The following is a 144179-nucleotide window of genomic DNA, read 5'->3' on the forward strand; positions in this document are numbered from 1 at the left end:
TGAAATTAAAAGGTGAACATCTAGTTCACTGTCCCTGAGCTATGTTTCAGCCTGATAGCAAATGAGATTGTGTTGCTGATGTTGCTACCTGGTGAGCAATTTTCTTCCCCTTCACCTACCAAATTCATGAGCAATAGGGAATATTCTATGGAGTCTTCATCACTCAGCCGCTTCTGATTATAACTATCCCTTTGCTTCAGATTCTTTTGTTTGTCAAATGTGCCTGCAGCTGCACATACACAATTCTGTAACACTGTTCATAATTTGCAACACAAATTTGTTTTGTATGTATGAAACACAAAATCATTCTGCTCTAACACAATGTTTTTTGTGGAGGAGAAAACCTGGGATCTTCAGCCAGCTCACTCACTAAACTTTGTTTACGAATCCCTGTATTCAGAGTAAAAGATTCCCACAAATGGAATGGGATCTAGACTCTGCCATCAAGGAGGTCCTTCTCCAGTTCTGGGTTGTTGAAATCTTATGTGAGTATATGAGAATATATTACCTCAAGAAGAGATAGTGTGTTTGGTTATGTGGCATTAAAGGGCTTTGGTATTTGTTTGCATCACTGTACAGTTCATTTGCCTCTAGGTTTTCAGAATATACTTGACATCTCAATTCATTAACTGATGTATTTAAAGAAAATGGGGGTTCTGAGATGCTCAGTCAGGAAGCAAACAGTTCATGAACATAGAAATGATATTACCAACTATATGTCGGAGAACATTTTCAGTCTTATCTATGTCAAGGAATACATAAAGATAATCTCTTTCATACTCAACAAATACCAAGCCGATACCTTAGAACGATTTTGCTTAGGTGTAGCCCTTTCCTTACACAAAATATTTTTTCTATTCATAAAACTTTTTCAGTAGAAAGCATTGTAATTTAGAGATTAAGAGAAACAAAAAACCTAAAGAGTTGGGGCAGTAATACTGCCTTAGTTTATATTCATTTAAGCCAGATCTCTCCATAGAATTTAAATTATTGTCTCCTTTTTAGGTGTCCTGAGTAGATAATAGTAGTATCAGGCTATAAACTGAATTTCTAGAATGACGCTCAAGTCTGAAAGTAATGAAACAGTTTTAAATATGAAACATCCTAATACATAACACTTTCATGTAATATATGTGTATCTGCATTCCAAGAAGGTATCCATCAGCTTTTGGTTAGTAAGATTCTTGGGACAAGACATCATATGCAGGCAAAGTGCAAGAACAGTGCAAGAAGGTGATGAACACAATGATAGCTGTACAGAAAAATGGGCCTTTGAGGAAAATAATGCATTTTGTGCACTTTGTTTGCAGACTGTTTGTTGGTTCTTTTTTTTTTTTTTTTTTTACCTTTTGTGATGTTTTCTGTAAGTTTTCAATAAAAATTTTAACATCAGGGTCACCAGAGACAGTGTTTTTTAAAAATGGTGTAAGAATTACTGATTGCAAAGATATGAGCATGCTCCCCAAACAGAGGCTTTTTTCCTCTCTATCAATATTTTTCTTTATCAGTATCTTTTTTGGATTGTATATGGAGATTTATAAACCAGCTATGTTTTTACAAACAAACAATGTTTTATCAAACACCTCTCTGACCTTCCAGTTTATTTCAAGATTTAATTGAAAAGTTCTCTCCTAGGGGTTGGAAAAATTAAATGTTTTATGTGCTCTCACCCTTTGCACAGGAGCCTTGGTCCTCTTGCTCCTTTGTTACTAGATCTCTTTCCATGCTCTTTACATTCCTTGGGTCTAACCCATTCTCTGCTGCAGTTTTTAGAAGTGCTTTTCCTGTGCTTTTCTCTGAATATCCAGCTAACAAAACAGGAAGCGAAAGAGAAGTACAGTTGTGTTTCAAAACACCATGCATCACCCACTTAACCCCCTCGTAACTGTTTTATTCTCATTTCTTTCATTATCCCTTGTCCCTCTTTCAGATCTGAACTTTTACCTCTCCTCTTTGTGTTCTACCTTCTCCAATTATTTGAGTCTGCAACTGTATTATTTCAGCAGCTACAAAGACAGTATTAAGATAGAGTTCATAAAACTAAATTATATTTTCTATTCAGGAATTGGCAGTATATTTTACTTCTCAGCACTGTGAGAGATAGAAAAATTAACAGAAACTGTGTTCTTATCTGATGATGCCTCATGGGCCTTCAGACTCTCTTGTGGCTTGAACAGGTTGATAGGTATATACAAAATAGGCTAAATCAAGACAGATCATCTCTGAAGCATCCCTATCTAATTCTCTGAAACATCTATGTAGAATCCTTTAGAACTGTAATAATAGATTAGAATGAAAGTTCATAACATTTCTTCAAAAGAAAATCCATAATATTTCTTCAAAGAAAAAATAGCTTAAATTTGAATATTTTACTGAAATTCTCCTTTTATTCAATTCAAGAAGTAAATGGTCTAAAACTATAATTATGTTGTTTTGGGCTGTAAACACATAAAAATGAGTTACTTTACATATAAAAGCCAAGAAACAATCTGAACTATGCCTTGCTGGAGACCAGTAATGAATGTATTTTAATGCCATATAAGCACATATAAATACCCTCAGTAAAATCATGCTTTTATGGAATTCTCCACAATTTCAACTGATTAGGTTGACAACTATCTATAGTTTCTTTCTAATATAGAAAACAAAAAGCAAGGAATTTCAATAATAAGTTTCCAGATGGTATGCTACAAAAGTTCTTAGTCAGTTCTGCTAATTTGTATCTAGTTTAACCAAATGGGTTTTCACTGTTGCCAACAGGTTAGCTATGACAAACAGTGTGTCCATTTAGCTGTGCATAAAGACTATGAACAATGTGCATTGAACCTATGTTGCAGTTCAGAAGAGAGGTTGGCATCCCTAAGTCCAAGCTAAGCAGCGTTAGTGCAGAATTTGAAGCTTATCTTTCAACTGAACAGCATATTCTGTTAACACAACAGTGCCTGAAGCATGGTTAGTTAACTATAGCTCGCGGCTAACGTAGGTGTCATCAGCTCTTGACAAAACTTACTGCCCTTTGAATTCCATGGTGGCATGTTGGGGACATGCTCTCATATCGTGAGACTTGCCTTTATAATATTCGTAGTTCTCTTTGAAAGTATTAGGATGAGCAAGTAGAGACATTTGATAGTGGCACTTCAACTACCAGCAGTGTTGTGCTTAGTCTTTTCCTCTCTTAGGCTCTGAGGATGTATTATGGACATTATTGTTTTTAATGGAGCAAGAATTTTGAAGCGAGCCAAGGTCACTTAGGGATTCAACATTGTCACATAAATAGCTATGTAGAAGATAATAGATCCCCTTTTTTTGTTTGCATTAAAACAAATATAAAGGGGAAGTTATGAACTGACCAGAGGCATTTGGGGGAGAAGGAAGGAAGAAGACTTAAGGATTACCTTTCCTGTGAGGTACTACATTAGCTCAAGAAGAATTTAAAATTTCATAAACCAATAGCTTGATTCAAATCTGAGATTTTTAAGGCAATATTCTATCAGTACTGTAAAAAACGTGTCTTAACATGGAGAAACTCTTAGCAAGAACTGTTACTTTTTAGTAATATAAAAGATTTTTCAGCTGTTCCACCACTTATAGACCAGAGACCTCTGGTGATGCTCTCCAGTGTACGGTTCTACCCCTGTGTCCTGTAGAAATTAAACCAAAGTGAACCAAAAGTCTTTAGGGTTTTTATCATAATATATGAAATAAATTCTCTTTGAGAAATCAAAGGTTGGACCAAATGATCTTTTGAGGCCCCTTCCAACCTGGGCTATTCTATGATTCTATGAAATCCTTAATCTAATAAATTATCAGCATGAGAGATCATTTTCTCCTGCTTCCCAGAGGATCAGTTGTCTTGTGTTAGCTATAGGCTGTTGCTGTGTCCCTTCAGAAATGAACTAGCTCTATATATGTGCTGTGTAATTTGGGGGGGGGAAAATTCCCATGGTTTGGCAGTGAGTATCACTTGATTCTGCAAGCAAGTCCAGTGAAGGGAGTGCCACTACATCTGCAAGTACCTGTTCATCAACAACAGCAAGATGTTAAGGAGCCAGTCCTAAATTTGTCCTGAGCAATGACGAGTGTGTATCTCACATCTATTTTTACCCCCCCTGTACTGTACTGTGCTTTGCATTGCGTATGAATCCTTTTTCTTCAACTCCTGCTTTGCTTTTGCACTTAATGGCAAAACTCTTGTGTTGCTTTAATGGTGCCAGCATATTGGTCCAGTGTGAGTTACTTACAGATTTAAAGGGTTTCTAAGTGCCTTTAAGAAAAGAGCAATCTTATCAAATTTGTGGAAACAGGGTTGGCTCTCTTTAAAAGCTGTGTGCTCTTATAGCTAGATGATTAAATGAGCTTGGAAATTTTAAGAGAAGATAATCTTGCTCTCTGTTCTGTCAGTGTAAAAAACTACAGGGCCTGTATCCTCCATAGATTATTTGTGGGAGACTGAGTTGTTGTTATCACTTAAAAGTCATGATGGCACAGTGATTGCTTAAGCAAAAGGTGGCACATTCTTGGTAGGAGAGAAATGTAATCTGTACTTGATGTTCTGATTGAATGTAAATATTATTCATGGCATATAGCTGAGTCCTCTTCCCTAGTGGTTTTATGGCTTGGGCTTCATTGGTCTTCTATTGCTGAGCTTTATCATTTCCTAAATGTATCATCTGTATTGGAAGCACTTAACAAATTCTGGATTGACAGAGTATATGGATCAGTGAAGCTAGAAACCGTTTATCTTTTAAATTATCTAAACATATTCTTCCCACCGAGCCTACTTTAGTTGTTATGTTTGGGTCATAGCATGTACCATACAGGCCTCTGTTGATATTTTTCTGAAAATACTTAATATTTTATTAGGTATCCCTAAGGAGGAGAAAGCCGACAGAAAGACTCTCAGATTCCATTTCTATCTTGACAAGTATGGGAGTGGATTTTCAGTGGCAATTACATACTCAGAGGGCAGGAAAGGGTCACAGCTTATGTCCAAAATGCCAGGCTTATCCTGGCCTCGTGCATAGATTACTGGTATACCATTTGCAAAACTGTGTCTTTCATGAGTCCAAATTTATATGGAATGTCTTTGTATGGCATTTCTAACCCCACTTCAGTGGCCATTTCATCACGTACCCCATGAAGGAGAAATCATTACATCATAACTGGTCAGTCTGAAAAAAATGTACATTTTGTCCTGAAATACACAAACTAGAAACACTGAAACATAGTTTATGAAAGAGATCAGCAACTTCTGCCATAAATTCCAAAGAAGAATTGTGGACAGAGTTTCAATGGCCTGAGTCAGAGCTAGGAGCTGGAAGCCATGGCATTGAGATGTAATGCTTCCCAGTTTTGGAGCCCACAAGAATAGCTGAGACTACCACACAGAGGCAAATCAGAGTATTATTTACTATTTATTTGGTATTTCTGTTATGCTTTCTTTGCAAGCTTCACAGCTAATGACTGCAGCATCAAAATATTCCTGCCTTCAAGTAAGCCTTGTAACTCATTGCATAAACCATGGCAAGACTCATTAGTTACCCATTGCAAAGAACCCTCTGAATGCTGAAAAGTGTGTGCATTTTTTCTACACCTATTGGTACATACAGATTTCATAGATAAAAGTTCTGTGTGTGATATACCTACCTTAACAGGTTTTAAGACGTGTCTTCCAGGAACAGTGCTCGGCTCACTCCATTAGGGTAATGCTATTCATTTAATGGAAACACTTATGATTTACACTGGTGTAAGTGAGACTGGAATCTGGGCCTTGATCTTTTTAATGCAAATTCATCAATTCTGTTAGATAAGAGATGAAAGGAGTCCATTACATTCCTCAGTCATCTCTTGAAGCTAAATCATTTGATTGGTTCCAGGCAGTAAGAGGTCCCTACTCTTGCAGTTAGCTCTGGAGAGGAAACCTTGGGTTGGTGACCAGAGCTCTTACTGGAGTTATTTATTTTTCACGGACAGTGATCAATGATGAGTGCTAATAATGACAGCAGTGATTTCAAAGTTAAAAGTTGAGAAAATAAGACTAATATGTTCCTCTGGTGTTAGACTAAGCACTATGTGTTTAAACACACACATTCTTTTAATTCAAACCATTTTATTCTCCTTTTAAATCCACACCTTGATGTTGATCTGACAGTGGTGTAAATGAGAAGGTCACAGAGGTCTCTCTGATGTAAAATCAAAGTGAATTCAGAAGCATGGTACAGATACTGGAATAGTGTAAAACATAGAGTACATAAACATAATAGCTGGCACATACAAAAGTATATTAAGTGCCAAAAGTCTACAATACTGCAAATTAACTGCTATGACAGGAGAGCTAGCAGTGGCGTTCAGAACGGAAAAGCAGAACTCGATTATAGAGATCATAAAATAATCCTCTGCCTTGATCTTCAGCTCCCTAAACCAGGAGAGGCAGAAAGAGCTGGCTCTGAACAAACAATCTTTTATCGCTGATGGATGCGGCACTGCTTTGTCCAGTAAAATTGCTGATTTACTAATAGGAAAAAAATAAATCTTTTGTGATGACACCAACCTCTCTAACCTGCTAAAGAAAGTGCAAACAGATGGGTATCTCTGTGACTGTGAGTGATGAAACCAGTCTAGAGAAATACCAGTAGCATCTGACAAGAACTAATATTGCAACATACAGTAACATCACCAGCATCCCCCATTAGGATATATTCATTTTCTTTGTGCCAAGAATATGACCAATGATACTGCATGGTTTGATTTAACAGATCTGCCTCTTCTAACAAAAAGGTAACAGATATTTTAGACAAATGTGAAATGTGCCCAGGGAAGCCTGGACAGATTTAAATTCCTTAGACTTTCTTCTTTATTGCAATGCCAGCAAAATTAAGGGACTTTTGATCCTACTAGTAAATTTTTAAAAAATGTAGGATACCTGCTTTGCGGATTTTGAAGGGAGAGAAATATTTTTTTGTTTCTGATATTTTTAATAATAATAATTTCCCTTTATATATGAAATTCCATACCAGCTTTGATACTGGTGATGTTTTTCCTTAAGACTAATCTGATGTACTTCAAGAACAATTGCAACAAAGTCTGGTTGATTTAAACTGGTACAAACTAGTGATATAAGCCAGGTAAAACACATAAGTGAGACTAGAATGAGGCCCTGCATTGTTGGCAGAGCAGGTAAATATAGCTCAGAAACTTATTCGTGGAGTTACAGAGTTTGTAATAAGTCAAGTACATCAAAAGATTAATACCTATCACATATCAATTCTGAGGAAATGGTACTTTGTTGATTATAAATCAAAATTGAAGGACTTTTGGTTGCAGCTCATCAAACACTGACTTAGGAAACAATTTTCTTCTAGCATATTTTTTCTCCTCAGTAGCCTACAAAGGCAGTTGGGTAATTTTTACAGTTTCTCTGTGAAAAAATACTTATCCTTTAATCCTTAAATCACAACAATTGAGTATAACTTCATGTCAAAAGCAGCCAATAAAAGTACAAAATAGGGATTAGCAAGAGTATTTTTGTATTAAAATTACTAGAGTTGGAAAGAAGTGGCACATAATCTCAGTACCTTCACAAGCACTGTAGCAAGCTGAAGAGGATTTGTTCTGTTTCATTTGAAGACTGATAGCGTAAGTTACAAGGGAAAGAAGCTATTATTCTAACAGGGAGGATTTCACAATAATCATAATCCATAACTGTACATAAATTTAATTGAAAGTTCATTCTTTTTTGTCTGATATCTTTTTAATCATCAATGTTATACAATACTTCTGCTTCAACTAGCAAAGCACATGGGAAGGAAAGTTAAACCGATCATTTTGGTCATAAATTAGGACGCTAGTACAGCTGCAGCAATTGCTTTCATTTCTGAATATTAAAACAAATGACTACTCTTGTTTAACCTTGAGGCACAAGATTCTCATCGTTTATATTGTGATATAATTCACATGAGTGAGTATAAGGTTCTGATAGAACAAGAAATAATTCCTCTTCATTCCCTCCCCAGAGTGCTCAAGCTGGTTGGACGGCCACATTTGTAGCATGGAGTCCATGAAGTCCTGGACTCAGTTTGCGTATTCGAGAGGAAAAAGAAAAACACACGCCCCCCCTCCCCCAGCCTCTGATATACAGCTCGCTTTTGAAAGAAGCATGTATTAGTTTCAGATCCTGATACTTGAGATATTTCTTAAATCTTGCCTGGAGTTGTATATGACAGGTATGAATCACAGTAAATGGCAACTACTGTTTATGCTTTCCTTTTTAGAACATACACAAATTTATTGGTTAATGTTTATATAAGCACGATGTAAGTGTGTCTGATTTACTGTACCAATACCTACAGCTGTAGACTATCTGTTCTACTTAACAACATTTAAAAGACCTTTGGGTTGTACAACGTATATCCCATTATCCCATTAATGACAAGGAGCAGCTTTGGGCAATAGCAGAAATGTTAGTTTATTTATATGCAGAATGATTTTTTTTTTCTCTCAACCGCTTTTACAGCTTCATCAAGTTATAGAAGAGTCAATAGATGACTTGGTGACTCTGACAGACTAAGTAACATTTTGTACATACTCATTGCTAGAGAAAGAAAAATATTGGGTTTATTTTTGTGACCTTTAGATTCGGAGAACTGGCTAAAATCAATTTATAGTTCAAAGAGATTGGATGATACCTACGCTAAGCAGTAAAATTGCTTCTGCTTTGATAGTATGCATCCAAGTATAACACCAAAGCAACAGTCATTGATTTGGCTACAGAATGGGGAGTGAAGGTGGGTTTGTCAAGTGCAGAAGGTTGGGGGAACAATTTGACAGGTTTCAAGCCAGTCTGTCTTGAATACTTAAGAAAAAGATTTAGAAGAAAACCTAGGAATCTGACCTAGTAACTACTGTTATTAAGGAATAAACATGAGTTCTCTTGGCAAATCACTCTGTGCAGTAAAAAGGGGACAACCATTCAGACTGTCCCTAGAGAACCATACATTGAATTATGAGAATTTCATTGAAAGAGAGCAGGATTGGATGACTGATAATGGTTGCTATGCTATTGCCACTTTCTGCCTGAGGTCAGGACCCAGCTTTTCTTTTATCACAGCAGAAGACCTCTTCTAATGATCAGTCCTCCGAGATTAATGGGACCAGCTGAGTTTCAGAGCTCCCTAAGGAAGATTATTACTTAGCCTACGAAGGATACTGTTGAAATGCTTTAATTATCTGTTGCCTTTAGTTGTTGGTATAGTTGTTCTTGCATGACACTTTTTGTTTATCATCATCTTCACAGGTCACCTTGGACAACAGATCCCTTGCAGCAAAAGAATTAGGAAAGAAGGAAAACGGAGTGATACTGGCATGTGTCATGTTCTGATCTTACTGAGGAGGAAACATGTTTTGAAATCCTATGTCGGTGCTGTGGCAGAAATACAGATGTGGTGATTCATACCGTCTAGTAAGTCCTGTTGTGAAGAATTCTCCCTAGTGGCAAATGAGGTGGTTAATCTATTGAATTTTGACTCATAAAGCCAGGTGTTCCTGAAATAAGCCCTACTAGGTGCTCATCAGGTAAGAATGAAAGAAAGCAGCCTTCAGTGTCTGATGATAAAGTACTTTGTATTGTAATGCCGTACTAGTTCATATTTTCTTACAGCCTTTGTATGCAAAACCTTTTTAAAATTCTAAAAATTAGACAGTACCTGGTCTGAGGACTTTGGTACAGATTCGACCATTTCCAGAAAACCCTGCTGGACATCGGCCGCAGACATATCCAATGTAAGGGGGTTTCCGATCAAAACATAACACTCCAGGAAAACATGGCCTGTTGGCACAGGTAGTAATATGTGACAGTGGCGCTGCATGGCCTGAAAAAGAAGGGAGTTCAAGCCTGTTTATTTTTAATTTCTCAAATCAAATGGCTATGTAAAATTAAGCAGTAACTGCCTGAGCCCAGCTAAAGCTTTATAACTGCTTTTATTCTTCTAAAGTCTAATTAATGCAGAATGTTCCCAAACCTTGAGCCAAACATGAGAATGTCCTGTAGGCACAGTGTAACAGAACAGCTGTTTCTCATTAAAGCAAGATTTATTAGTCCTCTAATTACATGTTTTCAAGTTTATTACTCAAAGTTGTTTGGCATTTATCATGGATAATATAGAAACTGTAATTTTCATCATAAGTGAAAGATTAACTGAGTGAGAAACTGTGTTATTTGACATCCTTTTGGTGTTTTATAATTGGAAGGTAATCGTCAAACTGCACAGCACATGTACCCTAACTTTAAAAATACACTGTCAAGTACATATGTTTCTGATCTAGAATTCATCCTTAATGTGTCAAACCTTGTATGATAGGAGACTACTTTAATTATCTTAGAACTACGTGCAAAATTTAACACTCTGGTAGTATATAATATTTTATCACTTATGATGTCACTGAATAGCAAGTATATATGAACTGCCCGTGAAGTATTTAATAGTGTCAAGACAGAGAACAGATGATGAATAAAATCTTAATGACGGCTGTAGATCTTTTTTTAATTGCCTCTGGTGAGGTCTCCATCATGATTCTCAAGTATTTTCAGCATTATTCTTGCACTGTCCCTACAGCATTATGGTGGATACCTGTAAGAGGCAAGTTCTGGTTAGGTGTTGGCTGGCCTGGTACACATATAAAAAAAGAAGGTGAGAAAAAAATAATCTTGTCTTTTACATATGCCCCTACACAATAGATACGCCCAGTCTCAATTTTTCTGCTCCCTGCTCTCACTATAAAATCAACTAAACATGCAGCACTCATTCGAACAGGGCCATGTAAGCATCATGCAGGTGCACACCCGTGTCAGAGAGTGCTGTAGTGCTCCGTCTCCGGAAAAAGCAACTGCCACAGTCAAGTTCATACTTCAAGAGTCGAGGTTTGCTTATGCTCAAAACTCAGTATTAATTCAGTGACTGTCAATCAAATACTGAAATAAAACGTCAGTGTCACTTGGCTATGGCAAGCTGGCATAAGCTGTCATTCTTATCATCTTGCTTTCCATTGATCACCAAGATTTGGAGTGATTTTGTTCTAGCTCAAAAGCGATGCAATTTCTAGTTAAGCCTGACCACTCTGATTGCTATTGCTGTAATGTCTCCCTTCCATGTTTAGCAGCAATCCACAGCCTGATGTATTAAGGGTTTTTTTATTTTTAACATAGAAAGATATTTCTATGATGTATTATAAACAGTTAGTTTATGTTTACTGTTAAGATGCTAAAATGTATGATTTCTGAATATGTAAACTGCAGCAAATGAAAAAGGCTTCATACCCTTGTATACCTACCATGTCTATCACTTATGTTAAAATTCTTAATTACAGGAGAATCCTTTGCCTCCAAGGGTTGCAGTGGCTGCTCAACCTGGGTCTTGTTCAAATCACCTTTACCATTGCCTTTTTCAATGCTTAAAGCTTTTGTAACGTCAGCAGCAAGCATAGCTGTGAAAAGAAAGCATGGAGACAAGGAAACAAGGTGTTAGAGCTTAGCTGTGATTGATGATAAAAGGCAACAGTAACAACAAATCAGATAACCTGACATAAGTTTATTCTGGAAGCCAACCATCAAGCAAATAAAGGCAAATCAGGTGAGTCAGCTACTGACACGCAGCAAAGCTTCAACACAAATATGGAAAAAATTACTACGCCCAAACTCACTGAACTTTGCTTATCTGGGAGACATATTTAATATGCACAGTGATCTTTTATTGAGCTAAGGGCACTAAGAAGGCCTCAGGTCCCCATGTATTAGACAGCACTGTTACTTGGATGAAGATGCTACGCCACATACTGGGACCTGTGCTCTGTCTGATTCCCACCTCTCCTTGAAAGCTTCTGTCTGAAACTATGTTGTGCGTGTTTGTTGGATTCGGTTAGCGCAGCTGCAAACTTTGTACATGTCAAAATACCTGTACAAAGTATACATGGATGAAAAGAGGAAAATTGATTGGTGGAGACTAAAAAAATATTGATTTATGCATTATTTTAAGGTAATTTCTTGAACGGACTAGGGATTGTAAAGTCTATGTGGATAATGTTGCAAGTTAAACAACTATTGCCCTGGGTCTCTTGGATGTTCTGTACTCTTAATATTAGCCTGAGACTATGACTCTTTATGTATATTAAACAATGCAATGAGCTACAGGCCACTCCAAGAGCTAGAAAGTTTTCTCCTCCTTCCTCCCAGAAGCCTTTATACTTGCTTAAGCAAGGGAAGTATGAGTAGGTATGTTAAGTCTGTATATCAGAACCACAAAGAATGATTTCTAATCTATTCTGGGTGGACATGGAAGCCCTCAGGTTTATTCCATCTAATAAATTTGCATTTCAGAAATAGAGAAATCTTTCTGTAATTAAAAAAATGCAAAGGAAGAAATGACTTTTCTAATGTATTTAAAAAGGTGGCGTTATTTTGTATATCCTTCCTTCATTGATCAAATTAACTACAAAAATATGCATTAGTGAAACAGATGCAAAATCACTTTGAAATAACCAATGTGGCCAAATAATACAGCAAAAAAACCATTCTGTACAGACATTTGGCAATATGATTGAAGGGATATTTGGTAAATCTGGCAAAGGCAGTCCTGCTGGTGCCAGGATCCTGCAGTTACAACTGAGTCTTTTTACATCGGATTTTTTTTTTTTCATTTTGGTAGTCAATATGAGGAAAAGTTAACATCTGCACAGTTAATGTCTGTATCTTTTGCTTCTCAGATTTCTTTGGAAACACCAACAAACAAATGCGAAACACTTCAAGTGTTGATTTCTCTCCTTCTGGCCAACAAAATGTTATTTTTGGAGAAGGCATATGTATATGACTGAAATAAGCAGAGCATGAGTGGGTCGCATCCCATGCACTGGGCAGGTCTCAGCAGAATACAAAGTCACTGTAGTCTCCCTACTAAAGAATCTGTTGCCCCAAAAGCAAATACTGAGCAGGTGTAAAATTGTTCCTGGCCATTTCCTTCACTAGTTGGGACCTGTGGCATGACTTTATGCCAAGCATGAGCTCAGCAGCTGTGGACTGTGTCCTCTAATGAAAGCACACCTTGGAAAAAGAGGTGAAAGCATGTGAAGGACTTGCACCTAGATGTTCTTCCTCTTACTCTACACCTTGCTTACACAGCATTCGCCCAAACCAAAAGTAATCCCGGGTGGTGTTCCCCTAGTACTTGTTAGTGGATGGTATATTTAGGAGTGAAATGGTGGAGAACATGGGGAACGTCCTTGGCAAGTTATCTAGCTGGCATCTGGAAAATACCCTTTTGTATGCTATGGTGTTAATCTTAACCGAAATGAAACTAAACTGCAGTGAAAAAATAGCAGAGACCAATTTGCAATTACCCATATTAATATAACATGACAATAGTCTGCTTTGTATATTTAAAGGTCCATACTCAAAGTGAGTGGCAAAGTACTCCATTAAGGATAATAGTAGTAGAATTGAACCCATTTCCCCCCCATCTATTAAAACAATTCATGCAAAACACTTACATCTGCAAGTTTTACCATTTCCCTCCATCCCACTGGGGCAAATTCCACATGCATATGATCCAAAGGTATTCATACAAGACACTCCAGGAAAACAAAGACTCTCTTCACATTCATTCCTGTCTTCCTGACAAGTAAGCCCTGTGGCAAAACAAAGGGAAGGTTAATAATCAGGAAAGATTCCCTGTTTATTCCTCAGCTCAAATGTTGAAGTAGACTAAGGCTTACTTCTCAGCTGTAAACTCATTACAGGGTACGTCACTCATGTTAGAGCCAAATTCCCCACTGTCTCACTTAAACCTGCTTTTATCACACTGTTCATTACTGTCGTTATTGGCACCAGAAGTGCTGAAGTTGAAACTACTGCTCGTAGAAAACTGTGCATGTTAAATAAATTATTTCCCTTGCCTTTCACATCTTTGCTGCTGCTTTTGTTGTCTTGTTTACATGAGATCTTTGTCATATACTGAAGAAGCCAATGAATGTCACCATTTGGCTTTAGGATATGATAAGCTGTGTACTGATCTATTCTTTCTATGTGAACCTCACATAACTAATAGCTTATTGGGAACCAGCCTGATAGAGTCTGGCCGAAGGTAAACCTTACAAAATAACGAGATTTTTAAAAAACTCATTTTTTTCTATTTAAAATTAAAATTTGAAGAAACATTCTGAAAATGTCTCTGAGCCACAGTGCTGGTGTACAGAAGATAAGGTGCTATAGGATCTGAACCCAAAACAATGTGTCTTGACTATTGCTGATTTTGGAAACAGGGTTTTAAAAATCCCTTGAAGCAATCGATATTCAAATTCACAACTCTGGATGATTTAACGGATACCTATAGGGGAAGGTGACCCAAAAGTTAAAATTACTATCTGAACAGCAAATGATGCAGAGTAAACACATATAATGTTGTTAAAAACTCCCTCGGGCTTCAGGTGTGCATGCTGCTGTCTCTATGCTCTTGAGAAAACTTGCTTGGCTATTGCTGGTTACCAGAATATGCAGCCCTGAGAGCAGGTAGTAAACTAGCCCATATCACTTCTATTAAGGCATGCCCTTTGTCCCTTGTAGGAATACCCAAGGAGATTGGGACACCTTCTGGAGAGTCCAGGTACCTGCTTCAGGACATACCACAAGGTACAGAAAGGCTTGTTCCATATCAGATATCCAGTTTTATCATGAAAGAAGATCTAAGGATAAAAGAATACTTTTTTTTCTTCAAAAAAGAAATTTGTCACAGTGGAATGAATTAGAGGATGATAAAAACAGAGCATTATTATTCATCTCCTACAACATAATCTCTCATTGCTTCAGCATTTCAGATAGCTTCCACTACTCCTTTCAAGTTAAAATAGCATCTCCATGTAAAAAACTCAAATTGAAGTCTCTATTGATTGAGCTGCCTAAAAAAGCTAGTGACATCACCTTCTCATGCCTGCTTTGTCTTGTGGATAAAAAAAGAACTGCAGTGCAAAAGCCACATCCCTTTTCTGGTGCCATCTCAAGCTAAGGTGCTCTGGTTTTGCATGCTTCTTGCTTCTTTCATTTAAGTTGGACATCACATAGTATTGCAGGGCTTAACTTACTTTTTTCTCTCCCCTGTTTATTTTGGATTCCTATTTCTATTGTATGATTGTTTTAGCACATATGTAGCATAAGGCTGCTTTTCTCTGATACTGCTTTCTGGTGATGCGTTGGGAAGTTATTAGACATCACATTATGGAAAATATTGAACGAGTTACCCTCTGATTAGATTAGTAACTATTTCCTTTCTCTGAGTATCATATAAAGACTAAAATGATACCATAGACAATGAAAGTAGGAAAGAAGTTCCCAGTTTCAGTAACAACAGCCACTTTTCCCTCAGTCCCCTCTCCTCCCTCCTACATACTCTATTTTTGCTGCAAAGGGCTGGCTTTAAAATCTCAAAGATGTGAGAATTACAAAAAGCAAAGGAACGCCATAAGTAACAAGCTAAATTTTAAAATTCAGTCACTTGACTGATTTTTGTAACATAAAGGTGAACTATGCAGGCACTTCTTTTCACTCAGAGACATTTGATTTTAAACAGTATCTGATCAATTTGGACATAATGATAATCCAGCAGAGTCCAAGGACAAATGTTTGCAAAGTCTGAAACTTGGCTGAAGGTTGCTGAAGAAGCAGCAGAAATGGACAGAAAGCTGTCTGCACCAAGAAGCATCAATTATTCTGTTTGCACGACCTCCAGTGCACTGCAACAAGAGGGAGTCTCAATCCTCTTGGCACTGTTACAGTACAAATAAAAATAATAGGAATAAAAGATCTTCAGGTTGCAAGGTTGAAACATCTGTTTCTGTGCCAGCTCTATTTCTCCATCCCTGCATGGCAAATTGGCTGAGGAGATAAAGTCCTTTTATGCCTTGAGAGGAGCTGACTACCTACAGATGCAGAGAAAGACTTTTTGACTGTGTTCACATTAAGTTGACTCTAAAGGAACAGGCAATCTGATTTAGGAACTCTATGGTTATTACAAACCGTGAACAAATCTTGAGGTTTTCTTCAGTTTCCTGAAAAGTAAAATGAAATTACAGTTCCATCTTCCTCCCCACCTCCCAGTTTTGAATTAGTCACTGGTATATGGGGAAAGAAAGAATAGTTCTGAGATTGAGATACAGTTTTCAAGTGTGAGTTCTGTTCTCAGGTAGGTGATGTTCTTGCTTTCAGTAGCCAAAAGAAGAAACAACAGGAATTCTTGTTATCTTGTCAACAATGTCGAAGAAAAATGAATGAGCTTTGAACACTCAATGAGATAAATGCGTATAAGTCTCTGCAGAAATTTAAAGTAGTAATAATTCTGATTCATCCTTCTCTCAGATTTTCCAGTGGCTTCTCTCCCTGCCTTCTTCCCATTCCTACGTTATACCCTTACATTGCCTGAGATACACCAATGCACCTGAATTGCTGCCACTTAGCACCACACTCTGTTCCCTGTGTTGCTGCTTCTCTTGCAGTGGTGTTTGGGAAGCTCTCAAAAGAGTTAACTTTTTGTTTCTACTACCTGTTCACTATCATTTGTAAAGATTTGACGATGAAGTGGTGCTGTCACTTGAGCAGTATAGCATTGCCTTCTCATTAGATTATTGATGGTTTTCTGGGGAATTGAGACATAAACACAGCATCAAGGATGAGCTTTTATTGTTGTCATAGAACCTGCCCTGAAGTAAAATCATCTACTTCCCAGCTGGCTTTCAGTTCCACTTGCTTATAATTTTTCACCTGCTATTAAAACTTTGAGATGTATTCCTATTTCACTCAATCATATCTTTTTTTTTTTTTTTCTGTTGTTGCTTGTGTTTTAGCATTTTGAGCCAGGGAAGAACAGCAAAACTAATGCATTTTTATTTAATCTGCAAGAATTAAGGGTTCAGGAAAACCTACTGTTTCTCTGGCCATCAAGGTGTCCTGTGCCTTTGTCTCTACAGTCAGCTGTATCTTGCTTTCAAGTGTGTTATTTTGAAGTGTTGGATATTTAATTCTTTGTGCAGGAATAAGAAGCGCATTTCAGAATATGCTCCGTGTGAATTTATAAACAATGCATTGTAATTATGGCAGACTATTTTATGTGGAATAATAGAGCTTGATTTCACTCCATCTATGTGCAATAGCGCATAGAGTGAGAAGGGCAGCAGTGTGAAACTGGTGAAGATCAAACAGGAGCAGATCCACTGAAGTTATTAACTCATGGAACTATATCGCTTTTGATTCATTTAATCCACCTCCTTACAGGCAATGAATAATTGTTCTCATTGTGTATCTCCAGTGTTTAACCAAATACAGCCTAAAAGGTCCCCAAATTTCCCTGTGCTCATAGGAATGTTATTTCCAGGGGGAGTTAAGACATTCTGCATTTGTTTGGTTTGGGGATTTTTATCTTTTGATCAGACTTTCACTTTCTAACTTTATTCTCCACGCTTAGGCTTGTGTGTTCTTGCATCAGTGCAGTCTCTGGTGGCACAAACACTTTGGATAGCAGCAGGCTTTGGCTATTTGATAGCATTACCTGGAGTCAATACCATCTAGGTGTCACAGATCTTCTAGGTCATTTTTCTGAACTTCCACTTCTGAATTATTTTTATTTTTCATTTCTGCTGGAATTTCATAGTTAATGAAATCTGGACTTGCAGTCCCACATGACCAAAACAAAGAAGGTTTCATGAACTGCTGAAAGGCAGAAAGGGTACCTTGCTGCCTGCATGAGCCCATTGGGTAAAATCTGTTCATTGCTCTTGTTTAAAACTGAGTTTCTTCTATATATACACACTATAAGCAGTAATAGTTATGTGCATTTGATGTTATTTCTACTTGATTTTTCAAACCTATGGCACTGCGCAGCAGCCAACATTATGGGTCTTATGAATTCATTCATGCTTCCATATGTGAACAGAGTAGGGTTTTTGACAGGTTCAGGGACTGAAATCTGAGATCAGCTTAAGGTGGTTTTTTTTCTTACTCTGCTTTTGAAACGGTTCTGATCTGAGATGTTCTAACACACTTTCAGTTAGCATCTTTTGCTTGTGGGAGGCTAATTTGACTCTGACAAGAATGGACAGTAACACGATGTCTTGACTTTCCAGTGACTGCACAGTGACCTGGGTGAGTGGGTGTTATTCTAACTGGCCCTTTCCAAAGCTAAGCAAGAGCCAGGCTTAGAAATCATATTCAAGTCCTGCATGTTCAGATTTGCCTTGTACCTCCTGAAGAACTAAACTAGAAATGAAAAGACAACAACTTCCATGAAACTCCAGGAGAAGGCATGTTTAGGCCAATGTGAAAATGTGTTATGTTGGAAGCGAGTGGTGTTAGGAGCAGCTGGAGCGTGGGTCCCAGCTTGGAGGAGGTGGTAGGCACTCTGCGAGACCCAGCAGTGACTCAGCTCAGCCAAACTCCAGAAGCTTAATACAGCAGCGAGTCTCACGGCTGGCTCTGCCGGTTCCAATCTGCAGAGCACAGGGGAGTCGCCTGCGTGCTGTCACAAGTGCTTTTTCACGTGTCTGAATCATTCACAGATGTCCCCAGTGCAGTGAAGCTGACTATAAATTGCATGATAGGTACACACACGTTCTCTCCTCATCTATGTTATCTGTTAGATGCTTCTCTCTCTCCTCACATTTCAGATCTTTACTCCAATCCTATTCATTCATCCTATGTATGTCTTGCATCCACCTCTTTGGCCTCACTGCATTTTGTTCTCCAACTCTTCCTCTTTGTGCTTTTCATTCTGCTTTTCTAAAAGAATCTTTCTTTGGTGCAGTGATCATTCCTCTTCCTTTCATCTCTTGAAATCATATTGTGGCCAGCCCTGAACAGTTTAAAAGGTTAGATTTTGTTCCATCAGCATGTCTGACAACCAAATGGGCTTGTGGTTTTCTAATGTTTAAATTTAATGAAGCGTCAGGTGGGACTAAAGGACAATTTATTTTTGCCTGTTTTCCATATCTACTTCTCCTTCCTAGACCTAGAAAAATCATTAATTCCTAGTTCTTTTGTTGGCTTAATTTAGTCAAATCCCGTGGAGTGCAAAAGGGTCCTGGATCTTTGCCTTTTCTTGCTTCCACTCAGTCTTATCTTAGCTCATCTCATGGATGGACAAATCCATGGGAAATAAGCAGGTGGGAACTGACATCAGGGAGGTTCACAGCCTCCTTGAGTGATCATTTCAGGACCACAGAGCTTTAGGTAATTTTTCCTTCCTTGAGCGTGGGTAATTAGATAGCTGGTTTTGCACATTTTCTATCTGCCTAAAGCTAAGTCATGGGAGCAGAAGAGGCGGCTTATGTAGTTCACTTGACAGATGCTTGTGGTCATGCTGCACTCAAAAAATCCTGTAGCGCAATATATCTCTAGTTAAATCAGAGATGGAAACAGTGAGGTGTTACCTCCCAAACCAGGGGGACATTTACAAAAGTAGCTATCCACACTGTCCACGCACGTTCCGCTGCCGCAGGGGTTTGATTTGCACTCATTAATATCTTCCTGGCAAAATTCTCCATCAAATCCATTTGGACATAAGCACAGGTATTCACCAAGGCCTGGAGGGAATTTAATATTGGTAACACATGTTCCACCATTGAGGCAGCTGCAGGGCTTCACTCCAACCTGAGGAAGGCAAATGGGAGTCATAGTAAGATTCCTCTGAATAATCACAGCTGAGAGGTATATTGTTACCCTTAGGAAGGGACAGGTTTGCAGTGCAAACATGTTATCTAGTATGAAAACTTATTTCTAACTGATTTCCTTTGTCTAGATAGATGGTCTCATACTTGGCATACTTATTTATTTAACTGGAAGCCTGACTTTAAAAGGATTTTTTTTTTTTTCATCATTTAGGGACACATTCTAACTTCTTATAAGAAAAAAAATCCTATTTCCTATAACAGCAGTTTTTACATAGTATCTGAGGGCAGAATTTGTTCCTTATTCTTCAGAGAAGAAATGAAAAATCTTTTCTCTTTTCCTGCCTGCCCTCCTTACTGTTTCACATTACAAATGGCTCCCAGGCAGGAACATGATTGTGGCATTCCTCAGCCGGTCTCTCTCTTCAGGGAAGAGAGGTCCATAGTTGTATTTTACCTATGTACAAGAACAGCATTTCAACAGATTCAAACCTCTGTATTATCTCACCTAGTTAAACATAGGTCTAGTTTGAAATGTTTCCATCAAAACCATATCTAGACTCCAGTTTCCCCTTTGCTGTGTGGGTTCAGCAGACCGGTATTTTTGATGATAGTGGTTTGAATGAGTAAAGATATAGGAATCTTTCCGAATAAAAATCTTTTCTTCACAAAACTGTTCTTATGTCAAAAGTCTGCATCCCACTTTATTAGCTCATCCTGTCACAGGATTAATGTTAGAGTATACAATAAAGACAAAGCAATGCACGAGCTCTGCCAAGAAACTTAAAGTGTAGAGTAATGACATAAGAGCAAGACATCCTCTAAAAATATCATTGAGAATGAGTTATAATCTCCCTTTTATAGCTAAAACTTGGTCTTTTATGTTATATGCTTTTTTCAGCAATCCAAATGCAGAATGTGAATTTTAAAGCAGATTAATGAACCATTAAAAGGCTCTGCAAGAGTGTTCTTTCAAACAGCAATCAATAGCACTCTCTCTTGTTCCTTGTATATATAGTTTCTATGTTCTCAGAGATATTTATTCCATGAATTGATCACTTTTGCTGTGCTGGATAATATACACTTATGAGGAAATAGCTGAAGTCTTAGTTTTCAAGACAGTAACAAATTATTAGCTATAATGACAATTGCACCAAAGCAGTGACATGATAAACAGGTTTGTTTTGTTTTTCCTTTAAAGTGTTCATTTCCTTACCTCAATAGAGTATCTGCTCTGTGCATTGCATTCATCCGACACAGTGAATTCAAAGGTCTGCATTTCTTCTGAATCAACTTTCCAGATAAGAAGGCCAGCAGGAGAGAGCCTGGCATCCTGTGGCCCAGCCTCTAAGATGAATAGCACAGCTGACCCTTCCGGATCCACAGCTACTAACTGGTAAACAAAATTCTCACCAATAAATGTCAGCGGCTGGCTGGAGGGGGCCTGGAACACAGGAGGCAGGTTGTCTAAACAGCAAAAATGAAACCACGATTACATAAATTCCAGTTTCTCCTGTGTAAAGATTCACAGGGTGGGTCTTTGTAGGAGTGCTCTCAAAAAAAAACGTACAGAACGTACCCTGAGACTGACAGAGGAAGCAATTTAGATGTTAGAGGCAGCAAATAGCTTTACCAAAAAGTACACCTTTTTCCTCCTATTTTTTTCATGCCCCATACTGAACTTTTTTCCCATACTGACTTTTGATTACTTTGAATGTGTTATCTGATACATTAGAGGAGATCAGACACGACTTCTATAACCTCCCACTAGTCCCCCAATTCTTACTAAAACTTTAATTAATTGTATTTCTAACACTTACATATATATATATTTATTCTATCTACCCCTCTATCTATATATCTATCTGTACGTTTAAGTAAACTGAATCTCAAAATTATGAATGACAAATGAATTGGGTGGGCAACTTGGGGTGGGGGGAGGGAGGGGGTGAGAATTGGGTAACTCTTCCATTGAGTAGACTTTCCTGCCTTTACACGTGAGTAGTAATTAAGTCTGAGCAGTTTGACTGAATTCAGTTGGACATTTCATCAGGAATAAAGGTCTTCTCAGTGCCGGCAGAGGTACATCAGTGCTGCTGAGATTGTCTGTCACCAGTGACAGTAGCTCATATCATGTCACCATTGGCATTGCTATTTCTAGTGGTGGTGTTTACATTCAGTATTTCCTTAATGAAGATAAAAGCGTAACTGTAGAAGGCTATTTTACAGTAGAAGACAAACACTACCTAAAGATACTTACAATATAAATAGGTAAAGAGGACAAGGTAGAGAAAAGTATTACATCTTATAATTAGAAATCAAGGAAAAGTAAGATCAGATGAGTACCCTGAGGTGACAGCAGCTCTGTGCAGGGCTGAGAATTTCATCTCCATGTCCTAAGACTCCTCAGTCTCAAGCCATCTTTCCTCTTTAACCAAAACTACAAATTGACATGTATTGATACTTAAAGGAGTCTTCTCACAATGTAATTTGACCACAGTTTTATTTAACTTAAAATACATTTCTAATACCGAGGATTAATTTCAAGTCATGCTCTCAAACTATGAACTATATACGTGTTCTTGTAAGTACTGCATGTGTCCTTGTGTTATGCCTGTGGGAAGTCATCATTAGGGGTTTTTTGTGGTGCATATCCTTTTATCAAGCTTTACTTTCCATAGCATGTCTCACATTATGCAATTATTTAAATGTGTCTCTCTACTCATTGCTGCTGTGCTATCAGAGCTTTCTAAACTGCTTGTCCAGCATATTGTCTTGGCATAACTGCTGAAATCTTCCATCTATTAATTTACCTTTTATTTCCCAAACACTTAAACCATGGAGCCCATAAAAGTTGTGCCCAAAGTAATCAATGAAATATTGATGCTGGGTATGCATTTACAGATAAACACAAAGGTGTTAACTGGATGGAGGGTAACGAGAAGTTGTAGGCACAAAATAACATAACATCAGATATTCTGAAAGTAGTCTGTGAATAAGACTGTTTCTAATTCCACAGAGATCTCCCTGCTATCCAGTGAATATATAGATATATACACTCTGAGTTATAGCAGAACTTTTAAAAAGGTTTTCATAATTTTGAAAACAAATCTGACAAACCCTTTCTTTTCAATATTTTTAAATTTTTAAATTTTGAAATTATTGAAAAGTGAACCATGATCTGTTTCAGATTTCCCAAATCATTTCTAGCTTTATAAATTCCAAAACAAATGCATTTTTTCCCTTTTTAGATGTTTTGTGAATTTTAAAATCGAACTGCCTCGGTATTAGTAATGAGTCCATCTATATAACAATCAGGATCAGCTCGTCCCTAGAGATGCTACTGCTGTGGCCAACACAACAGAAGGACAGAAAGAAGGCAAGGTTTGTGAGTCACAGATATCTCTCATTAGACTAAACTATTCCTGGGGAAAAAACCACAGCTTTTAGGTGTACAAGCTCTCTTCAGGTCTGGCTTACCTGTAGACATTTTAACTACTCATCCAAGTCACATCCAATGGGATTTTTAGTTGGCCAACACTTGGGATGGGTTTGCCTACACCTTTTCCTGACAGCGAGTTTTAAATGCCAAAAGCTGGATTTTTTAGGACATATACTAGAGGTGTATGTTTTTAAATAGAGAAAATTCAAAGTGGCTATCCTGGATCAGGAATTAGAGAGACTCACGAACAACTCTCTCCCTTCCTATTGTGTTCTTGCTTCCAAAACTTATTTGAGACAACTTATGACTTCTTGTGTTGCTGGCAACTGTTGGGTCGTTTCTGGTCCTTCTCAAGGGCCTTTCTGTCACCTCTGAGAAGAGCGTGTCTGCTCACTGCTCTCCTCGGCAGCGTCTCCGCTGGAGCTATGGACTCCAGCCACTGTGATAAAGCTCTCGCCGTTTCTGCTGCCGTACCTTGCACTCTCTAGGAGCGTCTGTCCCTGAGCATCCCCAGCTGTTCCCCAAGAACAAGAGCAATCTTCCTCTCCTTCCAGAAGGGTCCTGCTGACCTAGTCACCCTAAAGGAATATAAAACTGCAAACAAACAGAGCAAACTGGTCCTGCCACTCACATACATACCTTTCTGTAATTTACTTGTGTTTACAGAACCTAAAAGTGCAGAGAAACTCTTTCTAGAACCAACACATGAATCTACATAAAAGCAGTAATATAATCTTTATATTGACCAGATGCAAATGTGCTCATGTAAGTGGGGAGATGCGCTGGGAGGATAATGCTGCTAGAAGCATGGATTATCTGTAAAGCATGCGGTAAGTAGGGGTTCTTATTTACACTGGGGATACAGCCATGAAAAAGCTATGATAAAGTCATTCAGGAGGTGCTTCAAAAGGCAGCCTTCTCCATGACCGCTGCCGAGACGGGCTGCAGAATGAGCCTTTAGGTTCTGTGGCAGTGAAGGTAATGAGTGGCTGATCCCTATCACTTAGACTCCTTGCCAAGCCAAGGTCTTTTGCATGGTGTTTCATAGCATTTGGCTCAGGGAAAGGAAACAATTCTTCCAGATACCAAAAATATACACTAGTGTTTTAAAAACAGTATTTTCCCCAAATTGTTCCCTTAAAGATTTGTACCTGTGAGATGATGACAGAGGTACTTAGGGTCCATCACCTTTAGCTGACAGACTTAGGCACTGCATGGGGCACTGGCATATCAAAATTTCATTTTCAGGTGTTATTTCGGTTTTATTAATTCGAGATTTGTCAGGTTTTAGCCAGAACAAGATACGTGTCCAGATGCATAGTACATACAGTGGAGTACTGTCTGTTTCTGGTCAGTCTGCATTTCTGGTGCACCCAATTATTCCCACTGCAGACTATCCATGCACACTATGCAGGATAGATTCATGTTAGCCAAATGAGGGAACGATGTATTTCATAGCCGGAATCATAAATTCTCAGATAAGTGCTTCTAAATCTTAGAAGAAAAACTGTCTTACTTTCATTAATAGACCAGGTGAACTTAGAAATGTCAGGTTCACAAAGAAGACAAGGACTGGTAGGGCTTGACTCTCCTTCACCATAGCAAAGTCCATCTATATTACAAGTATTTTCCTGCCAAAAAAAGGAAATAAAAATGGGTGGGAGGTGGAGGCAAGGAAAAAAAAGAAATAAGATAAGAAATTAGCAGTTAATAATTTCTGCAGATAAGCAGAAACTCACTTGTCTCTTGAAACAAAACAGTAGCAATTTAAATGCTGGTACTTTCTCCTGACAGGGAGAAAACAAGACATGTAAGATTTCCAGTTTCGGTTTGAGATCTTTGTAGCTTTGAAAGCTTTAGGTTAGGCAACATGTGAGGTTGCTTGTCATAAATGAACACAACAGAATGTGATTTTTTTTTTTTTTCCATTTCCACACTTATATTGTGTATGTGATCATTATTCCCAGCTTTGACTTCTAATATGATGAATATTAGGTAATGCTCAAAAGTGAGCTCCATGAGACTAACAAAAACTGAGACCAGATAAGAGCTCTGTTTGAAATTTTGGAATCCTGTTCTAGTAACTTCATTATTTCTGAAGGTTCTTCATAAAAATCTGAAAAAGCAATGATATAAAAACAGAATAAAGAAGTGCATTAGATTTTAGCCTTCCATGAGGTAGTTGTAAAAGACGGCTAAATACCTTGATGGTGCCTAGGTGAGGCAGAACATCGTGGCAGAAGTTCACGCGGTGCACTGGGGGCACAGCAGCCTTTGAGGCTGACCTGGTCCTCTCCTAGGTAGGGTGGCCACCAGGGCCAGGGAGGCTGAATTGGGTTGTCCGAGAAGCAAACACAGGGACCTAATTAACAGATGTAATTAAACATCTACGCCATGGGAAGGCTCTATGGCAGAGTTATGCCTTTTGCTTGTAGCCTGTGTTGGGGCACACCTGCAGATGGGACTTTATCTGACGTTGCAGATTCCCGGCAAAACACGGGGAGCTGTTGTGAACCCAGGGGATGTCACCGCTACAGTGGGACAGCAGGAGGGAGGAGCTACCAGGATGAAAGACATTTTTCCTTTTCCTTCCTTTGAATACATACTGCTTTTCTGAGACTGATGTGTGTCCTGTTACTCGCCTTGTGGTTTCTATCTATGGCTTTATTAGTTTCTCAGACTTCTATTGCAAAGCGTATTAGTCAATATTTTAAATAATACCACTTTAAGAGTAATGAGTAAGGTAGAGAAACAAAAAAAGGCCTCTCATAATTGCCCTGACATGATAGAATGTGACAAAACTTCAACATTAAAATCTGGATGTTAATTAGATTTTATTACATTGTTGTTTTCAAAGGCTTGATGTTCTGATGAAAAAGATGCCTTTTTCTGATTTGATAGTATGGTACAGAATAGGCTCCATAAAAGAACACAGAATGTGAAATGGCCTGGTATAAAATGTCCCCTAATTGAAACACCTTTTCTGAAAGCAATTTAGGTATTACAAAGTAATGTTATAAGAGGGGTAATTAGAATGTGTTCTGATGCAATTGGAAGCCTAGTTCAAATAGTCCCTTGAAGCATCTTAGGATAGAAATTGTTATAATCCCTAGAGAACACCAGCATATTGAGAAAACTTATATATTTCAAAAATATAAGAATAAGGAAAGCCTTTGAAAAAAAACCCACCCTAGCTTTAATTGAAATGGTTCTGACACAATTCTTTTAATCTGAAATTTAAGTGGTTTTGCCCTCATTTGGGCCTATAAAGTAATTTCTATTCACTGATTTATTTGAAAAAAATGTGAACTTTCATTTTATTTTGGTAACTGGTATGTTCTTGCAATCAGTGCATGTTTGAAAACTGTATTTTCCCATTAATGTTAATGAGAACAGTGAGGCAAATGAGTTAAAATATACCTGATTAGTCTTCATTTTATAAAAATGCAGACCAGTGATCTCCATTCGTACTTGCCTCAGGGTAGGAAAGCAGGATCAGTGCATTCAAATATCCCACCCAACACCCTCCAAAAGTTTCTTTTGGAGCCCCACTGAAAAACAGAAAACTTTTCTAATGCAGGTCTCTAGAAAATAAGAGCAGGGAAGCTCTTTTTGAAGGGATGGGGGATGTCACACTAATAAGTTCACAGGAAAACAGAGGGTTATAGTGCTCTCCAGGCAGTTCCTAGCATGTTGGCAATTTAAAACGTAGCACTAGACTTTTGATAATGGTTTTGAAACTGTCAAAGTACTGTATGTTTGTACTTAGCAGTGTTTAATGTAAGCAAGAATGTTTTATGTTCTCTCAAGGGTGTTTTCACATGACAAAAACTATATAACATGCATCTTAGTATACCTCTTGCTAAGGCAGAAAATGGGTATAGAAATGATATACCTTACAGTTACAGTGCCCTCGCCAAACAGGCTAGGAGAGGTAAAATAGCAGAGACACTTAGAAAGTGAAGTTAAGCTGCCTTTCAGGGGAGACTCCTCAGTCTTAGTTACTTCCATTAACAGCTGCAAAGTATAAATATTGTCAACCATGGTCTTTCTGGAAGTGTCTGTCTGAGAAAGTACCATCATAAAGCATGCTCTATCAGGTATTCATACCCCACGTAAATATGAAAAAAAAAAAATATCAGACAGGAGATTGTGAAAGAGAGAAAAGTGTTAGGCTATGCCGCTGACCTATAAAATAGATTTTCCTCTTCTAAAGCAGTTATTACACACAGTACATCAAAGGGAGTGAGAGGGCTAAGGAAGAGATGAACGATCCATATTAAACCTTTATGATCTTTAAATTACCTTTAATTTACAAAGTCCGGTTGGATAGAATTGGCAGGCCTGGCAGACCGCATCATACAGGGTCAGCACTCTGGAATTACTGTACTGGAAGCCATCGTTAGTGATCTAAATGATACAAAAATCATCCTTATAAGTAATAATGTTCCATATGGAGACTGTCTGCTCATTTTGGAGCATATACCATTGCCCCCTTGAACTGGGTGCTTGCCAGCAAGATAAATTAAACCACTTGTGAGTGGCTCTGCTGCAAGCTAACAAATTACTTAATGCTTCAAACTGGAAACTAGTCATTAATAACCAAAAGATCTTTTGGCTCAGCTGGCATTCAAGTTTTCTGATTGCTGTTAGGTTTCCCCTGAGAGTTTTTTTCAATACCCTTATGGAAACCATACTCAAGTGCGTGCCGCAAGGGGGTCTTTCAAGGAGTTGTGAAATTAAGATTTTTGGCTGAAATTCAGGACCACTTGCTTACTAATGGCAAATCAGTAAGTAAATTCCTTGGGGTAAAAAAAAAAGAGAATGCATATTATATAGGTGATTTTAAATTAACCTTAAAAAAAAGTGCTAGAGTAGATAATACCAGAGAGCAACAGTTCCATTTCCATAGGAAGGTACATTAGAACAGTCACCTCCTGTCCCAGCTCACAGTTTCCCATACATGTAGGTAATTTAGAAAGCCTTAATTTAGCATGGCATTTTTCCTGTATGAATGCTCATACAATAAGAAAGGGTTGAGTAAGTTTATATTTTAATTTTTCTACAATAAAAAATGAAAAGATACCAGACTAGTGTGGAAAGGGTTAGCTTGTGACGAAGCATCGTGACACCTCTTGAGAGGTGTGAACGTTAAAGAGCACCCCAAAACACTGCCGAAAGCCATGCTGTAAACACTGAGGAACACCAGCAGGAAAGCAAAGCCCTTTCTATCAGGTATTTTTTAGGTTTTGGCTTCTCACAGTCAAACTAAAGCTCCTGTTTAGCAGATCTAACAAGGCCTTTGCTTTGGATTGGTCAGGTACCCCTCTGTCCTCTTGCTATAAAACCAGTCCCCAAGCCCTCCTCCATCTCTCCTGTCACCCCAAAGCTAAAACATCCTCAGTCCCTTTACAAGGGACTTTTACGAGGTCGAGTATAAAGTATGTTAAATTGAACAAAGGTAACTGGAAGTACAGAGAGTAAAGAGTAGTAAGTTTCATAAAAAACACCAATTATCAGAAGTTCACTAAAAATGATCTGAAAGCTCATGGAACATAATACAGTTGATGATAATCCCACAGTATTACATGTGATGGTTCTCAGCTCAAAATGAACTGCGAGCTAAGAGCATTTGTTTCTGCAGAAAGCAACACAAGGAGGTCAACAGGCCGTACTTATGGATATACACGATTTGAAATTGTGGAAGAGAAAAAACTTCTTTGGACTAATTTAAATTGGTCCAAAAATTCAGTAAAATTCATTGGTCCAGTAAAATTCCTTGGTGTACCTTTCAGGAAAACCATAATTTTTTCCTGGGCATCATATTCAGCTGAGATATTGGACTATTGTGTGTTATACTAAAGGTAAAAACTGTTTTAAAAGAAGTAAAAAACTTATCCTGCAGTCTGAGAAGAGAAAAAAATAAAACAGTCAACCCCCCTCAAGACCTGCTCTTCACTGAAAGACAGTGCTTATTGGCAGCAAGACTTCCATTAAGAATATATTATTCCTAATGCAATTTACATTTAATTTCATTTCATTCTTTTATCAGAGCGTCCAATGTTGTCTCAATACCGGTGCACTAATAATGAGTGAAGAAATGGGTAGACAGGGGAAAATATAAAAAGCTATAAAATTGCACTAATTGTTCTGTCTGAAGTGAGCATCGTGAGTGAAATGTAACTCTCGCCAATTTGATTTTTGGGGTTTTTAATCTGTATTTTTTTTCTACATTCTATTATAAACATCCATTTTGGTGTCTTCTTAGAATTGGGTTGTTTTGTAGCTATTTTAATTGCTTTTCCATTAGTCACCTTAGTGATGTGGAACAAATACTTCAATGAGACCTAAGCTGAGCAAACCTCTCTTCAAATTTGGTTGGCCCTTAAAAGGCAAAGACGTGCTTAGAGTTGTGCCTTGATTGCTTGAACATACGCGTCATCTGGAAAGAAAGAACCACCTCTGGATAAGCAGTCAGGACAATCAGAAAGTCTGTCACTTCTGCCTGAAGTATTTCATTCATCACAAAACAATCTTGTCTATTTGTATCATTCATAATCCACATACAATTTGACTTGTACGAATGTTTGTAAATGAAAAAAGAAAGCTGTAAAAACTTGCTGAATTCAAATTCGGTTTCTGCCTCACTGACTTTTTAACAAATATTTTTTTCTGCTCTTGACAAATACAGGCAACAATAATGAATTGGGGATAAGTGAGAGACCTGCTACCCAAATTAGATAAGTGCCTGCCAAGCTCTTTCACCTCTTCACCCAGGCATCTGTGCGGACAGCCCAAGTCATCTGCTGCCCAAGTAGGAGTTTGTATTTTGATATCTAAACTAATTATACCAAACGCTCTGAAACTAATTATACCAAATGCTTTGATGTAGCCCCAAGTACTTTCCTACCTATGTTCGGCAGCTTGTCATGGAAAGAATGAGCAAAATCTGAAACATGAATACAAGAGCAGATAAAATGAAAGAGCATTGGGAAGAACTTGTCAAGCCTCCGTTCCCCCGACGTCAGTAGTAAAAAAAGCTTATGTGCAACTTTGCTGATTCCTCTGAAATTTGATTTGGGAGGGGGGAGAGATTCTGAAATACTGAACAGTGATATTTCCAGAAAGAATTGTTTTGATTTTTGGCTCTGAAAAATCTTTTACCTACATTTTAAAAAGTATCTATTAACATAACCCAGAAGATCAATGTTGCAGTAAGTCTTATCAGGAATTTTCCAGAGCACAAATTTTTGAACATCTGTGGAATTAGTTTCAAATAATTTTTTATCTTGAAAAGCTCCGTCATTTTGTTCTCTGTGCTGCCGTGTAAGGCCAGCTGCCTTTGAAACTGAGCACTGAGCTCTGCCTTCCCAATTCATTCAGCAAAAAGATCCACAGGAGAACTAGGATTCACATGTGGACTGAGATGATTTAATTGTGCATTTGCTGCATAGCCATCAACTGTTTTTTTCTGCTGGGTTTGAAGGAGAGGGAAAGGGCAGAAAGCTTACAGGTGCAGAGGTTTTCTTGAACTTAAGTGCAAGGCAAAAGACATTCTATATCTGTTTTGAGGAGAAAAAATAAGAAAAATTATACAGACCTCGTCTGGGCTGAAAGGCAGCACTTGAAAGCAAACTGCATCATAATACACCTGAGCTGCGAGGAAGCTATCCTAGTTACACTGGAGAAACAGCCCTATGCACGTGCAAAACCATCAGCTGTCCTCTTGGGCCAGGAAAATCAAGGGTGTCTCCCTCTCAGATCCTTCCATCGTGAGGCGGCATTTCATCTTACAGCTGGCAGAGTTCAGTATCTTTTTTGAGAAGTTCTGGAGCCCTAAGCAGAGGAACTGCTCTCCTGGTTCAGCCTCGGTGTCTGCCCACTCCGACAGCACCTTCTCCAGAAGGAAGGTCCAAGGTCCACCCCAGCAGCTGATGGTCAGGCTCTGCTCCCACAGAGATCTTACACTAATCTCTTAAACCACAAACCCCTATCTATTTAAAATAAATGACTGGACAGAAAATGTGTGCTGCCAAACATCTTTCCCCTAAGCTACATGGCAGCACCTGTCCCCAGTCTGGGGTACAGACAGCTGTGGGGTGCAGGGCAAGGCAGTAACACGGCAGTGAAGTGAGTGTTTTACGCATTTCATTTTTACATGCTGCAATTTTCAAAGCACATCTGCAGTCTTCCTACAATGGCAATATATTTTTCTCAGCTATAGAGCCTTTAAATGATCTCAGTCTTATAAAAACCATCCAATCTGCAGAAAATAACCATCCAGGCTGAGAGCGAGACCAAGCGTAGCAGGCAGAGGGTCAGTAAGGCACTGATTTCCTGGAAATATTTAGGAAGCAGGTATCATTTTGTGAGCAAAGGGGCCTAAAACCACAGCAGAGAACCTGGCGTGAGCAGGTACTGCTCATGCTTCTTCCTGCAGTCGTTCAAGACCAAGACCATGACATCCCTGCTCATGCCGTGCCAGCTCTCACCCGCTGCCCAGGAGCCAGCCAGTCCTTGGCTCCTGCACTGAGCAAGCATAGGTCTTGCAACCAGGGCATCAAAGCTGTCTTATACTTGCTGCCTAATCAGGAGTTTGAGCTGGGGTTTCCAGAAATGAAATACTAATGATTAACAATTGATTAGTCCAACTGCATCAATCTCAGGTGATTACCTGGAGAAGTGATTGTAATTTGCATTTTCAGATTGCCTACAAAGGCACCTGTTGTTAACGTATATTTTTTTGGTTGGTGTTGGCTTTTTTTTCCCTACGTGACATTAATGTGAGTATTTCTATAAGCATTTTCATTTCTGAAGGGAAGCAAATTGTGCTTTGCATTTTAATTTACCATGACAATTGATTTTCTCCTTCTAAATAATTTCTTAGAAACATAAGGAATTCCTACTTTCACTTGCCATCTTGCAAACGGCTCATCACCCGCCACAAAGTGCACAGCCTCTGTCTCTGTAATGTTCAGGAGAGGAATCTGGCAGTCAACAGCCTCAGAGCTGACAAAATCTGCTTTTGTGGTTTCTTGTTCTCTTGATATCCATTCGCCATTGAGATGCTGCAGTAAAACAGAAGGAGAGTGCAAAACTGAAGGTTCATATAAAGAAATTCCAGTTGTCAACATATGTTTGTATTTCTAATTAATAATATAAGGCATTTCCAGATTGTTTATTTAAAAGAAATGACGCTATTACTGTAGCCACAGTAAAGAGCAAGCCATGCTCATCTATGCATGCAAGTGGTCTATTAATTTAGGAAGTGCTGTGATCCGTGCTTAGGATGAGACAGGGTAACGTGGTGGACCAACTTTGTGTTTGCTGCTGAAGCTCAGCAGCGAGCTTGCTGCTCCTTGAAGGCAACATCAGCTACTTACCTTGATCAGCTGCACAAGGCATCACTGCTTTTAGGAGCTCTAAGCGGGCATGGTAGGCAAATCTCAGCTGTGCCTCATTATCATGTTAGCACTGAATGGGTATCAGGCTGAACATCTTTTATGAGATGAATCCAACACTTCATATCTGAGTATGCCGATACACCAAATAATTCAGTCCTAGCATTGCCTGTGTATAGTTGGCTATAATAAAGTTGTAGTGTTAGCAGAAGAGATGGGTTTAATACTCATTAAAACTTCTGATTTGCACTTGAACTATGCCTAAGAAAATTCAGATAAGAGCCTCTGTAACTATGTCGAGGAAACCTTATATTTAACCACAAAACTTAGCATTCAAATGTGTTTAGGAAAACAACCAAGCGTACCAATTCCAGATGCACAAAATGAGAAATAATATTGTGATTTCAGGCTTCACCGGACTACAGTGCAGCTGAACCAAACAAGAATTAAACAATACCCCACAGAGAAAATTAGCAAGAAGGCATAGCTGTGCATTTCCAAGGAACCAGTCCTGGAAAGGGCTGAGCCTTTTCAGCTCCCCTTGTTTGTAGCAAACATATTGGCGATGGGTTTTGAAGGTACTTGTACCCCTCTGTGAGAGGCAGTGAGAGATGATGGCACTCGGCACAGTTCAAGGTAAAAGATTTGACTATAAACAGGTCAAAGACTGACTGTATCAGTAATACTTTACGAGCCCATGGGAAGGTGCTTACAATTAATCTGGTGACCTCGCAGTGCAGGTTGGGCGACTCTCTGAAGCCGAGGCCAAACACCCGGATCCTGGTGCAGTCAGAAGCACGGACGTCGCAGAGGCCCCCGTTCTCTAAGCCCGTGATTTCCAAAGCTTGCTCTGAAAGGGTGAGAAAGATATAAAGCTTTAGAGGGTAGCACTTACACGCTGTTCTGTTCTGGTTTCTCAGAGATTTTGTTGTTGTTGTTCCTGGTTGTTTTGGTTTAGTTCTTTTCCTTGGGGTCTTCCTTGCGTCCCTGTGAATTTCTCTGGAAAAGAGGAGTGGCAGTTGTCAAAATGGGAAGCAGCAAATCTCCATTGAGTAATCGCCCTGTGCACCCAGTGCTGCAAGATGTAGCAGTGAGTGTTATACGGCTTATGGAATCAATTAACTGAAGCTGCAGCTTCATGTTGAAAGGTCTCCAGTGGTAATACTTCTGTTGACCCATGTAACAGGATGGGAGCACAGCTGAGAGGACAGGGTGTCATGCCATAGCACAGAGAAGCATGAGAATGAGAAATGGAAATATCTGAAGATGACCACGGCACCAGGCTCCTCATAATGTGAAACAACACTGCAAAGGACAGTCCTTTGTCTTCAAAAGCTTTGGATGCAATAAAAGTAATGATCCTCAAAGGAATGCTTGCTTGTGAGGGTTAAGTCATTAACGAGTGGCACTCAGCTCTGCACTGCATCAGCACAAATGTCATGCACCAGCTAAGTTTCACTTAAATCCTATTTTGAGGCCTTAAGTAGGGCTTAAATGATGTACAGCCGGTGCTGTCCCCCTTACAAGGTTGAATTTCACCCATTACTGTTTTTAAAATGTTTTATGATTCTCGGTTAAAGTTTCCTTTGGGTTCTGTTGTACTTAAGGTATTCACCATTTAAAATTGCTCATTGCTTTCATATTGGGTTTATTTTTACACAGTAAAAATGCAAGTTCATTGGATGGCAGAGTTCACATCTTTACTTTAGAAAAAAATATAATCGGGCAGATATTTGCATTGGCACTTGAGTAGCACAACACTCAGGTGGTCTCTAATACCCTAATATGTCAATAGCAGCAGTCAGTCAGGATCATGGTTTCATATTTTTATTGATAATATTTGTAGTTCTAATGGTCAGGAGAAGCCACTATGATGACAAATGACACAAAGCAGAAAATTTGCTTCTTGTTTCCTGAACACCACTTAGTAGCAGGGCCATGACCGGGAGCCCTCAGAGGCACGTCATGAACCAGCACAGTGCAAGCAGTTTTCCCTGTTACATGGTGGGGAGAGGCTGCTCAGCTTTTTCGCTTCCCTGCCCCATCACCACTGCTCTGGCAAAGCAATATTGCCAATCAATTTTCTCTGAGCTGTAGCTTATCTAAAACAGAAGCTCTGTGTCGCCTAATATTTTAATGGTAGATTGGTTCAGTTCTGATTCAAGAGGCAAAATGCCCTGAGCTGAGTTGATAACCCTCCCCAGTACCTCGCTGTTCCTTTAGGGCTCTGCCATTTAAGCCGTGACTAGGATGAATACAGTTTAAACTCTGTGATCCCACCAGATTGCAGCCTGTAACAACATAGCTGCATGACTCTCATTTTTCCAGAGAAAGGCAGGAAAGCAACATAAATGTGAAAAATAGTCAAAAGACTTTTTCTGTACTTCTGAAATGCTCTTAGCTTTTCTTTCTTTTATTTTTTTTTATTGATTTTATTGCAGCAGTATTAGCAGCACTGTTGGACACTTTGCAATATTTACAAGAAGAGAAAAGGTTTGCAGCTTGTCAGTATTCATCAGTTAGTTGTGGATTCCTGTAATGTACAAAACTATTAGTCAGATGTAGTGAATGGTTTTGATAAATCGCCTTCTTCTGTGGTTAGTGCATAAAGATTAAAAAAAAAAAAAAAAGAAAAAGGCTTCATTATGTTTTTCATGAGATTTTAATAGTTAGCCCCACTAGTACTGAGGTAGCTCAGATTGCATTAACATTTTCATTATCATTGCAGATTTTCAGGCTTCTGCGGGTGAAGTAAAATCTCATAGCCTGGGAAGGAGCGAGCACAGGAGTGTGCTCCTGCAGCCGTTCCTCTTCGAGGAAGGCACTCTCAGGTTAGTTGCTTGTTGATGAGCCCTGTGTGCTTTTCTGAGGGTTCCCTTACGTCTTTATGAGCATCCTGACACTACCGCAACACTGTCGTGTCAGGGCCACGGCAAGATTATCCAGCCTCGATGCTTTTTGAAATGACCTACAGTATCAGCGTGGCATTTTGTATTTATTTCTCTCAAACCATTCTATACACACTTTTGGACACATCTTTAAATTGATCTAAATCTGGAGGAAATATGTCACCCTATATGCTTTGGATATCTTCTCTCAAGATTTGCCATGTTGTGGGTTAATCAGGATGAAAATGAGATTTCTTTTTCTGGTGAAAGGGATGAAAGGTTCATGGAAGAAAAATGTGCCTTTTGTTTTCTGTAGTTTGATGAAGGTGGGAAGAAGCAGAGGACTGAGCTGTTGTTCAAGTGGGCTTTTTTCTGTTCCCTCAGACAGATGTGTCAAGCCATCAGCTGGGACCACTCTAAAGGGAGGAATACACAGCACGGTTGTGTGGGAGACCATATTTAATTTAATGCTCTATTCCTTTATTTCTGGCCAGCTGAAATGTGGTACTGAGGAGGTGGTGGAGTCCCCATGCAGATTTTTACCAAGGCCTTTCGCAGGGGGTGTTGAGAGTAGAGGAAGAAGAGGGAGAAAGTCTGATGGCAAATGAAAGTAATTATAATGACTCTTTTTTAAACAAATGGATACTAGAGTTCAGATCTTATACCTCAGCATAGGCAGTATATCACTTTTGAAAATGGTCATTATTTTTATCTAACTGGTTCTTAAAATATCACATTTGAGGCGCATAGGAATATTAAGCGCTTTTTTTTTTATGTGGTTTTCTGTCTGTCTTTCCCTCTGCCTTCTAGTTTTGTCATATATTAGCCAGTTTCGTCCAACACAGAAGGTGAAATCTCACTGACATTCACTTTGGAAAAATCTCATGACAGTCGATAGCTGGGTACTCACCCAAACAAATCTTGCTTTTGCTGGGGGAAACACAATCAAGATTCAGCTGTTGTTCATTGCTCCCCGTGTTAGTAGATGGGTAATTAATAAGCCTGTGCACAGCATAAGCTGGTGGGCCAGAGAGATGGAGATGTGAGAACGAGTGTTTTGGAGAGCCTGAAAAACCTTAGCAAAAGAGCTGCAAGTAGTTCAGCGGAAGACTGGAGGGGAGAAAGAGAGGAGCAAAGGGAAGAGCTGGGAAATATCACAAAGGTGAGAGTGAGGGCAAAAGTGCAGCTATCCAGAGAGAGTGGGTGTTGTGGAGCCCTGGGATGGATGTCTGATGTCTGTGGAGGGGCAAGTTAAAGGCAGGAGAGAAATCTGCGGGAAATCAGGCAGTGCATGTAACAAGCTTGTGAAGAGTATGATCTGTTCAAACATTAACGATTTATGTTTAGGAGTGTGAATGCCAAAACATAACAAAATCCAGGACAGAACATCCTCCTTCTTCTCTGTATGGCCTATAGGCCAAAGATGTACTTTGACTTTTACTGGTAGACTGAAAACTGAAGCTCAGGGTAGCACCTGCAGCTCAGATGGGTGGCAGGGTGCACTCACGTTACAGAGGAGGATTTAAGGAGTTGTGTGTTCATATCTGCTGGCTCAGACATGGGCATCCCAATGCATTCCTAATGCCTGGTCTGCACACACACCAAGTAACAACATCCAAAATGCATCTAACCTGGTAGAGCATTGCATTGGGACACTGATGAACAGCAGGAGATGTTGGGGAAAAAAGTAAAAGAATCTCAGGGTTTTATGAAACTCTCTTGGAATAAAAAGGAGAGAGGACTCTGGAGTTGAAGGTGGAAATCTAAAAGATGTCTAGACCTCAGGCGATTAGACAGAAGTAAGGGATCTGTCCTGTTTGGTTTGCAGTGCTTGTGTTGTGCCTCCCCTGAGAGGCAGGGACCCTCCCAGTCCCTCTGCTTTACCCGCAGTAGGAATTTGCAGGAAAGAATAGCAAGTTCAGGGCTGCTGGCAGTGGGGTTTCTTTCTGTAAGCATTTACATGAATCAAACCTGACAAGGAGCACAGGCTACATAATAGGCTTAAAAACCCCCTGCATAAATATAGATATTTGTTGTAGAGTATTATGTAAATAATAAGTATGCACAGATGTAGAAGTAAAAGGGAGACAGTTGACACAAAATCAAGAATCTTGCAAAACTACACTTACTGAAGTCTTCATGACCGATAGATATGGTTCATGTTGAGTTTCCGCGTTTGATTAGAAAAGTATCTTAGCACAAGCAAGCATTCTTCTGCAGTGCTTGAAAGCTACATATGCAACTTTGGGCTAGAGCAACAGACCTGAAATTAAAACTGCAAGAATTTTGTTCAAATAAAGCAAAGGAAATGGACTGCCCTGCTTTTCTTGATCAGGATGATAAATAAGCAACCTAAGTCACGAAAAGCAAATCAAGAACCAGGTCATAAGTGCTGGGTATGGTCACAGCTTTGCTGAAGTGCAAAAGAAAATTGCCCATATTGTCCAGTTGCCCTGTCCTTGAAATCATATAGCTGGTTGAGCAAGCTGCTGTGCCAGAGCTTTCTGGCATGGTTGTGGACATCCAGCTATTGTGGCAATGAGGGTTCTGGATCAGAGCAGACTGATGCTTGGTTCTCTCACAACTTGGACAGAGAAAGTCTGAATCTGCCTCCATTTAAATACATGCACAAATACTGTATTTCTTTCTTTTGTATGTAGGGTTATTGCAGCAATCATATACACAATTATTGAATGTGTTATTCTGGAACTTATGCTATCCATAACTCAAAGCTCATTTCAAAATCCTCCCTAAGAAAAAGTATTAGCAGCTATATGCTGTTTGCCAGGAGTTCTGTACATCAGTGACCTCCCTGGCTTCTAAATGAAGACTGTGTGTGTCCCTGCTTCCAAAACCAGTTCTCAAAGAAACAGGGTTTGTCATAGTACCAAACTATAGACTTGTCCTGGTTTTGACTGGGATAGAGTTAATTTCCTTCATAGTAGCTAGTATGGGGCTATGGTTTGGATCTGTGCTGGAAACAGTGTTGATAACAGAGAGATGTTTTCGTTACTGCTGAGCAGTGCTTACCAGGAGCCAAGGGCTTTTCTGCTTCTCCCCCCACCCCACCAGCGAGGAAGCTGGGGGGGCACAAGGAGTTGGGAGGGGACACAGCTGGGACAGCTGACCCCAACTGGCCCAAGGGATGTTCCAGGCCATAGGACATCATGCTCAGCACATAAAGCTGGGGGAAGGAGAAGGAAGAGGGGGGGACAACATTGGGAGTGATGGGGTTTGTTTTCCCAAGTCCCCATTAGGTGTGATGGAGCCCTGCTGTCCTGGAGATGGCTGAACACCTGCCTGCCCACGGGAAGTGGGGAATGAATTCCTTGTTTTGCTTTGCTTGCGTGCATGGCTTTTGCTTTCCCTATTAAACTGTCTTTATCTCAACCCATGAGTTTTCTCACTTTTAATCTTCCAATTCTCTCCCCCATCCCAGCGTGGGGGGAGTGAGCGAGCAGCTGGGGGGTGCTTGGTTGCTGGCTGGGGCTAAACCACAACAAGACCTATGATCTTTAGTTGACATGGAGTGAATCTGGTTTTGTGCTTTGAGGGTCTCTGGTACCCAGTATGGATTGCAGAAGTGAGCCCTGGGAGAGTATGGGAAAAGGATTTTGCAAGTACTCACTGCATGTGAGAAATGGACTGGCTCAATTTCACACCGAAAGGATCCATGTGCTGCAACAATATGGTAAATTATTTTTGCTTTAGAAATCTCACTATGACATTTTATGTTTATTTGATCCTTCTATTTTTAAAAGGCTTGCTAGCAATTTACTTTAGCAATAGAAAGGAGGAGGAGTGTGCTATTAACTATAGAATATTGCCTTGATAGGTGGTAAAATGTAAGATCTGGTTGCACATTCATGGCTCTTACTGGCATACCAAAGCACATCTTAGTTTCAGTCCCTCGAAGGTGCTTCAGGGCAGAACCCCTGGCAGCATCTTGTGGCTCCCCACAAATGACTGCAGTGATGCCACTCAAAGGGATTTGGGCATGAGGGTGCTCGTGGGTGTCATCATGGTCCTTATGTCCATGCTAGTATCCAACTGGTTGGTTTTAGTAATTTTCCCATCTTTACAGTTACTGAATTAGAATAAGATCTGGTTATTACACTTGGGTTTTTATTCAATTGGTTGAACATTCTGTACTGGTAGATTGTGGGTTCTTTACACAACATAAAGCATGATATAAAGACATTACAGGTTTGCTCTGAATTTTTGGCTTTGGTCAGTGTAAATCAGAGCTTTTAATGTTTTAATTCTATAGCTCATAAACTGTTGTGAATTTGTTATTTGTCATGTATGCATGTGTGTGAGTATTTGGGGAAGGAGGTTGTTCAGGGCTTTTTGTTTTCTATTGGATTTAACAAGATTTAAGGATGAAATTTCCTGTGGTGCCTGCAAACAGCCTGATGTAAAGAAGTTATAGGTATGTATCTGGAGTGTCTGGCTTTGGTCAGTTTAAATCAGACATATAATTTTGTAAACTTTTCTAGCATTTAATTCTATGTATACTTCAGAAAATCATTTTGTTTAGCTACATATTTCACTGAACTGCTTTCACTGCTTTGCATTAAAGCAAATAAACTAATCACTAGAAAAGACTAATCTCCCTGATCTGATTTGCAGGGAATAGTATGGATCACAGAGCATGCAACCTTCCATGTCCCTTATCATGAGGATTTGATATTCTTTTAAAATTCGGTTTCTATTGACTTTGTTACTATCAAGCTAATAGTCCTCTTCCCACTCAGCCAGGTCTGTGCTTTGAATGGAAGGAACTGGGAGTTAAAACAGTAGATTAAGCTGGTATTGATGTTTGACTTTTCAGATGCTTGTTTATTGCAACTGCACCATCAAAAAGTAAACTAAAATTGCTATGAAAAGAAGAAAAGCTTCAAAACTAGCATGAAGATTGTCAATCCCTGAGAATTACCCACAAATATGTTTTATGTGACTGGGAAAAATCTGTCTCCATCAATATAAACAGAGTACATAGGTGTCAGTCAGGATGCATCAATGGTAGGTTAGGTTCACAATTTTTTTTTTCCTTTTGATTCTTAACTATGTTTCCTTTGTAAATTTTGTAACTCTTACTAACTTTTTTGTGGCTGGAGGTGTTCATTTGTTCATGATATTTTCAAAAGCAAGTAAGTCCTATGTTCAAAAATTCATCTTTTGATGAGTAATCTCAAAGCCTTGATATTTACTCATTATGCCTACTCATTATGACTTTTGTAATTATGACCACTAATGACACCTTTCTTTTTAGCCTGAAAAGAATATATTAGTGTAAATTTTTATGGCCCAGATCTGTAGAAACTGTAGAATAATTTTATTCATATAATATGCCATTATTATTAGGATTCAGAGCTCACTCATGAGGACCACTCCTCTGTAGACGTCTGGGAGAAAGAAACGGTGTGTTTTGTAAATAAACATTTAAAAGATTTTTTTTTTCCCCAGTTTGCATTCGGTATTAAATCATAAATTGGTTTAACTAGGAAAAAGCTGAATAACTGAAACCAATAATATCTTGAATTGCGTAATTTGTATTTTCATATTTATTCTTTATCTATTTTCCAATATTATCCAGTAAGCTGAGGAAAAATTTGATATTAAGTGGAGATAACAGGTCTCAAAAGAAAGGTTTTCATTTTCAAGTTATTTAGAACCTCTTTTACAAAGTATTGATATCTTAGTGAAACTTCTTTAATGTCAGCTTGAAGGAAATAAGAATATATTCTTAATATCTTTAAGCTCTATGTAAAGAACGCAATCCCAGTGGAATGGAAGCAGCATATTAAAGTGTGTTTTATGTCGCAACAGTATATAGAGATCTGCATGAAGTGTTCCCTGCTTTACAGAAATTATTACTGAAGAAAAATGTATTTGATAGAAACAGTTGAGTTGTTAGCTTCTAAAAGATAATACAATAACACTGCCTTACTTACTGTCCATCTGTTGTCAAGTGAACAAGTATATACTAGAGGGAAAGTGGGGGCATAGGCATAGGAAATTTTCAAACCACCCTCAGTTGGCTAGATAGCAAAACCCAACACTGTGGAATGAAAAAGGCAATGATTAATATGAGAAAAAAGGAAAAGAGCATTTGTAAAAAGAGACCTAATTTTTTCTTGATAATATAAACTTAATCAAAGTAATAGTAACTCTGACTTTGTTAATGCTACATCCACCAAAGTCAGTGGAATTATTATAATGAAGAGGAGAATTAAGCCCAATTACTCACTATTTGAAAAGAAAAAAAGCTTTTTAAAGAATAATGCCATTTAATAATTTCTTTTTTTTGTATATTAATAGCCTTCTGTTTTGGCCAGAAAAATTTAAGAATAGTAAGTATGGTGTTTGCTGTTCTCACAAGCATGTTTGACTCTTATTTTGAAATCCAATTTTGAAAAATTGATACAAATAATTGTTAAAATCTATTGCACCCTCACTACCATATAAAGTGCTTTGCCATATTAGCAAAAAGCTTGGCTGTGGTTTTTCTTTGTTTACTAATCTAAACAAATTTGAAAACCTGATCAATTCCTGCGGAGAGGATTGGACAGAAATTCCACAATACCTCTGTCCAAAAAGAGGTAACTCTTTTTCTGAGGCCCTTACAGTGATATAAAATGTAATTCTCCCTTGAAGGTCTGGTCACACCAGCATCACAGAGTGGCCACAGGGACAGAGGCTACCACCTTTACATACAGTATGTTTCTTTGTAGATATCCTCGTGACTTAAGAAATTAACTTTTTTTCTTTGAAAAGTCTAGTATACATTTTTTACTTTATATAGTCTAATTTATTCATGGAGAGCTTCTATTGACCCGGTACATCATGATGGCTCCGTCTGCGCTGTTGTGATGTATCACGTCAGCAAAACACATATTGCATGTGCCAAAAAGTATCCATTTACTCGACAGACTAACAGCCCTTAAATAATCATTATGGCACCATGATCTGGAATTTAAAGACCACTCAATTGATAGAAGTGGGAGAAACATATTTATTTCAAAGTCAATGTGTTCCCATACAAAATCTCCAAAGCAGATGCTTGACGTAGAGAACTGAAACACTCTGTTCCCTTTCACCTGAGGATCTCAAAACAATTTAAATCTTTTCTTCAAATGTCTCCCTCATGTTTTGTCCTTGAAAACAGGAATTAAGCTTAAAAATAAAGCACAATTATATAAATGGTGAGATTTCTCTAGTACATATTTCGTCCTCAACTTGCATGACTGGCCTGAATAAAGCTCTGAGCTTATTCTTCCATAGGGGAGAGACATTTTTCTTTGGAAGACCCCACCTGAGGAATTGTAATAGCTGACCCCATATTTTGCTCAGTATAATTTATTTTTTTTAAATAGTTGGTGTTTTAATTAATATTATTTAATTAGAGCACCTGAAAAAGCCTCAGCCCAAAGCAGTGTGATAAATTCAGAAAAGTCTATATAATCATTCTAAAAATAACACAGTGTAATTCATGTAACTGCTGTTGCAGGTGGGTCTGAGGGACCTGTGTAGTTGTGGGTCACAGCTCTGAAAATGCAGTTGGGTTCACAAATTTCTTAGTATCGTTACTGAAATTTATTGATATGAAAATGGGATATCTGTAAGTGTGTTTGGTAAGCGTTAACTTCTCACCTTCTCACCATCAGTTTTGCTCTCTTTGATTTCTTTGCTGGCTATTTTCTTTCCAGAACTTTCCACATAGAAATTTAAACTTCAAGTGTCATTACTTCACTGAAACTAATTTGTCCTTATTATTCCTCATTACCTTTTATCTTGTAATTGCTCTTTAGAGCTTCATGCAATCTCCATATTAGATCCCTCTATGTGTGTTTTACTAGTCCTGATTTTTTTTTAGAAGCAACATGGTCAATATATACAAACGGTAAGCACCAACCTGATTTGCTATCTGCAGTAATTGGATTCTGCATTTAATTACAGGTGGTAATGACATTTTAAGCACCTTATACAGGTGTTGGGGGGGGTTTATGAAATGTTAAGCAACATTAAGAAAGTCTAAGCTTCTGGAGCATTGCCAAATTTCAGAGGTGCCTTTCAACTCCAAATTGCAGTTTTCATGTGAGGATAATTACAGCTCTGGCCACCTGGACTGCTCCTGTTGGAGTCAGGCAGAGCAGAGGAGTAAGCCTGTCTGTAAACCACACTTCGCATCTTCTCTCTTTCTACATGTTTTCATTTAAAATTATTCCAAATATGTTATGGTTTGTATTCTGATCCATAAAAATACTGCATGGCCATGTTTTTGTGTGTGTGTGCTGGTCAAAACCAGTGGCAGTATACATTATTATGTATCGGCAGCGTAGCTGAGATTGGGTGACCTTGGAAAAGATATTTGAATTATGTTGATGGGCTCCTTGATCTTGGGGGAGTTTTAATTCACGTCTATAATTCCAGCCTGAGCAAATTAGACGGAGATTTGTTTTGGAGCTAATGGGAAAATATATGGCCAGCAAAAGGAGTTGCCTTCTCCTTCATTACTCATGTATCTTCTCCTGGAAAATAACTTCTTCCTAACAATGGCATTTCAGAGTTAGCATTTCCAAAATCAACATACATTTTTCTGTTTCTTCGGTCCTGCCCTTTAAAAGAAAGTGAAAGAGGCAGCAGTTTTATATGTCCTGCAGAAACCTAATTCTGTTCTTAATTTCTCATCCTTTTCTTCCCTTCCTACAGAACCTCTGCTTATTAGTACAAAAGCCCAAAGGCTTATCCCACCTGTGCTTGCACGGTGTTGATTGCCTGCTGGGTCAGGATGCCTGAGCTGACAGTCAGGGGCCTCAAGATCTTCCCTTTGGAACACACAACTTTATTTCTGAGATTGATCTTAATTCTTCATCTCTAATAGCCTTTTCTGGTGTGAAATCGTGGATTTAGTGACCTTAACAGGACTTCAGTTCTGAGGACTTCTGGTCTTTTGAACTGCCCTTTAAGAAGCACATCATTATTGTGTGATACTGTAGTCCTTCTCCCTGCAAATAAGTGTGTTACATCACATGCATACCTTGGGGGTATGCAGGTAAACAACCCTGGGGTTGTTTAGCCTGGAGAAAAGGAGGCTGAGGGGAGACCTTATTGCTCTCTACAACTACCTGAAAGGAGGGTGTAGCGAGGTGGGTGATGGTCTCTTCGCCCAAGTATCAAGTGATAGGACAAGAGGAAATGGCCTCAAGTTGCACCAGGGGTGGTTTAGATTGGATATTAGGAAAAATTTCTCCACTGAAACGGTTGTCAAGCATTGGAACAGGCTACCCAGGGAAGTAGTTGGGTCGCCATCCCTGGAGGTATTTAAAAGATGTGTAGATGTGGTGCTCAGGGACATGGTTTAGTGGTGGCCTTGGCAGTGTTGATGGTTGGGTGCGATGATCTTAAACGTCTTCTCCCAACCTAAGTGATTCTATGATTCTATGCTGTCTTTGTAGAACACTTCTGCCTATGTGTTTTGGGTTTGTGTGGCGCGGTTTTGTTAGCGGGGCAGGGCCTGCAGGGCCGGCTCCTGTGAGAAGCTGCTAGAAGCTTCCCCGGCTCCGAGTTGGACCCGACTCTGGCGCAGGCCGAGCCCATCAGCGATGGCGGTAGCGCCTCTGGGAGAACAGAGTTAAGAGGGGAACCTGCAGCGGAGAGGGGAGTGGGACGTGAGAAGAACCCCTCTGCAGATCCCGAGGTCAGTGAAGAAGGAGGAGGAGGAGGAGCGGGGAGGAGGGGATACCCCCGCAGCCCGCGGTGAGATGGCAGGCTGTCCCCCCCAGCCCGTGGAGGGGAGCAGGGGAGCAGATGCCCGTCTGCAGCCCGGGGAGAGAGGAGCCCACGCCAGAGCAGGGGGATGGATGCCCCCCAAGATGGCCGCCGCTCCGTGGGGAAGCCCGCGCTGGAGCAGCCTGTGCCTGAAGGACTGCGGCCCACAGAAAGGACCCACGTGAGGGAAGTTTGTGAGGAACTGCAGCCCGTGGGAGGGACCCCCGGTGGAGCAGGGGAAGAGTGAGGAGTCCTGCCCCTGAGGAGGAAGGAGCGGCAGAGACAACGTGTGAGGAACTGACCCCAACCCACATTCCCCGTCCCCCTGCGCTGGTGGGAGGGGAGGAGGGAGAGAATTCGGGAGTGAAGCTGTGCCCAGGAAGAAGGGAGGGGTGGGGGGAAGGTGTTTTAAGATGGGTTTTTCTTCTCATTATCCTTGTTTTGATTTGATTGGTAGTAAATTAAATTGAATTTGGGTTTTTTTTTCCCCAAGTTTAGCCTGTCTTTTGCCCGTGACCATAAGTGGGGAGTGATCCCTCCCAGTCCTTGTCTCGACCCACGAGTGTTTCTTTATATTTTCTCTTCCTCATCCCACCGGGGCTGGGGGGGAGGAGTGAGCGAGCGGCTTCATGGTGCTTTGTTGCCAGCTGGGTTTAAACCATGACACTATGAAATATAAAAACAAGCAAATATCTTTAAAAATTGTTGTGAAGGAAACTCAAAAATCAAGAACAGCTAAAGGTGAAGCTCACACTAATACTTATCTTGCTTGTCTGTACCAAATTAACTAGTTGACCTTTCCAAGTATTATAATGTCAGAGTGATTGGCATGCCAGAACTAAGATTTTGTTTGTCCTTCTAGGGGATCTGACCTCTGGCTGCATGAATAGCTGTGCTGTACATTGCATTTACAAGATCAGGTACTTTTATAGATAGACAGTTTCTGTATTTTTGTATATAGAGAAAGAATATTGTAGATCAGTCATAAATGAATTCATAAATAGTCTGTAATACACAGAGTTCATTGCAGTTCATCACATTGATTCACTCTAGACTGTGGCAGTACTTTTCCCTCTCCACAGTTAATGCTGAAACCAACTTCTTGTGTGAAGTCCTCTCTTAGCTTCTCTATAGTTGTACTGAAGACAAAGGAGAAGGTTCTGCAAATTAAGCATGCCAGCTGTTACCTTGCTTTTTAAAAATTTTTTCTGGAATAGTTTTTTTCTCAATTTTGCTCCAAGTCAGCTTGAACTTCAAATGCTTCTCCATCCCATTATCTCTGTACCATTAGTACAAGGGATGGACTAACCCAGCGGCCAGGCCCTCCTCACTGCTGGGCTCTGCTGTGGAGCCACCCAGTGTGACTGTCTGAGCTATCGCCCTCCCAGCATGGACTGGTGTTACACCAGTCTAGCGTTAGTTCGTACAGGATATCTGGGAGAGGAGGAGGAATGAGTACCAGAAGACACCTCCTGTTCTTAATTTCTTCTTTATCAAGTATGCTTTTATGTGTGGTATCAGGAATTAAAACCAAATTATCCACATTAAATTACTGATCCTCCTGTAAGGACATAATACCATTTCAAACCCTTCTCCAAGGGATTCTAAAGCTGGAGAAGGTTATTCCAGGGGACTGGATTCAGAGTCGTGTGGGTTTGACCACCCTGCAGACCAATGCTTTCCAAAAGCACTACAGTCAGCTCAGTTTCCAGGGTTCAAAGCTCTGATTTCAGGCTGTTGTAAGACAAGCATAAACCTTCTAAAGTAAATGAGAAGCTATCGACAAATTTGCAGTCCATTGTTTTTAATGCTTATGGGCCTCTGTCAGTAGTTAGGTGAAGAGGTGTTTTCTGACATCCAGGTCACAGGCACATACTATGTATGCAGAAGTAGCATTCAAAGGTTGTTGCACAGACATATAGTCAAATACTCAGAAATTAGTATAAGAGAAAAGATAGCTTTAATCACTGGTCTTCACTAAAATCTTGGTGAGTATCCATTGAACATGCTGAGAAGTTAATTTTCAATGTTATGTTCCCCAAACTAAAGGAAGCCCTTCTCTTTAAAAGGACTGATATGATGATGACCTTCAAACTGTTACCACTGACATCGGGGGAAATTCATACTGCCTGCCACTCACCCATCACATGGAAGAGCTGAGGACGGTTCTGGCAACATACTTTGGGAAGAGTCAAGTGATAGCAATTTAATGATTCAAAGGTACATTTGCCCAAGTGTTTTGCATTTGTGGAACCCATTTTACAGAAGGTATTTGCAACTCTCTGGATCACCATTGTTCCCATTTGTAAATACCATGATGTCTTAGGTAAATGTGGTCAGGAAATGGATCCTCTTTATTTTTAGTGTCTTCATTTTGGGTGAAAAAAACAACAATCCGAACCAAATCCAGCCAAACAAACCCTAGGTTTTTATATGAAGGAGAATCCCTTCTTTAACAAAAAAACTCTCAAAAGCGTTAATGGATTTTTCATTTGTGAGCAATTTTTTTTTAAGTTATATTTGCTTAAGCAGCTGCTTCCCCCTCCCCCCCATTTTAATGAAAAAGATATTGTAAAATATTTTGAATAAATATTTTCTTTAGGATGTAGAACACACAATGAGTTACTAAGTAGTATTATTGTCTACAAGGATATTTGGGAGACAGGAGTTCCTCTTTAAGATCCTAGTTTTCATACAGAAAACAGCTCAGAGGTTTCCATGGGCTGAGGGGTCCATCCCCATGAACTGTGCTGCATGTTCAGGGTTTTACCCTGTACAAACTGGTAGACAGATTACAAATAGAAAAAAAAAAATCTATATTTTAAAGAGAAGATTTTAGTAATTGAAGTTAATTCCACTAGCCTAATAACAGTCTGTTGTGACATTTTGATTTTTTTTTTTTCATTTTTCTTCTGTCCAAATGAGTAAGTTCCCAGTGAATGTTCATAATGTAGAATATACCATGAGAGACTGTTGTCTTACACCTCTGGAGATGGACAGCTGTTGATGAGAAGGCAGCATATAATCTCACTAGTATGGTGGAAAAAACAAAAATGAGTGGTAAATGTTCCCCAGGTCAGGTGCACCCTTGGGAAGACATACCCTGCACATCAGAGAGTTAGGCCACTACCCTTTCCTCAAGAGAAAAATAAATACTGGTGGCTCAAAATGCCAATTTCTACTACATTTTTATTTAATGCTTTCCCCTCCGAGCTTGCTTTATTTAGCTAGAAAGCATGCTTCCCCTCAAATAGTTATTATTAATGTGTTCTGTAGGTTTTCTTAAATAAAAAATAATATTTGTACTTAAAGTTTACACCCACAGAAAATATTTTACAGGTATTAGTTTAAGAAAAATACAAGTCCTTAGCTGCAGCTAAGATAACATGGGTTGTATACAGTGTGATAGAGCGAACAAGGGCCATTCACTTTTTAAATCAAATATTGCCCTTGAAATGTTGGGAAAACGGCACAGGAATTTTGGAAAAGGGCTTTCTGCCTTGTATTAGGAAAACTGCTGAAGCTGTCAATGTTAATTTTGTCATGACACTAAGAAACTCACCCCCAGAAAGTGGAGCTGTATAAACATTAAGGGAAATTTATACGTTCCTAATTGCAACAGCACAGCTCTTTTGCAGACCCAACACCAAGCTTGCTTCCCCCAGGGACCAGGCTAAGTACGAGGATGCTCGTGCTAAAAACTCAGCCTCCGCAGAGCCGCTCTGGCTCAGTGGAGACCCCGCGGGAGCCCCGAAGCAGCGGAGCAGAGAGGTTTCCAGGTCTGCCAGGGGGAGTCGGGATACTAGTGACTCTTTGGAAAATGGGAGGGAATAATTTGAGGTACTGTGAACTCTAATAAACTGGACTCCCAAAAGAAAAGTGATTTGAAGCAAAGACTAACTACCACATTTTCCTCAAGTGGAGAAAAGTGAAGCAAAGGCAATGAGAGAGAGACAAAGCAGCCAGATGAGGGACTAGTAATGGCTTACGGCATGTTTGCCACAGCTGATGTATGTTTGTTTTCCACTTCTCACCTCCCTGTGCAATCTCAGGCCGTGCTCTGTACTCTGTCCTTCTTTATATTTGATGTCGCAGCAAGAAGACAAGGTGCCATTAGCTTTTACTTGAAAGGTCATATTGAAGTTATTTTCCTCTAATCTCTGGGATTTCAACCATAGCAAAATAAAATAAAATTTAAAAATCTGGCCTAAGCAACCCCCCTAACCTGACCGTATCACAGAGAAATGAAGTTAAACATTGAATTGTATATTGGACAATTACTGCAAAATTGCTCAACTCGCTTTTTGGTCACTGGTGTCAGTTGTTCTCTGTATAGAAGAGAATGAATTCCTCCATATTTAGGAAATGATCCTCCAAATTTTAGCCTGCCATTAACAAAAAAAAAATAATCTCAGGATATATTTTAACCACTTTAAATCAGCGCACTGAAGACATATTTATTGTGAAGCACGTGGGTAATCCTGACCCAGCTCGTAAATGCGTTGGGGTATCAGATGTGCTGCTGAGCTCCCAGGGCTGGATGGACATTTGGATGTCTCGACTAGCCCTAGATATGAGCTTTACCTGTCCTAAATACAGAATAATGTCCTAAGCATCATAGAAAAAGGCTTTCCCCCACATTTGGGATGGGTTAAGAGAGCCTACCTTGTCATTTCAGTTTAACTGAAATACTGTTACTTCTTAAGCTGCAGGAACTCAACTGTACGGCTGAGCTTTAAGCACCTTTTTGTAACTTCAAGCATAAGCTTATGTGGTTTGCTGAGGCAGGGCTTGCATTTTGAAATTAATGCTAACATTTATGCATGTGCTTAGTTTCAAGCCCTGTCAGTACTCACATTGGACTGGGATTTATCCTTTGAGAGGCTGAACTGTAAAGAAGAAGCAAACCTAGTGGGATAGTCTCCTGTGTAAATGTAATTCATAAATATTTGCAGAATCAGGTCTGCAGGCTCGAATATGTCCTGTAGCTATTTTATGGCTTTGACAATGTTACCTGTTCATTTTGTCACTTTTAATTTTTTTTTGTTACGAGTACAGTGTTTGAAATTAATTTTCAAATTTTATTCTCCGTTGATCAGGGGAAAAAAAAAGAAATATCTATACAGTGTTAACATGAATATTGACCACAAGGTGAGCAGGACCCTCTTTTTTGTCAGAAGCTTGCTTGTCAGCATGCCAGTGATAGATCAGATGTAAAGAAAATCACTTCTGCAAAACCAATTTGCTAAGGGGCTTGTAAAATCCATTTTTAAAAAGTTACTGAGGCGAAAAAGTGAAGGACCAGCCAACCAGATATTTTGATCGGCTCTTCAAGGTCAAAAAACTGATTACTAATTCATCAAATATCTTACTAGTAGCACTGTTTGAAGAGCAAACAACTCTGTGCAGATGTTCTACCTAATAATTCTAATACCATGGAAAGATGGGTAGGGTAGGAACAAACAGAATTTTTTACTTACTTTTGGCAATGCTACAGTCGTAGGAGCTGTGGTCTTCAAAGCACTGGCAGCCCAGTTCAGTACATTGTCCATTGCCATTACAGAAAGCAGGACACCGGAGAGCGGTGAGGATTTCCTCCTGGGTAGCAGATGGCTGGTTTCCTACATGAAACACTCTGTTTCTGTTTCCTAACACTCTTCTTTCACATTCATTTTCCAAAAGGGCTACCAGTGCCCTCACCCAAGCCACGTCATCTTTGAGCTGCAGATCTAAAAGGCAGATATCAATTGCCTCATCCATCTGTTTTCCAAGGAGACCTTTACACACTAAGCCAATGGTGGAATTTGCAAGAATTTGGTGGCAAATCTCCCGAGCTTTGGCAGCAGTTAAGCCATTGGGAGTGGGCCATGCCAGTGGAAGTTTCGTCCTAATCCCTTCAAAGTAATCCTCTGGGAAAAAATATGCAAAGCTCTCTGAGTCTCTCTGGTTTGGGCCATGCAATGGGTGAAGGGATGAGTATTCATAATAGTCGTCTTGCCTTTTTGCTCTCCTCAGGTCTTCTGTTGGTTTGGTAGAGTTAATGGAACTATTGCTTTTCATGGAAACATTGTGTGCGAGGGGTTTTAATCGGTCCTCAGGGCTACCTCGCTTTTGGACTGATTTAGGCAGATATCTCTGATCAAAAGACTTGGTCGACAGTTTCTCATCTTTTCTTAAAGTAGACTCTACTTCTGAGTGAGTGACAAACTCTGACGTAACATCTAGATACGGGATTGCAGAGGTGTAATCCACATGATCATAACGGCAACCAGAGGATGGAGGGAAAGCAGTCTGAAAGGCATTCAGCGTGTTTACCACGGGCACGGACTTAGTGCTCTCCTTCTGACATCTGCAGTAATTTTTCCTTTCCTTCCCCTCAGAAGGTGCTGGAGTCTTGTCAAATAAACTCTTCCCTGGAGGTATTCTGATTTTAAAATAGAAAGAGATTAGAGGGAGGAAACTTTCAACAGATTAGTCTACAATACCAAGTACGCTTTCCTTCCCTGAGGCTGGGGAACGTATAAATTCCCAATCTACCAAAGTACTTAAGAAAATGCTTAAGTTTAATCTCTGTTTTCTTTAGTTGCTTTTGCACTGCCCTTCTTGAGTTGTCCTGTACATTCTTTAGCACTACATGGGGACTTTTTAGTAACAGATGCTTAAGTGCTTTGCTGGAGCGTTGCCTAACTGCTTGATTTCTCTTTGCAGAGCTTTCTCTAAGGTGCAGGTTACCCTTTGCATATTACACATGAAATAAGGCCTTGGATTTGTCCCTGGCGTGACTCAGATACAGCTTGGGGAATGACAAAAAAGGTGTGTTTGTTTCAAATGCTTTATTATGAAAACCATCTTTATCTATTTGCCTGTGCTCTCCTTACTAGGTGTTTCCTCTAAGACTTGGATCACTATGTTTTTTCTTTCAAATGTTTTTTCCTTTAAATTTTTTTTTAATCTATACTTCATTTCATTCTTGTCTTCTAATGGAGCTTTCTTTGAGTTTTTCTTCTAACACAGAGCAGTTTTCTGCAGTTTTGATTATAGGGCTAGGCTATCAAATAAGGTGAGGTGATTTTTTTTTCCCCCCTTTTTAATTTAGTCCAGCTTTAATGATGGATGAACTTCTAGAGAGTTCAGTTTGAATAAACAGCCATGATTAAAGTTTCTTAGGAAATATCATGAGTACAAGATTTCTTATTGATCTTATTTATGCAGCATAAGAGGGATCCTGGAGCTTCATAGAAAAAGATATGCTTCTTGTCCCAATAGTTGGCAGCATGTCATTTCCAGACAAATTGGAATTATCACAAAAAATTTAAATTATTTTGGCATTAATTTTGTCTTGCAGCGAGAATGTAGAGATTACAGGAAAGTGAAAGCATTTGCCAAAATTTTGGAGCCAGACTCTAGATACTGTTGTAGAACATGTAATTGCCTTTATCCAATTTTTCCAAAATATATTGAAAATGGCATATATGATATTACTATTTTGATCATTGATACAATACTAACTTTTAAATAAAACATCATGGTGACACAGGCAACATGAACCAATTTCTTCTTCTGAAACATGAGCCCAGACATTTATGAAACCATTTTTCCCAATGTGCGGGCACAACAGAATACAGTGTGATACAACAAGAGAACTTTCATGCTCTCAGAAACGCAGAGGCTATTCTGCACTTTCCTACAGTCTAGAACAATAAAACATATTGGTGATTGAGGGAATACGAGTCTTTTGGACAACGCAGTTTTGTGTCTGAGTGGGAGTCCCGCACGCACCGTTCCTCCGGCTCTGCACGGTGGTGTTACCTGCGGCTGAAGCTACCCAGACTTACATCATGAATTAACTGTAAACCTAAACTAAGGCAGCAGAAGTAGCTATTTTTTTGAGGGAATGCTACATAAATTAGAGGCTAGGGTAAATATCACATATTTAATAACTAACTAACTAACTAAAAATCACATAAACTTGTCCAGAATCAGGACAGAAACTTAAACCACAAATGAATATTTCAGTAAAATGAAACCCTTTCGCCTTGATATTTTATTGAAACAAATTCCTTTGTTATTCCTGTGTGAAACCAGATACCTTCCTTTGGTCAGCCCTGGTCAACAAGAGGCGGGTATATGGTGTGGAAAGGATGGAGCCACTGGAAACCCCATCCTTCCTCAGAGGCATGCACATACTGACAGCACCTCAGTGAGCTACGATGTGTCTTCTGTCCCCTGCATAAGATGACCAGACTATCATTGCTCTTAGCTGCCCATTATAATCAAGGAAGAACTAAAGACAAGTTTTTCAAACTGAGTTGGATGCTGTTATAGAGAAAGAGTCCAAAATTAATAACATTGCTGCTGGTTTCTCAAAAGATTTGAAAAATGGTTTGAAAAATTTGTTTTACCTACTTAAAATACATGCTTTAAAATTCAGCTTTTCTCTGTCTGGATGCTATTTAAGGGCTGGGAGGCTCTGATGTTGTTTTATTGTTTAAAAGTTGCATTGGAAAGCCGATGTTTAAAACAGATCTGTGCCATTCAGAGCCCTGCAGCTGCTTGAGAGAGGTGGGAGCCAGGGAAAGAGCTGAACTGCCAGGTGGTGAGCACTCAGACTAGCTTCAGGTGTTGGAGAAAACCTAACATGTTCTCAGTGTTATTTAAAATGAAATTAAAAACAGCAGCAGAAAAATCACCCTGTAGGTTTTGGGTTTTACTGTGCCATTTCTCTGCGGGTGGATCAGAGACTGATCCAGTCTCCTCTGGAGGTGGCCTCAGCCTTTCCATGGGTTTGGTTTTTTAAACAGGTTCTGAAGGGTCCTTGAGATTCACCCTTGGGAGTACCACAAGGTGAAACTCATCACCCCTTCTGCCCTCCTCACTTAGCAGGAGCTTCTTCTGCCCTCCCTGATGTATCTCCATCATATGTGCTGAGCCCTAGAAAACTTCTATAATTTCTATATATTGTGCTTTGGCTTCTGATCTTTCAACAAACTTGCTTTGAACAGGTTCTCCTAAGGATCTTGTTAGCCCGTTTTTGGGTAGTCAGCAGTTGGTTGGTTCTTGCACCAAACTATTTCTCCATTTGCCTTCCCAGAAGGAAGCTCTGACTGATCATCACGTTATTAAGATTTGAAAGATGGCTGTTGACTTCTAAATAGTAAAATTTGTAATGACAGGTCAAAATTGCCATTAAATAGCCATTACTTAGGCCCACTGAACATAACTAGAATATGGTAGAGGTGTTTGTTTATTTTCTGAAATGCAATAGGTTTAAAAATTTATTGTTGATTGTTCTGATTTCCCATGTACAAATCAAGTGGTACACTAACATGGTTTGCCTTATTTTTCCTTATTTGCAAAACATGCTTTACAAACAAAACTACACAGTCAACCAAACCCATTTTGGTTGTAGGAACACCTGTTAGGCACATTTAGAGCTCAGCAATAGGAATTAAAATGTGGGATAGGGATAGGGATAGGGATATGTCAGAGCACCAGACCCCCGGCTTTAGTTTCAAACCATCTGTCTCAGAAAGTGCAAGTTTTTAGAGCTCAATGTCATCATTATTAGAGTAGACATTAAGTTTTAGCATGGTACATATATTACCACACTTTGTCGAAATGTAACATTTAATCTATACTCACATATTGGAATTAGTGTTTGGGAATAAAAGAACAAGGGAAATACCAAACCCTTAATTAATCCGTATTGTCAGTTATCTACATTTTCCAGTGTGGGTGAGAACCACAATTTTTTCCACAGCTGAGTGGGATCTTCACACAGCTGTTAATGTGACATCACTTGCGAATATAAAACTTCTCTCTCAGTAACTGCTTATGTGTATTGTGCTGACTGAAAATTAAGGCCCCGTGCTGTTCGGCCGGTAATGGGTCTCCAGGCTTCCCTCACTAGATTAAGCGGATCTCTCTGTCAGGTTGTTAGGGGAGTCTGTAAGGAAATAAACCTATCAACACCCCTTGAAACAGTGCTACAGAGCATCTCGCAGGCCGGGATCCTCTCTCGCTTTGTACCTCCACTCCTCTATGAAGTCTTCCTCAGGCACATTGCTCAGGTCGTTGTGACCGATCCCGTCAAAGAGGCCACACAAACCTCTGGTGCTGTTGAAGTCGCTACCCGGCGTCCTCACCGTCAGACTCATTCCCCACTCGCTCACGTCGGCTCGAACAAACGCTCCTGAAGGGAACAGGATCTGAAGAGGCGGAAAAAACCCCCAGTGAATCGGAGCTGTTACCAAGCTTTTTATGCAGTAAAAAAATGTCCCTTTTTATAAATCAAAATATCAAAGTAAGATGTTGGCAATGGCAGAGGTAATTTAAGATCACTTAGATACACTATAAATATTTATTTGTGTTATTATTTAGCGTGCTTTCAGATTCCATGGTACTAATATCTGATAGCATTACATAAATATAAAACTGCACAAGTACTTTCTTTTTAAATTAATAATTACATCCATTGAAGTTTTCCCACTGGTAAGTTACCAGCTAATTTTTGAAGTGAATTCCATAACAATAAGGCCACCCTTGTGTCTTTGCCTGGGAAATAATTTCTTTTAGATAAACTGCCAAGTTTGAAAAACAGCTTTCTTCTCTCTGAAAAGTCGTTTCATTTTCCAAGGCCGGATTACCCAGAAAATGATTGTGTTTTAAAGTGGATAAAGCAATTTTCTCATTAAAGAACTTGTGGTAGGCTTATACTGACCTTTAAAAGAAAAAAAAAATCTTGAAGTTAAGACAAAGAAGTAACTGTGTGGATAATGGATTTTTCAGATTGGTGTCCCAACCAAATAATATTAAAAAAAAAGAAAAGAAAAAAAACCTGTTCAACTGAAATGCATTTTTGTTCATTTGCTTTATTTTTACAGATAAAAAGAAAATTATTTTGAAAATGATCTGTGCCAGGAGTGGGAGCAGGAGCACTCTATCCTGATAAGTAACCTTAATATTTTTTTTGATCCCAAATTGAATGTTTTCAGTTAATCTTTAAAGTACATTAAATAGTTGGAAACATCTCATTACAATAATTTCAAAATAATTCTTTTCCTTTTTTTAAGTGACCCCTGCCTAAGTATAATTTATTCAGCCAAACAATGTCCACTACTTTTCTTTCTTTCGGTGGGGATTTTTTCATCCCTTCTAAGTTCCTCCCCACTAAATCTATTTATATCTGTGAAAAAGCAACTAGCTTATATTTGTATTGCTGTGCTGGAATCCTGAGTTTACATTTTGGCTGTACTAAATAGCAATCTTGCCCATTTTAGCTTCCCAGTCATCATTTCAGGTGTGAGAATACTTTTTGAGGAGCTCTCCGTGAGTGATCTCCTCGCCCGGCTGAGCGGAGCAGCAAAGTGCCACTGATTGTAATAACGGCAGGGGACACTATGTTTTGAACTCAGGCTCTCTGTGTTTTGATCAGGGCATTTAAAACATCCTTTTTTCAAAAATTATTGGCCTTGGTGAATAATGGAAGTCATCATATAAACCCAGTTCTTTGAATACATCAGAAGGTCTTGGGTGTACCTCCACCTTGGCTGTAAGTTTTGCTTCCCAAGGTAAGTTTAAAAAAATAAAAAGATTCCCCAACATAAAGCTCAAGTGGCCTGATGAGTTAATTTTTTCTTAGTGGTTTAATAGGTAGAGCAGGAAAACTGCAGTTGACACAGTGCTGGGTAGGATTTGATTTCCTTCTTCAGATAAACATGTGCCTTCTAATTATATGCCTTACTACAGGGAGGAGCATTTCCTACAAGGCTGCATATAAAATCCTTGCAGTCAGGACTGCATGAGCTGCTTCAGTCTTCTATGCTGTCTGGATTAATATTTCCAGGTGTGGATTCATTTCAGGAATTCAGAGGGCTGTAACCCTTTCTCCTCCTGCTGCCCCGGCAAGGCATCCCACCTGCCACTGAGGACTTAACAACTGCCCAGGTTTTCTGTAACCCACCTGGATTTAACACCGCTGGTTTAGGCTTTGAAGAAGCTTTTTTGAGACCTCAGTCTGCAGAGATATATAGCGACTGCCTGCTGGAAGCTTGCACAGAAAAGAGAGTGACTTAACCCCATTCAAAGCATCAGCCTTGAATGGCGCGGGAGCCATGGGGGAGCCGGCTCTTGCGCTGTGCGAGGTTGGTGATGGGCAACTGCCGAGCAAATTGGGATGTACCGTGCACAGCGGCGTGATCAGGGATCGTGTTCATTGCTGCACAGTTCCTACAGATTCCCATTCAGATCAGGGCAGGATTCATATTCGTGTCCCAGAGGTGTCCTGGTTTGTTTCACTGAGACTTACATGAGATGTAAATGAGAATAGGGATTCCTTGCTAAGATTATACTAGTAATAAAAAAGTAATTATATTGCATTCAGTTGCAAAATGAAATGACAGCTGCTTTCTGCTTTTTTCTCAATGCTATAATTAACAGACTTCCAAATACTACCTTACTAAGATCTATTCCAAGCCAGATCACAAGAGCCAAGCACAGGCACTCCCTGCATCTTTCTGGCTCTGTTGTGGACCTGCCTTCACCCAGAACGTTTCCTGGCAATAAATCTTGATGCTACAACTCTAGGATAAAATTATCTTCTTGGCCGTAATTTGTGGCTCTTCTCCTCACCAAAGCCCCTCTTGCAGCCTGCTCTTATTCTTCCAGTGATTTCACTGGATTAGTGTGGATAAGTGATATTCATGCAAAGTATGTTGTGGCCATATATTTTTTAGGCAAATGCTTTAAATTATACCAAATGTTGCACATTTGCAGCCCATTTTCATGGCTTTTGGGGGCTATCTGGATCTGACTAATATTGCCTTACTGTTCCACTCTAAAAGTACATTATTCTGCTACCTGTGATCTTTCCTTGAATATTTATACCATAAGCTCTGCAAAGAAATTTACTTTATGTGATGTGGTTGGGTAGTGCCTAGCATAAACAAACAGAGAGCGGATTGCCATACTGCAGAGAGTAAGTAACAACATTGGCACTCTGCTATGTCTCCGAGAAATTTCCAGAGATGTTTGTTTTGTTTTGTTTTACAGTTTGTTAAACTAATGCTTTAACCAGCTTCTTCCCTGCATCTCGTTTTTTGGTACATTTTGCTGCAGGCGCTCTTATGGCTTCAGATAGAAGTTTTTGTAGCAACTTCATTAATAATTCAGAAATATTAAACTCACACTTTTAAAGAAGAACAACGAGAGTACTCAAATATCCACGTACTGTTATTTTTCTCCCTCCGTAGGACTTTAGGATTTTGACACGTGGCGATGCCTCGGTGCTTTTGATGGCTAGCTGGGGTCTGCTCTCCCGAAAATGGCCATTGCAGGTGTCCAACACCACGGTGTCACCCCCTTCTCGCGCGGCTACGCCGCAGTTGCAGGCAGTGGCAGAGCGGTGGCCTCCGCAATCCCACTGCCGAACGTGCACTTCAAATGCCCGTGACACACTCCGGCACAAAAGGAAGGTGCCGATTTTATAGTTATCATAGCGCCTAAGCAGCAACAAACAAACAAAAAAGAGGATTTAGAGACCCCAGAGCATCCACCCGTGACGGCCATTTGTTGGTACTCGTACAACAGCGCTCTTTAATTAGACCAGCGTGGCGGCTGGCCTTGGACAAGGGAAAATCAACACGTGGGGAAGCGTTTCTCCTGCACCGTAAGCAAGGGAACGCCGTCGCAGTTATTAGCTGGAAGTGCCTATGAATTCATGTAAAAAGTGGGTAGCTGTCTCCCAGCTGCTGCCATGGCAATGGGCATGGATAAAAAGGATAAACATTTGATAAAAAGCAAATAGGAAAAAGTCCCTGCCTCCAGGCCTTAATAAATATGTTTTGGTTCTAACCGGATGCTTTACAGCATGGTATTCTTCAAAGCAAAATCAGTGCTCAAATAACCGCTTCTGTGACTAATCACTAACTTTTACAAGACTGACTGCGGCTAGGTGAATACTTTGTGTGAAAAACTGGGATTCTACTGAAAAACCTGTTAAAATGGACTTGGTTCCCCCCCCGCCTCCAACTTCCCTGTAAGCACAACTTTTGCTCTAAATGGATTGACAATCAGCACAGTGCAGTGTGTTGAACAATTCGGGACTTTCATTCTTCCCTGTACAGAAAGTCCTTGCTCCACCCGAGTGAGGCCATGAGCAGAATAATTTTAATAACTTTGCAAGGGTTTCCCCTGTACCCGAGCCAGGTAAAAACCCTCCTGCCTGCAGCCCCTTGGGTTTCCACAACAGGGACCTGAGAGAAGATCCTCTTCTGCTTGTTCTTTCTTTTCTCACTCCATAAGCCTACCTTATTCTTACTCTGCTTTATTCTAACGTGGTGAATAAAAGTAAAGAAAGCAGTAGCTGTATACTTTATATATGTTGCTGGAGTTTTCTCCTCATAAGCCAACAGCTGCCATCTTTAAAAAAGATGGGTTATTCTACTTCCTTTTAAGGCACTGCATACTGCATTTAGTTATAAACACGATTTTTATGAAATTAAGTAACATGGAAACGAAGCTATAAGCTTATAATAATAAGCATTATTCTTTTTTACAATAAAAGAAGAAAATACAAAAAGGAATGTATAAAATGCCTCAACTAAATAGCAGGATTATTTTTAAGCACTGTCATACAAACATCAATATTTTTCCAGTCTTTTAATGTTTCCTATATAGAGGAACAAATGGCTCAAGAACTGAGATTTTTTAGCATGTATGTATCTGCATTTTATATCTCTTCAGAATAAAAGCCATAGAAAACTACTTAGCTTAAAACACAGGAAGAATTTAGACTCCAACTGCTTTTTTTGTCTGCTAGAAAACACATCTGACTTTATCTTTCATCTTGAAAAACTTAGTGAAGTTGGCCATGAAACGATAAGATTTTGAATGGTTCTGTCTCATCTTATTTTCTAATCAGGTACATAAATCCTAAGTACACTGTGCAGATGCTGTTGCTAAGATTGATTAGAACTAAGGACAACATAAAAAATAGATAATCTCTTTTAACATCAAGTACTAGCTCCATTTAGACATCTTCACAGCTGAGACAGAGGAGACAGGATATTTTATGAGAATCACCTTCCACAGTTTCCTTCAACAGGGGGAGCTTAGAAGGAAAGGTGTTTAGAGAGGTTGATGGAAAATAATGCATCAGAATGGCTGTACCCACACTAATCAGCTGGATCTGGTAAACAAGGCTGTATTAGCATATACATATAAATATCACTGCAGTTACAGTGCGGGAGCTATTTACTGCTTAATAAGCATTGACAGTGGACCCAATCCAACTGTTCTGGATGTCACTTAGAGTCCTTCAATTAAGTCAGGGCATAGCTTGCATAGCACATAACAAATCTGCAATGTGTCTAAATTGAAGCTTTCAGCTGCCTTTGAATTACTTGAATGGATAATTGCACGTAGTCAGGTAAACTTTTATGATGTTTATACAACTGTAATTGTGATAATGATTCTTTGGACAACATTTGAGAAATTGCTTGTGGCACTAAAAGCATGAAGTAGAGTTGCTGGAGCTCTTGCATGAGGGAGCTCTGGGTGTTCCTTGTGAACCAGGCAACACTGCTTGTGTCTAAATTGCCCTCCACAGTGCACTTCCCCCTCCTGCTTCCCTAATAGTCTGAAGCAATGGATGTACTGGGTGGAAAGCGGTTCCCTCCCTCTGCATCTATGTGTTTGGGATGTTTTTCAAGGGGTCCAGCAAGTTCTTGTCCCAGCATGAAGTCATGGCTCAAGTTGTGCTCTTAAACCAAGAATTATGAAATGTCTTTGTCTTATGTCTTTGGTTATGACAGTGAGATGCTATAGGAATAATTTCTGTTGGTTTATTGTAAGAGAGGGACAGAAGGGAATATAAATACATGTAAACAATTACTACTAGTAGCATTAGATTAACTAACACAATGCACTTACTATTCACCAAGCTACACTTCATGTTTTTATTAATTCAGTTATTACTGTGGCTGCTCCTAAAGATTTTCCCCCACAGTTCTGCCACCAAATTATTTGATTTGTTGAAACGTCCCTCCAGGCTCCCTCTTTCCTTCCTAGTAAGAACTATTTTATGCTGGTTGTGACCCTAGGAAGTGCTGGGTGATGCTGGAGGATGTCCTCTGGTTTCAGACTGGTCATGTTGTTCTTGGGGAGCGAAGCTGTTGGGTTATGTTCAGCAGTCACTGGATGCTTGGGTCGTATAAACTTCTACAGACTATCAAAAAGAACAGCATTTCTGGCAGGGCTACTCATGCCCAGGACTTGGTTGTGGGCTACTATGATGAACGCCATTAAAGCCAACCAGAAGCGTGAAGCTGTGCAAGCTGAGGGATTTTGCTATTGTGCAGGAAATGGCCCCATTGCCCCTGTGATAATATTGATGGATGGATTAGCATAAATGTTTGAGAAATCTGAAAAATCTTCTTCCTTTTTTTTAAGGTAAAATGCAAAATAACATGAATGATAAATATAGTTCACCAATGAAGAAATATTTCCCTTTTTATATTTTGCCTTAAAGGGATTTTCTGCATATTTAGTTTTAAGCTAGTACTTCATATTTAAGAATCTACAATTTATGGCATGAAAAGCTTTTATATTTATAATGTGCCATAACTAGTAATGAGGCCTATACTTTTGCTTTACCAGGCTTTCACATTTGTTTAATTTAGAAGGTACTTTGCTATAAAAGGAAGTGCTCTCTCTGGATTTTAGATAGTATAATTAACGCCATTTCACATCTATGCTCCAATATACACAAATTGTTTGTGCTTACACTGTAAAATATGACACATTCTCCTTTGGTTTTCAGTCACTTCCTTTGGTCAAAAGAATGAAAAGATTACAAGATAAATATTTCTACAGAAATATATTAGCAGGAGGCAGACCAAAGGGGGTTGTTATCATTAGAAGTGGGAGTTAGGTATTTCAGTTACCTAATGAATAGCTAACTACCTCAGATGTAATGTGAGCTCAGTATCTCAGGTTAAAAACCATTGAAAACATCACTATAGAAGTTACAAAATGAAGTATTATTGTGAAACCTCACGAAACAACCTATACATTGGAAGTGACCACTTCAGTAGGGAAATTTTACTACCAAAAAAAAATCTTCCAGTCTTTTGATTTTCATGCCATTTTTCAACAAATCTGCTAAAGAAATTATTCAAATAAATATTTTTAAATTAAATTTTAAATTTTTAATGCTTTTCATTTAAATTTTAGAAACCACAAAAGGTTGCAGTTTTCTATTTTCATGTTTGTTTTCATCCTTGCTTTTCCCCATTGTGTATTTTTCCTCCCTCTTCACCGCTGCTAATGGGAAAGTCAAAGAAGGTAAGCAACTCTGTGGAAGGCAGGAGTATGTTTATGTTTATGTGCATGCCTGTTTGCGTAGAAAACACTCCTGCCGTTTTGCTGTTGGCGATGTTCCCCATCTTCAGCCTTTCCCTTGCTTTTCATGTGACAGTCCTTCAGTGAGCCATCCCGACTTGAGCGGGTGGAAAGAGAGACAACTGATCTGATCGCCACCCATCCACAGCAGCTCTGCCTACAGCAGTTTGATCTTAGAGTCTGCTGCCTCCTCATTAAGCTGACCTACAGGCTTTTTGGTGGAACAAATGGTTTTCCTCGGGTTATATGGTTTGAGGGATACTCTGCTTTTGATCTCAGAAACAGTTTTGATGATAGTTTATTAAGCTTTGGTTGCTGCCATCTTTGTAGCCATAAAGAAGTGGGTAAAGGCTGTTATTTCCTTCAGTTCTCTCTGACTAATTTTGGATGTTTCTTTTCTTTCCCGTGTAATGTTCTCATCTGAGCCTGTGCCTACAGATCCCTTATAGTAGATGTAGCTCCAAGAGCTGATGCTCCACTCATCCTCTCAGCCTATTGCTTCATAGCCCCTAGGAGAAACTGCTCTTAGCTTTTTCTCTTCTTTTGCTTTGCTGTTTACAATCTGCAGATCGGTCTCTTTCTGACACTTTTTTATTACTGAGGGACAATCATATGGTTTCTTACTTGAGCCCACAAGGCTTTTGTACAATTCTTCCATTCACAATACCAAACGCACACCTCATTTCAAACACGATTTCCCACCACGTACCCTTTCATGACCAACAGGGAATGCTTCAGTTCCATACCTCTGTGTCAGCCTTTATCTTTAGGTTATAGGTTTGTATCAGGACAGAAGCAGGAATTGCATTCCCCACCCCTTAAATACAGAGCTTTAAAACAATTTGCTAATGTGTTAACATTTTTTTGGATAGGCAGACTGAGAAGTTGCTTAACTGATGTGTAATAGGGTGGCATAATCATTACAATAATTGAAAGAGAAATTATTTACAATAATAAATGGGAATATAAGTAGGAGTAATGGGACTGTGAAATGATGGGTAAGAAACTTGGCTGAATATCAAGAAGTGATATATCTTAGTGAAATAACCTAGTTATTGAGATGGCAGAAGCCCCATCAGCTTGGCTCATTTAAAGCTACACTGGACAGAGCAGTAATGAATGTCCGTCCACAAGGAAGAAACGTGCAGTTACCAAGGGGCCAAGCTAATCCTGGGATTTTTCCATTTCAAGGCTGTGTGACTCTGAGGCAGAATGCCACAGAAGGATGGGCTTTTCCAAACTCCCTGTCCTCAAATAGAATTGTAAATTGCTTAGAATCATTTATGTGTGCTATCAATAACAGGGTTGCATAATAAGTTATTCAAATAAAATTGCTTTGTTTAATTTTAGACCTTTTTTCCCATGGAAGCAATGTAAAAATGTGCTACATGTCTGAGAGTGTTCCCTTGTTTCATGAGGCACTTTTCAGTGATTTATGACTTTCTAAACACAACAACCTGGCAGATCATTGTCCATTCTTAGCCCTAAATCAGAAGGGAATATTTTAGAATATAAATGTTTAGAGAGTGTTGAAATAATATTCTAATCTAATTTAATATCCCAGAGTTGAAATAATGGCAGATACATAAGGCATGGGAATGTCTTTGCACCTCTTGTAGCTCTTCTGCAGCTTCTACATATTGAGCAACCACGCTTGCATGAAACAAATGACCTCATTAAAAATGGTATTCAGCAAAGCAGGAGGGAAACGGGAAAGCCCTCGTTGTGCAGAGCTAATCTTCTAGCTGACACTACCCAGTTTAGGTGAAATCTTTATCTGAGGCAGACATATAACCTTTAATAGAGTCACCGCCTTTCTCACTCACATTTCATTGACAGAGTTCTCCAGCTTTGACGTCATTTCACATGCTACCTCCAAAGCATGCTGGACTGAAATTGGGACATTTGGATATCAAAATTAGAATATTATGCCTGCCGAGCCCCTGTGGACGCTGTGCGCCTGAAGTCATTATCTGTGCCATTAGGAGGTTAACGGCAGAATGATGAACCTGGAATGTGATCTGAAATATTAGCAACTTTGGATCAAACGTGCTAGATGCAAACTTTAAAATCTTCCTGTTATGTTAAATAGCTGGGGTAAATAGATTCATGAACGATTAGGGAAGTTAACTGAAGAAAAGTTTTGAACAGTACAGGCTGTCAAACACAAATATACCACCTTTGGCTCAGTAAGTCTTTAAGCAACCTATTCCTGGATAATATAGAAGGACATCTGGACAGTACAGGAGGATTTACAACTTCTTTTTTGCACTCTTTCCCTGATATTATCATTTCTGGACTTCTTTTCTCTAAGACAGTATGGCCATCTTTATGAGTTTTTGGTTGTGATTATGACTGTCAACTCCATGCAGAGAAGCAGCTGTGCAAAAACCAGCTCTGGAAGTAGAAGAATGCAAGAGCATCCTTGGGCTGAGTGACTTTACGTCAGGGGTTACTAAACTGCTGGGGAGGAGCAGGCTGTCCCTGTGTGCTGCGCTGCTACAGGGACGTAATGGCTCACTTGTGTGGAACTGGGGTGTCACTAACACGATGGCACACGGTGAAGAATCCCTTTCAAAGTCATTCATGACAGGTCTGTCTGAAGAACATTTTGGAATCTGACCCTCGTCTTGTAAAAATTATTCAGACTCAAAACCACTGCCGCTTCAAGCTTAATCCATTTCTAGTCCTTTTGTTAAAAGGAGTCTAAACATCTGGAAGGAAACCATGTATGTTATTGAAGCACTACTTTAATCACTATAAGCAAACTAGTAAAATGCTCTTTTGATATTCTAATGTAAAACCAAATGCATGCTACATCCAGAAACTGAAAACTGCAGTAATTGAGCAAAATTATTTCAAAGTAGAATACTCACCATCCATCAAATGTGATAATGTGTGGATCAGTGAAAGAGTAGCAGTTCCCTGTTGGGAGGTCTTGAACTGTGACCTAGTTAAAATGAAATGTGTAATGAATACAGTCTACACAGCAGTTTTTCTTCATTACTGTTCCTCACAAAACATTAGGGGCAGGATTCATGTGTCAAGTACAAACTAAAATCTGACTTCTAAAACATGATTGCGAATGGGTACAAAATAGGCTTTGCTTTCAAACAACGGAGTTTAATCACATGCAATAAGGGAGTTCAACGAGCTCCTATTCCACCTGATGTAATGCACTGTCTTTCTTTATCTGGTAAAAAGCAAAGCTTTTTTTTTTAAACTTTTTTGCTAAGAAGTAGATCATTCATTAAAATTATCAGGAAAGTGGAGTGCTTATTAAATTGTACTAATTTTAATGCCTGGAGTATGGTATAATGTATGCTGTAATTAAGTAGTGTTAGCATATTTTAGTAGTAGTCACTGCCTGTCCCCTAATTTGACCTTAGATTTCCTGATACAGCATCTGAATGGCTTATTTGTATATTTGATGTCCAGGTTATTGATCGGGTACCGGTGACGAGGCCCCAAATCAGGCTGCTGGAGCTGTCTATTTTGGGCACATGAATAAAAGAGGAAAGGATCTACTATAGCAAAAGAGATCTTCAGCTGCATCAGCTCTTGGTTACCTGGGCACAAGCTGGGTCCCAGGCGAGTCCTGAGAGTCCCGCCACCCTGCAAGGAGCAGATATACCTGCGAAAACCAGAGGTAGGGCAGCTCCCTTCGAAGCTGCAATACCCAAATCTCAGGCAGTGCTGGGCCTGCAGTGCCACGGCTGCTCAAGGTGGTGTTTTTTTCATGGCTGAATACTCTGCTATCTAGTTCTCAGAAATGCAAGACTGGGTTGTGTAGTGATTTTCAAAATGAAGAGCTCCCGGTCATGCTGGAGGGAGTGATGAAGTGTTATGGTTTTCCCATATCCAGCCTGCCAGGCTGATTTCTTGGCCAGGGCTGTTAATTCTTTGCTCGCTCTTTGCCCATGAGAAGTCCAGAGGTGCAATTCAGTTAGTTCTACCATAATCCACGGAGCAGGGAAGAAGAATGGCTGCTATAGCCTTGTACAGTCTTTCGGTGACAAAGCAGAACTTAGCTTTTCGGAACAGTGGTGAAATTAAATAAATGAATAAGGAGTGAAGATAGAACCACACTTCCTGACAAAATTCCTCACCTGCAGCAGGATGTCATCTGTATTTCAAAATGCCCCTTAACCATGGCACGGAGACTGCTTAGGCACCCGCTGGTGTCTGGCATACCAAACTATCAGAGTGATGGTCTTGAGGGCTGAAAAACTGAACACCTCTTTGAACAGCATTTTGATCTGAGCTCAATCGTATCATTTGTATCTACAGTGTGATACAAAGTAGTGTCTCAGAATTTTCCCATTTTCTCCATGGCCACAACCTTCCTAAGTAAAACCTTTGCACAGAAAAAGCCACGTGGCCCTTTCTCCTCTGCTCTTTTCTTGCATGATACCAGCAGAAGATGCAAGTCCTAGTTGCAGGCAGTCTCAGTTTGCTGAAGAAATCCGCCTTATCAGGTGTCTGAATGTGTCAGGATGTTCTGCCCACCATTTCTGTTCAATTTTCAGATAAATCAAAAATATTTGAACAAGTCTGAAGGACTAAAGATTATGTGGATTTTAATATATGGATTTTCCCTTGATATGTTGCAGGAACTGTGGTACATTAAGGCCTCTAATTAACTGCAAAGCAGCAGCAGGGAAATGGGGGGGAGGGAAGGTAATGTCTGTTATGTTTCCATAGATCAAGTTTTTACTGAGATAGATGGAATTTATTATTAAAAATTATTAATTCAATTTCACACTTGCTACATTTTCATATTTTAATGAAAGCATTTGTAACTTCAAGAAAAAATATGGGTATGTGAGTGTACTAGACTGAATTAGCTGCAATTTCTGATTTAAGAATCTTAAAAAGTTTAAAAGGAACCTATGCTGGAGAGGAAAGGATATAGTCCCATGCTAAGCATTTTACCTTTGAAAACAAAAATTCTTTTGGTGCAGTTTAATCTCATCCTCTCATGAGCAAATCCACAAAAATTAGGGCAGTGAAATTATAGATTTCATAGGGGGTTTGTTTTTGGTTACTTAAAATATACCAGCTTGGATGTGCCACTGCTCTGAGGAATTTAGCTGAGTCAAATCTGTGCTCTGATTCATTCTCTCGGGCAGTGGGATTACGGCTCTCAAACCTCCCAGCTGAGGCCCTGAAACAACTTCACAGACAACGGGCCGGTCCCTGCTCGCCACGCTCCTTTGGCCAGGCTCTCTGCGGGGAAAGTGTGGCTTGCCTCCCTGATTGCTTCTTATTATTTTTATTTTGGACATTCTGTACAGGGATAAACGAGGAGACAGAGCAGCCGCGTGTGCTGTCGGAGGCGTCCTGGTGATTCCTGGCACCGTCACGAGTTGAACATGGCTCTGCTGAGTCCAGGTTCTCCTTCCTCATTACCACGGCACTGCCTTTCCCCTGCTTTTTCAGAAACTGTTCTCCAAACCCTCAGTTTTCCCTCTCCCTCCTTCTCAAAAAGGTGCTAATTCCCTAACCAGGGTTCTCCCGCTCTCCTCTTCCAGCAGACGCAAGCACGCCTGGTTACATCTATAACCCAGCTGTTGGCCTTACCGATGTGCTGACTAATAATCAAATCTAAATCTGTTAAAGCACAAAGCTTTACATGTTAATTTTCTTGGTGTATAAAGAGATTGTTTTGATTTACTCTGCTGACAGCGGTCCCCAAGTGTTTATATGGTTAAGGTTTATCAGCATCTCCTTTTCTTCGATACTAAACCTCCCACTTAAATTGGACACCTTTTCCAAATGATTTTAGGACCCAACCTTCACATCCTTGGGTGTGTAAGCCCTCCAAAGCAAATCCCTCCATCCGACCGGTTCAGCTCTGACGTGGCTGACGCGGGTCCCATCCTGAGCAAAGTCCGTCACAGCTGTCACTCCCAGCGCCGTGGCTGCACAGCTGCTTTCCGAGCAGGGCGCCTGCAGCAGATCCACCTGGCATGCCGAAAGGGCGACGTTCGGGGGCCCCAGTAATTGGCTATCTAAAATGAACACGAACACCAAGTCTGACAAGAGTTATCCAAACAGTTGCCCGTACCCTGTTTAGCATCCAACACAAATGGTTCACATTCCAGGACACACATACCTTGAAACCAGATGGGGTTTGCATGAAGACAGTTGTGACTGACTCAATCTGGCATCCCTCTGCACATCTCACTGTGCCTCTTTATTTATTTTTTTTTTTCCTCCCACTGCAGTAGACAGTTTACTAAAACTCAGTGGTGCTTTTCTTTCCACAGGTGCTAATATTTCTGGAATGACAGTCTTATCTTTATGGGTCCATGCCCAGGGAATGAAGACGAGTAGTTCTCGTGACAAAGAAAGAGATGAGTCTGTGTTTCTGGAAAACGTTTATCTTTCCCTAGCTTTATTACAAGGAAGTATCTGCTGGGAGTTATTCAATTTAAAATAAACAGAATTTTTGATTTGGAAAGGGAGGGTTCTCCAGTCAGTTTTTAGTGAACTTTGGATCCACGACAAGAAGGCAAAAGCAGCAGATTTGCGTTTGTCTTTTTGGCTTAGCTAGGTTATGGTGCTTTACTTTCCAGTCTGTAAAATTATGATAGTTTTATTTCTGTCTTTCACAGAGGCATTGTGAGGATAAATTCACTAAAAGAATTTGGAAAAGTAATAAGCTATGGCGGTACTGGCTATGTAAGTATCTGTGATAGGTAGGGAAGTGATGGATAGTGACAAAATCAATATGGCAATGGCAACCCAAGTCATTTATGCAGCTCCGCCTCTGCACATCAGATCTTTCCTAAAGGGACCTCTTCTAGCAGCAAGACTGGTAGCGTCCACTTCTCTTGAGTCCTGACCCTTAATGTTGAGGTCTCAGGTAAAGGACAAACCTGGATTTTTAGTTCCATAGATGTGTTTTTGATTTACAAAACCTGAATTATGACAGCATTTGGTTCTGAGCCATCTGGTCTGCATTTTACATAGTGTGTATCTGCTCCTCAAGAAGTCACCCAACCCTTCACGAATCCTTTGGTGGGTAAAAAATGAAGTCATGGCCCTACTAAAGCCAGTCCGAATCTCGCTGCTGATTTCAGGACCGCCAGTGTTTGTGACTAGTATTTAGTCTTCTGTTTCGGAACATTAATTATCAGCTGATAAGAACAAAGTTCTAGAAATGGTGGCAATGCAATTAATATGATATGAAAATCACTTATTTTCATATCATTTTTCCCATTTGTGGAATTGCTTAATAATTTATAGGAGATGGCACTCAAGTGTTTTAAGATGGTATTTCTAATACGGTCAAACAATCAATGTTTTACTCCTTATGGAAAAGACTTATAAAATACGATTTAAATTAACCCTGTAGAGTTCTATAGGAACTGAACTAAAAACCCAGAAATATTAATAGCATATTATCTCTCCTATCAAAGCCTTAAAGGTTGCCTCACATCTTATAGAAAAGTCCTGGCTCATTTTCAAGGTTCTTGATTCAATTAAATTGAAGGTTTCCGTGAGGAATTGTTATTGCCATTACAGCCCCATGAGCTGTGCTCACAACCCAGAACAAAAGTTTAAAATCAAACAAAATCATCTTGTCAAAATAGTAATGATAAACTTAACAGAAGCCGAACTCCAGTGGCTCTGCTGTGCCTTGGCATTCATTATGATATTGTCTGAACTTAGAGAGATATTTCTGTGCTTGTAATTAGCTTTCTTATCACTTATTCCCTACATAATTAGCACAACAGTGTTGTTATATGGATTCAGTCAGACAAGGAGCTTGTCAGTTAATTTATTTGGCATAAACGAATCTCAGCTAAAATTGTTTTTATTTTCAATTTATAGCACTGTGGCTGACACTATGTTTTTCAGAAGCCCACAGTGTTCTTTCAGATAAACTAATGGACCCTAAAGACAATAAAGGCACAAAACAAATATGTGGTTATGCAAACACCCAGCAGCAGATACTCAACCTTAAGTGTATAGAGATATCCCAATTGATCATAAACAGCCCAAGTGTCATCCAAGGAAACAGCCTCAGGATGGAGCAATCAAGAGCTAGAGCTGGTTATTAGTTTAAGCTGCAGAAATGAGTTGATTAAAACTAACGGAAATTTTCCACCTCAGTGACAACTTCCTTTAAAGATTAGTTAATTGGTTGAGTTGTGCCTCCATCCTGGGACCTCTGGGCACCAACACATCAAGCCCATTGACAGCATGAAAAGAAAGCTGCTTCTGCAAGTCTCGCCTCCCCTCTTTCTTCCAGTCAAATACGCGTTGTGGGACCGCAGAAGACCCTGGCAAGGAGTCAGCCTCAGTCCAATCTGTCAAACTCGGCCTCCCCCACTTGAGAACTCCTGGACCATGCATTCATTGTCAGTGAGATTCTGAAAGGTTTGGTCGATGTCTAAGAAAATGTGAGTTAAAAAAATGACTTTGACAGTTTATGTGACTAATTTGCATTTGATCCTCATAAACGGTGGGTGTCTAAGTTGCTTGGAGTCCGTGGGGACGTCCCACCACACACCAGCCTGCGCTCTTAGCTACCTCAATATCTAAGAAAATCTGTTCCCAGGAGCTCAGTGGATGTTTGCCTGATGGACCAGCAAAGGCTCTAAGCCAAGAGCAATATGTAGAACAGAGCAGCACTGAGCCATGGAGAAATGCAAAGTACTCCATGTACGAGAGCCAACACAGCTGCTGGAACCATAAGGTGCTGTTCAGTTTAAGATCACTGTGTTATGATACCATTTGAATTATTTTTTTCTTCTGTCTATGTACTTGGCTGATGATGGGGAGAGAAAGGAGAGGGATTTAGAAAGGGAGAAATATCAGGAACTATCTGGGTTTTGCCAACATTTTTTTGAGCTGGCTTTTTGTGGATAGGGAAACTGTGGCTGTAATCCTATCTCTAAACTTCTTTTTCATTGAGTCACCTATGGGAAGAGAAATAACTGCCTTGCTAGAAAAAGGATTGGGTGTTTTATTTAAGGCAAATGGAAAGTAAATATATATATATATATGCCCCTCTTGGTTAGGCATGATATTCCACCAGATTAACCTGAGGAAAGCATTTACTGATTAAAAGGGCAAGAATTTTCTAAGGGACTTCGTCATTGTTTTCAAGTAAAAAAAAAAAAAACAAACACCAAACTTTAGAAAGACAATAATATATAAGCACAAGAATGTTTTTCTTCCCCTTTATTAAGTTAGACAAAACCTGTAAGCCAGCAAAAAAAAGAAGAAAAAAGGCTTCAGTACACATTTACTGAATAATAAATCTGCAGGTGAACTTCTTATTGATAATTAATGAAATTATTCTACCTAAGACCATTACTGCTAGAAAAACTTAAAATGGAATTTTATGCTCCTGGAATTTCAAATAAGTTCTTCTACTGATAGTTATTTTGCCCCTAAATCTCAATGGACTACCATTCAGGTTATTGCTAGTCAGATTTTTTTTCCCTCAAAAATATGTGTGATATTATCATCTATTTTATTTTGCAAACAAATATATGGCCTACTTTGTTGATTTTATGGTTTCTTCCCATTGTTGTTATTTACATCTTATCATTTCTATTAGAATTCATTGTAACATAAACACAGGAAAAAGTAATCACTTTGATTCAATGCCGATTTGTAAAACTCTTACCCAAATCCTCAGTACTTAGCTGCAAAGTAATTTTACAGGAATGATCATGCCCAGGACAGGCAATGGGTACAGTGCTCAGAATGGTCAAAACATGCTCTTTGCCATCCTCTGCAATTTGTAGTGATTCTGGTAAAAACTAGAAATAAGAAAATAATTTTTAGATCATTTTGACAGCTTAATTAGGCAATACTGATATTTATGAATCTTTGAGTGTTTTTAATCAATTAAGAAAAGATATAATTGCTTGTAAAATAATAATAATCTTCGTAATAGTCATCTTCATAATAATAATAATCTTCCTAATAATGGTCTTCAACTTTATAAGGGGAAATTGTTGTTAAAACACTTCAACATTCTTGGCAATTAAGAAAATGTTTGCAGTTGTCATATATATAGCGCCTAATTGCTTCTCATCTCCTAATCTCAAAACAAGTTTTTATTAAGCATGATACCATAGAATTTACTCATTTTTACTGTCCCTGGTTGAAAGGAGCTCCCGTTCCATTGCACTAGGAGACATACCATGGCCTGAAGTAGGTCATTACCTCATGGTCATGGACTCTATGTTGGTACCCTGCCCCAGGTGCAAAGCGAGTGCAATTTTTGCCTGATTCCTCTTCCCTGCTATGGTGGGAAGAAGGATTTCTCTGTACATAATGTATTACAGCTTCAGTGGTTCGTGCGCCGGGGAGACAGCTCGGGTTGTGCCATTTCTGTCTGTCTGTTCTCCCAGGGCAAGAGCAGAAACAGCACTCGGGGCTAGTCAGAAATGGGAATTTCCATTCCCTGGGAAATTCTGACATGTCCACAAAGCCCAAAACTGTTCCTCAAACAGCACACAGAATGGGCTGCCAGAGTTTTCAAACACCATTCGTGGAGGCATGAAGCTTAGATACTCTGAAGATCTCAAAATCTCCTGGACTGCCAGACTGACAGTCTAATCCTTGAGTGGGATTAGACCTGGTTTTTGCACTCAGCGTGAATTTATCTTCAGCAATTTGGTTTTTGTAGCACTTGACCATAAGATGATGGATAAAAATTCGTTTTTGTCTTCACTCTGTTCTGGTTTGGTTACAATGAAATTCTGCATCCTTGTAGGTGTGTCTTCCCATTATACATAACCACCAGAATACTTTGGGGTATATTTACTAGAAGATGTATTTTTTCCACATTCTTTATGGTGCATTAGTGTCAACACCTGCACACGGTGTTGATGGGTGCTTTAGGGCCTTTTACAAACAGACTGAAAGCCATTTTCTCAAAGTGAACATAAAAGCAGCACTGGTTATGATGATCAGGGCTTATGTTTCTGTGTCTTGCTTTTCAGAGCATGTCAGATAATGTATAAATATTCTCTAGGGATATGCCAAGTCAGTAAATCAGGGCCATTGGCATTACCTTAATCCCAGCATAGAAACCTTTGCTCTCTTCAGTCAATGACTGCTGCTCAGGAGTGTCCCTCATAAAAGCGGTGACAGTGCAAAAGACCTGTAATAGATAACCAGCATATGCTATAGCTTTTCTTGAAGAAAATTCATATAATTATTCATATAATTATTCCTGTTGATCACAGTTGTTAAGCTTTTTTTCTACTGTTGAAACATATTTCAGGGGTTTACTCTTTAAAAATATTTATGCCTAAATCTTGAGATTTGGAAGATTTTTTGATGCATTTAATAAGCAAGAAACATGGCTTCTGTCTTAATTAATAACACTGAATGCTTACAATGTGTTTTCTTCTGTAGTTTTTCAAACACCTCAGTTAGTGATATTAACTCATTTTAATTAGGGAGAATTTCATTGTTCATAGATGTTACTGTCAGGATTAGGACATTAGCCCTTGGGATCCAAGACTTCAGTCTGTCCACTGGATCAGATATCCTCGCTCTATACCGTGTTTGTAAGCAGGATTTTTTTAATTTAAATTAGTTTGACAGTCATCCAGTCTCAGAAACTGTGTCAGCAATATAAGAAGCTCCTTTTTTTTTTTTTCTTATTGCATTATAAAAGATGATGCAGATGTGCCTACAGGGTTTATATTAAAAAAAAAATTAAAAAAACCTCCACCAGACACAATGTACAAGGCCATTTAAGTTTTATTCCTAGCACAGTCACGCAACCTTTATCTCTGCTGAAACCGCACACCATCTGCCATCTTAATGTTTCATTGGTTTCAGAAAACCCAAACTGCTAACATAATTTCTAGGATCGTAAGATTAAACTACAGAAATTTTCCTTAAAGCAAACGACAATAGGCTCTGAATTCAGTAGTTCTGAATTATTTTTTTTTGGCCTATTCTTGGAAATGAAGTAACAGATTGTGTCATACTAAATCAATTCCAAATAGTCAGATGGCATATTTATAGCTAATGCCTTTTTTAAGCCTCGAGTAACCCATGAGGAAGAATTGGACCAACCTAATTTATTTTCTATTGTCATAAACTCCTTTGGATGGATTTTCCATCACCACCCACTGGCCGTGCTGCTCTCGCGAGCTCTCACCTGCCAGCTCAGGCACGACCCTCATGACCAGTATCAGCAAAACAAGATCAAAACCAGAATATTCCCCTATTCATATGGACAGGTGGGCATAGGTTACATACCACTCCAGAATATTTCTTTTGCCACCCTAAAAACCCTCTTCATTACCATCAAGTCATGATTTTCATCCAAACTGAAGAATCCTCTTTCTTAACTCATTTGCAGACAACAAAAATGCTCCACTGGCAATACAGAGTCATTTGTATGGCTATGGGAAAAATTAAGTGTTTTCTATGCTCTTCAGGTGGATTATTTCCAGTCCAGCTCAGACCCGGTTTATGTGCCTTTTAGGTCATTTTTGCCTTCATAAATATTCTTTTGCTGACAGCTCCAGCCAGTTTGGCTCAGAGAAAGTGGTGTTACTTTTCTGTTACCTAGATGGAAGCCTTGAGGGTGTACTGGGGAAGGTGGGAGACATGGACCTCACAGAGGAACTTTACAGTTAAAATTCCTCAGATACTTCATAGTTAGCTGGTTTGCTTCCAAAGGAGAACAAGTCGTCTCCTCAAGGTAATAAGCCCCTGTTATCATTAGATATTTATTATCTCCAAGCATTCCCTAAAGGCTCGTGTTCAGCTTACAGAGTTTGCAGAACAGTTCTTCTGCTGGGAAGGCAGAAGGCGAGTGTTGATCTTCCTCCTGCTGCTTCTCCTACAGCTGCCACAGGGAGAGTCTGCAAAATCAGGATCTGACAAGGCGGCGACAACAGAGTTCAGATAACATATATTCCCTCTATTAAAATAATACTGATCCCCTTGCAGAGCTTATTGAGCAAACTGAATGCACCTGCATTGCAGATACTATATTTAAACTTGGCGGGCTGTTTGCACTTTTGGCTTCACTGCTTTTTACTTAAAACATTCACACAGAGACTTCCCTCTCAACATGACATGTGGAGCGTTCCTGCCAAGCAAGGAGCTGTAAGGAGAAGCAGCAGGGTTGCACATGAGGATGCCTGGCACCAACGGAGGCACAACCTGGTGATCTTCCCCAAAGCGACATCCTGGGAAATGTCAGAACCCAGCCTCATTCCCTGCAAGCATTGTATTTTCTCACATATATATATTTTAGAGGTACATTTTATTGATAAAGCACTGTGGTGGGTTGACCCTGGCTGGACAAGCTGCTCTATCTCTCCCCTCCTCAGCTGGACAGGGGAGAGAAAAACATAACAAAAGGCTCATGGATCGAGATAAGGACAGGGAGAGATCACTCAACCAATTACCATCACAGGCAAAACAGACTCGACTTTGGCAAAAAATTAATTTAATTTATTACCAATCAAATCAGAGTAGGATAATGAGAAATAAAACCAAATGTTAAAACAATACCTGCCCCCCATCCCTCTCTTCTTCCCAGGCTCAACTCCACTCCAAATTTTCTCCACCTCCTCCCCTCCCAGCAGCGCAGGGGGACAGGGAATGGGGGTTGGGGTCAGTTCATCACACCTTGTCTCTGCCGCTCCTTCCTCCTCAGGGGCAGGACTCCTCACTCTTCCCCTGCTCCACTGTGGGGTCCCTCCCACGGGCTGTAGTTCCTCACAAACTGCTCCACCATGGGATCCCTTCCCTGGGCTGCAGTCCTTCAGGCACAGACTGCTCCAACGTTGGTCCCCCGCAGGGTCACAAGTCCTGCCAGAAAACCTGCTCCAGCCTGGGCTCCTCTCTCCATGGGGTCCCAGCCTCCTTCGGGCATCCCCCTGCTCCAGTGTGGGGTCCTCCCTGGGCTGCAGGTGGAGATCTGCTCCCCCGTGGACCTCCCTGGGCTGCAGAGGGACAGCCTGCCCCACCATGGTCTTCCCCTCGGACTGCAGGGGAATCTCTGCTCCGGCGCCTGGAGCACCTCCTCCCCTCCTTCTGCACTGACCTGGGGGTCTGCAGGGCTGGTTCTCTCACATATTCTCACTCCTCTCTTGGAAGCACTAGCACAGTTTTCTTTTTCCCCCTTCTTAAATGTTCTCCCAGAGGCACTACCACTGTTGCTGATGGGCTCGGCCTTGGCCAGCAGCAGGTCCGTCTTGGAGCCGGCTGGCAGTCAGACATAGGAGAAGCTTCTAGCAGCTTCTCACAGAAGCCACACCTGTAGCCACCCTGCTACAAACACCTTGCCATGCAGACCCAATACAAGCACCGAACACTAAAATAAAAAACTACTCTGTAAAAATACACTGAGATATTCTTCGACTATCAGTCCATTCCAGTTCTATCTTCAGCACTTTTGGTGATTACCACAAACTTTGCAAATTCAAAGTGTACGGACAGCCATCATGAGTTACATTTTATTTCTGTCTTTTATATAATTCCTCCCCTTGTAGTGCCTTTACCTTTTTAGGTGCATACTTCACTTCACAATCAGCAGATATGTTCATCGGCTACTGAGCTACAGGTTGACAGTTTGTCACATAATTATTATGATAGTCACTCTGAGGAGGGTTTTTTCCTGCCTTCAGCTAAATACTAGCTCTTTTTCTCCAGTTCAATAATCAAATTTTTCTTTCTCTTCTTCCCCACCCGCCCCATCTCAGGATGCAGCCTTTTTAAAGCAAAGAGATAAAAGCACCACTGACAGCAGTATGCTGATGGCCATGACAGGTTAGGCAGTATTTTTCCACAAACTCATTGGATCTGTTAAAAAAATCAAATTATATTTTTTCATTACCCCTTTTAAAGGGACAGAGATGTAAGGGTGCCCTCAGACAGGATGACTGGATTGCTTCTGGGTGTGGGCTGCTCCCTTTCCCCCAGGGACTGGCAGATCTTCCCATAGGGCAGAAAATTACTTCTAGGCACAAAATTCAGATTGAAAAAGTCCTATGCCCTGGGGATAGGATGCTCCCTCGGGAAGGGCAGGATATGCATGCAGCTCATCGCTGGGAGGACCAGCTACCCATTTCCCATCTCTCCAGCAAGCACTTGAGCTGTATTGTAGTGCCAGACGCCCCACAGTGGCAACAGCAATGGTTTAAAGTTGAAATATTTACCTTTACTAGTAGTGATCTTTCAAGGACTACACACAGCCAGGTACATCTCAGTAGGAGCTGCAGGTCTGGATTAAAAAGTAGGTGGAGGCACTTTCCTGACTCAGACATCCGATCCCCTGGGAGGTGTGGGAATTCAGCGATGCCACGCCAGTCAGTAATTTATGTTGCCCACCTGTGGGAAGCTCCCTTCTCAACAGAAGGTACCGTTTAGGGATACCTCCTTCTTCCCATTCACTGGGCAGGGAAGTCTGCGTGCTGCTTGTAAGGTGCAGGTGCCTAAGCCGTGGGTGATTAACTCTATTAACTCCAGGATTGGATCTACCCTCCCAGCTACATCACCCGTGTCAAAAGGCTGGCTGGGGCTGCAAGGGTAAGAGTCACTCAGCCACACTCATGGCCTGCAGGTGAAGGGTTGGGCAGAGAATCAATCATGCCAGGTGAAAGGGTGTCTCACGATGGCTATCAAGACCTCCGAGCTGCTGTTGTCTGCTCTATTAAACGCTAATGGGCCGGGGTTAGAAAAGCCTCGAGGAGTCGCTCTGCTGGGAGCTGGGGAGCGTGTACATGTGGGAGTGAGCTGTGGTTTACAGCCTAGATGAAAAGAGCAAAGGATGAGCAGAGCTGAAGGATGGCATTTCTAGGGAAGCCGGAGGAAAAAAAAAAGAAAATGGTTCTCATTAGCTCGAAGAAATGATCTGGCTGTAGGTATTTGCAGAAAGGGGTAGGAACAAAGTCTCTGGAAAGGCCTTCCAGAAGGGTTAGCAGGAAGGGGCAAGTAGGGAGAATCCGACTTCGAGTTAATTAATAAACTAGACCCTAAAGCTTTTGAACACAAATTGCTCCCTGTGATGGGCTCTCGGCTGCAGAAGGGAGGGAGCTGGTGCAGCGGCGTGACCCGACACCGCGGGAAGTCCAGCTCTAGTCACTTTGCTACTCACTATCTATAAAGAAGGCAGCTCTTTCTAGTTGCCAAATGGCCAAACAGTGTGTGGAGGCTGACTGTAGGTCATTCATCTGCTAAGGAAAGAAATTTTTCCAGGGCAGTAGTAAGGTGTCTTATCAGCTGCAGAGTTTGGTTCATCATCTCTTTGACCTTTTCTGCTTTAAAATCTCTGTTCAAGTCCACCCAGAGCTCTGTTTCTGTGGGCATGCTCCTCATTTTCTACCTGAAGTTTGAGAAAGACATTGTAAACTCGGGCGTAACCTACAAATAGGCAGGTCTTCCTATTTCTGTTGTTTTGTCGAGTCCAGTGGTTGAGATGGGATTAGTATTTAAGCAGGGGGAAATTTCACTCCCCTTGTGAGTGAAAATTAGTTATTTTATATATTGAGGCACTAATTTACAGTCTTTTTTACTGGGGTGTATTATTCTGCTCTTGCAGAGTGCCATGCAAAGCAACCACTTCCAGCGCACAGCTCAGAAAGCCTGGTTTTGCTTAAACATTTTTATTTTACAATGCGCATCATAGTTTATGTACGGTGAAAAATGCTCCTCGCTGTATGAACTTTTTGATTGCTGTGCTGAGCAAAATCTGCACGGTTTTCTTCTAAACACCTTTCTTAGCATAACTCATTACTCACAGTGTGCCACTATAATTTATAGATGGCTGTGCCTTGAGGGATGAAATGACCTCTGTCACTATCGCATAAATAAGGCTTAGGAATGCCAGGATTTTCATATCAGATGCAGTAGGCTTCTTTCAGTGTTTATATAGAAATAGCGGCATTTTATAGATTTATTTAAGGCCGCAATAGTTTTGCGAACATTATGCTGCCAACATTACTGTCTGAAATAACAAAATTGGAGCCCAAAGATGGGGGAGAAAAGCACACATGATGGCTATTAAAAAATAACTGGCTGTTTAGTCAATACAAGTTCAGAAATGTTGGCTGGTAAATCTCAACTCTTCTCTAAGGTTTGACTGTGTATTAAAATATATCAATAGATATTCTATTATGTGACTAACCTATTACCTGGAGACTTTTTGACAGATAAAAAATAGCGTAGATATCAATCACCTAAAAGGTGATTAAAAAAAAAAAATCTTCTCACTTGGCTGTAGCTTTTTTATCAAGAAACGAACAAAGATGCTGATTTCAGGCTATGAAAGCACTGAGACCAAATTCAGGCTATGTGCAGGTAGATGAAGAGTAGGTTAAAAAAAAGCAAGCAGTTTTCAAAACGCTGCAAATTCTGCGTCCTGGGGGACAAATTCAGCTCTGAATGCCACCCATGCACCCTGGCAGTGTGCAGCCATGGGGATGCTACCACCGGGCTGTGGATGGCAAAGGGGAAAGAGAACTGGAGAGTGTTCTCAATTCATTGTCTCCTCTCTAATATGGCTTTTGTCAGTGGGGATCTGACCTCCCTTTAAAGCTGCTTGAGGAAAAAGCCTTCCACCTGCATCTTTCATGGGCAGGTGGAAGTTACAAATGGCCTCTGTGTGGCAGAGTTTGGTCCCCAGGGTTTGACTCTCCCTTTAGTGGTGTCACCTTTCCTTTGCGGTAGCCATAGAATCAGAGAATGGTTTGGGTTGGCAGGGACCTTAAAGATCGTCTAGTTCCAACCCCCCTGCCCTGGGCAGGGACACCTTCCACTAGACCAGGTTGCTCAAAGCCCCATCCAACCTGGCCTGGAACACTGCTAGGGGTGGGGCAGCCACAGCCTCTCTGGGCAACCTGTTCCAGTGTCTCACCACCCTCACAGTGAAGAACTTCCTCACATCTAATCTAAATCTACCCTCTTTCAGTTTAAAGCCATTACCCCTTGTCCTATCACTACCTGCCCTTGTAAAGAGTCCCTCTCCAGCTTTCCTGTAGGCCCCCTTTAGGTACTAGAAGGCTGCTATAAGGTCTCCCTTGAGCCTTCTCTTCTCCAGGCTGAACAACCCCAACTCTCTCAGCCTGTCTTCATAGGAGAGGTGTTCCAGCCCTCTGATCATCTTTGTGGCCTCCTCTGGACTCGCTCCAACAGATCCATGTCTTTCTTATATTGGGGGCCCCAGAGCTGAACGCAGTACTCCAGGTGGGGTCTCAAGAGAGCAGAGTAGAGCGGCAGAATCAACTCCCTCGACCTGCTGGTCACGCTTCTTTGGATGCAGCGCAGGATACGGTTGGCTTTCTGAGCTGCAAGCACACATTGCCGGGTCATGTTGAGCTTCTTGTCAACCAACACCCCCAAGTCCTTCTCCTCAGGGCTGCTCTCAATCCACTCATCGCCCAGCCTGTATCTGTGCTTGGGATTGCCCCAACCCACGTGAAGGACCTTGCACTTGGCCTTGTTGAACTTCATGAGGTTCGCACGGGTCCACCTCTCCAGCCTGTCAAGGTCCCTCAGGATGGCATCCCTTCCCTCCAGCGTGTCAACCACACCACACAGCTTGGTGTCGTCGGCAAACTGGCTGAGGGTGCACTCAATCCCACTGTCTGTGCTGCTGACAAAGATGTTAAACATTGCCGGTCCCAATACTGACCCCTGAGGAACACCACTCGTCACTGGTCTCCACCGCTTACTAAGTTGCTTCAGGTTTACACCACTGGAGGTGAAAGGAGAGTCTGCCCCTTTGTGACTTATTAGACACCCAGAGTGGGATGGCAAACACAGTGAAATGCTTTTTTTAATCATTATTATGTAAAACTGAATTATCAGTTACAGCTGAGGCTTCATTGCTTGGTTTTCACCAGTGATGATTTATGGATAATTATAATTAGTCAAATAGGCCATGAAGACCTTTAAAAAAAATCTAGCAAGGAAGAGAACATTTTAGTCTCACTAAACCCACTAAATTAAACATGTAGTTTCAGCAGAGGACAAAGAAGGGCTTACTGAAAACTTAATATAATAAAAATGGTCTTATAAAGATTTGGTGATGCTACTAGTTAACAGAACTATATTTTGTCTGAATCTCTTAGGATTGTTAAAACTAGATTTGAAGTGATTGCAAGTGAAATTATTTTGATGAAAATATCTCTTCGTAACACAAACTTGTCTTAAACTGGCAGAATTTTCTGCCTCATGTTGTAAAGTAAGTGAGGGCAGCATCAGTCAGATTCTGAACTCAGGAGGCATAATTACAAGGAGAAATGAGAAAAAACTATCTAGATTGTGCTACTGTTATAAATGACTCATCCTTTCAAGAACTGGAAAAGCTTGTTCACATTTCTTAAACATCTTAAATATCTCAAAGAAGAGCTGCAAAACGCCAAGACTATTTCCAACCTACTTTTAACACAAGGCCATTATCCCTGTTTATTTTTTCAGTTTGTTGTAGCATCACTAATAGCTCTCTGTCTATAAAAGTTATGAACCTAATTTAAAGTTAAAAGTCTTGTTTCTGTACCATGAAAGGCCATGAATTCATACACAAGTCAATTTTTTCCACATCTTGTATTGGCTTCTGTTTTGTTGTTGTTGTTGAAACTAGATCTGTGTTGCTATGTAAGCCATCAAATATACTTCTTAAAGATTGTTTTGTAATGAACTCTATCTTTCAGTATGCTATTGAACCAAGAATTTGGAATCAGAGAGGCAGAACACCATGAAAAAGACCATAAAATAAAGCTCCCTCTATTTTAAAATGTACCATCCTTCTTTTCTGTGAAAAGATGTTATTGTGTCTCTGGTCCATGAGTATAAAAATTACTGAGTGCATATAGCTGAGCCTGCCTCTACTGCAAATTCTTGCTGCTGAAAGATACAAAAAATATTAAGCAAAAATTGGCTCAGGCACATGTACCTGCTACTCATACCAACTTCATGGCATTCAAGCAGCAATGTAAGTGCAAATATTCAAGTTGCCTTTAGAAAATAGTAAAATGGATAGCTTCTGTGAACTCACAGCAATTTAAAGAAACGTTACAGATCCTGAATCTGGTAAACGCTATTTAATAATTTTGTGGCGAAACAGTTTTCTGCAGTAGTTGTAAGTACAGTGAGCGAGGAGCAGCACTAATAAAAACGCAACAAAGGTTTAAGAAAAGGATTTGATCCCCCCGAGCGTTTGACCTTTTTTGCTGAAGGAGGGGTGACATTACCGTGTCTCCCAATCTGAGATTGACGCCGTTCATCTCTACGTAGGAAAACGACTGCAGGGTGGTGTCGCGTTGAACCTGCTCTTTCTTGCCAGGGGTGGACAGGCGCGACCAGACCACCACGTACCGCAGCAGCGGCTTTGACGGGGGGCGGCTGAAAGTGCACTTCAGGTGGACGCGACCTTCCACAAGCTCGGGAGTTATCACCGGTTGCAAAGCCAGGCTTGTGAGTTTGTCTGGAAGAAGGAAACAAAAGAGGGATGTAGCACAAAATGTTATTTTAATCTCACAGTTGTTCACTCAGCAAGAAGATTTCAATATAACTAAACATGGGAGAAATGCTACATTTTATATTCTTGTGATTTGATTATTAACTATGCAAGCAAGAAAATGTATTTCATACCACGTGCAAAAATTGCTAATTGTATACTGACTACCCATTGTTGTTTTAATAGTTGACCTGGTTTTTTTGTGTTTGGTTTTGTGGTTTTTTTTTATTTTGCAGTAAGAAAAATGTTATTGAAATGAAACAGATTAATACAAATTAATTACTCTGGCAAAGGCCATCAGCTTTGCATTCCCCTGAAGCACAGCCTTTTGATCCAAGTTTTGCAATAAGTACAGAAGAGATATGAGAAATCATTATGTTGCAGAGGTAAACTGACTCTCAGAGAGCACCCAGCCCATATTGCCATGCTGTGAAGATCCTTTCCAGGCTGTTCTGAGACATACCTAGGCTGAGTCTGCTCAATATAATCTCCCTCTGCCCAGAATAGTGCCATTGCTCTAAAAATACAGCCTGCTTTCTATAGGCTTCAACAATTAATGAAGCTTGAAACTTTTCTTCCTGTTAAACTCACCTAGAAAGTAGAAACAAAAAGATGTATAATACTGTAGGGTGATGTTCTTTCATCTCTAGAGACTCAGACTCAAATGGAACATGAAGCTGGTTCAGATGCTTTGAAAGGATGAATTAAGTAACTTTTTTGGAGTAGTGTAAAAAATATTATGGAAGCCCAAGAGAGTAAGGTATGAGGCTGTTATAGCAGAATGAAGAACCAATATGTTAACATCTGTCCAGGGCAAATAACAAGAGGCAAGAAAAAGAAACAAGTTACTTAAAAAATGAATAAGGGCCAGTTGTTTATATCCCTTTCTCTTTTGTTTCTAAGGGAAGCTGCCTCAAACTGTGGCTCACATCATGACTTTCTGCAGGAAATTATTCCAGAAGGACAAAGTTAGGTGATCAGCTCATGGGAAGATGTGAGCAGAATTGCAAGCACATACGCCGCTTTTCCCAGCCGTGTCCTTCCTGCCAAGCTATGAAGCTTTAAATTCATTTTGTTTTGCAGCTCAGAAGTGCCAACCGATGTCCTGTTTGTGAGCCTCCAGCGGACGGGGCTGGGGGATTGACCCCGGCAAGAAGCCGTGACGATGCCAGCTGGACCCGGCTCTGGGGCTGCGGAGAGGCTCCTGTGGTGCAATGTTCACAGCTGAATTTAAGACAGGGAGTTAACAACCCCAGTTCAAAACTTCAGCTTTGGATGTTTTCCATCCAGTACTCGATACTGCAAAAACATCCTAAAGACAAGAAGTTAAAGACTCGGGAGAGCTGGACCTCACTGAAATGCCTAGGAAAAAGGTGAAAGTTTTGACGGCAGTGGTAAGAAAAAGGCAGAAAGTCATTGGTTTGGGATAGATGGAGAGGGACAAACCTTTTATGAAAAACGCAGGCAGATTTACATTGCTAAACAAGTGTGGATCAACAGAAAGGACAAAACTAATCACCCAAAAGGTATTGGTAAAAAAATTCTTCAAGCAAGGGTGCTGGAAATCTTATAGTTTAAAAAAAACCCCAAACTTAAACTGGAAAATGGCTGTATTCAGCTAAAAAGTCATTTCTGAGACAGAATCGTGGAAATTAAAGAGCAGTTTCATTTATTTTAATGGATATTTTTTATTTCAAATAGTGAATTAATCTCACTTTCTTTGAGCCTTTTTTTTCTCCCTCTTCTTCATGTGGGAATGTTAAAATATTGATAAAGATAAGAAAATAGATATCTCTCTCTTTAAAATTTATTTAAGCTTGAATTTTGCCTGATTGAAAGGTGATAACCCTAGTTTCTTGGTGTGTCATGTCTCTGTCCAAAAATGCTGAAAGGAAAGTATAAAAGTATTTTTTTCCTTTTGAGAAAGAACTGTCTTTTCTGACTAAATCTATATGCACCTGAACATGCTCTGAAGTTCAGAAGGTTCAACTGAGTGAGCAATTGCTTTCTGCTATTCCTTTGTTTCCTAGCTACTGAACAGAGGTTAGATCTCTTGTAGTAGGCTGAAAATTATTTCTGACGAGAGTAATTATATAAATGTCATGAAAAAGATGTTATCTGTTGGGTTTTTTTTTTTCTTTCTGGAGTTTCAGAATTATCTTTTGGGGGGGAATACTGGATTATTGAAGATAAGTACAGACCTTAGATACAGTGTCATGGGTACAGTGCCTCAATAAAACCGAGATGCCTCTACTCACTACGTGTGCAGCTTCAAGCCAAAGTGGAGCCAAAGACAGTAGGAAAGGTTACATGTGAACTGTAACCAAGCAAAGAATACTTCAGTAATACACACCAGATTACATTTTGCACTGGTAATAATAGCTATTCTTCAGGAACGCCTTAGACTGCTGCTGATTTATTTTCTACGCAGTCTGCATCTTGCTGGGAGCGATGCTTGACTTGCAAGGTCACCGAGATGTGCATTGCAATACCAGGACCTTTGAACACAGAGCCAGAGAAGCATATGCGACCTTATTGATAAATACTTCACTGATCCTCACCTTCCGCGCAGTAGCCCATGCATCCTTGAGTAGGCTGCAGGAGGTACACAAAGAATTCCCCGCAGTTCCTGACAGCGACGGGTATCCGAAACAAGCAGCAGTCCTTGGTGCCCCCGAAGAAGACCTGCCAGGTAGCACAGGCCGTGAGTCGCTTGCTCTCACCAGGAACTGGCAGGGATTCGGACTTCAGCGACAGCCACACCGGAGCTTGCGTCCCACATTTATTCATCTGAAGATGCACACAAAAGAAACCGTTTGCAGGTGAAAGGGGTAAGACTCCGTGGAGAATCACTAAAACCCAAGAATTTGACTGTGGTGAACTTGGAGGGTCAGTGAAAAAGCTGTGTAGGTGGGGATGAAAATGTCTTGCTCGGTTTAGAGAGGTGACTTTACACAGATAAAATTCTCAAAGAACACAATAACTGGATTCCAAAGTATTTTCCTCTATTTTCAGTTGGTTTGTATGAAAGAGATGAAAGCATGTAAACAGGCTAGATCCCTTCTCTGGGAAGCACGCTTTGGGGCATGCCAGCTGGCCATTCCCATCCGTGCTCCGTCTGTGGCGGAAGAAAGCAAAGAATAACGGAGCACGAGGGGTAAGACCATACTGAAGCAGGACACCGCTACGCTCAGAACATCACACACCAGCACCTTCCTCCAAAACAGCTGCAGCTTCAGCTGCCGTTGTCCTGACAGCTCCTGCCTTACCCCTCCAGCACATCCCGGACACATCTCTGGGGCCTGAGCCTCTCCCTCGTTCCTGAAGGGAAACACATCTGGAGGATGTAAGAAGCACATGTGCAGGGTATACATGATTTGATCACATTTTCTGGGGTTTTTGACCTTCAGGCTTCTATCTATTAACAGATTTCCTGAATACCCTGAACACAGGAAATCCCAAAGTAGAAGGGGTTGGCCCTAAATGGTTTAGACTGCGGCATTTGGAGTCATGGCTGGGAGAGGCTGCACCAGATTTACCTTTCCCAACTGACAGACGGATGTTCAGGCATCTCGGATCTGAATTGCCCTCTGTACCTGCCTGGCTCTTCCCACTGACTAGAGGGACATGATTATCCAAAGCTGCCTTTAAGTACCTCAGTGAGGAGATTAGGTATAATTGGAGCCTAATAAAATATACACAGCCAATTACAATGGTAACTTGTTATTCTGCACTGTTACCTACCATTTGCCAATATGCAAAGCATACAGATATTTGAGCTAAAGTTTGAAAATTATTACCAAATACTGAAAATAATTTACTCCCAGATATCAGTCATGTTCCACAGAGCGTGACTGCTGCCGTTGCTTTGCATTTCTTCAGCCAGCGATAGTGAACTACCTCTAATAGTCCGACTCCGGGGACACGCTTCCTCCTGGTGTGAACATTTGGCTATAGATCACATTGAAAAAGAAAAACTCACTATTTTTTCCCATTGGCCTGGGTTTGCTGCTTCACTTTTTAAGATCAAAAGTTGTTTGTGACAGCAGGGGAAGCGGTGAAAGTCAAAGGATAAATTTATTAAGTCACGCGCCAGTGCCCTCCTGTAGTTTGAATTTTACCTGGGAGCTATACAAGCCAGAAAGCGGGGACGGGGAAGCGGGGGCTGCACACCCAGAAGAAGAAGGTATTTGAAGAAATTAAAGCATATGGCATGACACAGTCTGATTTCCTTTTGGAGCTAGTTATTGTCAGGCTTCTGAAAACAAGAGACACCATTAAAATTGTCCAAAGTCTTTTTTATCCCCCAGAAATGTGCCAGCAGCCGAGCAGAGGGGCTGACCCTGCCCTCCCATTCAAGTGCCAGTGTTCCCAGTGTCCCTGCAGAAGGCACTGGAGGTCATCCAGTGCAGCAGGTCGCCGGGGAGAAACAGCGTGCCGGCGTTGCGTTAGCAAAGGAGAGGAGGGGATCAGCATAAAAATGCTTTTACGTGGAACTTTAGACACATCCCTTCCCTTCCTTTATTTAAAAGCCACGTTGTGTGTAACTTTTTAAGAGGTTTGTTCTGCTTATTTATCTACAGCTTTAAGGGACACCGGTGCTTTCTGTGCTGGGAAAAATGCAGATGTTGGGAATTTGTTCTATCCTGGTGAAATTCTGACCTAGAGAATGAGATCTGATGTGAAGTAACATGTTTCCAAAGCATGTTTATAAGCATACACCTGTAATTACACAGAAGACTGGAGCAAACATCATCCAGAGAAGTACTGTACGCGAAGGAAGAAGGACAGGCACGGAGAGAAGGACAGCAACTGGAGCTCAGCGGTCACTGCTTCATACGAATTTTATCTTCTTGCTGAGATACTTGCACCTTGAATTTCCTTTTACTCCAGGTAACTGCTGACATCAGTGCCTCTGCATGCGGGAGTAAAGGTTGCTGGACTGAATCATTATTTTTCAAATGCCGTTGAAATGCAGGTATTTGTGAGTGTACCTCGCAGGTGTTTTGAACCCCACAAGCTGGGAAGAATTAGAGTAGGGGGGCACAGAGCAGAAGAGATGAATGAGCGCTGGAGCTCCACGGGTGTGTGTGAGCTCACAGAAAGCCCTGAAGGAAAATATTTTGGAAAGGAGACACAGCGCAGCCTACCCATCCCTCCTGGGGTGCTCTCCTGAGGACCTGACCCCACGGCTGGCACTGGCGCTCGCTGCCCAACAAGGAGGAAGAGGAGGAGGAGGAGGGATGCCGGAACCTCTCATGCCATGGGAAGCATTCCCCCAATGCTGCTAACAGCCGCTGCAAAGAGCTGTTGTCGCCTTTTAATGACATTTGGCTGCTGAATGGTGACCTTCATCGCTTCGAGGTGACTTGATCTCCTGCAAATACCTGTGGCTCAAGGAACATTTGCACCCATGGCTGAACAAACTGAAAAAATACTCCAACGATTTTCTGTAGAAGACCTTTTGCTGCTCAAAATAAGCTGTTGCATCCATTTGCTCCTGCCTTTGCCAGCGTAACTGGCCCCGACATGTCAGCACTGCTCCATTTGGGAGTGCGGCCGCTGGGCTGCCTCTGGCCAGGCACGCACGGTGCCTCAGTTTCCCCAGCTGCTGCCTGAGCTTGGGCAAATCACTTACTCTTTGTGTACCTCACTTCCTTATCTCTAAACTAGACGTAGAGGTGGCTGAGATGGTAATAGCACTTCCCTGCCTTGCAGCAGTGCTGAAAAGATAAATTCATTAATGAGACACCCATCTATCTGCTGTGCTGTTGGCCATAGAGATAAATAGACAGACACAAGTGCATTCTGGCTGCGAAAAAAAGCCAAAAAGCGGTCCATGTGTAAAAGTGGGTCTGTATCCCCTGTTATCACATAGAGGAAAAAAACCACTGCTGAAATAAGAGGATGGTGACTTTCTCCCTCTTTGTATTTATCCTTGCCACAAGTCTGTGAGCCATTTCAGTGCTCGAGAAAGTATGGATTAGCATCACTGATGTCAGCCGCCAGCATTGTGTGCAGGCTTTCTGATAACACCCCGCTGTGATCTGCAGCACCCCGGATTTGTTCTGGCAAATCTTGTGCTGAAACCGTTTGAGCAAAATAGTTTATTATGTAATGTGCACAAATTACAAGCAGTAATGAACCCTTTTGACTGATTTTGCACCCAGGAAAAGTCAGACTGTGAGAAAGCAAGTTATTGTAACAAACTATGATACAGTATTACAGGCTGGCCAAGGAAGAATTTGAGTATAAATCAAATATTTCTGTTTTCCTGGCAGCTTTATGACATACGTGCATTTATTTTCGGCTTTGAGCTACATGTTGTCCATCTCAGTCAGGCGAGTTGCCCCATGCTAGCTGAAAGGATTTGCTGCGTGAGGCCTCTGTGAATTAGAAAGCAGACCTGGGAAGGCAAGGGCAAATGTATATTCATGTATTCAACCAGCATTACAGATAAGAACAGAAAAAAAAAACAAAGAAAAAATATTTTAAAAAAAAAGTCTAGGAGAAGAGACTTCAAAAAGCCAAAATTTTCAAGTCCCAGCTGTAGCATAATTAGCATTAAATTTTGTAGCAGTCATTTGGGAGAGTAAACAGAAAATGGAATACAGAGGTAGTAAACAATTGGCATTTAAGATATAGCATTTACCTGCAATAACTACAGTCATGGCTGCTCTATGAATAGCACGAAGCTGTGGGAATCTCACACCATAATTCAGCAGCATTTCCAAACTGAAGAAGAGGAATTATACATCTGCTTCCCCAGAAGAGCAAACTCTGCCAGTCTGTCACAGGCAGGAGCTCGTCTGCTGGGAAGCCGGTGGTGGGGATCAGACCCTGGCTTTGCTGGGGTTCTCCAGGCCATCTACGTAATTTAGACTGCACAGGAGCACTATTGCTGTGGCATGCAAAATATCCGTGCTTCCCACTCGAAATGGAAGCTACACAAACAGGAAGAAAAATAAGCTACAATGCCAGCAGCACTGGAAAATACATGTGTGCCTACAGTCTGTCCATTTATCTCTGAGTACATTGGTAGGTCTGATGAGAAATAGTCTCTCTCCCTACAGATCCTGTCTCCCTTACGCGTCTTTACGCAATGTCCTGGATGGTGAGCTGCAGTGGACGTCTCATTAACACTCCACGGAAGAGATCACAAGCATTTGGTTGTTTCAGTTGACATGTTTACTTGGACTTGCAACTGATCATTGTCATGGGAAGTTAGTGAAGTAAACTATATTGTTGTAAATGACCTAAATTTAGGTCATTCAGTGCATCTGAATCAGCTATCCAGTGACACAGCTTGCACAAACGAGAACTTATCTAACGCAAAAAGGAGTTTTTAGGTTGTTTCCAGGCTTCTTTAGTGCTCAGTATCCTTTCATACTTTATCCAATTACAATTAAGTGGTGTTTTTAATCTTCAAAGCATTTTATAAACCTTACCTAATTAATCTTCGCAACACCTCTATGTGGCAGGTAAGCATTCATTAAGTATTTTTGATTCGTAATTAGGCACCAGCTAATCTTTTAAATAATTCAGTTCAGAAAACCTAAATGAAAAAAAAATTAAATTTGATCCCCCTTTGCCAAAACAATGGGACAAACCATTCTTGTTTAATCCAATGATGTCTCCTTCCATTTAGTTGGGGTTTGGAGAATCAACTCATTTGATTGATTGAACACTCTAAGGTTCTTTATAATTGCACAAAGAAATCAAGCTTGATTGTTCTTGTCACTTGGGTATTGCACTGAAATTATGCTGTTAAAAATAAGTAGCACCATATGTGAGCAATGCATTGTTTTAGTTAGATGGAGATGGAAGGTTTTTTGGTATACTGTTGGTTGGCAGTTAAAGCATTGTGATTTTGCATCTGTTATCCACTCAAAACTTTACTTTGTCTTAGTTTTTTGAATTTCTTTGTAGTAAGTTAAAGTAAATAAGATTTTTTTATTTCAATCTGGGGCTGAACTCCACAGAAATCAGTTTACATCAGGAATATCTGTAGTAGCAATTAAACCACTGCCTGTCTTGTTTTCTTTCAAGTACATGCTTCTGAACAATAGAGGCTGTAATTGTAATTTCTACAGAAGGCTTTTTGTATGCCTGAAAAACAAATAAGAAAAACAAAACCTCTTCATACCTACTATTATGATCTTGGAGTATTCACATATATGTGAGAGAAAGAGAATTACAAATGAAAACAGGAAATAATACCTTGAAAGTGTCACTTGCTTTTAAGTTCATAAAACAATTGCAAATCAAAGTCAGATTGGATTCAGAGCAAAATAAAAATTGAAACAAAATAAAAAATTAATAGTATGCAGTTGAGCTATTGTATTTCGATTGTGAGTATAAAATGTTCTACAACAGCTTAAGTAGAGGAGGAAATTAAACTGAGCATCAGAAAAGTAAATCTTCTTCTCCAGGGGCTACAATATTAAGCATCATAGGCAGGTTAGATTTTACATGCTTTAACATGACCTTGTTTTATACACCAAAGATTAGCATTTAAGTCTACGTTTCAGCCTAGTATATATATATAAAAATAAATTTATATTGTTAAAATTGCAACTGTTGAGAAAACACAAGCCCTGACTGCACAGCATGTCCTTCTTATGCCACATTTAGAGTTGTACATGAATTTAGAGCACATACAAATTTGGAGATGGTTTTGCTCATTCGGAGAATTAAATCTCTGTAGGAGGACATTGGCAGTAATCTTGGTATACGGTCACAGGCAGGTAATATCATTGGTAATTTCCAAAACAGAGTGTCATATCCATAACTAACCTGTAGAAATCCTTGCTGCAGGATTGCGGATGCTGAAAACTTACAGTGACTGGGCTGGCTCATGGGAGACAAATCCCTTTAAAGTCTCATACAACCCATGCCTGACTCCAGAAGCCCCTGAACCAGGGGTTGCTGGAGATAGGTGACATGCAAAGCTGAAACTATTTCCCTGCTCCTGCCCTTCCCTCTGGACAACCACCTTCGGCTGCCAGCAGGGACGAGCCCCCGGGGCTGGTGGACCTCCGCTCTGGTGCAAGAGGTCACTTGGAGGTTCCTGCCATGCATGCCAACGGGGTTGCAGAAAATAAAGCGAACCCAAGTGAGCAGTTGTCTTAAGACTGGGACGAAACCAAGACTGAAGCAGTGGCTGCTCTGAGAGGTTGAACTTGAGCTGACGGGATGCGGTGCTGTGCACATATATACCTTTGGGTGTGGGCGTACCTGTGTAAATGTATGTGTACGCACCTGGTACGTGCCTATCGGTCTGGGTAGTATGCATATTTTTAATGCACACGTACATAAATGCTGAACCATACATCTGGGCCATCGGTATTGATGGGTGTTGTGGGAGGACTGCTGGCTGCTGAGGTACTCTGACGTTTCAGAAAATGGGGAGACCAGTGAGACCAGTGCCTTACCTGGGCAGCGGGTGTGCAGTGATTTTTGTGGTCAGTGCAGTAACATCTGTCTTAATCTCTCTGCTCAAGGAATGTGGTACCACAAATCTTCTGTTTCAGAGGACAAGTGTTTAATAGTGACAGTTGTTCCAGTAGTGATTCTGGCTTTAATCCCTTTCTTTTTAGCTTATCATTTGCTGTTTGCAATTGACTACTCAAAGCTGGAAATATTAGCATTGCTTTGAGAAGTAATGAAGCCGACTCGTGCATGTGGTATCAAGAGTATTATTGCTGGCTCCAGAACCAATTACTATTTGCATAATCAAATTCTTAATTGATGTTTTTCCTTAAGGTTGCAGAGTATAATCTATGCTTTTTTACCCCCAGTGTAAATGAGGGGAAGAAGTGAATTTCCAGTCGCATTTCTGGCTTCACAGTGAGGTGTGAGCCAGCATTGCAAGGCCTGCCTGTCGTTAGCATGGCATGGCATTTGGATTTGCATTACGGTTAGCAGCATGCACTGCTCTTTTGTAATCCACAGATTGATCTTTTGTCTGACTGTAGAGCAGATCTTCAATAACGTTAGCATGTTGTGTTCTCCCATATTTCTTTGTTAGTATTCATTCTTTTCATGGGGCTTGCCCATATATAGATGTATACAGATGTATGTGTATACCCTATATTATTTTAATTTAGAAGCCTGAACTTCTGTAACTGATGTATGTTTTTCCTACACTGACTGTTAAATACTTCTCTGTATTTTTAATAGATTTTCTGTTGAGCTTGAATTTTTATGTCACTTTTGTTCTTTCTCTGAAGGTCATTTTACTACTAGGTCCGGCCATGTCTGTGCATTGTTTCTTGCTCCTTAGTACAGTGCCTTAATCTTAGTAAAAACTTCCCTATGCTTTCTTCCTTTAGTGTTTTTGCCTTTCACAGTGAATTTGGCAGTTCTTGAAGAACAAACTGTTGTTTGTGATCTGTAGGCAGCAGCCTCAATACCTGGGGATACAAAATTTGCAAGTTTGTGTTGCTTTTCTACTAGGATTTGGGTTTGGATGGGGAAGTGGCTGTGGCCAAGAGTGCATGCCCAGGATCTGGTAATTGCTGTGCCTCCTTCGGGAGCACAGGGGGAGAAGCGAGGAAGAAATAGAGGGAGGAAGGTCAGGGTCATTCATTACCCCCCAGAGAAATTCAGCAGGCAAAGCCTAAATTGGAAAGCTGTTTCAATCAAAAGTATTTTGCCACTGGAGGTATGAGTTTATGGACAGCAGTTGGATTCGAGGGATGGAGAATTCAGGAATACAATTCATATTTTCACTCTCTTTGACATGAAAGCTTTTGGGTTTTTCTTCTGTCTTTTTTCCCTTTGTTTTTCACTTGTTTGTTAAACTAGCAGATGAGAAGCAGCTTCTTAAGAGCTGTTACTCGTTTTTCATTACAAAGGCTGCTGTGCCTCTTAGCTGTGACATGGTTGCAGGCTGAGGCTCTCATAACTTCTGTATGTGACTTGGTTCTGCTCTCTGTTGAATATAATACTTTCTATGGTTATGAAACTGCGTGCAGCTGGGGCCACATTTTTATTGTGGAGCTTTTTTTTTGTGGCAAGTTTCAGAATACAGGTTTTGAGAGCGTATCTGAAGGAGTCGGCTACCCCTGCCCAGGCACTGCAGCCAGTCCTTGGAGCTCACCTCCCTCCTGCCCACCCAGCACGTGCCCTTCGTCCTGCTGCAATTCTCTCCCAAGCTGGGCAGGACTTCTAAATCTCCATTATGGTTTAAATCCCTTTTGAGCTCAATTGGGTGACAAGAATCCTTACCTACTATTACTTTGAATTAAGAAGTTGATCTTATCCATCGATAAGCAGCTAATTGTATCAACCAGTATCAACAGGATATCACCAGGCATATATTTCACCAGGAGCTGGAGTAATGCACTCTTTAACTCTCCAGCTGTATTGTCGGGCTTTATTTGGTCTCTTTTCTCTTCTATCTGTTAGGCTTTTGTCTTTAACTTGTTTAATTAAAATCAACTCACTCCAGCCAGGCTGGAATGTCCAATAATAACTGCTTATTAAGGAGTGGAAGCTGTGCAGTTATTAATTTAAATTATTTTGTTCCAGAGGTTTTGCTCAAATTAAATGGAAAACCAAATTAAACAATGATTTAATTAAGTGGAAGAGAGAGAACGTAGAGGCAGATTTAGAAGGTGAAGATCTAAAAGAAGCGTATTCTTCCAGTTGTGACATCTAACAGATGTAATCCTTCATCAGCACAGCGAAGCAGAGATTTACTGTCATTCAGAGGATAATGAAGAAACCAATGACAAGAATTATGTTACAAGATAAGAAACTAAACTAATGAAGATAGCTCTACAAACCTGAATAAAAAACTCCAGAGAAGAGATTAAAAGAAACAAAGCATGTATTGTTGGAAAGAACTCTCATACAGTTGAGCATTACTACATACTCAAAATTGCTGGAATACAATGACAAGTTAAGTAATTTTATAGAATATATACACACTTATAGAACAAACTGTAAAAATAAACTTCATTATGCATTGGGATATTCAAGGATGACCTGCCATGAAATGAATATTTCAATAATAATCATGCCAATTTTTTCACGTTAATTAGATTTATTGTTTGTGTATGCAGAGAGTTAGAAATCCCACAGTAGTAATAATTATCTCTTAATATTTCATTTAATGTTCGATTATTAAGATATGCTTCTGTTGTGACAGGTCCACAGGTCCATTTTGAATGGATATGAAACAGTGTTTGCTAATTTCGAGAAGGTTCTCCAGCTAGGGTAGCATTGCCTAATATTAAACTTCCTGGCACTCTAGGTTGAATATTTCATCTTTAAATTCATTTATGGTAATTAGTTTATTACTTTCTGAATAATTTTGTTTAACAGTGTGTTTGAAATTATTCTAACCTCCTGCAGCTGGGCTATTTGAGATGGCAATGACTTTAGTTAGGGTCTCAAGTTGCTCTGGCAGCAATGATTGCAAGTTAAATGTTATTGTCATACATATTAAACATACATAAAACCAGATAATTATAGTTTTGTCTTTTTTAGAGAGTAGTCTTATGTGGTGGAGCTTTTTTGCTCTAGAAAGCCATTAGCATACTTATGAAACTAAATAATACAAGAAATGGTAATAGTGGGAAAAGACTCAAATTTAGCTTTTCCTTCCGTATCACTAAAGAATCTCTTTTAATATTCACGTTTCTGATTTTTCCCTTCTGATTTCATAATAAGGCCATGTTCCTAATTCACAATAAATCATATGAGGAAAAAGTCAGGTTCCAGAAGCCATTCTTAAAGTAACAGAATTGCTTTACAGTGACGTATGTGGATTACTAGGGTATCTCTCTTTAGAGTTGGAAAACACCTTGTTTTATACTTGAATAACGCCCAGTCCATAGGGAACCTAGTCTCTGACTACTGCCCTTGGATGTAACAGTATTATTATTATTATTATTATTATTATTATTATTATTATTATTACTGTTATTATTACTATGGGAAAAGTGGTTTTCCCATTACCACTCACCTATCCCCATTGCAGTCTACTGGCTATGAGAGTATAGAGGTGGCTGGAAAGGAAAATCACATCAAAGGATTTATTAAAATTCACCAGGGTTATGCTTAAGTTTTACTGACTTCGATGCATCTCGTCGGCATTTCTGCGGGCCTGTTGTCGATCATGAACCGGTACCATGCCGGTGGCAAGGAGTGGTCACAAACCAGGTCCTGAATCGCCGTTCGCTGCAGCTCCAGCGAGTCAAACCTGGTGCTGCGGTAGGGATTGCGGAGGACGCGGTGTCCCTCCGGCGAGCACTCGGGAGCTGGAAAGGGTGAAAAAGGACAAAGATTAAATAAGTTAATTCAAGTTAATTCAACTGGATACTGTTAATAACCACGCTTAAAGGAGGGGTACGTCTCTTATGTTCAGATTCAGTTTAGGATTGGGCTAGTTTTCAAGGCAAACACTGGGAAAAGATCAAATTTGGAATTAAATATATAAAATTGGAAGCTTGGTAACAAGAAGATTTTAGTTATCCAGATTTTCATCATATCTGAATCAGAAACAGAGACCTCAATCCTTTAATGTGATCTCAGTCTAGTTTTATGGATTAACATGCAAATTGCTCCTCCTCAGAAATCGAGTAACATTTTGAGGTTCCAAAGCCCTGTGATCTTTGAAAATATGTGTTTTTTTAGTTTAGTTTACTGTATGCATGAGCATTTTAATCACAATATATATTGATGCTCAAGTATAAAGTGCACTTCACATACTTTTAAATACATATTTAGAATAATGAAAACAAGAAATGCTAAAAAAGAGAAAACGAAATGGTGAAAAACCAACAGTACAGGGTTTTTAGAAATAAGCTCAAGTTAGGCTTACAAATATTCAAGTGACAGGTCAGACTCGCCTGAGGCATGTACCCATAAAGCCAAATACATCAGAGCTTCTGCGCATGCATCGCAAAGTTTGAATAAAAACTGCTGCCCCTCGACGTATGCTTGTTTACACGCCTGCCCTGTTTATTTTCATATATCTCTTGATTTTTTTACAGAATATTCAGTAGGTTTTTATCACCTAATAAAAAGAAGCCTTGCAGTGATTCTTTTAGAAGTTGTTTATTTTCAGAAAGCTTCTCGTGTAGAAAAAAAGGCCTTGTCTTTATTATCTTAGCCATTTCTCTATGGGGCAAAGTACATTTTCGCTGTGTTGGCATTGCAGAGCGGGTCACTGGAGGAGGCTGAGGTGGAGTTGCTCTGCTTTATGCATCGGCAACAGAAGGCTCAGCTAACTTCTTGCTGCAGTAATCTTTAATCGCTCATGATGATGTAAGAGGCAGGAATTGCACAACCTGGTTTCAGGAGCAAGCCGAGCACTTAGCAAATCACCTCTTTGCACTGTAAATAGAGTTTATGTATGTATGTGACACCGTTGACAGAGAATAAGACCCCTCCCCATAATATCATTTTTCAAATGTCATTTTTCAGATTATAACTCTGCTTTAATATTACGCCAGTGGCACTCTGAAACAGATTAATCATTTTTATTTTATTGACAAGATACTCAGAAGGTCAAAGTCAATCCATTTATGGTACTATTTTTAAAGATTATTTTTATTGTGCCAAAGGCAAGGCAATGGTATAGAAGACAAATGGGGACAAAATGTAGCGTAACAGAGCCTTTATTGCAATTTTCAGGGAACTAAACTGTCAAAGCAATAGTGCAATTCCAATGCAAAATTCAGCTGAATTAATACAATTGCCTTTTTAAATAAAAAAGGAGTGCCCTAAGCTTTTCTTTTCTACAGGTAAGAGCCATTTTAGAGAGGGAACACTTGGAAATACCGCACCTCTAATTAAATCTGGGATCCGATTCCCTCCCTCAGATGTCCTTTCTGGGGATTTAGGCTCAGCGGTAGGGACCACATGGAGACAGTCCTTTGCCAATTCCCAGCCCAAGGGAATAAGTGACATTTCAGCAGACCAACTATTTTATACAAATGAAAAGTTTACCCTATATTTAAAAACAATTAAAAAATGCAGACCCTCGCTGACCCCTTCAATATCACTCGGTGCTTCAGGAGTGCTAATGGGACCACGACTTTGGCTCGTGGTGCCTTTTGCTTGCCCTAAGTACCTGCTTTCTGAACGAAAGACAGAACAGTCTGAAAGTAAACAGCTCTTTGCGCAGTATTGCAACAGGAATCCTGCAAGAGCATCGTAATATAATTAATTGCATTCACTTTCTCAATAATAATAATAATATCAAATACTCCCTTTAAATGTAATTAATAACCTTCTGCTCAATATGTATTAATTATAATCCAAATTCACACAACATGTTGCGGTCTTACCAATGATTAACTACTCTGTCTAAACAATGCAAATATATTAGACACTGAGACACAGCTAATTATTTTTCATCCTTCGCATAGTTTTGTTTGCAGTAGAGCATATTAACGTTAGAGGAGTTGAACGCTGCAGATGGGACTTGCAAAGAGCAAGAAGGGGCTTGGAGGAGCACATGGGGGAGGCACGCAAGGTCAATAAGGAGAGGGGTGTTCACCCATTAAATTTAACAGTATTTGGGACAAACACCATGTGTTCACTCCTTAAAGAGCATTTACGTGAAGCCCTGGCTCAGGCAGCCACCACCTCTACAGGTGTATTTTAGTCTGTATTTAATGTCAGAGTATGTTTATATACCTGTGACTGGGTTTAGTTATGCTTGCAGGCTGTCATTGAGGAGGCAGCAAGGCAAATTGATCCGCTGTCAGCTCCCCTGGAGCCAGACTGACAGATTTTGTTCTCACCCTGATGCAGATCAGACCGAACCACACCGGAGTCGATGGCGGTGCGCTGGCACGGAGCAGGAGGGAGAGCGAGCAAAAGCTCGCCCAGGTTTTGCAGCAAGCCGTGAGCAAAACAATCCCTCAATTACTGAGTTTCCCTTGTAAAATGGTGCTTATTATGGCCTTATGACAGAATCATTGTAAATTTTAACATGTAAATTGCAGGCCACGGTACAAGTTAATTACTACTGCCTTTCCTGCAGAAATAAATAAATAAAGGCATCACTGTAATCAGACTATATTATGAAAATGCTATTTAGAAAAAACCCAAGAAGATACAGTTGAGCCCTCTTGGTTGTTCACCTGAGGGATGCCCGCCTGTACCTTATGGTGACTGCAGCTACACTGTAATCAGATGAAGCCTTCCTCTTCATTTTTAATTCATGACAAAGTCAGATGCAGATGTCAAGTTTGTGTACAGTGATGAAGTGCTCAGTATCACAATTGTCCCCCCCTGTTGTGGGAAACAATAAAAGTCCATATCCATGACTCGTATGGAGTTGCTGTTACTCTCTGGTGTGCAGGCTAGATTGCCTTTAAAAGGAAATATTTATTTCTTTACATACGAGAAACCTATACATTTAATTTAATTGCCCAGATTTATTCCTATAATTGCATTAAAAAAGCTTATGAAAAAAAATGCTGGCTTTTCAGGCAGCTGAGTGCTCATCGTCATTATCACCGTTCAGATTTCCTTCAGGAAGAAATTAAACCGTGCAGTGAGATTTTGCTACTCTCAGTCCAGAGTGTTGTTGGAATTGCATGTTACGTAGTAGCTGGCGCTTTAGTCTCCTGCAAAGAGATGCTTCTTGAACCACCATCACCCTTGATATAGGCAAGGAGCTGTTGCTAAGACATAAGGATTTGTTCTCTTCAGTAGACTTCAAGCATTTTTTTTTTTTGAACCCAGCAATTTCGTGGCAGCAACTTGTTGCAAAGACATACTGAGTAGCTCCTTTTTGACACAAAAAGCAAACAAATAACAATACCTGTTGCAGCTGCTAAGTGAAAACAGCATTTGAATAGCTGTGGCAGCATGATAAAGCAAGTCCCGTGGGGGAAAATCTGTCTCCACTGAAGCCATAAGAAAAGTTGCTGTTAACGCCTGGAGGTCGAGATTCCCCTGACGTTAATATCTGAGAAGTTGTCATGTGCAAATGAAATGAGGGGCAGCCTGTGGGCTCGCTGGGAAGAAGAGAGCCTCCTGCAGAACGCAGAAGCATCCAAAAATATCTGTTGGAAAAAGAGCAGAAACTGGTGTTTCATGTTGAAATACTGTTACGGACCTGGGGTTTGGATCTCACCTGAAGGAAACATTGACATGACCATGGCTGGGGGAAGACGTGCATGTCAGTAGATCCTGGGGACAGCAGCAGCCCAGAAGCCCATTCTTGGTGAGTTGCTCAATATGGTACCGGGTGGGACTGAGGTTCCACAGGGCTATACCAGGGACCAGCCAAAGCAGAGTGGTTTTAGGGCATTACTCTGGGGTCCCCCCAGCACAGGCCCACGCATATAACACCTTGAACTCCGCTGGCTGGAGCTTATTTCAAGCAGGTTTGTAGCTGGGTGGTTTGCAAGCAGCTGAGCCACACATGCACTTTTGGGGCAGAGGTGTTGGTGGAAAAGATGCTGCTGTGGGGACCACCAGGCATTTGCTAAGGGTCCATCCTTCCTGGCTGTTGGTCATGGCCATGGAAGGAAACATCAGATATGTCAGGGACGGATGCCAGGGAAATTGGAGCAGCAGGCTGAAAACTTGAAAGAAAATAATTCACTAAACATTTGCTTTTATTTTCTAAAGGCAGGTGAGTGCGGGTGTGACAGAGCTGTACCTGTCGCTCTTGCTCCCACTAAATATCAGTGGCTTAGGTGGAGGAAGGTTTAAGAAGCTGTGAGATTTTGTTTGTTTGCTTTCAATAGTGGCTGCAAATCAAATAATATCAATAGGTGATGGCAGCTAGAACACTCTAAAAGAAATATAGTCCACAAGCCCAAGGTGCATGTTTGTTTTGGGCAAAGTGGTGCCAGCCACGCAATATATTTAAAGGGCATTCTAAAGCTCTGGGAAATAGGTGGCAGATCACAAAATAATTCTTGTGTGGAGGGCGAATGAAAACCCAGTGACCGATCCAGGTAATACTACCCAACAGCACCATTTGGCAATGTGCTGTAATTGTTCTGTGACCAGGAAAGATATATTCCCAGACAGAGATTTCTTCCTCGCTGGCGTCCCCCACATCGTGGGAGCCTGGCTGGAGCTTTCCCTCAAAACTGCAGCAAGACCCGGGGCCGGGGAAGCGGGGCTGCCCTCTGGCTTTCACGTGGCTTCGCTCAAAGGCAGCGGGAGGAGATGCTGGGGAGCTTTTGAAGTACGACATTTGAAAATATGCACACGTAGGTATATGTAAGTATGCATATGTATATATCAATGTGCATATATATATATATATATTCAAATTATGTAAGGGAATACTCGTATATTTGACATTTGTATGACACAGTAAATTTTTGAAGTCCCCCTCTGGCAGGTTTTCAGATTTCTGCTTTTTGTTTCTTACAATCCATAGTGGAACAAAATATTTTCCAGAGTGTTTGAATTGCTCTTCACAGGAAAATTATGAAAGATTTTCAGTTGGGAAAATCAGTCTGAAATGCATCGGCTATTAAGCCGTAACTCCAAATTAGTTGCAGACAAAGGATGTGTTCGCTTTCTTCTCTTTCTGTTTTAGAGACAGAAGGAAACCTTTTAATCACCAGCCACTTCCATGCCCGGTGGCTGCATTTCACTGACGTAGCGAAGCTCAAGTGAAAGCTTCTGAAGCTTTCAGTGTGTCAGTGACATCCACTTCCCCGGATTATGATTTACCATACGTTGAAAGAGAGGTTGGTCAGAAAAGGAAGGCAGATGTTGGGAAAGGGAAATTCTTTCCAAGCTCTTAATGGATGTGTTCAAAATAACAGTAGAAGGCTCTGATGTGACAACATTTAAAAATTTCTTTTGCTGGATGCAAATTCCAGGTAAATAATCTATTAATAGATAGGGCATTTGTAGCTAAGACACATCTGACAGTTTATTACAGATGAAAGTTGCTGCCTTATTTAACCAACACTTGCTAAGATTTTAATGCAATTATTCCACATGCTGATGACAAAAATTTTATTCCTAAAAATAGTCAGAGGCAGAAATTTGTTGTGAATGTGAAAGTGATCACTACATAGAAATGCTTGAACCATGCATGCCCCTCTAGTAGGTAAAATATAATAATTTTATAAAAACCTTGATAGCTAATAAATAAAGCTATTTTCAGATAATTCAGAAGCAGAAGAATCTCCTACTGAACTGAAGTGATAAGGAAGCACATTGTGCAAACACCACATACTCATAATGGCCAGGTCTTGAACAAGTCATAATGTGTTCATAAGACAAAATTGATAGAGATAAATGAACCATTGTGTAAAATGAATGTAATTATAGAAAATTTGACCCAGGAAGAGGCTGAGCACCCACTGAAAAGAATAAGACATTTTTCATACATATTATATGTACTGAATAACAGACAGAATTAAAACGAAGGAAAATCAAGCCAGGGAGGAACATGGTTTTCTAGGAGTCTGCTGCTTAATGCTTCCCCTTAGATATTACACTGTTTTGAAAATAAGGTGTCTTCTTGTAAGTCAGGGAACTCAGTATACAACTAAAGACTCTTTCACATGTATGTCTTACAGAGTAAGCACTCTTCTTTTGAGGCAGGCTTTAAACTGTTCAGCTTTAGGGATCTGCTATGTTTGGAAAAAAACCATAGCGTGCAATACATCCTCCTGCAGTGCCTGAGTGTGGTCCAAGCACCAATGACAGAGGCAGTGATGTGGGCAGAGACCCCTTCTTCCCTCAGTCCCATGGATGCTCTATATGACATCCTTGATATTTTGTACTTACGGTATATGTAACTGAAACTCTTACTAGAGATTGCTCCCAGCAGGCAGGATTAGTGAGTTTATTGCTTAATTCTTAGAGAATTCTTTTTTTCTGCACAAAGGCAATAGCACGGGGCCTTGAGAGAAAGTGTAGTTGAAAAAAAAAATCCTCCTACCATCTCAAGATGTTGTCTTTATGATGCATCCGAGTTTCATTTGCCTGGGAACAAGGTCACATATCATCCTGGTCTTCTATGAAGTAAAGCAATATACTTTTGACAAGCCAAGGGCCAACGTTCAGTTCCAGAGAAAACAATTATTTATTCATGCTAGTATTTCTTATCTGGGCTTGCATTTCTATTTTTAACTTGTGGTTTAAAAGGAGGAACTGATTATATGAAACTTTTCTTCTAGTCCGTGTTTCCCCTGAATGCTTTGCAGAATAACGTACTACGTACAGCTCACACAGGAGGACGCAGATAGAGGCAGACATGCATTTTGCATGGGGCCAGAAGAGGTGTCAAGAGGGGCCGACAAAATAGGTGACAACAAGGGGTCCCTGCAAGAAACGTGAGCAAAGTCTGAGGAACTTCTGGGCAGTTTAATGTGGAGTTTGGAGCACTGTCACAGGAGAGGTGCTGAAAGCACTTTCTTCAGTGGTCCCTAAATAGGAAGGATGAAGGAACGAGTATTTTCAGGGATGACAATGCATGTGTGGCCAACTGACCTGGATGAGCCAAGAAGTTTCCAGCAGAAGTGTTCTTTAAAATGTTTTGGTCTCCAGGACTGGCTATCTGGCATCTCTCATCAATGTGGGCACAACAGGGACGACACATGATCACATAGATAAAAAACAACGGGCAGCTGGACAGGACAGGTGAAGTCTGTAGTTCCCCCACTTTGCGAAATATAGCCTCCTCTACTGAATGTGCCAGTTAGAAAAGCAACAAAGCCAAATTGTGTCAATTACTCTCTTAAATTTTACCAAGTCTCATCCTCGCTAATTCTGGCTCAGCTTCAGAGCCAGGAAGGCTGAGCATCTGAATATAGAAATCACTTACTATTGCTGTGTCAGAAGAGAATTAAAAACCTCATAAATTTCCTCAAGTTATCTCTAAGTTAATGATGATGCCTTTAAGGACTTCTGAGCAATCAATAAAAAGAAAATTATAATTATTGTTATTGATTTGTCTATTTTGCTCTCATCCCTCAGAATGAAAAAATGAAACAAAATGAAAAGGTTCTTTCTTACCTCCTAATCTCAGTTGAACATACACTTGCAAATGTAGCTTTCCTAAATAGCAGTAGCAAAAATGAACTCACATGTTTTGATTTTAGAACCCACTGGGCTCTATTCAGATGGAGATTTGATTTCCATGGTTTACCCCTTTGAGAGCTGGAGCTGTTTCCATGCCTCAAGTGCGACGCAGGCTAATTACAATTTGCGAGCCACACATTTTTCCAGACTGCTCCCATGGCAAATGCTGAATTTTGGCCACATTTCCCCCCGTTTCTTCAATTTAATTCTGTATGTGGATGACAGAGTGTTGGGGAAAGTGTCACCACTAACTTATTATTGTCAGTGCATCCAGGATGCGGCAGAGACTGGCGGAAAGATAAGGGGACTCCGACTGAAGGCAGCTTAGCTCTGCCAAATGCCAGATCCGTGCGTGTGTCCTGGGTGTGATTTAGTTCCTAATGTATGCAGGGTGACGAGGCAATTTTTCCTGCTATTGTTTTGCTATTATTCATCGCTATTATTCATTCCGTTCACTGGCACAATAGTGGTTTCGGCAGCTGCACACTCCTCACATGTTTATAATGGGCTTTTTTGTCAGAGTTTTGACATTTAAGAAGAATGGTTTGGTTTGCTCTTGCTTTTGGAGTAAGGCTTTATTCGTTAGCGTTCTGCAGCAATGTACATGGACATGCTCCACTTCCCAACTAATGCACAAACCTGGAAGGATCTCACCACCTTCCTACCAAAATTCAGGTCTTCTTTGAGCCTGTCCTTCACCCTCTTGTAGGCTGCCCACTCTTCAAAACTCAGAGAAAGTTGACGCAAAAGGGGCTCGACACATAGCCGCTCCTGCTGTGGATGCAAAAACCCTTCTTATGCATTATAGCACTTTGGAGGGATTTAAAAATATTAAAATAAAAGGTCAGGAGCTAGAAATAGTCGGCAGCCTGCCTGGCCAGTGTGATAAGATAAAGCTGTGTACTCCCAACCGTGGAAGTGCGACAGTAAGTCTAATAGATTTCTAGAAACCAAGTTTATCAGCAATCCTCACTGTTTGTTTCTTAAACATTCGAAAGATACGGTTTATGTACATACAGTCATAATTATTTTCAAAATTAAAATGCATCAGTGCCTTCCTCCTGTAGAAACAGGATGGTCACAGTTTCAGCCAGCAGTTTCCCTCAGCTATGCTGGTATTTCAGGGGAATCTCGTACCTCTGGTTGTGGAAAATGCTGCCCATTGTATGTCTAGCACTTGAACGAGATCTGTTGATGCCTATTCATGCCATGAATGAGCAAGGCTTTCAGTTCCTATACATGAAAACCTCCAGATAAATGCATTTACTATTTTTATTTAGCGGAATTTACTCCACATTCACCATTGTTACAGGTACTAATTTTCCTTTTTGTTTAGGGTCATCTCTGCTTATTTACCAGGAGTAGTAGAAGCATTCATAAAAATATCAAGGTTTCAGGAATCTACAAGGACTTCAGCTATAAGCTGCTTTTTTATATAAAAGAAAATCCAGTTCAGCTGGTATCAGCTGAGTCTTCATTACATTTACAGCTGCTACCTGTGCAATCTTTTAGGATGTAATTACCATAATAAGAAAAAACATCTCCATAATTATATGTGCATAAAGCAAAATGCCTTTCTCTGGCCATCCAGCTAGAGCTGCAGGTACAGATATGCACGCTTACGGAGGACACAGGGGATTAGGGAGGCATAGGAATAAACACGAGACAATTGTTGCCCCATATGGTGCATATTATAGGCAGATGTGTTTTGATCAGGATCAGCCGTGCAGAAGGTAAACCGACTGATTTTTTTTCTCATTTACACTGAACTAACTTTGATCACAGTGTAGGTTCCTGCGTTCTAAAATTTCTGCTCACTTAAAAATGACTCCAAACGTGCTGGGGAGATTTGTGTCCTCAGAAGGTCTTCTGAGCCAAGAAATGAGCTCTGTCCCTCAGTGGCTTGTCCGGCTCTGTGTGGGGTTTCCCAGGCAGGGATGGGTTGGGATGGGATGGGGATTTCCGCCACCACAGTCGATGTGGTGCCAGTGCTTTTTACAGGAGTTGCAGCACTGGCACTTTCTAGTTCTTTAGAAAGTAAATAAAAGAAAATCAGATTGCCAGATGGAGTATTCTCAGTGGGAACCACTCTCTTTCTTTCTTAGACACTGATAATGCAGTATAGTTTCTTCTCACTAGACAAGATGAATCCTAGTACTTTTTATTTCCATGGAGCCATTTCCATGCTGAGCTTTCAATTCTACTCCTCCACCTCCTTATTGCCTGATAACAGTGAGAGTAGACTTTTAGCTTATAAAATAGAGTTATACTTTTTATTGAAAAAGATGGTTTAAAACCCAGCATTACTGGATGAGGAAGTAACCAGAGCTTAATTCTTTTGCCAGGGAATAATTCAACAGAAAATATTATCTGTGTATCACCATCTGTGTAAGACAAGGCGATTATAGGCAGACGTGCACTATTTCAGGTTTTCTTCCATCTTTCTGTTATCAAAACCAGACTCAATTTTGCATTCTTACTTGGTAATTGGCTAATAACTGTAATTTTCATCTTAAGAAGATAGGCTAGAAACCACTGTTCAGAAAAGCCCTACAACATAACAATTGATCAATTCTTCATTACACTTGATGCATTCAGTTTACCATAGTCATTTCATTTGCAATTTGAGCTAAAAATACAAACAGCAAAAATCTACTCAAGCAATTTCAGATTGGAAAACCATAACACAAATTAGTACACAAAGAAACAGCAGGCAATCAATTTATCATTTGCTACTTTATTCTTTAGCAATTTGCCATCTTTTCTGAGTTGCTTTTGAAACTTGTAAAATTTGATTAAGTGAAACGTGGTGAATGTCAGGCTTTGGTCATTTCTGTGTTGTGTTTTATGAGTTGTTTAGAGAACGGAGAGTTTGTATAGGTAGATCCGTGTGGCATGTGCTAATATCCTGCACAAGCACACATAGCTAAAACTTAGCATGGAAGCTCGACTGCTGTTGTTTTCTACTGTTAGCCCAGTCCGCAGAAGGTTTAGTTCCCACTAAAGAAGGCATATGCCACTTCAAAAGGAACACTGTGGACCTACATCTCCAAACCAGTGCCTGAGTCAGCTGTGGTCCCACGTGCAATTGCATCTCCTACGGTATCCACCGTGTGGGTGGAATATTACAGAAATGTAATGATGTTTTTAACCCCGCAGTTTGAATAACACGCCTGTCAGCCCATTAATAAAAAGGGGTTTGCCTGTGATAGACTGAGAAGCGGTGGTGCCACATGCTGCTGTGCAGACCTTACACCTGTTCACATTTATTCATAGGTGACCTCAAGAAGGCTATTTTTTTATCCCCCACAACCTTCGTCTTTCTACATTTGGAAATAAGCATCCCATTAACCTTTTTGAGCCTTGATGTTGAATTTGGTTGTATAAATATTGTTTGCAAGTAGTGGATATGCTCAGACAGATACTGGATGTGCTCAGAGTGCAGTCTGCAGAATAGACCCGGCGGAAGAGCGACGAAATGCAAACAAACAGGCGAGAGGAGGGGGACCAACTTGGGGATATCTTCTGCTGGGTTTGGCTCAACTGGCAGATTTGGAGCTGGCTGGTTTTCCCTGGCTTGAAACCAGATCTGCCATGTGCTGGGGCAATGGCCTGAGCACTTGGGTTTTCCATGGCAGATCCCCCTCCCACTGAAACTGCTCTCTTTCATATAGTTTTGTTAGCTATAAATAAGAACATGCCAACTTTGCCAGCTTCCAAAACTGTTTCCCTTCCTTTTATTTTTCTTTGCACCAATTCATATTCAATTATGTTTATACAATGCATAATTTCATCAAAAAAATCTGCAGGCCTGATACCAAAATGTTCTGCTGCTTCATGATATCCCTGCAGAGCAGAAACCAGGGAGCTGGGTATTAAAACCAGTTTCTTTAGCCCAACCTCTGCTTATTGGCTATAATGAGATGGAAAATGTCTCCTTTTTTTTTTTCCTAGGCAAGAGAGTTTCTGACAGAAACACCTACTGTGGGAGAGGGTTTCACAGATGAGACTTGTGAAGCGGGTGAGACAGCTGTAGAGTCCCTAAAGGACAAGGTTTACGTGCTGTCACTTGCTCCAGTCTCACTGTGGGAATTTAGGCATCTCCCAGCTCTGCCTCCCAGTTGTGGTGGCTCCTGCCCTCCTGCCTTTCTGGTCCACGTGCTGTGCAGCAAAGAAAATTGCTCCTCGTGGACTGTCAAAGCTGAACTGCTTTGGGTAAGTGCATTCACTTGTTTTAGAGGTGGGCCAGGTCCTTTATTCTGCACTGCACTATGATTAAATATCCTTACTGGACTTTTGCTCTCATCCATGTTATTTAAGCAACATTTGCAATTAAAATCACATTTGTTGTGAATAAAGTTCAGAGACAAAGGGTGGTCAAAAATAGCATCACCGTGCCTCTCAAAGAATTTCCCTACCTGCCTGATTCTTAATTAATCCTGTTTCTTTTGAAGAATTGATGTTGACTTGCTTTTTTGGTTTTTAGGTTAGAGTTTGAATTAGGGTTTTTTGGAGTCTTTTGCATTGGCTAGACTAATTCTGTAGCTGATAATGTTTGGCATGTTTCAGTCTTAGCAGTCCAAAAATCAGCTTTCCATCAACAGAAGAATGCAGCACAAGGCTTATTGTCTCTCAATCAAAGCACATTGCAGACAGGTCTGTGTTTCTGTTTGACGAACACGAGAAGACCCAACGTTCAGGCCTGCCAAAGTGAATCATGCTAGGATCGCAGGACTGAGATGCATTTATTTTCCTCTTTTTCACTTCAGTCCCCCCAGTTTACCCACCTTCCTCCAAATTACCCTTTTGGCAGGAACAGCAACTCTCTATTTTACCCCACATATTACTTTCAAATGTGGTGTGAAAGAAAAGCCGGGGTCCAAATTTACTGTGAAGATCTTTGCTAGCTGTTTTTTAGCCTCTCACTCCTTCTCTGTCATGCCACTGTAAAATTGTAGGCTAAGGACAAGTCTCGTTTCATCCTTTCTATTATTTGCTGAAATAAGTGTCTAGTGTAAAGGAAAGCACAAAAATCTAGGTTATTTCCTTACAGAACATGTAGATTCAGCAGCATGGCTCAATATTAATAACAACTGAACGGCTAAATCCCTGCAAACTGGGATAAAAGTTTGCTCCTAGGGATCCAGCAAACACACTTAAACCATTGAATTATCTTAATTCTAAAATAGCCTTCCAGCAGTACCATGGGACCAAGCTACACTTTGGGTTATTTTGCTGTATCTGGAATTTTGAGGCTATTCCAGAGACAGACAGGCACAATGGAAAGCAGAGTTGGCCAAACATGTGAAGACTTGAGGTATAAAAGGATTAACAGATGCTAATGTTCTACATTTTTCTGCTGCAATAATGTAAGTACAGACAGCACCCAGAGCAAAGCAGAAAGGAAAAGATTGCATGTAGGAGGGACAGAAGGACACAGCTATAATACTGTGCTGTAGTAAATTTTCAAAAAGGCAACTGTTGAGTAGATGTTACCAGCATATGGAAAATTTAGTAAGTAGATGATTTGCAATTCACTGGTCCAGTGAGGAAAAGTGACTTATTTCAATCTAAAATGAAACCTTTCAGTTTTTCCAGAGAAATAGAATCTCTAAAATCACAAAGAAAGACTGATAATAATTGAAAGTCAGACTAAACTCCTATTCAACTTGAAATTAATCATCGAGTCATTTCATTTGCAAAGGTGTTGAAAGCAAATATTTCAACGTTTAGAAAAATAGGTGTCTTTTTCTCTAGGCCAAACAGTTTGTCATGTTCAAAATGCAACTACAGTAGATCTTGCTGATGTACAGAAAAGTGTTGCCAATGCCATTTTAACCCAAGCTCTGTTCACTCCAAACATGCTCCTGAAGGCACTCGTATCATTGGGTTTGCTCCAAGGAGCAAAATCTCTGTGCTTTTGTTTTTCCTATCTCAACTGCCTTCATACACATGAACTGCTCTATTGGATGAGCCCTTATTTTTTTTATTTTTTTTATTCTGACTGTGCGACAGCCAGATCGAAAACACAGGTCTCCTACAAGACCCCCATCACATAACAAGCTGGAAGTTACACAGCTCCCATTGCATTGGCATCAGGAAAGCAATGCGTGCACACAGCATAAATATATAGAAGAATGAAGTGTGTCTTGGCATGGCACTTATCCCAACCCTGATTACCCAGTGTAAAGAGCACAGAGGCATCTTGGCATGAACAGTGCTGAAAAGAGGGTCAGCCTACTGCTTTTCATGATAATCCTTCTTATCTCTAAACTATTGCTACAGCATCTGCACGGGGACATGAAGCGGGGAGGCCGCTTTGGTCTCTTGACGGTCTTTCTATAATAGAGGTATTTCCCTGTCCTCCACCTCAAGCAAGGATGTCTAATTCTGATTTATCTCCTGTACTGTAGTGATCAGCCACATAAATGAACAACTCCCCTAGCTATACATCCAAAACACTCTGGATCCATGTCACCTGCAATATTTTTACATATTTCTTCAACAGCAAGGCACAGTCTTCATCTTCATGTGTCCTGAGAGACAGCTGCCCTTTCTACATTTTTTCACCCTTTTAGGTTGCAATTCTTCTTAGCCACGATGCAAATTTGTTTGTGCTGCCAGCAAGTCTGATGTGCCATTAGGGTCTCAATCACTGATATGGATAATATAGTGTAGGTCTGACTCGAAGGACCCATCTGAACCAGTTAGTTTCTGTATTTCTCTCAAACTCATTTCTTGGTATTTGTTACTTATTCATTATGACTCCTTGACTACAAAGAGTACATCAAAGCTGAATATTTCTCTTTAATCAGGGACCAAAAACATTATCACTCTGATCATAGGATTGCAGCTTTCATATTTTCTTCTCAGGCCTATTCTTGGAATGTGTCCCATCTTTTAAAATCCTTTTCTAAGGTAGGAAAAATGACATTTTCTCTTTCAAGGCAAGCCTTTTCTTAGGATAGTCCATGGGCATCATGGGTATAGCCAGGAATGACATAGATTTTTATACAGACTGAATCTTATTTGCACTAAAAATTTGCAGTATTTTTGCTTTGCCAAAGATTTCTTACAGCAGCAGGTTATTTTGGCTGTGATTTCATGAGAAATGGCAGTCCAGCTCTTTGCAAAAGGCTCTGCAAATAGTCATTAAGCTAAGTGTCCTTTCCCATGAGAGTAGGATGTAAAGAACTGAGGTGTGATCACATATGTGTGTGCATGTGATGTATGTAGAGATAGCAGAAGAGTCTGCTTTTCAGCTTTTTTATGATAGGTATATATATGTATAATAGCTAAAATAAGAGCTGATTTTTTTCTGCCAGATCAAGTAGGAGTTGGAGCTGTTAACAAACAATGTGAAGATTAAAGAGAATAAACAAACCAATTAATCATTTCTTCTGGCCCAAGTAAAATTAACACTACAGCTAAGTTAGCCCCTCTTACACTGACAGGGGACAAAAAATCCCTGTCTATGAGACAAAACCTTGCTAGAAGGAGAAAGAGAGAAATACACTGGGGAAAACAGACTGCCTGTCCCTGTTGCCCTGAGGTCTAGCCTGAGCCAGGAGCGAGGAACTACGGAACTACATTTTGGCAATGCAACAGAAGGTCAAGGCAAATAGTGCAGGAAAGGACTGGGGAAGGTCATGTAATCCACCTGCATTCAACAACGTACACCACAGATTATGCACAAACCCATTTTCCACACATAGGATAACATTTGTGAACTTAAGAGATGTTACCGTTGCTTGGTCTGTGCTCTTAGCAGAATGTATTGCTTTGATACAGAACTTATCTTTCTGAGCAGCTCCCAGAAATTCCCTGAAAACTTTGCAAATTCTTTTGCTCGGGACCTCAGGTGCTGCCCCAGGGGAATATCTGCAGGGTCCCTCTGAGGAGAGGGCTCTGAGCAGTCCCCCATTTCTCAACAAGGAGGGGCTTGTTCGCACCCTTGTCTATTTAGGGCCTGGCATGGATTTTACATGCTTGTTTTACTCTCTGTCTGCTAACTACTTGCCCCTGAGTATTTGGAATCAGTATAAAGTGAATAGAGTGAGATACCATATGTTAATTCCAGTATGCTTTCTGGCTGATAAAAGTGAAAAGTATAAGCTCTTTGTGAGATTATTGCATATAAATAAGTTAAGGCAATTGCATGGATAAGATAGAAAAGCAGTAGCGTTACCCATTAAGATTTTATCTAAATAATCCAAATATTATGAAGGAGGAAAAAAATAATAGAAGGCTGGGTAGCAAGATCAAACTACCTGAAAATCTGATCTCTGGTCATGCAGAGATTTTGAATGTTAACCTTTTTAGTATGTCTAAGAGATGCTTAGTATGTGGTGGTGCATCAGAACCGCCACTCTCTTGTGTAGGTGGATGTGTGTATTTTGCTACTGCACATATTTCTCAGGCAAACAAATATAAGTGGCAAGGGAAAGGATGTTGTTCTTTCATGCAGTTGTTCTCTTGACACCTCATACTATGAAATGGACTCCAAATTTCCCAATAGAAAGAGACTGAAATTATGAAGAATAAGATTGACTGAAATGGATGACAGTGTTTAAAAAATGTTAGCTAGTATTGATATTTTGGAGGAAAAAAATACTCTGAGAATGCTGCCCCGAGGAGGTGATTGATACGGCTGCCACGGGGGCCTGTGCCACACCAGATAAGTCACTCCAGCCATGTCAGAGGTGATCATTACTTTTATGCTCCTCGTTTTGTGGGTGCCTGACTGATGACCCTGATATGCAGAAATATGAGGCACTTAAAGCTTAGCTGCTACTGAAATCTCGATGTTGAAGCTGGCTGTGAGCTTTCTGATGAAAAATTTTTCTGTTGGAAAATGTTGACTTGCCACAGCTGAGATTTTACAGAAGTGTGTTTTTCCATTGAAGTTATCATTGTGTGATTTTTAGTATGGAATTGCTGGAGGAAAAAAAAAAAGGGAGAAAAGAAAAGGGAGGAAGCTCTGTGTTTTGGAATAATCAAAGAACATGAGAAAACACAAAATGAGAGACTCAGGCTCTGCTCTGGGTCTGCCTGAGCAAAACTTCCCAAATTAATGCCCTTATCTCCTGGGCTGACGGCTATTAGGGGATCAGTGCGGGGAGAGGGGGGCGAGGAGAAAAGGATCTTTCTCCCTTTCCCTCTCTTTCTAAGTGCTTTTACTAAACATTTCAAAGGGGTTTTGTTTCATTCCAGTGTGAAAGAGTGAGGGGAAAAAAGTCTCTGTACTTGTCATGGAAGGAGAGAGCAGCTCTGCGCCTGGCTCTGGGTACAAAGATGGGCCACCTCAGTGGATGGGACACTTTTAGCCCCATTCCCCTGTCTCTGAAACCATTAAATTGTTGGCCTGGAGATGCCGGTGAAGTCAGGACACATCACACCTCTCACTTGCCTCTCACTCACTAGAACAGTAATGCTGTCAGAGAAGGAGAGGGGCTCATACGGTGCAATTTATTCTTAATAATCCACGCCAGCTTTTTCCCATCCCCTTATTTTCCCCTTTTCTGAGGCAGGTTTTAATACTGCTAAGCCAGCCACCTGTGGGGTCTGCCTATTGCCTTCTCAGCTCCAGGCGAGGGGAGTTTTGTGGACACCCGTCTCCCCAGACAAGGTGTCCCACCACCTAACTCTCTCACAGTTGGAATGTGTCCAGCCTTCACCCGTGCTGAGGTCAGGCTGGTCTCCCTCTTCCTCCGCCGTTCGCGAATACAGGGAATAACCAACTGCTGCCTTCTCCACTGCCCATGTTAGAAGGCTAAACGCAACTCCTTTCTGTGCTCTCTTCTCTGAGATAAGCCTATGTCTTTTAACTTTCCTTGCAGGTCATATTTCCAGACCCTTTGTTAGCTTTGCTGCTCCCTTTTTTGAACTGCCTCTAATTTCTTTAAGTATGATGATGAAAATTAGACATAGTACTCCAGCTGTGGCCTCTCCAGTCCAAGTGCACAGGTCTAATGAGTTGCTGTGCTTTATGTGCAGTACCCTCAGTAACAAATTTGATTCTTGTTAATTTTTCCTAGTAACTCTGCAAGTTGCGAGTCATTAGGAACCTGCATTGAAGGCAGTCTGACTGGTTTGTAGGTTCTCAATTCATCTTTTCTTCACTTTTTGATGTTAAGTACTGAATTTGTTCTTCTGTCTTTGTCCTTCATTGGATCTCAGAGGTTCTCCATAAGTTTTTGAAGATAATTTTTAATGATTCACATGAGGATTTGGCTATTACTCAAGGTGGATTCTGCAGTTACTGACAACTTGGATATACCCATTTTTAGCCGTCCCTCTTCTTTTTGTGCCTTGTGTTCCTATTACCATCTTGAAATTAGCTGTGCTAAATATCTGATTGTAATTAAATTTCTCTGAGAAGACTGAAGCAATGAAGACTTCAAATGTATCTGTATTCCCTATGTAATTTTACCTGTTTTCCTTCCCTGTTAATGGACTTGCACTACTTTCCTTTGCCTTGATAACATTAATAATATTTGCCCTTCACCCCACAAAGGCTGTAAAAGTAAAATAATGACTGCGCATTAAGCACCCAGTTACTATAGTAAAGAAGGAAAAAGCCTATCAGGAAATGAATGGCAATTCCAAGATGGCTTTTGCTACTTTGTGGCATACACGCATTAAAGCCATGTGCTCACAAATAAGAATGACATGAAATACTGGCTCACTGCTCTGTTATGGGGTGCCATCTATCCTGGGCACTGAAAGAAGTGCCAGTCCTCGAGCAAATCCGTGCGTGGTCACGCCACAGAGACGGGATTACAATTTGCAAGCACAAGGAGCAAATTAAGGCAGCACGAACAACCTGAGCTCTGGGGTTTCCTGGTTTGTGAGCACTTCCCATCACAACTTTGTGCACCGATAGATGGAAGGTGAAATATTTGCTCTGCCCCAAGTGCTGGGTAGTGTCCTGTCGGCTTCTTCAAGGCACTGAGTGCTTCCTTGCCTTGGAAGCAGATCTTTTACTCCTGCCTGGGACTGTAACTAGCACCCTGTTACTGTTCTGTTTTTGTGGTTCTTCATCCACAGATGGAGAGAATAACATGCTCTTAGTGATCACATGAATTTATAGGAATTTCTAGCACCCCCTTCTATTGTGCCTGATGACTGCATGATTGTACCAGGCAGTCTTGCCGTCTTCTGGAAACTTTTGGAGATGGGAACTGTGACTTGCACAACTCTTTGTGAGCGCACGCAATGATGTAAATTGTTAATGGAAATTATTCTGAAGCGAACTCAGGCCTCAGGCTGAAACAGTGCCACGAGAAACTGGAAAAGCACCAGGAAGATGACTAGCAAAAGTGATCTTTGCAAGCTTTCTGTTCTGCCAACATATTTGCTTGAGATTACTGGGGACCAAATGACAACCTGACATGATGTGACCCACAACAGCCTCTGCACCAAACTGAAGAAGTTTCTAATGACTTTTTATGGATCACTTCTTCCTTGGAGAGCACTACGGTGCTGATACCCTGGTTGCCCTATGGCTTATATGACCAGCTGTTTTGTGACTTGTACCTAGCATCGTTCTACCCAGAGGGAACAATTTAGACTATGTTGACTTTGTAGCAACTAAGATTGCCTACGATAATGATATTCTTACCTGGTGGCTTGTAGCAAAATTAAGACCTTATTTTCTGCTGAAGCGGGGTGAACAATCATAACAGTGGGTCCAGAGCTGACCCTGGTTTTCTCCCAAATACTCTTCTTTTTCTCCTGTTGTCCAGTCTGATTGCTGGGGATTTTACTCACAGGCTGTCATCTGACCTCTCTGCCCACGACTGTGAAATTAATTAAACATGCCTCTCTCCATGCATGCTCGCTAAACAGACTGTCCCTTCCAGCACTAGTCAGCACAGCATTTGCATCAATATTAACAGGAAATATCTAAATACAAGGCATGAAAATTTTGCACTCTACCTGCTGTACAAATCAGCTCATCGTACATCGTCTCCTTGTCCTATATGTGTAGCCTTTTGTCTCCTGTGTCCTTTCGACTTAATTTTAGTTTGGCCTCTACTTTCACCTCCATTACTGTGTTATACATGGGCAGTTGGCTATGTGACTTAATCATATCAGCCTCCTCCTGCTGTTTTACTTCAATCATCTCCAACCTTTCTCCACTGAGCTGATAAAGATACTTTCTCCTGCGCCATGGAAAACATGATCTAAAACAATATGATAGAGTTCTGCATGCATAATTTCAATAACATCCCATGTAACCAGTCACCTGGCTGGTTTTTTTTTAATGAAATCGCCCTTGTTATCAGCCTGTTTTCATTCAGTTCTCACAAAAGGATTGCTCACAGCATGAGTCATGCCAGACAGTTCAGTATCTCTGTCAGGAAGTCAGTAAAGGTAATAAAAAGGGGTACATGCAGGCAAATCTTTGGAAATGCAACATTTAAGAGCAGCGATGCTGCTGATAGCTTTCTGTCATTTTGCAAAACATTAAGAGAAAAAGCAACAAAACCCAAAAAGTAACATTTTCTTCATTAATACTTTTGTATTGCTCCCCACCGTGTTTACTTGCATCTGTTATGCAACAATAAGGTTTCCAACTTTATTTTTCATTTTAAGGTTTTCTGCTCTCAGGACTTTCTTCTCCGTAAGAATAACAGAAAGCTCAGCAAGACAAGCAATGTCACTCGTCTAATTGTGTATGGCTGGGGACGAGCCCACTGCCACGGCTCCAGGGAGGTAGTGCAGAAGGGTGCTGAGAAATGTGCTCTCCTGCTCCGCTGCTGCCCTTAGGGACAAGGGCGAGCGCTGGTACCTCTGGCAGGGGAGGTGCTTTCTGGTCTCAGTCCCCCCCCATTCCGTCCAAATAACAAAGGCATCACTACCCCATGCAGACAAGTGTACTTTGAGATCATCTCTTGGTTTTCGCCTACATGTTTCTCTCCTCAAAAGAACGTTTTTTTGCAAAGTCAGTTGGCAATATCTACATCATTATGAAGCTTTCCTGGCACTGCATCTGCTGATTGATGGCTGTGAAAATGCAGCATATTTCATTTTCTTCTTCTAGACATGAAGCCAGCTGCTAATGGTTTTCACAGGGTGAAGCTGGCAGCTGCAGGATCAGGTCTCGAGACTCTAAAATGTACATTTGCAGGAGAGCCACCTGGGCTTTTGACTGTTTCATTACTGGTCATTACTGCTCATAAGAAGTGGTCTAAGCAAAATGGGTACTGAGCCTGGCTGTAAATACTGGGGTTTGAGTTGGGAAACCACAGTCATTAGCATCAGATGGAAGTGATCTCAATGATCTTGAAATCTTTCTGTATGCAATTAAAACTTCTGTCGCCCGTTTCCAAAACCACATTAAGTCTCGTGGTCTAACAGTTGACATTTATTTAGTTTTATCCATCTGCCTCTTCAAGTCAAATACAGAAACTAATACATAAGTATTACGCTCCTTATGTTAATTGTGAATGCTTGCTGAAGACTGAAATAAAGCGTGAACGCCAGTGCATCATTAGGCTGAGTGAGAGCAAGACTGTGGCTCTCTGCAGACACCAGACAGCAGTAAGTAATCTTCTCCTACAGGTCTTGGATAAAATCAGTATCTAAGCCCTTGTTCCTGTCACTCTAGAAAAAAGCCATTTGATTCCAACACACCTATATTTTGCCCGACTTTCCTGTATTTCATGCACAGCAAGGGACAGGGGACTGTGGCGGCCACTGAGGCCATCTGGGCTACGGGATTGCTGTCCTGCTTCTTCAAGCCCCATGAAGCGCCTTCTGTTTTTATAAAAGCCCTCTGTGACTATGAAGAATGAGATGGGATTGGTCCCTCCTAGACGTGTAGATGGTATGTTCTTCTGGGAGACGGACGCAGGAAAAACACACAGGCTTTAGCGGTGCTGCGTGTTACTCGCTAGGCTGACTTTTAACAAACCAGGCTGGATGCCTTTTCTTTCCTAGAGAAAGATAGACTCACTAGGGTGCCCGGGAAAAAAAAAAAGGCAGAGCTGTGAAGAGATTCACTATCAGTTTTGTAAACTGCTGTCAGGCGGGAAGCAGGCTGATCTGCATTTGCATTTACATTTTTTGGAGTGTTTCACGACGACTTAAATAGGAAAGAGCAAGGCAGAAATGATCCGATGTGTGTAATTCCCGAGAGCAGCAAGAGAATTTCATAATCGCACAAAATCATGCAAACACCAGTTTTGCATTGTGGGCCACTCTGTCCTCACGGAAGATTGACCTTGACACACACTTGAACAATTTTAAACAGGAGGAATAGGTTCCATAAGCAGAAATACTGTAAATCAGAACCTTCCTCCCAGGTAGGAAAGTCCTGTTTGCCTGATTTCTAATCTATATGATCAACAAAAAGCATTCATAATTGTTAAGCGGCTGAAAAGTGGGCCTAGAGTGTACATCGCTTTCTCCTGTGAGGCTCTGCGGGTCGAATTCTCTCTCATCAGCGTGTGCCACAGAGGCTTTAGATAAGGAACTGGTGAAGAATAGCTGAACATTGGAAGCTATTATCTCAGAAGACTGATATTTACTGGATTCCTGCTTTTTACCTTTCTAGCTGAGTCACAGAATTTCCTTTGTTGCTGCACATTCGTTTTCCTCCTTTCTCTAACAAATACCATTGAATTGAGTATGCACATGTCTTATATACTGTTATCTAGAATTACCTCCAAAAACCCTTTTAAGTCCTGTTCACATACAAAAGAGACTTGAATACTTCCAGGGCAGAGCAGTACATTAGCAAGCCGAGAATTAACAATTGAATTGGGTCAATAAAAGAACGATACACTATCTGATCACAAGGTGACTGTTTCCACTGTAATGTGAAAAGCTACTTTCAGTGCTGAAAATACAGCAGAGCAACAGTTAAATTAATGCCACTGTATAGACCTCATTTGGATCCCTGCGTACATGTTCAGATTTGTGCAAGCAGAGGGAATGGCTATTAGGATAATCAGGGGAATGAAGAGCTTGCTTTGTAAGTAGAGATTAAAATTAATTTGCTTAGCCTAGCAAAAGGCAGACTGAGGATGCATTTCATGTTGCTGATATGTACACAGCGGGGAAGGGAACTCTGTAGGCTAAGGGAGAACGTTGTGAGAACATCTGCTTTAGGAGCAACATCTATGAACATATTTGGGCTGGAAAATAGGGAATTTCTACCTACAGAAAGGTAAAGATCTAGGTGGCTTGAGCAAAAGATCTATTTCTAAGATGGATTTGATGGCTGCCTCTATAGCCAGGGACTTGGACTGAGCAAGAGCAATGACACGGTTTGTACAGGAGGGGCTTTTATAATGTAACTGAAGGTGCTCTGCATGGTGGCATTGCCAAATCCTCTTTCCAGTATATCTTCTCAGAACCTGGGTGTGACCAAAACAAGTCCTCTTCTGTGTGGCCTGCAAAAAGCCAAAGATACCTCCAACCACCCTGGCTGGACTGACAGCTCTAGCAGACCAACCCCTTTCTCTTGTGGCTGTGACACCTGAAAAAAACATCTGGAGACTGAAAATGAGTGTGCACAGAATCTTCCCCCCAGGTTACTTGGGTAGATTTGATGAAGAGAAAATATCTGCATATTACTGCAGCTAGTGAAGCAGTGAAGCTGGAAGGTTCTGGTTCAGGGGATCAGAGAGCTCTGAAAGTTTTGAAATGTTATTCTTGCCCTCACCCACTGCAGATTTGATTTAATGCCTACAGGCCACATTATTGTTTATAATATTTCATTTTTTAATAAAAAAATTTGGAAAACTATTATCTATTTTGTTATTTTATCATCAATTATTGAATTATTGTTGGGGGGGTTATACTTTCTCCGTCTTATCATAAATATCCTGGAATATAAAAATTTCTGATTTGTAGACTCTTACTATGAATAAATTAAGCTGGATTTATGAGACTTACGGTCTGTTCTTCCTCTGTTCTTTGGAGGGCTTTGTGAATGTGCAATGAGAGCTCTTATTTCTTATTACGGAATTTTATTGCCACCGTGTAACTGGGTTAATATAAGAAGTATATATAAGGATATGCATTTGCCTGTGAGATGTTTTAATATGGAGAAGAGCATGTGAAGTTCAAAAAATATGAACTGAAGTACAGACTGTATATCTGACTCTGTAAATAGGAAGAGAAACCATTTCAAGTGCTGAAGAAAGAATGGAGTATGTGGGAATTGTCCCCTAGGAAAGGTAAAAGTCATCAGATTTTTTTTAAGCCATCCTGCTCTACTCTGCAACTACATTTCAGCAAACATCCTAAAATGCTGCAGTTGCTTCCTCTCACCTGCTGGTCTCCTGTATGAACTTCCATAAAGTGAAAAAAAGGGCGTAGAAAGCAAGAGAAGCTGGAAAGGTCTAACAGCCAGGATATTTTGCCTTCTAGTAGTTCCTCTCCTTTTTGGTCTACATGAACTTGGCTGATGTTAGTTCATGTAGGCTGAGACCCAGACAATAACCACATCCTCCTTTTGAACGAAAAAAATATCGAGACACATGAAGTACTCTTTTTAGTGAAGAATAAAAGCTAAATCCTGTGAGTGTCTCTCCTGTGCACAAGCAAAAAAAAAATCCTCGTTTGTCCCTGTGCCATCTTCTCATCCTTTACATACTTCAATGGTATTTTAAGAGCATTAAGTCCACAAGGATACAGGCGATGTCCATGCACACAAATGAAGGGAAGGCAGAAGGCTGCTGCCAGCAGATGAGGATGGAGCCAGCACAGCTGTGCCTAAAGAGATAGCAGCTGGAAAGGACCGAGGTGGCCACCAAAAGTGAGAACAGCTGGAGAACCAAAAAAGAGGTTTTAAAGGAGGCACACACAAAGTGGCTTAACTGAGAGAAACAGGTGTCGGGTCTGGAGAGGCGAGATTGCCTTGCAGGCTGCAGAGCCCTCGCCGGGGAGCTGCTGCTGCCACGGGGCGACTGCTGCTCCCGGTCCTCCTGGGCAGATTTCCTTCTGCTGCCGACAACAGGATTTGCTGGCTTTTCTCTAGGAACGGGATGCGGACAAGTTCGCAGGCAGGCTGACTGTAAAGCTCAATATTTTCAAGTCGGGGTTCGTTGCTCTTTGCATGGTGCTATAGATGATAACCTTCTATTCCCTTTTTCAGATTTAACAGACCCATTTTCCTTTGGCCCTAATCGTGAGAGTGCAACAAGTATTCTAAACACAATGGACATTTTATTTAAGAGGTTAAAAATCACACTAGTCTAGAAGAGAACGGTGATTTCCTATTGTTCATCACTGCTGTAGCCATCTTTGCTGCTCTGTGGTGTCAGATGGAGAGCTAGTGGGTTATTGCTGTATTATGTTTCACTGTGAAATCCAGTCAGATTAATGACTTTGGGGTCACTTGAGATTTACATAATTTATATCGATGACTTGCTGTTTAAAGTGTTTTACAAAATCAGGAAATAAATTGCAGGCTTTATAAAAATATCATAATTAAAAATTGACTTGTACTAACTGTTGGCTTCAGGAACATGCATGAAGTTCAAGTATGATGGATTATTTTGCTCCATGAAAACTATAAAAAACCAGGAGAGACTTATGATGATAAAAAGCATTTTTTTAGGTGGTTACATTATCAATCTTTATATTGAGCCAAATGCTGCTTGCATTTCTTGTCTGCATATTTTATTGACTTCATTGTGACCAATTGTGGAAGGAGAGCAATATTGGTATTATAGTGAAGAAATATTATCACATTCAAGATCAAAACGTGGTCTTGAACCAAGTATAAAACTTCAGAAGCCAGAAATCAAACCCTTGTTTTAGTTATGTCTTTAATATGACTTAATCACTCCAGAATTTAGCAAGCTGTGATAAATCTTTCTGCTATAAAAACAGAAAGGAAATTTTCTTGCCTTTCCTCACATTAGCAATCAAAATATTCAGAAGGTGAATGTTATTTTTTCAATAGTTTGATTTGCGAGAAGCAATGAAAAAAATATGCAAGTGGAATCTGTGATGTAAGGCTGGTCTCAATGTTTTTTTAATGAAAATGGGTTTGAGGGCAGCTGTTACAATGCAAAAATGAGCCAAACTCTGCTCTCTGTATGACTGGTCTATTCCCAGTGAAAATCAATGGAGTTGGACAGGACCAATGGCCTTGAATTTAATACGGTATTAAAGGATTCATAACATGAGATCCCTGTCTAAGAAATTAGACAGGCTCTTCCATCTTATTTTTTATCAAACCAAAAAACTCAGTTGTCTGAGGAGGACACTGAGATGTGCAAAAGGACTGCTAAAATTGTAAAGTTCCACCTTGCTGCTACAATTCGAGATGAAGCAAGAAGTGCTTTCCTACCCCTTCCCCCTGGAAGAAGGGTGTTAGGGGAGACAAAATGTCCAAGCTCCAACCCCTGCCCAGGAAAAGACTGAGCAGGAGCTGGAGACTGGGAACAGCAGATGTTGGGACGAGGTGGCCTCTGGGCAGGGTGGGAGAAAAACAGAGTCCTGGGACAGTGACGGATGGCACAACAGCACCAAAATGTCTTTCTAAAGCTCACGTTACAATTATTAACACAAGAGGAATGAATCGGGTGGACAAATGTCTCTTATTTGTATGAGACATATTGTACAATTGCAGAAGCAGGGCAGTGCTAGCTGGAGGCTTGTTCTTTTTAATCCAAACTTTTCCTGTAATGCAGCAGTGTATGCACAGCAAGGAGCACTCTCTCATGATGAAATTACATGTTCAACAAGCTACACCTCGCAGTCATATAATATAATAGTTGTGCAAACAGCGAGAGAGACATCTTGCTGAGGCACCTTCATGAAATGGGTTTGAAATAAGTTTTCATCTGTGTGCCAGGTATCTGTGATAGTAAAAATGAAATTCCACTTAATGGCTACTTTTTCCCTAGTTTTGCAGCCCAGTTCTGGTTTGCTTCACTATCTTACCTCACTGAGGGCCCTAAGAGGGCCAAACCAGGATGGGAGTTTCTGTGAATAACAGAACTGAGAGCATAAGGCAAAAAGAAAAACGTAAGAAGATATACGTAAAACTTATTGATGGTAATCACGTAGTGTAAGTGGTATGTTAAACCCAAGGGACCAATTTTACACAGGGGCTGTCCTACAAACGCTCTTCTGCTCTTTGGAGCTGTCTGTTATTGTCGGCTCACACGTTCCTTCACAGCTTCACTTGGGTTTCAAATAAACAATCACATGCTGATACGTTTTCTGGGCCTTTATTTCCCAGTTCCCTGAATTACGGGGTAGTGCCAAAATCACACTGATAAAATCTTCCAGATGCCTTATCTGAGTTTCAGAAATAAATAACTTGTTGGGTTCACTCTTGAACTCTCTCACAAAATAGATCACTAGGGGTCACCAGAAAGAAGCAAAACTTTGTATTTTATCTGGAATGCTTATAAATATATACAGTGTTTTTCAGCTAATCTTTTAGAGGGGATAATTTAGTTTTCAAAAACCAAGACAAATTATTTTTCTACAGACAACAGGTATTTCCTACTAATGAAAATGCCATTATAGAAGGCCCATGTTAAAAAGAGAAAAAAAAAAAAGGCTTGTGTGCAATTTCTCACTCACATAATCGCATGCTGGTACTGCAAAGACACTGTGATTTCAAATTTTACTCCAAGCTAAAATAAGATAGTTGCTCTTATGGTTTAGTGACCTGTATTAGAATACTGGCTAATATAGCAGTATGAATTCTAATTTTTCAGCTGGGCTTAAGCAAAGCAGTAATGATTTGGTTTTGGTAAAAATTCCCTGCAGAATCTCTAAGTTTATAATTGTAGAAATATAGATTACAGTTTTTCAGAGTTTGTTCCAGCTCTGTATTTGCAAATCTTAGAAAATATACTGCATGAGTTGATGAGAGGTTTATCCAAGGATACTTGAAAGAACAGCCTGCTCAGGTAGAAAGAAGAATATTTTGGTATACTTTGGGAGAAAAGAAAAAGATAGCATGGGTAGAGTTCAGTGGGAATTTGAGGAAGAATTTGCCTCAGCACTATTTTATTGGTTTTCTTTTCATTCTTAGGGCTGAGCAAAGGCAAAGTTTCCCTGTGAATATTCAGCCAACAGTCAGTTTGGCTTTAACAAAAACTGAGAACAAGTCAAACACCTCATTTACCAAAATACCAAAATATATTTCTGTATTTTTCCAGTGGCTTGATGCCCGTCACAGGAGAGGCCAGTGTTTTGCAGGAGTGTTCGGATGTAGGGAGAGCAGAAATCTGCCTGTGCCCAGAAGAGCTGCATAGTTCATACTCCTGCCAGAGCACATTCATGCATATTCCTCCATGCTTTGTCTTGTCCTCCTTCAGTCTAAGTAAAACTGACATTGTTTCCCCCTCCCTTCTTGAATGTATATATTTTATAGCTAATGAAAAAGCTCAGGAAATATAACTGTCCCTCGTATTGATTTTGCTTTTATATAGTGCCTTTTCCCCAAATGGATGCCAGAATGCAGTCTTAAAATCAAACTATATAGAACAATAATTTCTACCAGAATGGAAAAACATGGCAGCAGCTTAACAGCACACTTTAGTGCTAGACAACACTTTAGGAAATGAAGGTGGTTTTAAGGAGCAGGGATAATCTCGTGGCCTTGAAGAAATTATTAGATATGGATAAGGAGCAAGACCCAGAGCAGCCTTTCTCATCCCAGCTGCCTGCACTGGATGGGGGGGGAACGCCTCGCCAGCCCCTTGCTCAAACCCTCTGATATTAGAGAACGGATGTTCCCAGGCATATCTTACAGGCTGAAATATTAATTAAGTTATGAGGGCTCTTAAGACGTCACATTTCAGTTCATGTAACAAATAGCGCAACAGCCCCCAGCCCTTCATACAGAATTTATTCAAATATATCTCTGTTTAGCTGTCTGCTGTGTTCCAGCAGGTACCTGCTGCCCCCAGCTCCAGGGCCCTCATCAGAGCCTCCCAAATTAAGGACTCCTTTGCCTTCAGTGAAGTTATGATTTTTGTAAAGCAAAAATTAAGTTCACTTTAACTTGTTTTCTTTACACACAATATCCAGTTCCCTTATGCCTTCTCTTAAGCATAAAACAATAGGGGATACAGGATACTCCATGGCTTTCTTTTTGCAACTTTTTGATTAATAAACTGGTTGAAGATCAGTGTGATTGGGTTAGAGCTGGTCAGGAATTTCAAGTGTTGATTATTTTATATGCTGTTAATGAAACTTTTCATAGAAATCTGCAAGTTTTGAGAAGATCTGTACCTTTTTAGGGAACAGCTTTCATCTTAGGAAGGGAGGCATTTGGAGGCTGATGCACTTGGGTGTATGGTTTTGATCAAAAGAACATGTATTGATCAATTGAATGATCAGTCTATCTACCTGCCTAACTCTGTACTGGAATTATTTTATTTTTATTTTTTATAAATAGCATATATATATTACACCATAGAATGAATCAACCTGCTGTCAATCGCAGTATTTACAACTTTACAGTAGATGAACACATGGGAGACTGACACTAAAGCCCTTATTCCAAGATGTATTTAATTACTAATAGAAAGTGAAACAGTTCAAATAAGAGATCTAAAGATATTCTCTCTGGCATAATCAATAGACCAGTTCTGAGGGCACTTGTCTGTGACAGAAGAGATTGATCCAGCTCCTCTATCCTAAAACACAACATCTTTCCCGTCAGAAGTGATTAACAAAATATCAGGCTATCAGTTAGCACTTTGGGTTTTTCCCAGTTCTGTCTCAGTGGGAAAGTAAATTTTTAATTGTTTTCAATTGTTAAAGCAATCAGACAGAAAAAAACCCTTCCTGTGTAGATCAACAGCAGTTACTCAACCCAAAGTAGGTTATCTTTGGGAAGTCATATAGTCTATAAACTGTTATGCAGATAATCATGGTGCAGAGTTGGGCTATAACAGCGGTGAGCCCCTAATGGAACTCAGAGGCAAAAATCCCACTTAATGGGTGGATTTGTACCGTGTATTTTTTGTGACCATCATAATTCTTCTCACGACATTTCTGCAGCACTAATTTTAGTGATAATTACATGAAGCAGTGATAACAGTAGTGGCCAAAATGATGTTTCCTATGCTTGTGTACACATGTGGTCATCTGTGCTACCTTTTACAGGATTGCAATGTTTTAGTTTTATATTCGGTTTAGCCCCATTGAAAGCAACGTAAGTATTAATATATGCTAAGGTTGTCAAAGCCATACCTTATCCCCATGTGCTGGCCAGCTGCAAGGTTTTAAATCTGAGAACGTCACCAAAGGATCTTTCAGAAAGCCTGTGCTTCATTACCAGGGAAGGAGTTCTCAGAAAACCTGATTAAAAGAAGCCAGAATAAAGTTGTCTGCTTCAAAGGTCTTAAAAAAAATAAAATCCAATATCACCACAAAAACCAGACTTTGGGAGACAGCTTGTTTTCCAGCTAATCACTGTATATTCAAGTACGATTTAGTGTCTCTGCCACCAGCCTTTCTGAGTGGTAAAGAAACTCCTTCCAGCACAGTTCTTGACCTTGTGAGTACTTCTGTACTGGGGGCTCTGGGAGCTGTGCAGGGCTGACCGGGCACGGCTTGCCAGGTCCCCTCGCATCCTGCCAGCACTTAATGAGGATGCTTGGTATTCTCAGGAGGCAATCTGCAAGCTCAGACCTGAGACAGAAGATGAAGTTGTTTTGAAACAGCAGATGAATAATATTGTCAGGAGTGTATTAATGAGAGAAAGTGTCTACACACCCATGCAAAGAGTATAGGTAATAGCAAACAGAACAAGAAATGTTAGCGGATAACAGACATTATGAAGCAGCAGGAATAACTGTGGGTGATTTTCATGACTAAGATATCAGTTATTGGGAAAATATGAAAAAGGAAGAAGAAGTGGAAGAATGGGGGTGGGTAGTAGATTTATGATTTATGTCAAAGCTATTTGTATTGCAAGGCAGCAATCATGTCACAAGGAGAAAATAGTTGTAAAACTCCTCTGGGAGATGTATAGCTTGTGCTGGGATCATAGCCTGCAACTTGAATCCAGCTATTTTGAAGTACATCAGTATCTTTAAGCCTAACGCTCTCACCCAAGCACAAGCTAGGGAAAGGGATTAAGTTGGACTTCAGCCCTCGGCCCGAGTTCTTCCACACGGCCATAGTCTTTGACACTGGTATCTTAAGGATATATCAAACCTTCACTCCTATGGGGTGCGTTGCAGTGGGCAGGATGGCACCAGTGCTGTGCCGGGAGGTACGCGCGGGGCAGGTACGAGCGAGTCCTGCCTGCTGCCGTTTCAGCAGATGCTGACCCACCGGGTAGGGCAGGTCACGTCCCCGCGCAGGGAATGGAGGATGAACAAAATGCATCTTTGCTGCAGACTGGGAATGCTACAAGCTGCTCCAGCTTTCCCAGTGTAAGTGTTCACAGTGCTTTACTAGGGATTTCTTTTACAGGATCAGTTGAAATAACTAGTCCAGGCAAAGGACTGAAAATTATCTGAAACTGGAAGATTCCTATATTCAACAATTATGAGTGAGACTTTTAAAGGATATTATAGGAGAAAAGAAGCCCAAATACTTCAGGAATGTTATGGGGTGTGAGTGACTGATTGCCACTGGCACTTACGAGATTCTGTTGGAGCAAAAAACAACTTCTGGGGTGGTTATGGGCTAGCTAAGGGAGCAGGATAACTTTCTTTTGCCTTTATTTTTATTCTGCTTTATACACATTCAGAAAATGAAATGTCCACATATTTTAACACTTGAAGAATGAGTTGCAAGTACATTGGGGTAGGAACTAGCGTCCTCTTCATTTTCCTTGTATTTCTTGCAAAAGAGAAACAAGGAATTAATTAGATTTCACCCTGTTTATGTCTTTGTTGCTAGCTCTAATCTTAACATCTAATAAAAGAACAGAGCAAATGGCTCTGAATTTTTTTTTTTTTTTCTCTAGCCTGTTAAGAAAAGAACAGAACTGTTGATAAGGTAGCCTGAGTGAATCAAAGTATCTATGCTGTTATTGAGGGAGGCTGAGCCACAGTCAACTAATTTTATAGCAAACCCATAGTTGATTATGAAGTAAATAATAGGAGGAAAGGGACAAAGGCGACTATTAAAAATAATCTCTGAAAGATGTTTGCGAATCTGCCTGTTCTGGTAGCTGGACCAGATCAACAAATATCATATCTGACTAATGCAGTGAGGTCTAAGAAAGCTAATTCTAAAGAAATTTTTAATTATTAAGTTATGAATAACAAAATGTTAGCTTAGCTATTAAACTGGTGACTGGGTTTTACCTCCCTTTGCTCTTCATAAAGGTCTATAGAAAATCAATAAGATAAAATTCAATGAAAAGTTTGCGTGACAGTCAAACATCAGCAAAATACAATTTTAAACAGAGATGAGAAGCAAAGAGGAGTTGACATAAGACAGGCTCTTTTCTGTAAAGGAATGCTCTAGTTCAGATCCCAAGTCATTCTCCACATTTACCATTAAACTCATTATAGAGCTATTAATTCAGGAACTTCTGAGAACACTCTGATCTCTGTATCATCTTCTAGATTTTTTCCGTAGACTTTTGCCTTCTCAGACAAATTAAACATAACTTGATCGGCCATTTAAAAAAAGAAAAGTAAGACTGCGAGTCTGGGATGGAAAATGTTATCCCTTTTTGTATTAGCAAAAGGAGGAGGAAAAGTTGGGCTATCCACCAGTTCATGGAAAGTGCAAGAGCTACTGAGCTGATGAGGCATCAGCAAGATACTGCATGAGGGACCATTTTCTGAAACTGTCAACACACAAAGTTGCCAAGGGACAGTTGAGTTTTAAAATGTTCCAGCTACCACAGGAGATGCATTACATTATTGTGGTATGCAGATAAATTGCTATCCAGCTCATGGAAGCTGCTTTGTGAACAAAATAGGGGAATAAGATAAACTCGCTCTCAATTGAAGAATTAATATAAAACCAGCAAAAGGAGCAGAGCAGACTACTACAATCCCTCAACTATATTAGGCAATCAGGTTTTCCTTTCAATATGTACAATATTCCCTTGCGGCTCCCCATGGATGCCATGCAGTGTGAACACAGCAGTCAAAGTAATAGACATCAGAATAATCAAAATAATGTGTGTCAGAAAGAAGCAAATGAGTACATACATTCATTAAGTAAATCTCCTAAGAGCTTAACACACAAAACTCTTTCCAAAAAAGCTGTACAAACAATTGCATGCACTAACACATGGTTTTACTGATGTTTCAAGGTCAGATGAAAAATATTCTTCAAACTAATCCATTTTTTTCAGATTTCACCATAAATAATTTCTACTTAGGGCAAAACACATAGTGTAGCTGCCAGAATGAAATTAGTAAAGGTCATAACTGAAGCTAAAATACACTACTTTGAACCTAAGTTCATTAAACTTAAAAATCATTAAACAAGCAATATATGCTGCCAACCAAGTGTTAAAGACATTATGCATTTCTGTAGTGGATTGGGCATCAGCAATGTCCAACACTAAGCCTCCATCTGTGAGGTGACAAGAAAGATACTTCACCCGGGAAGAAAGTAGCCAAAAAGTCAGAACAAACCTACAAAGGTCCAAAGAAACAAATTTGTAGACAAAATCAGACAAACGAGTAATCTGGCTGCCTTGAGAAATTTTCCCAACAAACTATTCAAAGAGGTACAGTACAAACCCGGGGGAAAATAAACAAAACAGTACTTCTCACAATATTCTCAGCCTTCTGAAGCAGCAAGCCTAAGTCATTAAAAAAACTGGAGGGAGTATATTGGAATGAAAGAGCCATTTTCAAATCCAAAAATGTTTTATTAGGCTACAGAAGTGGTCTAGGAAGAAGTAGGAACAAACAGAAAAGAAATTGTCTCTAATGAATTTACTGCAGGAATGACATTTCCTTCTTTTCTTCAACTATTTTGTATGATAGAGTAGATACAGCATTTTGGAGGTGAATGGGTCCTTTCCTGATTGAAATCAAAGGGGATTTGGGGAAAATTTCAAGTATTGGTCATGTAAAATTCGTAAAGTAGTCTAAAACCCACCAACAATACTTTGTGTCCCCTTGAGTTTGTGTGTGTAGCCATTTGACTTCAGAGTTTACAAGGAGGATGGAGAAAGGTTCAGCATTTTTATTACACTCCTATTTACTATATTGGCTTTCGTTTCAGTTACGAGCTGTGCTGCATTTAATGGGACTGGGTTGTGACTCGTGAGGCCTCGGTACAGATCTCAGCTCCACCAAAGTATTTTCTGCATGACCTTGAGCCACTTCACATCTCCGTCCCATCTGTAAAACAGAATGATGATGCTTCCTCTCCACAGCAATTTGTCTTGTCAATTTAGGAACTAACACTGATTTGTCTTGACTGCTTGCAGCACCTATTGATTGCAAAGGAAGTTAGATGTATACAATACTTCTTTGGATTTGGCATTTGGAGACAAAATAACTTAGAGGAACTGGACCATTACAGCAAACATTTTGGCCATGAATGTCCTATACCGTTATGAACAGTGTCTAATAAAATGATCATCAGTTTTAGTACAGCACTGGGTAATAAATAGCTGTTAAAGGAGTTTAAACAGCGTACACATTTGGCAGGTCAATGGGAAACAGGCAAATCCTTGAGAGATGCAGTAGAAAGGCAGCCCTCTCTCACCAAAGGTATTTTGCAAGCCTGTATAACTTTGAAAACAATCATTAAATATTCATCAGAAGATTAAAAGGCCAATGCATGAGTTAAAAAAATTATTTCCCTACCAAATTCCAAAGTCCTAAAATCCAATAGTGACATACTGACACTGCTCAGGAGAGTCACAAACACATTCTTTGTAAGGCAAAAGAGGTTTCTTCAATCCCAGCTGCCCGATTTTGCCTTCCTTATGAAAGAACTATTCCTGTGGTAAGCAAAACCCTGTTGTCTTTCAGATGAAAAGGAGTGGAACAAAAAAAGTTATCAGCAAACAGAAATCATTGTACAGCCCCTGCTACTAGCTTCGCTTTGACGGCAGATAATGAGATAAAATCAGATTTCACTCTTAGTTCAAACAACACGAACTGGCTTAATTCCAGACAATGAGGCCAATGGGGTTACTTGATGTTGGCAAAAACTTAAATAACAGGGAAATAAAATATTAACCTGTAAACAGCTTTTGATAATTAAAAATAATATCGGGAGAGAAACATTCTGCAAAGGTTGTTCCTCTCCCTTGGGAGTTGTTACTGCTTATTTGCCGTGGCCAGGGATTCTTGGGTTTACTTCTGTAGGAAAGCATTCAGCAGGGTATTTTTTGTTTGCACAGTGCTATAAATGTCTGTTCTGCTTTCCACAGAGCGAAGACGTGGAGCCAGAATAATCCCAGTCTAATTTCTAATGTCACGGGAATGTCCCTGGCCAAACCCACTCATGGCCCGAGACCTTGATCCCTGCAAGCTGTTTTCAGGCCAGATACCCTGGGGCTTCCCTGGGGGTGTTTGCTCCCCTCCTGTGCTCGGGCACCCAGAGGGTGACGGGAGCCCTGGGGCTCTGGAGGGCTGCTGGGGACCTGGGGGGCATGTCTGAGGTCCGACCAAGGGTTGGGAGGGATTGTCATCTGCAGTAGACGCATGAAGCAGGTGGGAAAGGTCCCGAATAGTGTGAATTATTCCCTTTGAAATACTCATGGGGAAATGTTTTCTCAGCTCCACTAGATTTTTTTGCTTAAAGCATGGCAAGTCCATGGCACCCAGATTTTACAGCAGAAGCTCACAGTGAGATCAAGGGTAGCACACAAAGCGTATTCCATACTCTGATTTTCATTTCATTCTTCTAGTGAAAGCAAGACCAGGGTTTATAAAATTGCAAGACATACTGAATAATTTTTGCCATATAAGACTATTCTCATTTACTTTCTTGAATCAAATTAGACCATTCAGATCGTTTGAGAATGCACTGTCTTTTCCCGCTGGCTGTTGTCACCTAGCCTTCCCCTGACCCCATCCTCTCTCTTCTCCTCTTTCTTCACCTCAGGATGTGCTCCAATTTTTTCTTATGTGTTTCAGTGTTGAAGGAGAATCCACAGGAGTGAACTTGCAAACAATTAATTGTATCTGATTTTACTATATATGCAACACCTTGTAGTGAAGCTCCAGTGGATTTCGTGAGCTTTGAGGGAGGCTGGTGCCTTTGCAGGAAGCTCATATCCAAATTAACAACTTCTTCAATTTTATGTTATGAAAAGTCTCCAGAGGGGATGGGGAGTAATTCCATCTCGATCGTGATGTTACAAGAAACTATCTATTTTAAGATAAATACTTTTGTCTAAAACACTTCTGTGAAAAAATCTATTGTCTTTTTCTTTTGATTGACTTATTTACAGAATTTCACCTGAGAAAAGTCTGACAAGCTCTGTGTTGTGTCAGCCCTCCCACATCCATGATTCACTGAGTTGCTTTTGTCCCTGATGCTTTACTTAATCTTCTACCAGATTGCAGCTAGGGATGTTATTGGTAACCCTTTCATGTTCCTCAGTTACAGGAAATGATGTAAAAAACCCAAATAATGAGCTTATCCTCAGTCACTGGGAGCTTTGTCCCCTAAAATAAGATTGTGGAAGATGATAAAGTACTTCCTTGGTCTTTAAAGGACTTTTTCATCTTCTCCTTCTTGACAAGGCATGTGTAAAAAGCTGCTTGGTCAGACATTCCTTATTCACAGTTAAATTCTTATGGGATTAGCAAATTTGTTAGAGTACAAAAGTAAACAGCATATGGCTCTGTTAATATCCTTATAATGTCAGAACACGATCTGTCAGAATGTAAACTTTTTTGAGCAATTTCATTTACTTCAAGTTCACACTATGAAAAAAAAACCCCAACAAGCCTTATGAATCCTTCCACATCACCTAAGAGACAGCAAGCTATTTCTTAATTCTTGTTTTGGCTTCCTAGTTTAATAAGTATGTCTATACGAATTACCTTCAGTAACAAAAATACAATGGAAAATACAGTTACTTAGTTACTAGGAGTTAAAAGGTCATTTCCCCTTGATGAAAAGCTTGTTCTATCAGATAAGTAGCTGCTACACTCCATAAAACTGGCAACCCTTCAAAAGGTTTCAGAAATTAAAGGCATTGTTTGAAGATAAAGACAGTAAGGTCATTAGCCTTGTGTTTAGTCCTGCAAACCTTTCCGGGTGACCCTTTGATATTCAAATGAAGAGTGCTTTAAATTGGTTTATCTTCATAGAGCTAATGAGTGCTGGCTGACAATCACTTTTAACACTAGTTGAAACTCTACTGGAACTAAAGTTTGTAAAATATTGCAACATATTTCCATTAAGGGGGGAGTACCTCCACAGAATTTGCCAAAGCTGTATCCATGATCACTCACAGCACTGCGCTCTGGTCCTACTGCTTTTCTCAGGTTTTTTTATTAACTCTGTTTTTACTAGTTGAATAATGTCTAACATGATTTTCAGTGTATTCCTGCAGTAGATTAATAAAGCTGTATAAACAAGCTACATATGTAAAAATCTATGTCCTCTTCGAACTCTGTGCTAGAGTGAAACAAGCCTTACATTTAATGCGTATGGCAGTAGAAAAATTACTCATGAACTTTTTATTGCCAGAGACTGTGTAGCTGTGCATTATTATATGTGTAATTAACTAATCTGTAATGTTGCTCTGATATATGGTGTATATACTTCTTTCCTTACAGGAATAGATTCTTATTTTAAAGCTTTTTCTTCTTTTATGGTTCATTTCATATATTCCATTTATGGGAAAATGTTACGAATATTCTTTAAATCACTTGGGTTTTTTCTAGTAGGAAGTAAGAATCTTCACACGTTTGTAATTTCTTTATTAAAAAAAAAAGAAAAAAAGGAAAGTGAGAGTCCTCTAATGGACAATAAAGATTGTGTGCTGTAAGCATGCTTGGTTATCACTGTGACCTTCTTCATCACCTTAGAAGTTGTTCATTTTAACCTTACCTCCATTCTATTTTGGAGACTCTAATAATAGCCCTCTATCACTCTAACCCACATTCAGAAGTAAATGTAAACAAGATCACCTCAGTTTAAAATACACATGAACTCTATCCCCCAAATGGCTATCAAATAATTAAAAAGTACAAAATCCTTACCTAATGGAGCTGACTCAGTGCTAATGGCCAACAAGGGAATCCAACACAGGTAGGCAACAACTTGGAGATGCTGATGGAAAGGAAAGGGCTGCTGCATATTGTCCAGGATAGGTTTTATCCATGCATCTGCAGTTGCTTAGAAGTTAACTTTTGAAGTACTAAACTTTGCAGGAAAAGCCATCAGCCTGCCTGCCTGTTTCAATTTTTTTTTTTTTTTGCTTTCGTTCTCTTCAGTCCAGTCTCTTGGAGGGGGCTTAATCTGTCATTAAGCCCAGAATTTCCAAGAGGGAAGCCCTCCAGCTGTACATGAACCACGCTCACCTCCCCCCCCAACAGATCAGCAGAGAGCATGTGTCCCTGCAGCTGCTCTGCCTGCAGCTGCTCTGATTTACACCCGCGGTAACACACCCGCGCACACACGGAGGGTGAGAACAGCGTGTACTGTCAGTGTCGGCGGTAGGAGGTGATCCTGGAGAAATTAGGGTTGTAAAACAAACGTGCCTGCTCGTGAGGATTTTAAAGCAGGCAACACTAACTTCAGATTATTGCAGTCATATCTGTCATCGTTTCTATGAGAGGGGTTTAAAAAATGCTGAACTATAAGCTTTGGGTTTCGCTTCGGGTTTCTGGAGGCTACATTTATGCAAAATTGTTACAGAACTGGTCTGTGCAGCACAAACAGTGGTCCTGAAGGTTTGTATCTTGGGTCGCTGTGTCATTGGTATTTTAGAGAATAGTCCTTTGCTACTGAAATAAAGTGGGGCAGCATTTGCTCTGCCAACCCATCCTGAAAAATGAGATGTATGTTTCCGAAGGTCGGCTCACCAGCAGTATAACTGAAATAGAAAAGAGAAGCAAACGGCAGTGAAAGAATTCACTCACTCATGTTGCTCAATCACATTTTTCTAAAGTTTAGTCTCATTGGAAAGTGCCCTGTTGCTACCACATGGGTCCTTTGTGCTGCTTCTAGTCGGTGTGAACTATGTTTATTGTGTGACGATGGATATTGCCATCTTACTGTGCAATATGAAGAATTTGCTATTAAGTTGCATGCTGTACTCTGATATTCATGGCATTTTATTTAGAAAATATTCTATCCCCGCTCACTGTTCAGTGTTTTCCATAACTGCCAGCACTTCTTTGACTTGTCAAGTTTGATTATTTTCTGTCTGCTTGTTTAAGTGAGGATATTGTAAATTATCTGATAACAGAGTAATACACAAGTCTGTAAACATTCCACACAAATCACTGTGAGGAGCATTTAATCTAAAAGCATAAGCAAAGCCATTAAAAATACTTTGCAGTACAGCCAAGGAGTTTCCAATGTTGTTCATTTGGCTTAGCTATATTCCTTGAGGAGTTTTACAACTGGATTCCTTGAGGCAAATATAGATTATTTAAGAAGAAACTTCTAAAACTTTTTCTTAATTTTGATTTTGGATTTCGATGTTGCAAAAGCACTGCTTTTAATAGTCTCATTGGATCAGCTATCTCATAGGCCTGACTTGTAGCCCTTTGGGAGTCTTTGGGAGTCTTTCCATTGATTTTACTGATGCTTAGATTGTATTCCTTCAGGATCATTAAGACTCCAAGGCCAGTATTTCTGATTTTTTTTTTCCTAAGAGATCCCCATCCATTTCTTGAGTACAAATGTAGGACAAACAACAGCATTCCAGTTTATTTTAAACAGGACACAATTTCTACCTTTACATGGCTTTCTCAGTTAATGCTTGAATTTATTTGTGGCAGTTTCTACAAACTGATAGGGGCCCAATCTTTCTTGACTATAAGTTTTGGCCTAAAAGGCGTAGCTCTAAGGTTTAACATGAAAAAGACTGAAATCTGTTGGGGATTGAGATTTATCCTTGCCGAAATATTGACAACCAAAACCAATTTACAACAAAGCAAGAGAGCTTTCCACAAACAGTTCAGCCTTTGTTGGTCTTTTGGATACCAAAAGCAAAAGTAACCAGGCAAAAAAATGTGAGCAGAAGGTTTTCAGGGCAACAGGAGAAAAGGGACAATTTTGTAGACTTGCTTATCCCCTTACCTGTTGTTTCCCTAAGCAAGTCTTAATCAGGTGGAAGCTTTGATGGTGGTTACTCCTGGTGAAGATGAACTGAAGCTTCCCATTGTCTCAGCCAAGGAGTTCCCCTGGGTTGGTGTCGTGGTTTAACCCCAGCTGGCAACCAAGCCCCACGCAGCCGCTCGCTCACCTCCCTCACACAGTGGGATGGGGGAGAAAATTGGAAGGGTAAAAGTGAGAAAACTCGTGGGCTGACAAAAAGACAGTTTAATAGAAAAAGCAAAGCCGCACACACAAGCAAAGCAAACCCAGGAATCCATTCAGCACTTCCCATGGGCAAGCAGGTGTTCAGCCATCTCCAGGACAGCAGGGCTCCATCATGCCTGGCGGTGACTTGGGAAGACAAACGCCATCGCTCCAAACGTCCCCCCTTCCTTCTTCTTCCCCCAGCTTTATGTGCTGAGCATGACATCCTATGGTCTGGGATGTCCCTTGGGTCAGTTGGGGTCAGCTGTCCCGGCTGTGTCCCCTCCAACTCCCTGTGCCCCCCCAGCCTCCTCGCTGGTGGGGTGGGGGGAGAAGCAGAAAAGCCCTTGGCTCTGGGTAAGCACTGCTCAGCAAAAACATCCCTGAATTACCAACACTGTTTCCAGCACAGATCCAAAACATACCCCCATACTAGCTACTATGAAGAAAATTAACCCCATCCCAGCCAAAACCAGCACAGTTGGATATGGCTCCTTTCATTTCGGGAGGACAAACAGCTCCAGGTGAGGTGCAAATATTCCCCATTTCCCATTCTCCCAGCCCAAGACAAGACCTTACAGAAGTCAGAAAAATAGTGAAAATCACCTTCTCCTTCGTCCCAAAGAGTAATCTAAAAAATCATGGGAAACTAAAACCATGGAGAACCTGCATAAAAATATTGGAAAATGCTCTCACAGTTTCCACACCATTAACCTCAGTAAGAGGAGAACATGAAACTCCCCAGAAAGTTGGTGTCGTGAAGTGTGAGGAGTGAACATTTGAAACAATTAGCTTCACTGTCTGTACAAAAAGACAACACAACACTGAAGGCCTGACACCAGTCCACGTTGTATTAAGTTAATTTTCAATGGTAGGGATAGATATGGGGAGTTAAAACAAGCCAAAAGTCACAGCTGGAAGCTGGCAGCATCGTTTTAGACTTGGCCAAAAATTGTTTGATGGTTACGCATGTTAGGTATTCAGATCTCTTCACTTTTTAAGAAAGAGGCAGTGTTTGCCTGAAACATCCCACTGGGTGAGTTGGTGCTGTGATGCTGGGGACGGGCTGGAGGAGCTGTGCTGGCTCGGGGCGGACAGGACGGGGCAGAGGCAGGAGGAAGGCGGTGGGAAGACTATTAAGAAAAACAATCTTTGCTTTTTCTTCAGAGGCAGAACCAAACCTCAGGATGGAACTGAATGATAGCATGATGATAAAAATGCAAATACGTTGAAGGCCTCCAAAGATGTGACTTTTTGACACTTTGTTCCAAGTATGAAATGCTCAGGCTCCCGAGTCAGTGTAGGAGGTTTAAGAGTTGCATGCAGAAGTCCTGGGCTATTCTTAAGTTTTGAGGCATGAAATGTATCATTCGGGTATGTTCTGTAGGTCGTATGGAAGTGTCCATCTACCTGGTTCCCCCCAGGAAGGAGAAGAGAGGGGAGTACCATGTTCCTCTTCTCAAAAATTGAGTGTGGCTAGCACTTTTGCACTTAAGCCAGCCAGCAGTTGTACAATCCTTTTAAGCTCTGACACACTCATTAGAAACGGATCTAAAAATGACAGTCCAGGTTTATTTCCTTCTGCTTCCTGTGAGGAATACTCTTACTGTGAGGCTGTCCCCTGGGGTGGATTTCTAGGCAGAGAAGAGATTTGTTATTCACAGGTGACATAGAGAGCGTGACCCTGACTGTACACACACTTTCCTAGTAGGACAGAGTCCTTCAGAGGGAAAAGATGTCTTCACTAAATAGTATCAATTTTTTTTGAGTCTGAATTTACACATTTACATCTGCCAAAACCCTTCTCTGTGCATTTTTATTTCCTTGTTTCATCTGATCGAAAATACCTGCCAAGTCCAGTGACAGGGAATAAACTTGCTGTGCTCCCAGGGCAATCCCTTCTCTGTTGATACGGGCTAGCTGTGTCCACTGGCTCTTGCAATCCTTTCTGCAGCTTCCGAGCAGGTGGAAAGGTTGGCGTAATGAATTTTAACTGAGTCCTAACAGTCTCCAGCAAATGCCCCCTCCCAAAGGATTTTCCTAAAAGGGATGAGAAGGGGTTCAGGCCTGGGATTCTGCCTCTTTGTTGTTGACTCCTATTTCTTTTAGTCATCTCTGTGCATATATTTTAGAGAAATGCCAAGCATGCTTATTATAACCAAAGTACAGTGTTCATGCACCTCATTAGTCCAGACAACTACTCTTTATCGCACCACTCGTATTTCAAGACTGCACAGGTGAGTGACATTAAATGGGAAGAATTTCATCTCAGCACATGCCTAGTTTGGGCAAATAAAGAGTGGTCCCACAGTGATCAGAGCTTGTGTTTTCCTCTGTTTTGTGTCCTAGTGTACAGAACACAGCATTTCTGGTTCTTCAGAAAATAATATGAGAAGTAGTACATGTAATTTTCAGGACCAAGCTCTTCATTTAAGTAAGGACTAGTTGTGATTTTTAGGGTAAAAATTCATTATACAAAAGCATATCCTCCTTTGCATAGCTCTAGGAGTATAGTGAGTGTTTTGTGCATTCAATCATTTGGCGTGTTTATCTTCCAGCTTCTAATTCCCCTGTGGGAGAACTCTGATGGCTTTCGGTGCATAACTCCTCATTAGCCAGCGGGCCAAACTATGGGAGTTCGAACTCTAAAGCAGAGATAAAGTGAAGAAACCTATTCATTATCTCCAGGTTTTTTAAGGATACACAGAGCATGAGCGCTTGGGCTCTGAGACAGCATAAGTGAACCTATTAGAGGAATTAAATCAGTTCCCTGTAACTACGCTGCCCCTTGTCATGGATCAGAGTTGGATGTGATCCCTGACCCGACGTGGTGCACCCACAGCTCTGGCTGTGCAGGGGGATGAACCTCTGCCTTGCTCTCTTCACTGTTTTCCATGCATGTTGCCCCAGCCGTCTGAACTTTAGTTGGGCGCAGCGTGCCCTTATTAAATTCGGATGGACACGTCTGCCAGGGCAGGTGAGCTATACGTGAGGCAAACACCCTGTGAACTCGTGTGTGCTAGGGCACGCTCATGACTGAGGCGTGCATTCTCATACCAGTTCCTTCCTTTACCGGGAAACACCAAACTATTGCAGAGATGTCAATATAAATCACATCTGCAATTCACCTCTGTTGCAGAGTGCCCTAAGACATATCTAAGATAATGGTCGTTGTTGCTCAGCAGCTCAAAACCAAAAATGACTTTTCTATGTGAAGAGATTGGCAATTAGCAAATACTAACAAAAAAAAGGACACGCATCTCCAAACTGTGTCTCTTGGAACTGGCTGGGGTTATATCATCAGAAACCATTTTCTGAAAAGTATATGATCTCCACAGAATCAGTAGGAAGGAGATAAATTTTTTAGAAATCTTTTTCATCCTTAGATAAGCTCAGTATTTCTTTCATTTTTTCTGAGCTTCTCTGGTGCCTGAATCGGTCATGGTCCTGTCTTCCACAAGGAACTGCTTCAGCTTCTGCAAACGTGCAAATTAGGTGAAATGGATTACTTGATTAAAAAAACCCCTGCATTTTGATTGTTCTGCAAAATTAATATTAATAAGTGGGGAAGTATCACAATACTCACGTGTAGTGGAAATTCTCAAAACACTTTTACATTGGTGGATTAGTCCAATAATATAGGATATAGTAGGGAAAAGGAATTGGACTTTTTCTGAAAAACTTCTTTGCCTGCTCTCCCTAAGTCTTGACTTATCTTGTCCGGATAATAAAAAGAAAGAGTAAGAAAAATGGCTACTCATAGCCTTGATTATGAACAGATAACACCAATACAAAAATCACTATTACTCAGAAAAATTGCAGACTGAATTTTCTCATTGAGTGAACTTTCCATTTACGAAACAGTTTCCTTTGAAATGACAGCAAAAAGGCATTTCACAGAAGTTTTTCATCAGTATTAGCAGTGGAAAGGCATGAAGTGGAAAGGTGTTGCTCCTACCTTAAACCATTTCATTCAGCCTTTTTCTAGAACTTTTCTTTTTGAAGAAATCAAAATCATAAAGGGCAACTAGTGCAGTGCCAATCCCCCTTCTCTTCCCCCCGGCGCCCGCCCCGATCTTCCAGCCGGGAGGAGTAATGAGAATCAGAGCAGAACCACCAGGTTTAATAACAAGAGGTGGGAATTTGGGAATTCGGCTTGGGCTAAAAGAAGTATACAACTGGCATTAAAACTGACTACCCATATATCTGTCATCTCTTCTTTCATCTTCCCTTTCCATCTTGGCTGTTACAATTTGATCTGGTAAGAGAGCGTACGTAAGCAGATGTTGCGTTCAAAGAAAGCGCGATTACTGCAAGTGGCCTTGGCAGGGCTCCTCTCAAGCGGACCTGATGGTTGCTTCTACTTCTTCAACACAGATGTTGCCTCTTCAGGGATTTTAGACTGCTGAACAAGCAGAGGATGCTAGGAGTAAATAACAAAAAAAAAAATCACAGCTGTACCGAAAATACAATATAAATGATATCAAAGTGTAAAATATGGCTAACTAGTGGATGAATGGAATTAAGTGGCAGAGAAATGTGAGTATTACAGTGTAGATCACTCCCTTAATTTGACTCAATTGCCTTTCTACATTCATTCAAGAAAGAAAAATGTTGCAAATATTATTTCTTTTCAGAGATGATAGGTTAATCTAAGTATTAATGGTGATATTCATCACTATCAGATTAACAAGATGAGCTTTAAAGGACAGGCATCCCAGCAGATTTAACAGGGACAGTTAGATTCCTCCATAGGATGCTCCCCATAGTATATAATTTTACAGTCTCTGAGAAATCCCCTGGAGAAACCTCACTGCACCATTGCAAAGGAAACCAAGGCACATCAGCCTACTTTTCAACTTCCCTCTCTTCTTCCTGCCATCAGTATCATACACAAGTAAGAAATGAGTTTTAACAGTTTTGTTAAAACATTTGCAAGAGAACAAATAAGAATTTTATTTCAAGCTCCCAGTAGCATATGTTTCACTCTATAACCTTATCACAGATTAGGCTGCTTTGGAAAAGACAGAGATTTATTCTGAAACATTTTTCTTTCATCTCTTTATAGTTCTGTTGATGATTTTAAATGTTTGTGCTATTGGTACTTACATACAGTAAATGATAAATGATATATTACAACAACAACTTCATGAAGCTGAATTGCTTTTTTTAGTGAATTTAGTGAATTTACTGCCTTGAAAGGTAACAGATTGATAGTACTAGTGAATTAAATCCTCTCTTTATCCCCAGAACAAGTATAATGCGGGCGTTGCAAATATTTTCCAGACCTATAAATCAGCCATGGCACCTCCACTATCATCCATAGGGACCTGCTGCTCACTGCTTTTCTCTTTTGCTTTTTTCCTAAAACTTCTTCCTCTAGGGATTTTACAGAATACATCAATTTCAAAAACAAAGGGGCAGTGATACATTTCATGAGCTTCTTTTTTCTGTATTAAACAATAATTATCAACTTTTTATATTAAGAAAGGTACGTGGGGAATATCATGTGTTGGTGGTTAGTGGTGCCTTGGAAGGTGGAATGGAAGTTGCTGAAATACAGGTCATAAACAGCATACTTCCAGCCATGGATGGGAGACTCTCTTTCACCTCTTATAGAAGCTGTTTTTTCAAAATCTCAGCTTTTTTACTGCTAATAATGTTATAAACCTTTAAGTGGCCACTTTGAAAATAACTGAAACTAGAGAAATGTTGGAAATACAGGGCTGGATTCTTTCAGATATATTTACTCCATTGCTTTCAGTGGAGTTAATCTGATTTATACATATCACCCCACGGGAAAAGCAAGTTTCCAACAGAGCTCAGCAAGACCTCACGGGAGCTAAGGGCCAATTTATAGTCTGCCCAATAATTTATTTTCCACAAGGCTTCCTCCATTCAGTATTCTCTACCAGACATTTTGCAAATTCCAGGTTTTCATCTTTTGAGACGGGTAAAAAGCAATTCATTACTGAATTTTTCTGAAGAAAATTGTGTGGAGGGAAAAGCAGGTGTTAAATAAAAGCAGAAGCACTCCAAACACATTATTTCAGCTCTTATAAATACCAGTGGTCTTATAAATTCATCTCTTGTGAAGAGATCTCATCTAATTCACCTACCTTTGAAAACCTAGTAATATAAAATTAATAGAATAATATTTATTGTTATGGACCAGTAACATTTTAGAGGGAATGAAGGTTCTGGAATAGGTTTTATTTTGTGCAGGTTTTTTTACACTAAAGTAAGCATTCATTCCAAATATCGCATAAATTGGAACCGTAACTCTACTTCACAAACCTGTTTGGCTTTCCGGGCAGTAGGTAATGGGCTGCTCTTAAATAATTGTGTTGCTGTCTCACACTATACATAGACCTCTCTCAGGCTATTTTTTGAATGCTTCCTTTCTTTTGGCCCAACTTTTCTGTTGTCATCCATTTCGACAAGCATGGACATTTTTAAGACCTCATCTTGGATTAGCTGTTCTTAGCCACTTTTTAAGGGACATTTCACCTTGAGTACGACAGCCCTTGGCTTCTAATATTCATAAAATTCAGATCTTGCCTACAGTCAGTTATCCCCATTGTTGCCTTCTACAGTTGCTTTTTTATCCTTTTGGTTTTAGGGGCGACATGAGATTTGCTATTAACCACCCAACAATTCTGCAATCACTGCTTCTGAAGGTTGATGAAAACAATACAAATGCAGCAGAGAAAATATTTCATTTTCCAGTTTATTTTTTATCTTGGCTCAAACTGATGCAATGCAGGTACTTGAAATTAGTAGTCTATCACAGCAAATCTCATACAAGCATTATGGTATCTATTAACATAAAACCAAGAAAAAAATTTTTTGCTTTATTAGGGACTTTAATCACATTTACCTGTTTGGATTTTAGAGCATCAGTGTCACATGATAGGCTTTACACAGCTGACTGCCTATTAATTGAATACTCTAATTCAGCCTCTAATTCTACCTTTTAATGGTTGAAAGCCCATTAAAGCAGCTATTTCTCTAATAGCTGTGTAGAAAAGGGGGTGCTTGTTGTTGTTTCATCCTGACTGATTCTTCTCCTCATCCTCCGGCTGAGCGGTCTGATGGGGCCGGCCAGGCCCTTTCGGTTCGAGTTCAGTACCAGAGCAGCATAAAGCACTTTTTCAGAAGTATGCTCACAATTTATTAGCCTAAAATAATGGTCTGCAGATCTCTTTTCAGCATTCAAAATACTTTATGAAAATTTGGACCAAACCCTTTGCCTACCCAACTAGGCAGGCTGGATGCAACTAAATAAGTTGTCAGAAAATTGCACAGAAGGAAGGAAAATTTTTTTTTCCAGCATGCACAGAGATTTATAAAACTCTGGTCCAAGTTGAAGCAGACTAGGTTACAGGACACTTTCCTTTTCAGCTATAAAAAAAAGAAGCAGGCGTTTGCACCTGCCAAATTTGCTTTTGACTTCCATGCTGTGAACCTGTAATCACTGCAGGTAACGGCATCTCGCTGAACAGTTAACTCAATAAGTAGCATTAAGGGACATGGAGTTTATGATTCATTTTGTTACAGCATTTTGTTATACACTTAGTAGAGCTGACTAAATATCAATGGCTAAATTATGACTAAATACCACTGGCTAAGTTATCAAAGTAGCTGATTTTATAACTCTACCTAAATGTGCTTTGCTCTTTTGTAGGCTCTCTAAT

The 144179-nt window shown here is 40.3% G+C and overlaps 1 protein-coding gene across 1 annotated transcript; it reads right to left on the minus strand.

Annotated features, from left to right (window-relative positions):
- Positions 1-20056: 20056 nt before the first annotated feature.
- Positions 20057-96973, minus strand: LOC104836563 (von Willebrand factor D and EGF domain-containing protein-like). Its single transcript, XM_010575227.1, has 16 exons — positions 96940-96973; positions 96151-96335; positions 85626-85854; positions 84163-84288; positions 82799-83031; positions 73642-73731; positions 72244-72379; positions 68391-68608; positions 65471-65544; positions 58423-58693; positions 55224-55402; positions 50675-51618; positions 33246-33382; positions 32038-32199; positions 20906-21133; positions 20057-20146 (listed from the first exon to the last, which is right to left on the minus strand). Exons 1-16 carry the CDS (start codon positions 96971-96973, stop codon positions 20057-20059), a joined length of 3336 nt encoding a protein of 1111 aa, XP_010573529.1.
- Positions 96974-144179: the final 47206 nt, after the last annotated feature.

The sequence above is a fragment of the Haliaeetus leucocephalus genome, unplaced genomic scaffold, assembly GCF_000737465.1.
Source record: "Haliaeetus leucocephalus isolate CR32 unplaced genomic scaffold, Haliaeetus_leucocephalus-4.0 Scaffold451, whole genome shotgun sequence".
Lineage (NCBI taxonomy): Eukaryota > Metazoa > Chordata > Aves > Accipitriformes > Accipitridae > Haliaeetus > Haliaeetus leucocephalus.

Bases quoted from the DNA above. Each gene is read 5' to 3' on its own strand.
- LOC104836563 (XM_010575227.1), bottom strand. From the start codon at position 96,973: ATGCGCAGAAGCTCTGATGTATTTGGCTTTATGG. The intron at 33,383-50,674 runs GTAAGTAAAAAA...TCACCCTTTCAG, and splicing joins CGACTGTAGCATTGCCAAAA to AGCAAGCTTTGGAAATCACG. The intron at 21,134-32,037 runs GTAGGAATTCCT...CCTGTGTTCCAG, and splicing joins TTGCAAGATGGCAAGTGAAA to GCCCCCTCCAGCCAGCCGCT.